Source organism: Saccopteryx bilineata, chromosome 4 (genome assembly GCF_036850765.1).
Source record: "Saccopteryx bilineata isolate mSacBil1 chromosome 4, mSacBil1_pri_phased_curated, whole genome shotgun sequence".
NCBI lineage: Eukaryota > Metazoa > Chordata > Mammalia > Chiroptera > Emballonuridae > Saccopteryx > Saccopteryx bilineata.
The window spans coordinates 195580960-195702154 of NC_089493.1; the positions used below are offsets into that span (position 1 = coordinate 195580960).

At 50.9% G+C, this 121195-nt stretch overlaps 5 protein-coding genes and 1 long non-coding RNA gene across 8 annotated transcripts; 3 read left to right on the top strand and 3 right to left on the bottom strand.

Moving 5' to 3' along the window:
- Nucleotides 1-695: 695 nt before the first annotated feature.
- Nucleotides 696-26639, top strand: RAC1 (Rac family small GTPase 1). 2 transcript variants are annotated; one of them, XM_066273382.1, is made up of 7 exons: nucleotides 696-1152; nucleotides 13301-13372; nucleotides 15637-15754; nucleotides 20888-20944; nucleotides 23740-23802; nucleotides 24577-24736; nucleotides 25012-26639. In XM_066273382.1, exons 1-7 carry the CDS (start codon nucleotides 1118-1120, stop codon nucleotides 25140-25142), a joined length of 636 nt encoding a protein of 211 aa, XP_066129479.1. In that variant the 5' UTR covers nucleotides 696-1117; the 3' UTR covers nucleotides 25143-26639. The 2 variants fall into 2 exon arrangements, with proteins under 2 accessions (XP_066129479.1, XP_066129480.1); XM_066273383.1 differs by lacking the exon at nucleotides 20888-20944.
- Nucleotides 26640-30038: 3399 nt separating this feature from the next.
- On the bottom strand, nucleotides 30039-56711 carry DAGLB (diacylglycerol lipase beta). Its single transcript, XM_066273384.1, has 15 exons — nucleotides 56581-56711; nucleotides 54705-54856; nucleotides 46909-47080; nucleotides 45000-45258; nucleotides 43176-43298; nucleotides 41587-41714; nucleotides 40139-40265; nucleotides 37791-37874; nucleotides 36724-36801; nucleotides 33608-33688; nucleotides 33388-33515; nucleotides 32419-32487; nucleotides 32271-32343; nucleotides 31022-31272; nucleotides 30039-30915 (listed from the first exon to the last, which is right to left on the bottom strand). The coding sequence occupies exons 1-15, from the start codon at nucleotides 56673-56675 to the stop codon at nucleotides 30720-30722; spliced, it is 2016 nt and encodes a 671-aa protein (XP_066129481.1). The 5' UTR covers nucleotides 56676-56711; the 3' UTR covers nucleotides 30039-30719.
- Nucleotides 56712-59288: 2577 nt separating this feature from the next.
- On the bottom strand, nucleotides 59289-79231 carry KDELR2 (KDEL endoplasmic reticulum protein retention receptor 2). The gene is made up of 5 exons (XM_066273385.1): nucleotides 78771-79231; nucleotides 68884-68984; nucleotides 64904-65062; nucleotides 63418-63670; nucleotides 59289-61560 (listed from the first exon to the last, which is right to left on the bottom strand). The coding sequence occupies exons 1-5, from the start codon at nucleotides 78859-78861 to the stop codon at nucleotides 61526-61528; spliced, it is 639 nt and encodes a 212-aa protein (XP_066129482.1). The 5' UTR covers nucleotides 78862-79231; the 3' UTR covers nucleotides 59289-61525.
- Nucleotides 74041-74512, top strand: LOC136336178 (small ribosomal subunit protein eS25). The gene has a single exon (XM_066277648.1). It carries the CDS (start codon nucleotides 74100-74102, stop codon nucleotides 74475-74477), a length of 378 nt encoding a protein of 125 aa, XP_066133745.1. The 5' UTR covers nucleotides 74041-74099; the 3' UTR covers nucleotides 74478-74512.
- LOC136333771 (uncharacterized) lies at nucleotides 77493-78764 on the top strand. Its single transcript, XR_010731086.1, has 3 exons — nucleotides 77493-77638; nucleotides 77742-77900; nucleotides 78493-78764. It is a non-coding gene; the product is annotated as an uncharacterized lncRNA (long non-coding RNA).
- Nucleotides 79232-89749: 10518 nt separating the features above from the next.
- Nucleotides 89750-118355, bottom strand: GRID2IP (Grid2 interacting protein). Of its 2 annotated transcripts, XM_066273386.1 has the most exons (22): nucleotides 113667-113701; nucleotides 110867-111115; nucleotides 110534-110619; nucleotides 108822-108891; nucleotides 108249-108343; nucleotides 107798-107981; nucleotides 103792-103946; nucleotides 103655-103657; nucleotides 102463-102591; nucleotides 102136-102233; nucleotides 101863-101980; nucleotides 100780-101135; nucleotides 99939-100358; nucleotides 99000-99087; nucleotides 97836-97913; nucleotides 97118-97314; nucleotides 96655-96810; nucleotides 96428-96514; nucleotides 95021-95150; nucleotides 94813-94931; nucleotides 93941-94105; nucleotides 89750-93696 (listed from the first exon to the last, which is right to left on the bottom strand). In XM_066273386.1, exons 1-22 carry the CDS (start codon nucleotides 113699-113701, stop codon nucleotides 93625-93627), a joined length of 3090 nt encoding a protein of 1029 aa, XP_066129483.1. In that variant the 3' UTR covers nucleotides 89750-93624. The 2 variants fall into 2 exon arrangements, with proteins under 2 accessions (XP_066129483.1, XP_066129484.1); XM_066273387.1 differs by lacking the exons at nucleotides 103655-103657; nucleotides 113667-113701 and adding an exon at nucleotides 118342-118355.
- Between the last annotated feature and the right edge of the window lie 2840 nt (nucleotides 118356-121195).

The following is a 121195-nucleotide window of genomic DNA, read 5'->3' on the forward strand; positions in this document are numbered from 1 at the left end:
CGCAGGAGCAATCCAAACCCTTGTTCCTCAGGGACTCTGCGCCTATCCCCCAGCCACCGGGCTTCACCTTCTGCCGCCCGCCCGCTCATCTGTAGCCAATGTAAATTCTTTCACAACTTACATCTTTCTTCCCCCAAACTGTTTGTGTAACAGAGCCGGACACGGCAGGACGCCGACGTTTTCCACTGGGCGCTGCTGCAGGTGGTTTGGACTCGACGCCCCAGGCCCTGGTTTTCTTTTTCCGTTTAGAAATGGCCCAACAAGCCCGTTCTTTTTAAAAAGACATTCGGCCGTGCGAGTTAAAATTTCTGTTCAACAAAAACATAGGACATAGTAAATGCCCAACGCATTAAAAAGAACAGGAAACGTATACACCGGGGAAGAGAGTTCAGCATGTTTTTGGATGAATGAACGTTGTTGGTTATGTCTGAATAATGGTGCGGTGTATGGTCTTGTCTCTCTAGTTTTGGGTTCCGAATTTCTAGAAGGGCCTTGTCATTCAATAAGTTAAGGTAATCACACAGAAAGAACAGAGCGACGCCCTCCTGCCGCCCTCGGACAGGACTTGGTTGCGGGGACCTGGGGCTGGTGGCCCGGGACCCAGGGATGCTCTTTCAGCAGGAATCTGGGCCTTCCGCCGCGGGACCGCGGACGTCAGCGCGCACAGGTGGCAGCCGGCGCGCGCCGGGCCGCAGTCGGGCTCTCCCGAGCGTATCCGAACGTTCCCGTGAGTCCCCGAGCGTTCCCGAACGTCCGCGAGCGTGTCCGAAGCCGAGAGGAGGAGCCCCGGGAGCGCGCGGGCGGGCGGGAACGCCCCGCCCCAAGCCTGGGAGCGCCGGCGCCGACGCGCGGGGGAGGGACAGCCGGATGCGAGTGGAGCGGCCATTTCCTGTTTCTCTGCAGTTTTACCCCGCTTTGGGTGGTGGCCGCTGCCGGGCTTGCGCTTCCCGTTGGCCGAGGGCGAGGCGGCGTGGACAGCGGCCCCGGCACCCCGCGCTCCGCCGCCCGCAGCCGCGCGCCCGCCCGCCCGCCGCGCCCCGAGCCCGCCGCGCCCCGAGCCCGCCGCTTCTCGCCTGAAAGCCCGGCCGCCGCCACCGCGGCCCACGGAGCGGCCCAGATGCAGGCCATCAAGTGTGTGGTGGTGGGAGACGGGTGAGTGCGCGGGCCGGGCCGGGGCCGGGGTCTGCGGGCGGGCCGGGCGGGCGCGCCTGCGGCCTGCGCTCTGGCCTCTCCGGGGCGCGGGCCGCCTCCCCTCCCCGGGACCCCGCGGCGCGGGCCTGGTTCCGGCCCTTTTCCTCTCTCTCCCGTGGGGGGAGGGATCGCCGACCGCGGCCGGAGGGAAGAGGGAACTCCACCCTTCGCTGTTACCCCGCGCCCGCCCGCCCGCTGACCGCCCGGCCGGACTCACCCGGCCGCCCTCGGCCGCCTCGCTGGCTGGCTGTGCGTTACGTGGGCTCGGAGAGTTTGCTTTCCTTAAAGAAAAAAGGACCCATGCTTGGCTTTTGCGGGCACCTCTCGAGTCCCGTGGAGGGAGAGCGTCCGTGCTGCCCGGCGGTCCGGCGGTCCGAACTGGCCAGCGTGCGCCTTGCGCTGATTTGGGAACTCTCCACTGATTTACCGGGGGTGCCCTCCGCTGGTTCTTGGGCCGATTTGAGGTTGTTTCAAGTGAATATTTTTGCTCCTTCCATGGAGAAACTTTTAAGATTCTAGTTGCGAGGAGCTGGGTGTGATTTAAGACGATTTTTTTTTTTTCCCTGAGCGTGGTGTGGTCATTAAAAGAGAGAGAGGGAAATTGGCCTCCGCTTTTGGCGTTAGGTCTGGGGTGTAGCCCCTCGGCCCCTCGGCTCCTCGGCTCAAGGCATTTCTTTTCATTACTGTCTGCGGTGGTTCCAGGCCTAGAGGAAGACAAGACTTGTCTTATTCAGTTTTTTTTCCTCCCATAGAAACAAGAATCTCAGTGTAATGCGAGCAAAATTGTGCGTCTCAGCACTGCTCCAGTAGTTAAGCGAAGAATTGCTACCATAGGTTTTCATCAAACTCAGGATGCAACTGGTCTTTTTTTTTTTTTTTTTTTTTTTTTGCGTAGCGTCAAGTCGAAGAGCACTGCCATCACTGCTCCTTTGAACTGCTGTTCCCCTAACTTGTCATTAGAACTGATGTTGTTTTTATGCCTCTCCATGAGTTTATGAATTTCAGCATATTTCGGTCGTTATTAGACACTTGAAATTGTTTCTGTAAGTTAAGAGGAAAAAAAATTGCAAATTTTCTTTTAAAACTAAAACTTAAGCCCAACAGATATATGTATATGTATATGGTTTACTTAATACTTAGAGGTGATGAACCTGTTTGTATTGGCTTGATCGGCCCGAGTGCTTGCTGAATGTCTACTGTGGGATCTGATTCCTTCAGACCCTGGCCCTACCACTTACTAGGAATCGCTGAGCGATCACTCCCTCATCCCCCCCCCCCCAAGAGAGGTGCCTCCAGGGGAAATGGGGAGAGTTAAACAAGGTGCCAGAGATTACCTAAGAGCCTCATAGGTGTCTGGTCCTGTTGAGTGCCTAGTAAGTCAGCTGACAGTGTTATTGCTGTTCTGTTAGTCCCTGGGTCCGCGAGGCTCTGTGAAGGGAGCTGTAGGCATAAAACACAGTTCCTAGCCTTGAGTTTTTTATTTTTTTAACACTATTGACATTGATGTTGACCACAGCTAAGTGATACTAAAAGTGAAATGAACCTTGACAAAAAATTTCAAGCTGTATCACTTAACAGGCAGTAATGCAGTAATCGTCACCTCAGCACAAAACTTACCGTAGACACCTGATTTTCCATGCTGAAAATATTTTTCTGCTTTTACCCAATTAAAATATATTCCTGATGATAAAATTGGAACGTTCTTTTTTATTCAAGAATGGTTAAAGCTGTCGGTGTGGGTCTCACTTTCGTGGGACTAAGAGGTCACTTCATGTGTGGGATTTTGGCAATTAAAGGCAGCTTAAGTAAGGAAGGCAAACAGGTTCCACAAATTGCAAGCTTCCTCATTTTAAACATATTCTTGGGAATTATGGTTAAAAGCCATGTCCTAACCATGTTATAATTAGGATCAATTAACGTACATTCTCCTAATGGATTATGTCCTGTATTGTGATTTAATTGGCATTGACTCTTTTAAAATATGAGATAAAATTTGATACTTTTAAAATTCTAAGGCAGTCCTTCGTGAACACAGGGTCCATCACTTTTATATGGGGGACCTCTGCCCCAAGATTTTCTCTCAGTTTTACTTAGGTAAGAGAGCATCTCACATTCAAATATTTATAAACAACCATTTTTAATAGTGTTGTTTTGCTTTTGGTTTACTAGAAGACTAGGAGTGAATTACTTGAAGCCCTCATTTCACTCATACAAACTGGTGTCCAGATTGGGCTAGTGGGCTCTTCAGCCCAGTCTCTAATTTGGGTACTGCTGGCCAGGAATTTTGTTGGTTGAGCATGAAAAATGCCTTCCATGATGTCATCTTTATAGGAGTGTATTCCCACTAATCACTTTCTACTTCTATTGAACATTCAATAATTGCATGATACATGAAAGTTTTTTAAGCTTCATGAATTGTCTTTATGTATTTTGTCTTAAGGTATAGGATACAATGTTTTTGACCTGTTGTAAACATGTCTGAATTCCTCTTTGGCTTCCACAGTTAGGTTCAGTATTTGATTCTGATCTTGGTTGTAAAATGACACATAATGCTTTTTTTTGGGTTAACATGTCATTGTTAATTATAGCCATAGCTTATTCAGTCATTCTGTTGGATAGTTAGGTCATATGTGATTTACTTTTTGTGTGTGTGTGAACTATTTTTTCCCCCATTGATTTGGGGGAGGAGAAGGAGGGAGACAGAGAGAAGCATCAACTTGTTGTTCCACTTAGTTATGTACTCACTGATTGCTTCTCATACTTGCCCTGACTGGGGATTGAACTCATGACCTCATTGCTTTGGGACAATGCTTTATGCCAGGGCTGTAAACTATAAAATTTATGGGGGTGACGTTTGTTAACAAAATCGTATAGGTTTCAGGTGTACAGTTCTATAATGCATCACCAGCCCAAGCCAAGTCTCCTCCTACCATTTACCCCTCTTTTCTACCTCCCCCCACCCCCTTTCCGTTTGGTAATCACCTTACTGTTGTCTGTGTCTATGAGGTTTGGTTTTTTGTTTGTTTGTTTGTTTTAAGTGAGAGGAGGGGAGATGATGAGACTCCTGCAAGTGCCCTGACTGGGATCCACCTGGCAACCCCTTTTAGGGCGGATGCTCTAATCAACCGAGCTTTTTTTTTTTGGTATTTTTCTGAAGCTGGAAATGGGGAGAGACAGACAGACTCCTGCATGTGCCCGACCAGGATCCACCCGGCACACCAGGGGGCTACACTCTGCCCACCAGGGGGCGATGCTCTGCCCCTCCGGGGCTTCGCTCTGTTGAGACCAGAGCCACTCCAGCGCCTGGGGTAGAGGCCAAGGAGCCATCCCCAGCGCCCGGGCCATCTTTGCTCCAATGGAGCCTCGGCTGCGGGAGGGGAAGAGAGAGACAGAGAGGAAGGAGAGGGGGAGGGGTGGAGAAGCAGATGGGCACCTCTCCTGTGTGCCCTGGCCGGGAATCAAATCCAGGACTCTCCTGCACGCCAGGCTGACGCTCTACCACTGAGCCAACCAGCCAGGGCCTCAACCGAGCTATTTTTAGTGCCTGAGGATGATGCACTGGGACCAACTGAGCTATATTCTCAGTGCTGGCGCCACAGTCAAACCAATTGAGCTACTGGCTGCAGGAGGGGAAGTGGGAGAAACGGGAAGAGGGAGGGGAGAGAAGCAGATAGTTGCTTCTCCTGTGTGCCCTGACCTGGGATCGAACTGGGACATTCATACTCTGGGCAATACCATCCACTGAGCCAACCATCCAGAGCCTGGGTATTTTTGGTTTTTTTGTGGGTTTTTTTTTTCTTTTCTCTCTCTTTTTTTTTTTTTTTTTTTTACAGAGGCAGAGATAGACAGGGACAGACAGGAATGGAGAGAGATGAGAAGCATCAATCATCAGTTTCTCGTTGCGCATTGTGACTTCTTAGTTGTTCATTGATTGCTTTCTCACATGTGCCTTGACCACGGGCCTTCAGCAGACCGAGTAACCCCCTGCTGGAGCCAGCGACCTTGGGTCTAAGCTGGTGAGCTCTTTGCTCAAGCCAGATGAGCCTGCGCTCAAGCTGGCGACCTTGGGGTCTTGAACCTGGGTCCTTCCGCATCCCAGTCTGACGCTCTATCCACTGCGCCACCACCTGGTCAGGCTAGGGTTTTTTTTCTTCTTAATCCTTTCATCTTGGCCCGGCTGGGATGAGTGGCTCTGGTCGTGGCATAGCACCGCCCCGGAGGGGCAGAGCATCGCCCCCTGGTGGGCAGAGCTTCGACCCTGTGGGCATGCCGGGTGGATCCCGGTCGGGCGCATGCAGGAGTCTGTCTGACTGTCTCTCCCTGTTTCCAGCTTCAGAAAAATACAAAAAAAAAAAAAAAAATCCTTTCATCTTTTTAAACCAGTCCCCTAAACCTCCTCCTTTTTGACAGCTGTTTCAAATGATAATCTCAGTAAAAATTCGGGATTTGGTTTAGTGGAAGATGATCAGAATCCAATTTTAGCAACCTTAAATCACCTTTTATGATGTTCTGTGTTTGCACTAGTCATCTAGTGTTTCAGTATTTAATGCTTTTTCACCTCTGCATCATCAGGTAGCTCTGTCTTAAAATTCTGGTCTTCCGGCCCTGTCCAGTTTGCTCAATAGTAGAGTGTCGGCCCGGTGTGTGGAAGTCCCAGGTTTGATTTCTGGTCAGAACACACAGAATAAGTGACCATCTGCTTCTCTATCCTTTCCCCTCCTCCCTCTTTCTTTCTTTCTTTCTCTCTCTCTCTCTCTCTCTCTTCTCTCTTTCTTTCTCTCTCTCTCTCTCCTTCCTTCCCTCCCTGCCTCCTTCCCTCTCTTTTCATCCCACAGCCATGGCTCAAATGATTCGAGCAAGTTGACCCCTGGTGCTGAGGATGGCTCCATGGCTTTGCCTCAGGCACTAAAATATCTCTGTTGCCAAGCAGCACAGTAACGACCCCAGATGGGCAGAGCATCACCTGGTAGGCGGCTTGCCCAGTGGATCCCGGTTGGGGCGCATGTGGGAGTCTATCTTTCTGCCTCCAACCTCTCACTTTCTCACTTAATTAAAAAAAAGAATTGTGGTCTTCCTAGAAAGGAGATGTTTTATCAGGAATCCTGCTACTACTTCCTGATCAGCCATTACTAGATGTCATCAGAAGGAATATTTCCTCCAACATCTTTTTTTGTCTTTATTTTTATTTTTAATTTATTGTGGTAACATGGATTCAAGTGTCCCACTCAATAAAACACCCTCTACACACCACATTGTGCTCCGCATGCCTCATGCAAAGGCTCTTTCCACCCCAATTTCTTCCTCCTTGCCCCCTCCCCCCAACATCATTGTGTGTGTGTGACAGAGAGAGTCAGAGGGACAGATAGGGACAGACAGGAAGAGAGAAAGATGAGAAACATCAATTCTTTGTTGCGACACCTTAGTTGTTCATTGATTGCTTTCTCGTATGTGCCTTGACCGCAGGCCTTCAGCAGACCGAGTAACCCCTTGCTCAAGCCAGCGACCTTGGGCTCAAGCTGGTGAGCTTTGCTCAAACCAGATAAGCCTGCGCTCAAGCTAGCGACCTTGGGGTCTCGAACCTGGGTCCTCCCCATCCCAGTCTGATGTCAGCTCTATCCACTGTGCCACTGCCTGGTCAGCCCCCCCCCCCCCATCTTAATATGAAAAATTTTAACCTTGGCCGGATAGCTGGGTTGAGCATTGTCCCGAAGTGCAGAGGCTGCAGATTTGATCCCTGGTCATGGCACAGAAAGAAACCGATCGTTGTTCCTTTCTCTCTCTATCCGCCCCTCTCTAAAATCAACAAACTAAAAAAAAGAAAAAGAAAACATTTTAAACTAGAAAAGTTGAAAGAATTGTCCAGTGAACACATGTATACCTATGACTTCGTTTTTGTAATAATCATTTTGCTCCGTTTGCTTTATAAGGTGTCCTCCCATTATTGGAGGGAGTATTTTAAGAGGGTTTAATGGAAAAGTTGATTTTGAAAGAGATCGAGGGTGATAGGCAGTTAGATATAAATGCCTTTTTTATTTCTTACACTATCTTCAACTAACTCAAATATCAACTAACCCTAGGGTGGTTCTCAAAGGATGGTCTATAGTAAAGGCTGCTTCAGACTTGAACTCTTATGGGTAGTATCTTCAGCTTTCAGTGTTCTAGAAGCTACACAGAATCTGAACTTAAAAAAAATGTACTAATTTTAGATAGAAACATCGGTCTGTTCCTGTATGTGCCCCAACCGTGGATTGAACTCATAACCTTTGTTGTCGTTTTTAAGATTTTATTTATATTCATTTTAGAAAGGAGAGAGAGAAGGTGGGGGCAGGAGGCATCAACTCCGATATGTGCCTTGACTGGGCAAGCCCAGGGTTTCGAACCAGTGATCTCAGTGTTCCAGGTTGATGCTCTGTCCACTCTGCCACCACGGGTCAGGCAAACCCACAACCTCTGTATATTGGGATGATGTTCCAACCAATGGAGCTATCCAGCCAGGGCAGAATCTGAGTTTTTTGAAGCCTCCAATGGTGATAATGGGTGGCTTTCTGTAAGCTGATTGCAACGTCCTCTGTTAGTAGCAGAACATCAGAAATTCCGTTTAGGTTTTGTATTTTTGTAGTGTGAAACGACTCTGTTCATAATTTTCTGAACATATTCTCTGCATAGTTATTCATTCACTGCAGGCTTACTATTAGAGTCCCTGTTTCCATTTCCCAGTGTAAATTGAAGGCTTTTATTCAAGGTGTTTCAAAAACCTTATTGATTGATATTTTTAAAAATTGATTTTAGTGAGGGGTGGGGGACAGAGAGACAGGAACATCAATCTGTTCCTGTATGTGCCCTGACCGGGTATCGAAATGTCAACCTTTATGCTTTGGGATGATGCTCTAACCAACCTAGCTATCTGGTCAGAGCTATTCAATAAATTGATTGCTTTGAGAGAGAGAGAGAGAGAAGCATTTATTTGTGTTCTACTTGTGCGTTCATTGGTCGCTTCCCATATGTGTGCCTTGACTGGGGATGGAACCCACATCATTGGTGTTTCAGGATGATGCGCTAATAAGCAACTGAGCCAACCGGTCAGGGCCACCTTTACTTTTTCTAACGTGAAGAAATTGCTGATGCTTCTAGGTTTATTGACTGTTTTATAAAAAAGTTTTGGTTTATAAACTTCAGGAATTAACTTTGAAATTTACCCAAAATGTTGTAAGTTAAACAATTCCTTAAAATTCTCCTAATGCCTGACCAGGCAGTGGTGCAGTGGATAGAGCGTCGGACTGGGATGTGGAAGACCCAGGTTTGAGACCCCAAGGTCTCTATCTTGAGCTCAGGCTCATCTGGTTTGAGCAAAGCTCACCAGCTTGGACCCAAGGTCCCTGGCTCGAGCAACGGGTTACTCGGTCTGCTGCAGGCCCACGGTCAAGGCACATATGAGAAAGCAATGCACAACTAAGGTGTCGCAATGAAAAACTGATGTTTGATGCTTCTCATCTCTCTCCGTTCCCGTCTGTCTGTCCCTATCTATCCCTCTCTCTAACTCTCGCTCTGTCTCTGTAAACAAATAAAATAAAATAAAAATTCTCCTAATGGAAAAATGAATGTAACAGGAACAGAAGTTACTGGCTTCAGTCTTGGTTCTCTCTACTGGATGGGGCCGAAGCACGGGTAGGTTAAAGAGAAGGAGCCATATGAACTTCCTCCCACTGAACTCACATTCATTTTCCAGAGCTAAACATCTTTCAGAGATTAAAAAGATGTTGAACTGAGCAGTTAAATATATAAAATTGGAAATTCCAAAGCAAATAACTTCCAGAACTTCTGTAGCAGCTTTAGTCCAGGCTGTGACCAAAATGGCTTCTTTCTTCCTGTGGGGAAAGCTGTGACTTTGCTTGGAGCCAGTCAGCTCGCAGTTGTGTCATATGCGCCTTGGCAGGGGGCTTGGGGGGGTGCTCAGGCTGAGCCAGTGACTCTGAGCTCAAGCCAGGGACCTCAGGCTTCAGACATGGGACCTCAGTGTCCCAGGTGATGCTCTATCCACTGTAGTACCACTGGTCAGGGAAGTAAATATTTAAATCAAAGGTCGGACATGTACTTATTTAAAATGTTATAATTTTCTTACAGAATTCAATTTGTGGCAAATGATTGGTAATAAAATTTGTCAAAACCAGGTTATGTCTTTATCTTGATTTACTTTACAGTTCAACCTTTCAAAAAATAATGCCTCAGCTGGAGACAAAGTTTCAGGAAAAGAAATTTTACAGCATTTAAAACACAGATGGTTGTATTTATAGTAATGGCTTTGTTCCTGTATATACAGAAGAGACTTAGGCCATGATCTTTAAGGAAGTGCTATTAACATGGAAGTTAAAATCATTTTTTTTCATTTAAATCCCCCCTCCCCCATTGATTTGAAAGAAACATCTATTTGTCATTCCACCCATCCATGCAGTCATTGGTTGATTCTTGCATGTGCCTCCACCAGGGATAGAAACCTCAACCCTGGTGCATCAGGACAAAGCCTCGACCAACTTGGCCAGGCCAGGTTAAGTCTTTATCGCTGTTTATTCTGAACATTAAGTGGCACAACCTTTGAACATTTTTGCACAACGTTTGTAACTTTGAAAAGAATCAGTATGGCCTTAGCCTCTGCTCTTTTCCTCAGCTAGCATATTCAGTCTGTGGCCGAGCCGTGCTTGTGCCTCAAGTCTGCATAGCTCTTAAACGGCCCCCTTCCCTTTACCCTGAAAGCCCCTCTTGGTCCAGACCACCGGGGTGGTTCCCATACTGCGGCTGCCGCTGCTTCCTTCTTTTCCTGCTCCAGTGCCAGCTTCCTCTGTCTTCTCTCTGTGCTTCTTCTAAACATGCAAATCTAATGGTTTCTTGGCAACTAAAAACCTGTGACTTCCCAAGTAGATCAAGTCCCATGTCCTTAGCAAGAACAGATGACAACCTCTTCACATTTTCCTCTGCCATTTCCTTCTTATTTCTTTGTTCTTCAGTTATTCTGGGCTTCTTTTAGTTCTCAGCATCCCCATACGCTGTTGCTTTTGTCTAGAACATTCCTTCCTATGGTGTCCCTCCTCATAAGTCTCAGCATACACTATAGCCTCCTTTGACCACCCCACAACTAGGCTAGAACTCTCCGCTTACGTTTCGAGAGCATCTTTGATAATACTTGCCTTATCTATAATTTTATGTCATGACTGCTGCCTTCATTTTTTTTTTTTTTTTACAGGGACAGAGAGAGTCAGATAGAGGGATAGATAGGGACAGACAGACAGGAACGCAGAGAGATGAGAAGCATCAATCATCAGTTTTTCGTTGCGACCTCATAGTTGTTCATTGATTGCTCAAGCTGGCAACCCCGGGGTCTCGAACCTGGGTCCTTTCGCATCCCAGTCTGATGCTCTATCCATTGCGCCACCGCCTGGTCAGGCTGCCTTCTTCATTTTTGAATTAAGTAACTGCATGAGTTCCATGAGACCTTGTTCGTAGTACCTAGTACGTTTCATGGCATTGCACACACTCTGTTGAGATACATTGAAATCGAATTAATGCTCACAGTGGTTTTGTGATGGAGTTGGTAGTTATGCATCTATTTTACAGTTGAGAAAACCGGAGGTGAAAGAAGTTGAAACTTACCCCAAAATTCCAGCCAGTAAGTGGTAGAGTTGGCTATGAGTGGGTCTCAAATCCAGAGTAATGACTTCAAATCTCAGGCTCCTGCTCCTACAGGTTTATTTTGACATTCTAAGCCTTTAACAAAATGTATGGCCAATGAGTCATCTCTGTTTAGAGAGCCTCCTGATGAGATACAACTATTGACTCTGAGGTCGTTATGGTGAGGAGTTCCAACTTTTGTTAAGTCCTTAATAATGTTAACAGTGAAACAAGTATTGGCAAGACTGGATGGGCCTGTAATCTGCTCTCGATGACAGGTTTTTGCCTTAAACTAAGAGTGCGGGGAAAATAGGCACTGTAAGTAAGTTCTTTATGGTGAATCCTAATTTAGAGTAGTTGAAGTTGAACAACAGAGTCTTACAATTTGAAGTCCATGTGTCCTCATAACTTTGGTAAACCAACAGAGGGCAGCAGGGACACGGGCTCACAGAGGAGAGCATTTGGTAAACCATTAGGAGGCCAAGGACACGGGCTCTGAAAGCCCCTAAATCACCCTCTGAATGTTGTAAAGTTTAGAGGCCTTTTTTTTTTTGGCTAATGGTGTAGTAACCTTAATTTTTAGGTGATGTTTTCTTGAAAAGGAATTAAAAAACTTTTTTTTTTTTATTCAGTGAGGGGAGGGGAGGGGAGGGGAGGCAGAGAGACAGACTCCGGCAGCACCCTGACCGGGATCCACCCGGCAAGCCCACTAGGGAGCGGTGCTCTCCCCATCTGGGGCGTTGCTCCGTTGCTCAGCAACTGAGCTCTCAGCGCCTGAGGCGGAGGACATGGAGCCATCCTCAGCGCGGGGGAGGGGGGTTTGCCCCAGTGAAGCCGTGGCTGCAGGAGGGGACAGGGGGAGAAAAGCGAGAGGCGGCGGGAGTGGAGAAGCAGATGGGTTCTTCTCCTGTGTGCCCTGACTGGGAATTGAACCTGGGACATCCAGACGCTGGGCCAGTGCTCTACCACTGAACCAACTGGCCAGGGCAAGAATATTTTTGAGGTGGTTGGGAGACTTCCAGCCCCATGCAGACCTCTGCCTGATGGTATGTGGTACCCAGTGCCGTCTATGCAGGAGGCCCTCCTGTCTCTGCAGTCGTTCTGCGTGGTTCTCTTTTACTTTCTCCTCCTCGCAGCTGCTTGGGAAGTTGACTCCAGCATCCCTGAGCTATTAATTAATATGTCTGGATTCTATTGTGTCAGCTGCTCTAAAAGCTTGTGGTGATATGTGAGGATGGCGGGGCGGAGGTGGTAAGTGAAGACAGACGAGTTAAAGTGAGAACAGTTCTGTGTGTTGGTTATGACTAAGCAGTCTGTTAAGAGAACAGTCATTACTGATTGTCAGAGGGAGGGCTCAGGAAGCTGCCACTCAGAAGCAGCAAAATCTATTACTTAGCAACAAAGTGGAAGCTGCAGAAGTAAGCTGTGTTTGCATGTCAGTACTGGTCAAAATAATTTCAGGACAGAAGTGAAGATTTTTGGTTGAGAGACTTCTCTGTAGATGGTCACAAAAAATATTTTCCATTTTAAAATATTGTAGGGTGACGAAGGATGATCTGACTTTGGGTGATGGGTATACAGCATAATCAACTGTCCAAATGATGTGGAGATGTTTTCTCTAAATCTGTGTACTCTGGTAGACCAATATCACCCTATAAAATTTAATTGTCTAAATAAAAAATATATATATATTGTTCCTCTTGCCCTGGCCGGATATGTCAGTTGGTTGGAGCATCGTCCCAAAGCGCAGAGGTTGCCAGTTCCATCCCCAGTCAGGGCACACACGGGAGCAGATCCATGTTCCTGTATTTCTCTCCTTTCCTCTCTCTCTAAAATCAATACAATAAACATTTGAATATATATATGTATAATATATATATATATTGTTTCTTTTGAATCTTGTGCTTACTTAATAGCTATTTTTTTTAGCATAAGACAGACGGGGGGGATGGGGAGATGAGAAACATCAACTCATAGTAGTGGCACCTTAGTTGTTCATTGATTGCTTTCTCACACGTGCCTTGACCAGGGGGCTCCAGCCGAGCCAGCAACCTATGGGGTCATGTCTGTGATCCCATGCTCAAGCCAGTGACCTCGGGGTTTCACACCTGGGTCCTCAGCCTCCTAGGCCGATGCTCCATCCGCTGTGCCACTGCCTGGTCAGGCTTAATAGCTATTTCTTGTCTAGGAGTGCTAATACACATACCTGAACAGAATATGAAGGCTCCTGACTTTGCCTTTCTGAAAAATTCTAGTTTGTTTACTTTGAATTTTAGGGTAAAAATATGTATTTAATGTTAATTAAGAGGTTGTAGAAATGCTTTTCTTTAATGCTAAGTACTTGGTATATACTTCCTGATTTTTTTGTAAGTTATTTTAACAGAATAATGAAAATTAGGATTGCATTCATGTTGACTAAGCAATTTACACCTTTTTTCTGTCTCTTTAGGGCTGTAGGTAAAACTTGCCTACTGATCAGTTATACAACCAATGCATTCCCTGGAGAATATATCCCCACTGTGTAAGTATCTGAGGTTAAACTGGGAATGAACTCATCTATGGTGGTTTTGGACACCTTTGATCTTTGTTTTGCTATAAAGTAATTTTTAATCCTTCTATGAACAGGTATGCTTACCTCTCAGACATTCACCAAGGTCCAGGTGTTTGGGCTTTTAAAAAATACTTAAGGTAATGTCAAGTTTCCACATAGTGATGAAACACACAGCTTCCCTAATTGATTTTTAGACACTTTGGAAACAAAAGAAACTTAAACTGTTGAAGTGTAGAGGCTGGGTAGTGTAAGTTTGAGATAAACTGGCTCTTGGGCTCTGTGTGAGCGAGCAAGGAGCTGGGACATGAACTACTCCAGCAGGGTTTTATTGGCCTTTGCTGGCGAGGAGCCTGCTGGGTACCTGTCAGTGTGGAGTTCGGGCTTTGGAATTGAACCCGGTGTGTTTGGTGAGTGGATGGGATTGGCTCACGGCTGCTTGTGCCCTCGTGGCAGCAGGGTTGGGTGGAGGTAGAGCAGTGCTTTTCTGATGATGGGTTACTGGGGAGCCCCATCTCGCCAGCCCAGCCTCAGAGCGCCGCCCTGTGGCCACGTGGGCTCTGTCCTCGCAGCCCCCGTCTGCCAGCGCTCACCTCCTCAAGCACCGCATCACGCTTAGGTGCTGCCTGGTGTGTCTTGTGCATACTTTCACGTAAGTGGAGTCTTCCTGCTCATCACTGATGGTGAGGACTGTCCTTACCTCACGTCTATGTAGAGCTAACTCCTACAGCTGATTTAACCACTGGTCATTTAGGCCCTTTTTTTTAAAAAAACATTGCATGTGTGTTTGTACACATGTGACAGGTTATTATCAGTAGTGGAAACATTATGTTATACATGCTGTGGTCCACATGAGTTGAAAAAGTTACCTCATTTGCATTTCTGATCATTAATGAGGTTAATGTCTTTTGATATTAATGTTTACTGTCCATTTATAGTCTTTTGTGAATTGCCTGTTGAAGTTTTTTTGCTTATTTTTCTACTGAAATTATTTTCTTGTTGACGGAACTTTTCTATATAAGAAGTATTACTTCCTGTCTCGTTTGTCTTTGAACTTTGTTTGGTGTCTTCTGCCCTGAACAAGGGGAGCATTTTAACGTGACTGTGCCCCTCTCCCCGTTCCCTGAGTTTGGTGTCTTACTGAGGAAGACCATTCCTACTTAAGTGATGCAAAAATATTCTCAGGTAATTTTTCTAGGATTTTTGTGGCTAAAGTTTTTTATCTTTAATTCATTTAGAATGTATTTTTTGGTATGATACAGGCACCTGATTCTTTTTCCCAAAATGGGGGGAAATAGTCTCCATTTAGTGACTAATCTGTCCTTTTCTCATGAGGCAGAATTACTACAGATCACGCCTTTTCTTTGTGAAAGCTAGCTTGGTCACTAAATTCTAGAGACCACACTAGCATCTGGCTCATACCTTTACTTGACTTTGCTGTCCCACTGTAGTAAGATTCTAAGTTTTAGTCTTCAAAGTATGTAAAAATGAATTCTGAGTATTACTGTGTTTTGTTTGGTACCTGTTCTGGTTTGAATTGCAATACCAGATTTTCTTTTTAATGAACCTCATAGTAATTTTTTGTCAACCTTATTTTTGCCCATTTAGCCTGTAGGTTTTCCTTGGAGACCTCTTACGGTTAACTGATTTTTGTGTAGCAACTTCAAAGTTATTTAAATACGTGTAATCTGGTACTCACGTTGACAGTGGCACACGATAGCTTCTCTGAACCTCTGCACGCGGGTTGCGGGCGTGGGTGAGCAGACCTGACTCAGTCCAAGCTGCCCAGGTGGGTCTGGAGGCCCAGCTCCAGCCACGCGCTGTCTTGCTGAAAGCGAGTCAGTCATCTGAAAGACAAGTGGGATTTGAAAGAGGGACTAGGCTTACACTTTATTTCTTCCTGGGGAGAAAAACCTTAATGTTCTTATTAAAAGCAAAGCCTTTTCATTGCTGGCATTTTTTATTTCAGTTAAACTGAGTAGCTTTGCTTTGTTGTCAGGCATGTTTCTCCAGTTGTGTTTGTTTCTGTCACACTGCACCTTGTTTTCCCTCCACTTAGCTCACGGGCGGCTCCTCATGTCTGCAGGAAGGGCGTCCGCTGGCCTGGTGGCCTCCAGGCCACTCCGGCCTTCTCAGGACCACCTCCCCGGGACCCAGCTGGGACAGGACTCGGGGCCTGGACTTGGGTCTTACTGCTCCAAGGCAAGGGACTAACCATCTTCCTCCCTGTTTTACAGCTTTGACAACTATTCTGCCAATGTTATGGTAGATGGAAAACCGGTGAATCTGGGCTTATGGGATACTGCTGGCCAAGAAGATTATGACAGGCTACGTCCCCTCTCCTATCCTCAGACAGTAAGGAGCTCTCCTGGTTTTTAATGTGCTCTTTAGAATGTACAGTTCCTGAATGTTTAATTAGTGCACACCATCGTGGATTTGCTTCTGTTACCTTTTTTTGGGGTATATTTAGTAATAGCAAGTAGTTCATTAGTGAAGTGCAGAGCCCACTGGATACAGACCCAAGTTTTGTTTGTGTTTGTTTTTTTTGAGCATTACCGGTTATTGAATACTGTTGTTCTAGGACAAGCATATGAAATATGTACTGTTTGGTTGCAGACCAACTTTAACAGTAGCTAATTTCAAGGTGGTTTGCATCGTAAAACAATTTTGGAGGCTTAGTGACTAAGTGGCACACACAGTATAGAGACAGTTGAGCTAATTTCTGGGGTTCCAGTCCAGCTCTCTTACTAGCTGTGGGGCCTTGGGCAGCTTTCTTCATCTGTGGTCCTGACTTCTTTCCTCGTAGGAGTCAGTGAGTTACTGTACGCAAGTACGCGGGGTGCCCAGGCACGGCGCAGATGCCGGGGCAGCTGCCCTTAGGATCCCTGCTCTTCTTATGTGGACACATTGCTCTGAAGACCTCCTCAGTTCAGGGTCGAAACCAAATTCTTGTAAATTGTACATCTGTCCTCCCAGCAAGCCAGGGGGGCCACGGGGGTGATGGTCAGGGTCAGGAAGACACCCAGAGAAGTTGGGCTTGGATCCTGTGATTGATTTAACCATCACTTTTCCTTGGTGGATAGTGTGGATGAAAAGAACTAATTTGTTCCCGTCCACCAAAATCTTGTGGGTTTTTTAATGAAGTTCCTGCTTAGTAATGATCGTTTTAAGCCTTTGAGCACAAAGCCTTTTCCGGGGGACAGCCATTGTCCTTGCTGGGTTTCCTGCTGGCGGGGTAGCTGACTGCACCTCTGAGGTGTGGGTTTTTGCGGATTGTTCTTTAGCTGGGGTCCAATAACAGACCCACATTCTAAAATGGGAGGTTTGAGTCGTGTGATTTATTAATCTCCAGCTAAAAATTAAGTATTAAAAACCAGCCAAGGCCTGACCTGTGGTGGCACAGTGGATAAAGCGTCGACCTGGAATGTTGAGGTCGCCAGTTCAAAACCCTGGGCTTGCCTGGTCAAGGCACATATGGGAGTTGATGCTTCCTGCTCCCCCCCCCCCAAAATGAATAAATAAAGTCTTAAAAAAAACCCCAGCAAATCATCAAATGGTTCAAATTCTTCAATATCTTTGAAAATCTATTCTATACTGGTGGTGCTTAATAATTCCAGCTTTTACATGTATTTGTAGACACACTGAGAGGGAGCCTCCTAACCCACTGGATATATCTGGAAAGGTGGGGAGTCGCTTGGCCACCTCCTGTGACTCAGGATTGGGCGTGGCCTTTTTCTCTGAGCGTCACTCATAGTATGTCAAAGGTGACTTGGCAAGATTCTTGCTTTGTGTGCTAAAGAACACATAGGTAGTAATTGACAATCAGGTTGTCGTGCTGAAGCCTGAAGTCAAATTCCAGAGGGTGTTGTCTTTCCAAGGGCTGGGACCTAAACTTATGTTGCATCCCGTCTGAGGGGAAAGGCTGTTTACACGTCAAATATCTGAACAGCCAGAAGGAGTGGGATGTGATTCTTGTCCTCAAGTAGCTCAGAGGTACTGTGTAATAATACACTGCACCACTCACGAGAGCGTGTTGGGCTGCTTAGGGGCGAAGGGAGAGCGCCCAGCTGGTAGTGAGAGACCGCCTGCCTGGACCCATCCGGGATGGGGGGGGATGTCGTTTCGGTGCTGAGGGCAGGCACGGGCGAGGGACCTGTTGGGAAGGCCTCCTTCCTGTGAGCCGCGCTGTCCCACTGGGAGGAGTGGGGCCTGGGACTCACAGGCCGGCCCCTGGTTTCTGGCAAAGGAGGCGGCAACTCTGAATTTCGTGCTGATGGAACATGGTCTCCATTGTTGGCTCTTTGGTCTGCAGGCCTAGTCCTGTGGCTCATCCCTGACTACTCACACACACTCCGGAAGGGCCAGTGGTAGTCTTATCTCAGCGTCCTAAAAAGAGTTGTTCCACTTCCTGTGGTCACTCCCTGCTGGCCTCCTTCTCCAGTGGGTAGCTCTGTAGCTGAGTTCAGTTCCTTAAACCATTATTTTCTACTTCATGCTCCAAAAGGTGATGAGCAAGTAGTCATTATTTTCAGTATAAATTGTCCTTCAAATTTTCAGTTTTCTAAATTAAGTAATCCTTAGGGCTTTCTAGCCTTCAATAAATGACCTTTATATTTCCTTTAAAAATACCTTGTAGGTTCTAAGAAATACATGTTGTGTAAGTTCTGCGTGTTGGTCTTTAGCTGGTGGTTCAGAATCGAGGTGGTTGGCACGCACTCAAGCCCGACATCTTGTGTGGCATCTGCTAACCAGTATTTGCCTGCCCGTCCCAGCCCTCAGTGGTGTGAGTGGAAACAGCTGGGACTTGCGAGTCACCAGGCCCGAGCCCGGGGCTTGTTCTGAGACCCACGTCTGTGGTTGGTGTGCAGAGCCCTGCTGGCCTGTCCCTTGGGGTCAGCCAGGGCCCTGCTGTGTCATGGCCGTGTTTCACTTTCTGGGGGTGCTCTGACTTGAGAAGGGTCTTTAAGTGCTGAGCATGGTTACTGCTCCATTAGATCCAAAGGAAACCAGTGTTTAGCGTGGCTGTGATTTTCAGAAGGCTTTGAGCTTTGTTAGGTTGCCTGCATTAGTGTCCTCCAGCCAGAGTTCACTAGGGCCACACCTGTGGTTGAACACAATGGGGGCTGTTACTCTGCCCTGAGGGAGACACACACGTTGGGGGGCTGTGGGGCACGGGCTCAGGGAAGTGGAGGTTTGCTCCGGCTCGGACACTGGCAGGAGCAGGTCCTGGCTGGGTGGTTTAGTAACTCTTTTCCAGAAGGTGGGGATGAGGTGAGGCTGATGCTGTGCTTGGCACAGAAGTGGTTCCTTTCTTTGGCTTCGAGCGGGAGCTGTTGGGTGTTGTGTAGTTTGCAGTGACCTTGTATTTGTGCTTAAACACAGCTGTGGAGGAAGTACTCTCCCATGTAGTTCTTCACTGTCGGTCTCAGTTTCAGCCTGGTCACAGTGACCTTGTGTGATGTTGGTGTCCTGGGACATGGCTCGACCCCACACGGACCGTGGTGGAGCTGTGGGCACCAGGCCGGCTCCCAGGTGCCAGGGCTCCTTTTCTCTGCTGTGTTTGCGTACCCTGGTCTTTTTCTTGTGCATAGAATGCCTATATTAAAAAATATTTCAAGCCTGAAAGTACAGACCGGCTGGAAAATGTCTGGAGAGAATAAAATGGAAGAAATGATCGTGCTTTTGGAGCAGTGAGATTTCAGCCGCTTCGAGTTCTGCCCACTTCGCATTCTGCTCAGAGCAGACTTAGGTTTTTGTAAATTGTACTGCTGAGGGGAGGGAGGCAGAAGGAAGAACAGCTGTTGACCAGTGAGGACAGGAGGAATAAAGCCTTTGAAGGCCCTCAGGGAGTCGGTGTAGTCAAGATGTCCTGCCTGTAACACTCAGGTCCAGAGGAAAGGTGGCCTGTGACCCAAGACCGCTCAGATGGGGTAATGAGGCTCTAGAGCACACCGGTGGGTGACCTGTGAGGAAGGGAGAGAGTGGCTACGGCACGCACGCCTGTGCTGAGGACGGGCCCCAGGCAGGACGAGTGGTGTGGACACTGAGGCATCAGGGTGGGAAGCAACGGCCTGAGCAGCTGATTCTGGAAGATTAGTACTAGAAGCATGAGAACTGACTCCTTAAAAGCAGAGTGAGGCAGGGGAAGGAGCAGGCAGCTGGTGTAACGGTGACACAGGGCGGGAAGCATTTGATTTTTCAGAAAGATCTTTAAAACTGGGAGGCCTTGGCCAGTTGGCTCAGCAGTAGAGCATCGGCTTGGTGTGTGGATGTGTCCTGGGTTCGATTCCTGGTTAGGGCTTCAGTCAGGGCACACAGACAGAAGCGAGCGTCTGCTCCACTCCTCCCCCTCCTTCTCTCTTATTCGCATGCTCTCCCTCTCTCTCTCTCCCCCCTCCTTCTCCTCCCATAGCCAGGGCTCAAGTGGAGCAAGTTGGACTGGTTGCTGAGGACGGCTCCATGGCCTCTGCCTCAGGTGCTGGAATGGCTCCGGTTGCAATGGAGCAATACCCCAGATGGGCAGAGCATCGCCCCCTGGTGGGCATGCCAGGTGGATCCTGGTCGGGCGCATGTGGGAGTCTGTCTCTGCCTCCCCTCCTCTCAACTAAATAGTAAAAAAAAAAAAACTTGGAAAGAATATCTTGAAACTGCAGTTTTGTGGCCAATCCCCAGGAGTCCCTGAATTACAGTGAAGATTTGGCATCATGTCAAGGCTTGGAAGGACAGATCTTCAAAAACAGTCCACAGATTAAACCAGAATATTTACGGAAACTTTAATGGCTATTCAAATTGTAAGAGAAGCTTGAATGGGATGAAATTAATTCCCGTCCACCTGTCTCTTAAAAGAATCCAGGGCTCTGTGTTGCTGGAAGAGCAAGTTTCCATTGTTACTGGGACAGACACTTGGATGCTGTCACTTCTGAGTGGCCTCACCCAGATCTGCAAGGGGTGAGGGACCAGAAGACTCAGTCTAGCAGCTCCGCTCCCAGCCCCTGGGAAGGAGCCCAGTATCTCTGCACAGGCAGCGGCTCAGCCCTGCCCCAAGGGGCCCCAGTCTCAGACGCCTGTGGGGGCTGTGGCTTCACCTGGGCTCACATTGGCCTGACAACCGGGGCGGAGACCTGTGAAAGGCGTGCCTGTTGCTGCCAGCTGCCAGTGGCAGGAAGGACCCTCACGGTACATTTCCTCACTGAGCATAGGTTTCCTGGGCCTGTTAGTTCTGCTGGGAAAGGAGCCCCGGGTGCACGCGGGGAGAAGACACATCTGTCTCCCCGTGGTTGCCTGAGCTCTGTCTTCCCATCCTCCTGCCCCTTTCCCAGGTGGGTTAACAGTGTTTGGTGGCTTTGGCTTCATACACCTGTTGGGTCATCATCTGCTTTTAGATCTAAATCTTGGGAAGGCTGAGACAAACTTCTGTTAAAGAATGAATAATGGGATGTATTAATTTTTATTTTACTAAACTCAAACCAAGTTCTCGTGCATTAATAGGTTGGAGACACGTACGGTAAGGATATACCCTCCAGGGGCAAAGACAAGCCGATTGCCGTATGTAAAACTTTCAATCGACTTCAGTTTCAGCTCTGTCTGTTCTCTTGTTTCACTTAGTTTTCCTAGGATTTCCTACTCAGCCTCCTGTTCCTTGAGTGTTTTATATTGAATTCACTCAAGGCTGGGGTTTTGCTTGACGAGCCTTGCTTTTACTAGAGTGTAACAGTTTATCTCCTGGCTTGAATGAAAGTGGTTTGGGAACTTCTGTCTTCCCTCCCTCCAAGTGGAAGGGGAGGGGCTTTTGTGAGCAGCCCCTCCCCAGGCTGGTGGGGAGGGAGACGCGGGGCTCACCCAGAAAGCCCCCTGTGCCCGCGCTCAGCCAGGCGGGACTAACCGGGCTGCCGGGCCGCCTTCTCCTGTGGGTGTCCGGTGCGTGGGCTTGTGGGGGCGGCTGTGCGGGCTGGTGAGCTAACCCACCTGCTTTGTCCTGTCGTAATCAGCTCAGGTGATTCTCGGACAAGCTTGTGCATGCGCTGGCACTGAAAACGTTGTTCCTAAAGAGCTATGGTGGGATGTTTCTTCCCTTTCAGGTACAAGATTCCAGCTGGATGATTGACAGTTAGCTTGGGCATTTCACAAATTAGCACAGTTGTCTTTTTTTGTAGGAAAATGTTTTTAAAATTAGCATTTTAGAAACTCTTAGACATCTTAAAATTCAAGGAAATAGACGTTTTTACACAGTAGCAGAAGAGGAAGAAAAACCCAAATATTTCATGTTTAGTCCAAAATTCTCCCAGGTGTTCTGCACCTACTTTACTTTGAACCTACTTCAGGCACGCCTGCCCCGGGTACAGGCTTTTCAGAGGCTGTGCGTGGGTGTCAGAGCTCTGACAGCGCGAAGAAACCTCACTCACACTAGACCAGCCTCCCTCACGGGGACGCGCCCGTTAGCAAGTGCTGGGGCTGCTCTGGGCGGGTGGGACTGTCGGCAGGTTTTTTTTTTTTTTTTTCTTTCATTTTTCTGAAGCTGGAAACAGGGAGAGACAGTCTGACAGACTCCCGCATGCGCCCGACCGGGATCCACCCGGCATGCCCACCAGGGGCGACGCTCTGCCCACCAGGGGCGACGCTCTGCCCACCAGGGGGCGATGCTCTGCCCATCCTGGGCATCGCCATGTTGCGACCAGAGCCACTCTAGCGCCTGAGGCAGAGGCCACAGAGCCATCCCCAGCGCCCGGGCCATCTTTGCTCCAATGGAGCCTTGGCTGCGGGAGGGGAAGAGAGAGACAGAGAGGAAAGTGCGGCGGAGGGGTGGAGAAGCAAATGGGCGCTTCTCCTGTGTGCCCTGGCCGGGAATCGAACCCGGGTCCTCCGCACGCTAGGCCGACGCTCTACCGCTGAGCCAACCGGCCAGGGCTCGGCAGGTTTTTTTTGTGTGTATTTTTCTGAAGTTAGAAGCTGGGAGGCAGGCAGGCAGGCAGACTCTTGCATGCACCCTACCGGGATCCACCCAGCATGCCCACCAGGGGGCAATGCTCCATTGCAATCGGAGCCATTCTAGTGCCTGAGGTGGAGGCCATGGAGCCATCCTCAGCGCCTGGGCCAACTTGGCTCCAATGGAGCCTTGGCTGCGGGAAGGGAAGAGAGAGAAGAGAGGAAGGAGAGGGGGAGGGGTGGAGAAGCAGATGGGCGCTTCTCCTGTGTGCCCTGGCCGGGAATCGAACCCGGGACTTCCTCATGCTGGGCTGATGTTCTACCACTGAGCCAACTGGCCAGGGCCCTGTTGGCAGTCTTAAAAGAAGCAGTTTGATTGGATCCTAGGATCATCTAAAGTATTAACATGCAGATAAGGAGCTTCACAAAGAGCACCTAATTTGTAGATAATGTTTTGAGAAACAGACCAGGTTTCACAGAAGTATCTGACACTTGCTTTTGTCCCCTGTGTCCTTTGGGTCCCAGTGGGAATTGGGAGTGGTGGGAAGAGGCCTCCCAAGGGTCTGATGTGAAGCCCCCACAGCCTCAAGTGCCATTCAGCACAGCCCCCTCCTTCCCCTCCTCATAGGAACCGGCTGCTTCATGGGCTGGTTCCGGTGTGGGAGCCGTCTGACAGCCTAGGGGCGTGCCCAGGGAGCTGGGGCCGGGCCGCTGGGGCACTGTCCTGCACTGTCCCTGCACCCGGCCTGGCCTCACTCCCCGCAGCCTAGGGGTGTGCCCAGGGAGCTGGGGCCTGGGCCGCTGGGGCACTGTCCTGCACTGTCCCTGCACCTGGCTGGGCCTCACTCCCCGCAGCCTAGGGGCGTGCCCAGGGAGCTGGGGCCGGGCTGCTGGGGCACTGTCCTGCACTGTCCCTGCACCTGGCCGGGCCTCACTCCCCGCAGCCTAGGGGCGTGCCCAGGGAGCTGGGGCACTGTCCTGCACTGTCCCTGCACCCGGCCAGGCCTCACTCCCCGCAGCCTAGGGGCGTGCCCAGGGAGCTGGGACACTGTCCTGCACTGTCCCTGCACCCGGCCAGGCCTCACTCCCCGCAGCCTAGGGGCATGCCCAGGGAGCTGGGGCCGGGCTGCTGGGGCACTGTCCTGCACTGTCCCTGCACCTGGCCGGGCCTCACTCCCCGCAGCCTAGGGGCGTGCCCAGGGAGCTGGGACACTGTCCTGCACTGTCCCTGCACCCGGCCAGGCCTCACTCCCCGCAGCCTAGGGGCGTGCCCAGGGAGCTGGGGCCGGGCCGCTGGGGCACTGTCCTGCACTGTCCCTGCACCTGGCCGGGCCTCACTCCCTGCAGCGTGCAGACAGCAGAGCACTCGCCGTTGTGAGGTTGTCTTCTAAATGCTTCCCTGTGTTTCCTTCTCACAGGATGTGTTCTTAATTTGCTTTTCTCTTGTGAGTCCTGCGTCATTTGAAAATGTTCGTGCAAAGGTGAGTGGGTGTTTTTTAGAAAAGTATTTTCTTACATAATGTCACTGTTAGGAAGAAACATTAAGAAATAAAAGACCATTTACTGCTTGAAATTTTCAATGATTTAAATTGGTTTCAGTGATTCTGAGGTAGGTAATCCGTTTTGAAGTGTACGACCTCAGTGTCGAGCACCCTGAAGTTGCAGGCTGGTTCTGAGTGCTGTTCCTTGTTAAATGCTGAGGCACAGCCATTACTTTCTACTCCTGTGTCTCTCAGAACCTTAATGAAATGATCCTTAGGAGATGCCCTTTCCTCAGAGTGACCAGTGGGGTGAGGGCAGCGGAGCTGAGACCTCGGTCCACCTAGTTTATTCTCATCCTTGAATGTATGTATGGAATGTTTTCTGAGATGACCCAAGAACTTGACTTGTTTTACCACAAACAGTGTTTTGGGGGAGGAACCATCCCCTTTCCTTCCCCTCCCTCTCACTGACACGTGCAGCTGCCCTGTAGGTTAGTTCTGGTTGGGAGTCCTGGCTTGCTAACCTGCAGGCAGTTCTGTGGTCCAGGCCCTCCTGTTGTCCTGGTCCGTCCCATGGTTCACGCAGTCCTTTGTCTTTGAAGGTGTGAACGGAATGTGAGCAAGGCTGGAGAACAGGTGCAGTTTCCTGCATGAAGGCTCTGTAGGGACAAGGGACACAGTGACCAAGGTCTGGTTGACATTTTGGCGACTGGACATAACTTAGGATGCTCATAAAGGAGAGTGCTACAACTGTCTTCCTTTCTTCGCACCTAGTGGTACCCTGAAGTGCGACACCACTGTCCCAACACTCCCATCATCCTCGTGGGGACCAAGCTTGACCTTAGGGATGACAAAGACACAATTGAGAAACTGAAGGAGAAGAAGCTGACCCCCATCACCTACCCGCAGGGCTTAGCCATGGCCAAGGAGATTGGTATGAACTGCATACTGCACGTTTGCTTTGCACGTTTTTATTTTCCTGTGGAGACTGGAGCCAGTCTGGGAAGTGGAGGTTGTGTTCCTCCAGCTCAGGGTCTGACTGACTTTTGGGGAACTGGCTAAGGGCTGTGTGGTGTCCAGTTCAGGAGGAGGCTGGGGGCTGCTCTGCTCTGCCTCGCCCGCCGGCAGGTTGGGCAGGCCCAGGGCTCCGGCCTGGTTCTGATCAGAAACGGCTGTGTGGCTGTATTGTAAGAGCTGTGTTTTCGGCAGGTGCTGTCAAATACCTGGAGTGCTCGGCTCTCACGCAGCGAGGGCTCAAGACAGTGTTTGATGAAGCTATTCGAGCCGTTCTCTGCCCACCTCCTGTCAAGAAGAGGAAGAGAAAATGCCTACTGTTGTAAATGTCTGGGCCCCTCTCCCCTGCTGCCCTGTCCCCTGGGAACCCTTTGTATGCTTTGCTCAAAAACAATGGAGCCTTCGCACTCAATGCCAAGTTTTTGTTACAGGTTAGTTTTTCCATAAAACCATTTTGAACCAATCAGTAATTTTTAGGTTTTGTTTAAACAAATAAATGTAAGAGTTCAAACTTTCACATTCTATTAAAATTTAGCCCTAAAATTACAAGCTTTCTTAAAGCCTTATTTTTCAAAAACCCCTCTTCTTGTTCAGATTAAGAGTTGCCAAAATACCTTATGAACTAAGTTGCATTGTTGTGCTAAGAACACTAAGCACTGAGCTGTTTGAAGACCTCCATCTGAGGTTAGGGAAGGCAGACACTTTCTAACGAGTTTCACAGGCAAGCAGTTTAGCCTCCTCTATGAAATGTTGCCATTTAATGCATTGATAATTTATCAACCCATGTTCATTGCCTAACATTTGTACTGTATAGCATAATGGAGTGTAACAACTCAACTCTCTGGATGGATCTTTTTGATTTCGTAGTGAGATTTATAAAAAAAATTAGTGTATTAGCTTTTGCTGAGATTTTGACCAGAACCCTTGCTCACATGTCCCCTCTGAAGTGTTCTGCTCTAGCCTGGGCACACTGGGTGGAGTGTGCGGGACACCTGATGTGATCAAAGGATGAAGACAGTATTTTGACAAAATATGAAATCGAGATTTACACTACATTGTACACAATAATTAAACTGAATAAAAATGTCACGGGTAAAATTTTAAAATGGTTAATTTCTGTCCAATGCGGTAGATGGTGAAGAAAGTCGGTATTAATCAGTAAGTGTTCTCTACGCTTTCCTTTTTCTTAAACCTGCAGTTCTTCCTGAAATTGGGCATTTAATTAATTCATCACTGAACTGGCCATTCCCATAGTTGCTAACTTAGTGCTTTTCTTATAGAACCCCTTTTCAGCAAGCAATATGCCTCCTTGTATTATAAAATCTTTCTTGATAATGCGTTAGAAGTTTTTTTGTAGATTAGTAAAAGTGCATTCCTGTTTTCATGTTCCTTTATTCAAAGCTAATAAGTGCTTCCTTAGTTTTCTAGTAACTAGATGTAAAAATCACGTGTTGCACCTTTACGGTTTTTAAAATATTTTAGATATTCTTAAACTATGAACCTTCTTAACATCACCGTCTTGCCAGACCCCAGCACTGTCCCTGACTAATGCTGGCCCTCTGCCTCACCTGCGTGGACACGCCCCTGTTGCTCTAACGATCTTCCTCTGGGTGTGTGTGAGGTTCTGTAAACCCTGTGCTCGTGCTAACCAAGTTTGTACAACTTACCCCCTGGCAAGAATACAAGGTTGGACCTTTCAACCACTAGAACAACATTTTTTAAATTGACAGTTGCAGAATTGTGGAGTGTTTTTACATTGATCTTTTGCTAATGCAATTAGCAGTATGTTTTGCATGTATGACTTAATAAATCCTTGAATCATATGACTGGTAATACTTGAGTTCTTGAGAGCTTGGGGAATAGCCTTCTGGTTTATGTGTTCATTCACCTCGCTTTTAAGTCCTGTGTTGTCGGTATTCATTTTCGGTGCATGTTTTCTTGCTGGGGGACAGGCAGTGGGCACTCCCGGGGAGGACATGGATCCATCAGCAAACGGGGGACGGTGTTTGGTTTGGGACCTGTTGAGTATCGGTGAGATCCTCACCTTGTGTCCGCCCTGGGTCATGTGTGTGCTCAGGCACATCACAGGTATATCTCGGGCCAGAGCTCTGGGCTGAAAACGAGATGTTGGTAGCTGAGTTAGCATCTTGGGAGAGCGGAAGCCGACCCTATGGCTTTTACTGTCCTGTCCTTTCTGGAGCCTGAAATTGCGCTATAAATAGTTTATACTAGAATCCATTTTCTAAATACGATTTTTTATTGCTTTGAAGATTGAGTCTCTTTCTCACCAAAGATAAATATGCTGTTTAAAGACCCAATAGTTCTAAAGGTTTGCTACAGAAAGAGCAGTCTTCTGCTCTTAAACCCTCCCCGAAGCAACTACTTTTGAATTCTAAGTTTTGATGCTTATCTCCACGTCTAACTCATACACTTTTTTATTTACTAGATCAGCGGCTTATTATAAAAGGTTATCTAGAACTTGGCCTGATGGGAGAGCTGCGGGGGCAAGAATGGCGAAAGGCTGAGGGTCTCCGTGCCTCCCAGGGCCACGCTCCCCAAGTCTTCCTGAGGCCACCCACCTGGAGGCTCTCAGGGCCCGTGCCCTCGGTATGCTTATTGGGGTTGGTGCTGTTGAGTGTGTGTTATTATATGAATTACTACACAGCCGAGCAATAACAGACCTTATTTTCCTAAAGTCTCAGGATCCTCTGAGCACCGTATTTCTCTGATGTGTTGGTCTTTTATTGCCTGCACCCTACTTTTTTTTTTTTTTTTTTTTTGCGCAATAGAGAAGATGGGAAGGGAAAGAGATGAGAAGCATCAACTCATATTTGTGTGACTTCAGTTGCTCATTGATTGCTTCTCATACGTGCCTTGATCGAGGGACTCCAGCCAAGCCAGCAACCGTGGGATCGTGTTGATGATCCAGTGCTCAAGCTGGCGATCTTAGGGTTTCGAACTTGGGAACTAAGCATCCCGGGTCGATGCTCCATCCACTGCGCCACCAGTGGTCAGGCTCCACTCCTGTTTTTTCATTTATTGACTCATGTCAATGAAGAGCTTCTCCCAGAGGTTCCTGAAAAGTGTAGGAATTCTGTTTTTGAGCCCTTACAGCAGGGGTAGTCAACCTTTTTATACCTACCGCCCACTTTTGTATCTCTGTTAGTAGTAACATTTTCTAACCGCCCATCGGTTCCACAGTAATGGTGATTTATAAAGTAGGGAAGTAACTTTATAAAATTTATAAAGCAGAGTCACAGCAAGTTAAAGCATATAATAATAATTATTTACCAAGTACTTTAGGTCGGATTTTTGCTAAGTTTGGCAGAATAAGTCTTTTTTTTTTTTTTTTTTTGTATTTTTCTGAAGCTGGAAATGGGGAGAGACAGACAGACTCCCACATGCGCCCGACCGGGATCTACCCGGCATGCCCACCAGGGGCGACGCTCTGCCCACCAGGGGGCGTTGCTCTGCCGCGACCAGAGCCACTCTAGCGCCTGGGGCAGAGGCCAAGGAGCCATCCCCAGCGCCCGGGCCATCTTTGCTCCAATGGAGCCTTGGCTGCGGGAGGGGAAGAGAGAGACAGAGAGGAAGGAGGGGAGGGTGGAGAAGCAAATGGGCGCTTCTCCTGTGTGCCCTGGCCGGGAATCGAACCCGGGTCCCCCACACGCCAGGCCGACGCTCTACCGCTGAGCCAACCGGCCAGGAGCCAGAATAAGTCTTTATAAAACAACTTACTATAGTTAAATCTATCTTTCCAAAAAAAAAAAATCTATTTATACTTTGGTTGCTCCTCTACCACCCACCATGAAAGCTGGAATGCCCACTAGTGGGCAGTAGGGACCAGGTTGACTACCACTGCCTTACAGCTTTGAAAGGAACTTCATTCTACCCTGATGCACTGGCTGGGTCTGCAATTCCAGGTTGGAACTACCTTGCCTTTAGGTTTCTGGAGGCCGTTCTCCCACCGTCTCCCCTGGCCATTGCCATTGCGTGGGGCCCCCAGTCCCAGCCCGAGGGGCTTGCCCTTGCTCTCCATGGCCCGGGCATGTCTTCATCCCTGTGCTCCGAGCCCTGCACCTGGAAACACACGGCTCCTGTCACTCAGGTATCCGTTTCTGCTGATGGCAGCATCTTTCATGCTTTTCTAACTTCCGGGGTGTTTTTACCATCTTTCAGCATTGTAGATCAGTTCTGTGGGTGCAGCTCTTTATGCTGTTCCCTACTTGTAGCTGGGGTAGTTTGAGACTTCTCCCACTCCTGTTTCTCTTGGTCCCTCTGTCCCTTGTCCCTCAAGTGTCTGGCAGTCCTTGGCTCGTGCTTCAGGGCCCAGAACGTCAGCAGCACTGCAAACAGCACAGAGCCGAGTCACAGCAGGGCAGTGCTGGTGAAAGTGTGCCTGAGACCTCGGCCCTTTGTGCCTCGAATGTACAGGAATCATAGACAAAACTTGTAGCAGTTGAGCATTACTGTGGCATTTCTAGCGAAGTTCGTTTTTTGTTTTTAGTAAAGAGAGGGAGAAGAGGGGAGGAGGGATGAGCAGAAGGTGGTCAACTCCCCTCTGTGCCTGGACCGGGCAAACCCAGGGTTTTGAACCACTGACCTCGGTGTTCCAGGTCGGTGCTTTGTCCGCTAAACCACCACAGGTTGCGAAGTTTAAAAAGTGGCCCTGTGCAGGTGTCCAGAAACTCGGGCGGTCTGGCAGTGCCACCTGAGGGGGAGGCGGCACTAGTGGTCAGATTTCCCTGGTGAATTTTTTCCTTGAAGGTTCGAGGAGCTGAGTGGGAGGAGGTGAGGAATGCCCTGCTCTGCCCTGTGCTGGTGTCCAGCCCCCTGCCCTGGGGAAACTGAGCCAGGTTTCTTCCGGCTCTCGAGTGACCCTCACCTCGGCTAGTCTCCCTGTGCCCTCCCGTGCCCAGTGCAGGGGTCCAGGCGGTACAGCAGCTCTTCTGTTTACCCTCAGACTTTTCATTGTCCCGTCTCTTCCTCGTCCTTATGGGCTCATGCTCTTTAAGGAAATCCCTGGATCGTCCTTTTCTGGGCTTTGTGTGCTGGGCTGAATACAGCCTTCACCCTGCAGCCACATGGCCAAGGACACATAAGACTTGTTTGCAATGTACAGAAAATGATCCACTTAAGAGATGATCACTGTAAAAGCACCCCGTACGCCAGACCTTCCTGGAAGCATCCAGTAGGAGAGCCCATCCCTGTACAGACACCCGTGACACATGTAAATGCTTTATTTTTTAACTCCTTCAATCCACTGGTCAACTCCAAGAGCAAGGAGGACTGCACATCACTGAGTGCTGATGAGACAGGTGGATCTTGTAAACGAGGAATGGGCTGCGGCCCGAAGGGCAGGAGCGTCTCCACTCACTTTCCTGACCTGTTTTTGTCTCGATTCCCAGTTGCAGTTCAGGGCTAACCCTTAGTGGCAGCCGGAGCAAAGCCCAACTGAGGACTGGGTTTCGTAGCCAGGAAAATCCAGTTTGCTAAATGAACTGTCTGAATGGAGACAAACCAAGACCCCGCTAGTGAGAAGTGGCGCGAGGGGTGGGAGTCTACAGACCCACAAGGGCCGTGAACCTGGCTGCGGGTCCCAGCCGTGCCCGGGCTGTTCTCGGGCGCCGAGGAATCCACGGGGAACGGCCCTCTGTGAGGCCTGGCGCATGCTCGGTCTGAGTCCCGTCACCTCTGCTCTCCTGACTCCTGGTGCTCTGACACTGTGATCGAGATTATTTCTCTAGTTCTCAGATCGTTTAGTCATTCAGACAGCTCTCAAGTTCGGTGCCTGTCCGGTTCCCATGGGCGCACCGGCATCATGGGATTCACTCGGCCGTCAAGTCATTTTAAGAACAACAGTGCAAGTCCGAGTCCACCGTGGAAGTTTCCAGGGGCTTTGGTTACACCACATCCACATTAGAGCCTCGTGGGGCAGGGCAGGAAATGCAGACGGCCCTGTCGGACACCACACTGTCCAAGGCTCTCATCAGGATGTCTGGCATGTGGTCTGTTAGCATCTTTGGGCCAATGAGTATTTTGCTGAATTCTGATTCATGTGACCACTTTGCAGTATACTGAGCAGTATAACAGGAAAACCTGAAAAAGAAAAAAAGCATCGTTTTGAGTTGAACTCCATGCTCGTTTCTTTTCCTGGTGGTGAATGGCTCGAGCCACGTCGGGGCCCCTGCCGCCCCCATCTCACCTCCCAGAAGTGCCTTCTTCCTCCAGATGGATGATTCTGCCAGGAGGGTAGAGAGGGGGGTACTTGGTGGGGGACTCCAGGGGGGAGTCACTGGAGAAGCTGTACGGCGGGGACCTGTGTGTCAGCAGACTCTGCTCCCCGAGGAGAGGCTGGGTCAGGTCTCGGTGCTCGCCCCCATCCAGCTCTGTGGGAAGGTCATCCGGGTTCCCTCCAAACAGCTCATACCAGCACCCGTGCAGCAAGATCTGGTACTAAGGGCGAGACCCAGGAAGGCAGCGTTCCTGTTACTCAGGCCCTCATGGTCACCGCACAGATCTGGGACCTGTGAGCTAGTGCTAAGTGGCAGCAACTTCAGAGCTTGGACAAATGTCTAGCTGTCTTGTTTCTAAGTCATGGATCTTAGGAGTGTGGAGATCGGTGGGACTGAACTCAGGTGTCTCTCGGGCAAAGAAGCCAAAACACTAGAAGCAATATTTAAAAACCAAATCATGCAGATTTTGAGGGAAAGTTATCCTTAATTTTTTTCAGATAACTCTAAAAACCAGTTTTACTCTTCCCTTAAAGATACTAGATACTAATATTTTTAAATAGCTGATAAGAAAGTTTATTCTAAATTTTTAATATTTTTTTCTGACCAGCAACAAAAGAAGTCAGAAAATAAAGGTTAAAAAGAGATCTAAACAAAACCCATTCTTGTATGTTTTTGGTCAGAGCTCCTTGTTACTTAACCCCTGCCCTCAGGTCATACCTCCAAGAATTATTTTTAAGCCTGCCCACATTTTTTAAACTTTTCAATACCTGATGGATAGATAGCTCTATTGGCATATAAAATTTTATGTCACCGTTTGTAATGGCTGCATAATATTCCACAGGACAGTTATACCATTTCACTTTAAATTCTGTGGCAGCCTTACTTTCTAAGCTTTGGGACCAAAGGCATCGGAATACTGCTGGTCACAAGACAGGGCTAGGAGGTATGACGGCAAGTCACTTAACTGGAACAGGATAACTCTACTGTAGTATTCGCTAGCTGGGTATTTTATGTGCTTAATTTAGCCATCTGCTTTCTTGGAGATCATCTGTGGGACACCAGACAAGTCTTACAGCAGTGGCAGCAGCTGCCCTGGCTAAGAGGCTCTGAACTTGGGAAAATCCTCCTGCACCCACAGACAGCCTCGTGGGGAGACCAGACTCTCTCCTCGTGGGGAGACCCAGACTCCCGCAGGTCCTCTGACAGGGCACAAGTTACCTTGGGCTTGTTACAGTGAGCAATCACTCGCAAGATTCTCTTCTTCAGATCTTCCAAGTTAGTGACACTTAACCTGTTAACAATCAGATGGAGGCTTAGTACTGTCTTTTCAGCTACACCAACCCCAGATGCAGCCTCCAGCACTCACCTGGGAATCACATCCTTGCCCAGGACTAGTGACACAGTGAAGTTCTTAGAGTATTCATAAAGGGATTTGCTGAAATTTCAAGAAAAACATTTTTATTTCTACCTTAACTTGATAATATGCACCCACATGTTCAGTGCAGCATTATTGACAGTAGCCAAGATAATCCAAACAGCCTAAGTGTCCATCGATGAATGAGTGGATAAGGAAATGTGGTGTGTGTGTGTGTGTCTCTGCAGACACACACACAATGAAATATTATTCAGCCACAAAAAATAATGAAATCTTGGGAGTATTTGAGATCTTGCTTCTCAGCATATGTCATCAGTTTGGCTCAAACTCTTATAAAATTTTTCTATAAAAAAAGGAAGGAAGGAAAGAGAAAAAGAAAGAAGGAAAAATCTTGCTGCTTCAAACAATATGGTTGGGCCTTGAGGGCACTGTGTTAAGTGAAATAATGCAGAGAAAGACAAATACCATATGATCGCACTAATATGTGGAATAAAAAAAAAGCTTACAGATAGAGGACAGACTGGTGGTTGCCCCTTGGAGGGCGAAATGGACAAAGGGAATCAAAGGGTAGAAACATTAGTTGTAAAAGAAATACGCCAACCACAGTTAATACTGTATTGTGTATTTGAAGGTTGCTAAGAGTACTCAAAAGTTCTCATCCCAAAAGTGTGTGGTGACAGATGTTAATTAGACCTATCATGGTGATCATTTTGCTATATACAAAAATATTAGATGTACACCCAAAATGAATAAAATGCGTGTCACTTGGCATTGTATCTTCAGGAAATCAAAGCCATGGTCAGGTAGACCTAGGAAAGACTGTTCAGTCTTTCTTCAACTAACGAGCACAGTACTTGAAAACAAAACTCGTGACGGTGGAAAAGGAAATGGCCGGCCACAACCCGGTCTTCAGCACCAACTCGCCCGCAGCGCCTTGTGACGCGGTGAGGACCCCAGTACCTGAGCAGCCCCCGGGGCGGGGAGAAGGCGTAGCACCGGACTTGCGGGTGGGAGTGTCTCAGCATGATGGCTAGCAGGGCGGCGGCCCCCGCGCCCAGGCTGTGCCCCACGACCACCAGCCGGTACTCCTGGGGGACAGAGGGAGGAGGGGGAGAGGGTCAAGGAACCAAACAGCGAATGACAGAGGAGATGAGAGGAAAGAGAAAAATGACAATCTCACAGGAGCAATGCTGAAGGCCTGGCTCAAGATCCCGTCGCTGACGAGTCGGCGGTACACGTATCTGGCAGCCTGAGAAATCCCCTAAAAAGGCAGACAAAGGAAGTGACTAGTGATGGTCAGAGGAGGCAGGTTCCGTCACGACGGATGGCGGGGCTACATGGCATACTTATGGGTGACTCTGTCTTTCCAATAAGAGAAGTGTCTGGGGCGGCGGCCACGCCCACTGCACTGGCCTGACCTGGCACCTGGTGGAGACTGGCATGTCAGTGGGGGCTCAGCAGATAGTGCCGTGAACAAGCGGGTGACGTGGGGAACACCGTTCCTCGTCAATGAGTGTTTCCACACGGTGTTTTCTGTTGCTGTGCAGTCATGTGTTACCATGTGAGTGTACCACACTTTAGTCCAGCCAAGTCTCTATGGTTGGTCAGATTTAATCAGATGACTGAGGTTGCAAAATGATGTTAGAATAAAGTTCGGAATCAATGACACTGATTAAGCATCCACTGTTCCTGCACAGGCAAAACTTAGACCAGCAGAATTGAGTTTTAGGGAGGTTGGGCTTTGATTTAATTTCAAAAAGGAAAACATAAAGCTTCCTGATAAATACAGCTTTCTTGAAAGTGAAGCCCTTCTAACAGGAGAGGCCATGCTATCAAGTATATTTTCGAAGTGCTTCCTCCATGACAAGGTAGCCTGGCCTGAGGAAGGAGAAGTTCTGTGCACGATGGAGGCTGGCTGGCCCTCTCTGAAGCTCCTGAGATTTCTGATTCAGTAGTTCTGTGACTCTGAGTGGAATGCTGATCCTGGCCTCAGGAGAGAAACCAAGAGAAGGCGTGAAGGGTTTACCATTTGGGGTACAACCTGACGGCACTTTGTGACAAACCACCCAGTTCTCCTCTACTCCTCCCACGATGCAGTGCAGTCAACTTCCTTCCGCCGTGTCCTGGGCACCTATCACATGTCTGGTTCTCGGCAGTCAGAGCCAAACGACTGGTGTCTCCCTGGCAGTGCCTCCCACAGACAGAATGCCAAGACCGTTCTCAGCCGCAGGGCTTTCAACTCCAATTACTGTGGACAGTATCGAAGCCAAAAGCAGAGGGCAGTTCATGCCCTTCTGCCTGGAGCAGCTGTCTCCCTGGCCAGGGGGTAAGAGCTATTGGGCTGAGACATCACTGGAGGCGGCCTTGGCTGATAGAGCCTGTCCTTAAGGGTCACAGCTGTGGCTACACAAATCCTTTACCTGTGGGTCAATCCTGTAGGAACCAAACCACAACCAAGCCCAGCAGGCTGGTTGTTAAAAAAAATTTTCATACCCACCCAGTAATAGTTAAACAGGATTCCTGTGAATTGAGACATAAAGGAATAGCTAAAGGGTCAAGGGGAAAAAAAATCACATTCCTAGGACGGCCAAGCTTCTATCTGGTGACAGAGAAAGCCTCCACTCCGCCTCCTCACTGGACACTGTCCAGGCGGGACATTGCGGTGCAGTGACCAGCAGGTGCACTCCTGCTGCAACACATACTTGTAAAAAAGGTAAGCATTTTCTTTTAAAAAATGATTACTACAAGTCGATGTTTCTTTCCCTCCCTCTCTAAAATCAATCAATAAAATTACAAAGAATAAACAATGATGACTACAGAAGTCATACATGTTTTAGTGAAAGAACATGCCTGTGCTGTTTGTACATGGCACGTGTTCTGAACTAAAACACATGACTTTTGTAGAACAGCACGAGCCACTGCCCTCCGCCCCTGCTGCACTGACTGACATCATCTCGGACTTCCCACGAGTGTTAAAACCCCCTGCGCTGCAACCTCTGGTCACCAGGGAGAAGCCCACGGAAGCCACAGAGGACGCCGCCCACACCCAGAGCGTGGCCTTCACTAAGAGAAGGGAAGTGCGGGCGTGGAGAAGCGGGGACTCGCACACACGGCTGGTGGGCTCTAAAGCGGGGCTGCTGCTGGAAAACTGTGGTTTCCTCAAAAAGTTAAACATAGAAATGACCAGCAATTCCCCTCTGAGTCCACCCAAAAGAAATGAAAGCAGCGACTCGAACAGATGTCCGGACACCCACGTTCACAGCAACATTATTCACAGTGGTTGGAATGTGGGCATCACTCAATGTCCATCCTCGAGTGCACGGGTAAGCCAGAGGGGCGATGGGATGTCACCCAGCCTTAAAAAGGAAGGGAATTCTGACACCTACAATGTGGATGGGACCTCGAGAACATGATGCTGTGATAAACAAGTCCTAAAGGGGCACATATGGCCTGACCAGGCGGTGGCGCGGTGGATGGAACATCGGACAGGGACGCGGAGGACCCAGGTTTGAGACCTCGAGGTTGCCAGCTTGAGCGTGGGGTCGCTGGCTCGAGCCAGGAGTCACTCACTCTGCTGTAGCCCTCCCAGTCAAGACATATGAGAAAGCAATCAGTGAACAACTAAGGAACTGCAATGAAGAATTGATGCTTCTCATCTCTTTCCCTTCCTGTCTGTCCCTATCTGTCCCTCTCTCTGACTCTGTCAAAAAAATTAAAAAAAGGATACCTATGGTACGATCCCTCTCACAGGGGTCCCTAGAACAGCCACATTCCTGGAGACAGACAGCGGTTACCAGGGGCTGGGGAAGGGGAGAGTGCTTCGTGGCACAGAGTATGCTTGGGATGATGACAAGCTTTGGCTATAGACAGTGGTGATGGATACACAGCATTCTGAATGTGTTAAAGAACAGGGAACAGCACACGAGAAAGCGCTGTCGGCATCTGCGCTCGGGACTGAGCTGAGGGTATCTTTCCCACCGTGAACACGCAGTCCTTTAATTACAAGGGAATAAAACATTTGACTGGGGTTCAAATGCCGACTCTGATACTTATTCCAACAACCGTGAGGCTTCTGGCAAGTCACTCAATTGCTTCAAACCTGCTTCTTTCTCTTAAAAATACTGAAACCCACACCACCTGACAGGCTGTGAGAACAAAAGCCCTCGGCGTGTCCAGCATGGGGCGCAGAGCAACCATCTGCACAGGGTTTGACTTAATAGGGAGATTCAGAGTCGGAAACATTTGACCCCTGTCACCCTACAGAACCCTCCAGACCACAGGCCCCAGGGCTCCTACCTTGTGTGCCAAGCAGTCCTGCACCTCACACTCTAAGTCGAGGGGCTCGCTCTCCGCTGACAGGTCCGTGAGGATGTCCTATGAAAGAGCATTGGAAGAAGAGGCCATCAGCTGGGGTGAGCCAGGCATGTCTGAGGCTGGGCGGGTGGGTCCCTCTGAGGGACAGCAGGGCTGGCAGCCTCCTGGGCCAGACTGAACTCAGGAGAAAACCAGGCGGCCAGGTACCCCCTGCGAGACCTGTGACATGACCGGCTCTGGGCCAGCCATGAACAGTGGGAGGGGAGCCTGGGACCCGCTGATGAACACCCTGTGTTCTCCGTCACCGCACACAGGTACCACACATCTAAGGATCACAACCATCTGTGAGCCCTGTACTGGGGCTCAGTCCACAGCTCACTGAAAAGCAAGGGAGGGTAAGAGACCCATCAGATGGAGCTGATGCAGGCGAGGCTTCCTGGAGGAGGTGACACTTGAGCCAGTGCTTGAAGGAAAATCTCACTTTCAGGATAGGAAGCACTTTTTTTATTTTTTGTAACTTTATTCATTTTAGGGAGGGAGGAAGGAAGGGGTGGGGGAGGAAGAGAGAAACAGAAACTGATCTGTTCCTGTATGTGCTCTGACCAGGGATCAAACCCACAGTCTCTGTACTGGGATGATGCTCAAACCAACCAAGCTATCGGCCAGGGTGACAGGCAGCGCTTACTAGCCCCTTCCGGCGCTGAGAATAGAAAACCTGAGGGGAGGGTCACTCGGGTTGGGGCCTGCCCAGGTACATCGGGGGGTCAAGTGGGCACCCCTGCAGGAGCTCCTCAAGCACAGAATCCCACCCCACTGACAGCCACACTTCTGCCATTTCCCAATTAGAAGGAAATAACTTCATCTGTTCTGCAAAGGGAGCATTTCACAAGCCTGGATTCACTTCCTCCTTTCCCGCCCCGGTGTTTTCCCACCTCTGCTGTGGGAACTCATGACTACTTTCCCCAGTGCTGACTCGGAAGGGTCTCCAGGCACCTGCGCCTTGCTGACTCGCGCCCCCTGGTTCCGGGGCCTAATGTCGGGCTCCTCACCTGCAGAGACATGGTCCCTCTCACAGCCACCACGACGGACTCCTTCTTGTGGTCCAGAGCCACTATGAAGGGAAGCTCGTAGACCTGCGGGAGACAGAAGTGGGCGGAGGCCTAAGTAAGAACACACACGTCACCGTGAGGCCAACAGCCCTGACTCTGCACGTGAACAGGAGAGGCTGTCAGGAACCATGCTGTTTTCATGTGAACAAGTCCCTCTGCTCTCCGTTCCCGCCCCCCACGTGCTGCATGGCTGCCAGGGCCCCAGTCTAACTGGGCCGCCCTCGCTACAGCCTGGCATCAGCAGGGTCAGTGGGTAAGTCCTGTTCTGTGCTGACCAACTAGAAGTCTCTCTGGGTGCTGTGTGCCAATGACTCACTCTGGGTTACCACTGCCCTGTTACCTCGGCGGGCAGGCCCAGAGCCCCAACTCCGTCAGTGTGAGCAGATACAAGCACACGTCACTTTATTTCGTTTTTTTTTTTTTTTTTACAGAGACAGAGAGAGAGTCAGAGGGAGGAATAGATAAGGACAGACAGGAACGGAGAGATGAGAAACATCAATCATTAGTTTTTGTTGCGACACCTTAGTTGTTCATTGATTGCTTTCTCATATGTTCCTTGACCGGGGGGTTACAGCAGACTGAAGTAACCCCTTGCTCGAGCCAGTGGCCTTGGGTCCAAGCTGGTGAGCCTTGCTCAAACCAGATGAGCCCGCGCTCAAGCTGACGACCTCGGGGTCTCAAACCGGGTTCTTCCGCATCCCAGTCCAATGCTCTATCCACTGCGCCACCACCTGGCCAGGTGGCACAGGTCACTTTCATTCAGCTTCCAGCACAGGTAAAGCCGGAACTCCAGGCTCCAGCCGTCCAGCCCAGTCCTGCAAGGACACTGGGAGCATGCCCAGTTCTCTAGGTGTGTGTCATCATCCAGAGGGTATAACAGACCCAGCCCTGCGGGCTGGAGCAGACACAAAATGCCGAGCTCACAGACAGCGACGGGTCGGTGACAGCGGCACTGTGAGGACCACACCGGCTGACGGTGAATGGTGACAGATGTGGAGCAAGCAGGAAAGAAATCACTGCCGATCATTTCCCTGGTTTCTACAGGAGAGGAGCACCGCGACCCTGTGGGGGCTCCTGGAAAGAGCTCCCAGTACAGTCACAAACCCTCCAAAACATGACCGTCTGTATGATTCCTCAGCTCTTTCTGGTCTTACCGCTCAGGTGAGGCCAGAGCAGGGCTGCAGAGACCCAGGGAGGGCATCAGAATGACACTGCCACTGGGCTCACCCAGATACACTGATTTCACAGGGACACCACGTGACTTGGGCGTCGGGGTGTTTGTAAACTCCTCAGGTGAGTCTGAGATGCAGTGCTGTGGGCGCTGCCGGGCTGGAGAGCATGACGCCCACCCCTGGTCACAGATCATCTGCACCCTGGAATCACTGGGGGCTCCTGGGTGGGCGTCCCACTGCCAGGGATTCTGATTTAAGCGACTTGGGTGTGGCCTGGACTTCAGGGGACTTAAAAGCCCCCAGGAGATGCTGAGGCAGCACACTGGAGACCCAGTGCCCTAGAGCAGTGGTCCCCAACCCCCAGGCCGCGGACCAGTACCGGTCTGTGGGCCATTGGGTACCGGTCCGCAGAGAAAGAATAAATAACTTACATTATTTCCGTTTTATTTATATTTAAGTCTGAACGATGTTTTATTTTTAAAAAAATGACTCATTCTTGATGCTTGTCTCGGTCACGTGATACATTTATCTGTCTCACCCTAAAGGCCGGTCCGTGAAAATATTTTCTGACGTTAAACCAGTCCGTGGCCCAAAAAAGGTTGGGGACCACTGCCCTAGAGCACGGGTCCTTCACTCTGCTGCGTAGGAGTCAGCTGGAGAGCTGCGAAGCCACACCAACCACAGGTCGTAGAAGTGGGACACAGCAGACTTCCACAGGGTCACAACTTGCCCAGTGCTCCCGGTCCCCTCTGGAGTGTGAGACCCCCCACCCGCACTGCGCCCCTGTGGGTGGCACTCAGGCCCAGAAGCCAGGACTCACTACCCCCAGGCCGCTCTGTGGGATGAACCCACGCAGCGCTCAGTACTCGTCAATAAGAGACGTTCAGTAAAGGCACAGCAGAGCACCTCTGGTGACACTTTGCTCCAGCCTATGTTAAACCTGTGTGGGCTTCAGGGGGCTTGAAAAGTCCCTGAAATGATATGCAAAGCTTGGGGTCCAGTGTGTGTGGCACGTGTGCCTACGCACATTTTTCTGGGGGAACAAGTGACAACGTCCATCAGAATCCAAGGGACTCCCGGGCCTCGAAGACGCCAGGCAGTGCTGGGGCGCCCTACCTTGTCGTGGAAGCTTATGTGAATGAAATCCCGGTACTGCAGCCCGGTGGTTTGCAGGATGGAGCCAAAATGACAGTTGAGCTGATCACCTCCAACCAAGTCGTATTCTGTTGTCCTGCTTCTGCAACTAAAAACAGGGACAACCTGAGCCACTCTCCAAAGGATGTTAAACCCTCTGTCTTGTTTTCCCAGCACACAGGAAGACCAGAGTTTACAACTTTCTGGGCTTACTCTAACAAACAATGGCCCTTAAAAGAGAATATATCTCTGTACACGCTTCTTACTAGAGTTTTGACTTCTGGAGTCATGAGAATGCTTTACATTTTCAAAAACTGAATTAAATCCGTGAGGATGGGAGACCCTGACGTCAGCAGGGATGGGACACACCGGTACCATGTGTCTCCCACTAGGATGCACCAAGGACACAATGCTGCTCGCAGAGCATTCCTGCGGAAAACGTACAGCCTGACTCTATTCAAGAGGGAACCAGTGGACGAATGCAAACTGAGGGCCAGGCCACAGCCTGTCTGGGGTGTCCTTTCCAAAATGTCAGTATCATGGAAGGTAAAAAAAAAAAAAAAGTGACTGGGAAACTGTTCCAAGTTGAGGGACACATAACTAAATGATAGGAGGAAAAACTGATATAAGAAAAATTATCGCCCTGGCCGGTTGGCTCAGCGGTAGAGTGTCGGCCTAGCGTGCGGAGGACCAGGGTTCGATTCCCGGCCAGGGCACACAGGAGAAGCGCCTATTTGCTTCTCCACCCCTCCGCGCTTTCCTGTCTCTCTCTTCCCCTCCCGCAGCCAAGGCTCCATTGGAGCAAGGATGGCCCGGGCGCTGGGGATGGCTCTGGTTACAACATGGCAACGCCCAGGATGGGCAGAGCATCGCCCCCTGGTGGGCAGAGCATCGCCCCTGGTGGGCGTGCCGGGTGGATCCCGGTCGGGCGCATGCGGGAGTCTGTCTGACTGTCTCTCCCTGTTTCCAGCTTCAGAAAAATGAAAAAAAAAAAAAAGAAAAAAAAAAAAAGAAAAATTATCATCGGGCAACTGGAACAACCTGACTAAAAGTTGTCAATTAGCTAAGGTAAGATTAATAACATTTCCCGACCTTTGTAACTGTACTGTAATTACGTAAAAGAATGTCCTTGTTCTTAAGAAGGACAAGCTGAAGTCATCAGAGATGAAGGGGCAGGTGTTCGGGGGAACTGTGTACAGAGAGAGGGATGGATACAGCACAAATGACAAAAATCAGTCCCGACTGGTGGCTCCAGGTAAAGGAGACGTGGCAATTCTTAGTGCTGCTTTTGCAGTTTTTGAAATATTTCAAAACAGAAAGTTGTTGTTTTCTTTCCTTTAAGGGAAATGGGATTATTTTTAGAAAACAAGATATGGGGGCCACAGCAGTGACACCCAGGATGCCGGCGGAGGCCCCGCCCACCGACCTACCAGTCCCCGCCAATCTTGCACAGCCCCGTGAACGGGTTCCTGTAGATGTAGAGGGGCCACCCGTAGGCAGCCGCTGCGAAATGCATGTAATGGTGGCAGTTCTCTAATTCTGCATCCAGATCGGCTTCCTGCAGGAGAAGAACAGCTCTTTGTCCAGGGGAACTGTTCCGGAGCAGATCGACACTCAGACCTTCAACCTGAACTCGAATTCCTGATTCTCCCCTTTCTGCGCTCACTGCGCCAGCACTCTCAGAGGGCTTCCCCAGGGGAACTGGCCCTTAGACACGGGCGGGGACAGATCCTCCATCCAACAGGGATGTGGCCGGACAGTGGGAGTCAGCAGTACAAACCCCTGAGGGCTTTCCTGGCTCCTGGAGGAATGAGCTGCTGACCTCTCGCTGACGCAGGTGAAGACCAGCAGATCTTTATTTATTTTATTTTTTGTACTTTTCCGAAGTTGGAAACGGGGAGGCAGCCAGACAGACTCCCGCATGCGCCCCGACCGGGATCCACCCGGCATGCCCACCAGGGGGCGTCGCTCTGTTGCAACCAGAGCCATTCTAGCGCCTGAGGCAGAGGCCACGGAGCCATCCTCAGTGCTCGAGCCAACTTTGCTCCAATGGAGCCTCGGCTACAGGAGAGGAAGAGAGAGACAAAGAGGAAGGAGAGGGGGAGGGGTGGAGAAGCAGATGGGTGCTTCTCCTGTGTGCCCTGGCCGGGAATCGAACCCAGGACTCCCGCACGCCAGGCTGACGCTCTACCACTGAGCCAACCAGCCAGGGCTCAAGACCAGCAGATCTTTACACCACTCCAACACAGCAGCTGAGAACTAGGTGCCTGAGTAAGGTGCAGAGAAACACGTGCATCCATGTGGAATTTCCTCTTTCAAAAGCATAAAAATCTATGGTGGAAAAACCCTCAAGCAAAGCTGACCTGCTCCTGCTCCCCAGGCCAGGAGAAGGGAGCAAGCACGTTTCCCTGGGAGAGTCAGGCCCCACCCAGGAGGAGTTCTTTTGGTTTTAGTTTGTTTGGTTTTTTGTTTTGTTTTGCTTGTGGCAGAGAGAGTCAGAGAGAGGGACAGACAGGGACAGACAGGAAGGGAGAGAAATGAAAAATATCAATTCGTTGCAGCTCCTTAGTTGTTCATTGATTGCTTTCTCATATGTGCCTTGACTGGGGGGCTACAGCAGACCGAGTGACCCTTTGCTCGAGCCACCGACCTTGAGCTCAAGCTGGTGAGTCTCGCTCATACCCCATGAGTGCGCTCTCAAGCTGGCGACCTTGGGGTCTTGAACTCGGATCCTCTGCGTTCCAGTCTGACACTCTATCCACTGCGCCACTGCCTGGTCAGGCTCCAGGAGGAGTTTTTAAGTGTGGAATGGTGGCCAGTGTCCCAAGAGAGAATGTTTAAAAATGCACTGGATAGTGAAGTGGCTCCCTCTACCTGAGCCCAGGTGATGAGAAGCTGCCCTACCCATAGGTGACAGAGGAGCACAAACCACAAATCTGACTCCAAGCCAACTCTGGAAACTGCTGACTCGTTTTGTTTTCTTTTGAAACTATACAACCCAACGGAAACACAGGCTTACCTGGCAGGACCCTGGGGAATGGCTGATCACTTCCTTAGGCTCCTGGTTATTCCTGAAGTTGTCCTGCTGCTGATGGAGAAGGGTGAGGCCTGCTGCGATGTCACTGGGCACCAGGTCTGTGTCCTGGATGGGAACCAAAGAGCTTATAAAACTCAGCAAGAAGTGCCCATGAGTTCCTTAAAATCAGTTTATACAGTTCACACCCATGCGCACACACACACACACACACACCTATGCATGCACAAACTACTACATGTGAGCTTAATGTGTTTTATTACTCTGTCCTCAGACAAGTCCACTGGAGAACACAGAAATTTTATGGGTCTCCATTTTCAAATTTCCCTTCAAATGACTTAGCTACTTTTAATCTACTGCTCATCTTTTATAAATTGGAAGAGTAACTGGATAAATTTGCTGCTTTGGTAGTAATGGCTGATTCTGGCCCCGGTTTGTACTCTCAACGCTCAAGATACCAGGAAGGTCTTGTTGAAAGGCCTGTGGTGGAGATTCTAAGACTGAATCACACTCACTGGGACACAAACCTTGGAGAGAAGCCGAACTGGGAGAGCAGCAGAGAGGTCTCCTAGGCCTGCCCCTCCCCTTCCGTCCGGTGTGGCTAGAGAGCAGGCAGGGACCCCACCACCTCCGAGCACTCTGGTCCGTAAGAAAGAACCGGCTACTGACCATGCAGGCACTGAACCTTGAGTTCTGCCTAGGACTGTGTGTTCCAACATCCCCTACGGAGAGCCAGATTCCTCCTCCTTCCAGCCGTCTCAAGACAAGGCTGAAGCACTCCCTGAAAGTGATTTAGGGGGACGTGCTTCTCTCATCCCCACACGGAGGCTCTTGCAGGTAGACAACACAGAGAGCCCAAAGATCACAGGTGTGTGGATGTCAAGATAGCTCTCTTCCTGACGTGGTCTCAACACTGAACATAACAGCCGTTTATCAGAGACCATTATATGACAAGACACATTAAATGTAAAAGAAAAATGAATATTTCTAAGTCACTGAAAAAACACTCTAGAATGGCATGCCCTTCTGCATGGCAATAATCTATTCAAACTTTCCTTTGTAAGCAGAATAATCTATCATTTTTATTATGCTATAAGTAGTAAGAAACCAAGGGCTGATGGTGCCTTAGATTCATGATACGAGCACTAACTCAACAGAGGACGTGAAAAGACAACTGGAAAATTATTCCCAAAATGTACAGGTTCCTTAAAAACATCATCAGTTCCTGCTGGACCTGTGGTAGCACAGTGGATAAAGCGTCAACCTGGAATGCTGAGGTCGCCGGTTCGAAACCCTGGGCTTGCCTGGTCAAGGCACATGTGAGAAGCAACTACGAGCTGATGCTTCCCGTTCTTCCCCACACCTCTCTCTCTCTTTCACACCTCCTTCTAAAATCAGCAAATAAAATCTTTAAAAATAAAAGCAAAGAACACATTCATTCCTTAAAACCAACTAAAATTAGAGTAATTAAACTAATTAAAATGAGAATGCTTTACATTTTCAAAAACTGAATTAAATCCATGAGGATGGGAGACCCTGACGTCAGCAGAGATGGGACAAACTGGCCCCATGTGTCTCCCCCTAGGATGCACCTAGTGCCAACACCAGGAGATGCTGACAGGAGAGGCAGGGTCTGCACACGAGCACATGCCCTCATCTCGGGGGGAGTACCGGCTCCCCACTCCCACCCCACGGATTACAAACTCTCAAGAGCTAGTTTGTGTAAACAGGGTTAGCTCCAAGTGCACAGCACTTGTCTGAACACGACAAGCCTTGACTCAGAAGAGGAAAGCAGAGCCTTCAGCTTACTGAGAAGTAGGTTGAGAAAAGCTCGGCTGTACTCGAAAAGGCGACTCGCGTGTGGTCGTCTTTCCCAACGCAGCAGCACAGGAGCTTGATTCTGGTCTCCCACACGCTCGTAGCTGCCGTCCTGAGGCCACTAAGGAACTGGCTTGACTCGTGGTTATCCAGGGGACTGGGGCCAGTGGAGGAGTACGGAGCCATTTTCCCCCCCAGCGGGTCAAAGACAATGACGATGGTGACCATGGTGGCGATGATGATAACCCAACTGCAAAACAGAGAGAGGAGCCCTGGCCAGTTGGCTCAGTGGTAGAGCGTCGGCCTGGCGTGCGGAAGTCCTGGGTTTGATTCCCGGCCAGGGCACACAGGAGAAGCGCCCATCTGCTTCTCCACCCCTCCCCCTCTCCTTCCTCTTTGTCTCTCTCTTCCCCTCCCGCAGCGAGGCTCCATTGGAGCAAAGATGGCCTGGGCGCTGGGGATGGCTCCTTGGCCTCTGCCCCAGGCGCTAGAGTGGCTCTGGTCGCGGCAGAGCGACACCCCGGAGGGGCAGAGCATCAGCCCCTGGTGGGCGTGCCGGGTGGATCCCGGTCGGGCGCATGCAGGAGTCTGTCTGACTGTCTCTCCCCGTTTCCAGCTTCAGAAAAATATAACCCCCCCAAAAAAAAAAAAAAAAAACAGAGAGAGGAGCAGGTGATGCCCGTGGGCTGGTGCCAGAGGTCGGGGAGCAAGGCTTCAGCTTTGGTGTCATACAACTGCAGCTCCAGTTACCCAGGAAGACACAGCTCTCCCGGCCACTGGCACAGACGCGCAACTTGTTTCCTCTAGAAATCTCCTTACGAGGCCCCACAAAGATCAGAGCCCAGACGGTAAAGATCACAGAAGAAAGAAGGAGCTGCTGGTGGGCAGAGCCAGAGCCCCGATTGTGACCCAGGCCCTCATTCCTCAGTGCCTCAGGGTTCCTCTTGGTAAAACTATCAATACAAACGCTTTGCCACAGAGCAAAGACTCTTCCTGGGTCTTTCATTCAGATGTTTAAACAGTTGTAGGCTGTCCACCACACACAGGGCTCTGTGGGTTCATGAATGCCCGTGCTACCAGAGGGCAAATCTCAGAGACGGGACTCTGCTGCCCCTGGTGGTGAGACCCGGGAAAAGCACCGTCAGCACGACTCCCGTTTCCTTATTTATAATAATACGTACAAGGGATGTAACCAGATCATTTCAAACATTTTTAGCCTGTCCTGGTCTGTGGTGGCACAGTGAATACAGTGTCAACCTGGAACGATGATGAGGTCACCGGTTCAAAGCCCTGGGCTTGCCTGGTCAAGGCACATATGAGAAGCAATCAATGAACAACTAAAGTGAAGCAACTATAAGCAGCCACTTCTTGCTTCACAATCCCCACACCGTGAAATCAATAAATCAAATCTTAAAAAAAAAAAAAATTTTTTTTTTTTAGCCTGGAAAACACAAAAATCTTATTCTAGTGTGTAGTTCTCAGTCAGTGTTCCTGACACTGTATTTCTTCTCTCCCTCCTTTAGTTGTTGCCCTTGTTTAGGTCTCAGGTTTTCTTCTTCTTGTATGAGGAGGGAGGGATATAGAAAAATGAGAACCAGTATGAAAAGAAAGCCCCATCAATAAAAGCCCCACCACCACCACCAAGCGGGTCAAAGACAATGGCGACAGTAACCACAGTGGAGGCGATAATCCAACTGTAAAATCTTAGTGTAAGATGAATTCTTTCCCATGCATAAGCAGGTGCCTCTGAATTTTAATGATTTCCTCAAAAAAAGGTCCAACGTCCTCCTCTCTTAGGAAGCCTGCACAACGCTGGGCGATCTGCAGTTACTCCAGGTCTGTTTGCCTCCCTCTCAAACGCATCTGTGACAAGAACACGAGAGACGACGGAAGACCTCACCTGATGACGACGGTGGCAATGATGCCGTTCACGACGATGCTGTCGCACTGAACGCTGTCCGCAATCCACGAGGCCCCTAGGGAGGCCCAGACCATCTCCGGCAGGAAGAGCGCCAGGCGGAGGTACAGCAGCTTGGTCATCGATTTCCGCGGTCCAGGGTTACAAATGGTTCCTGAAACAGAGAAAATACTGCCACCGGTCACTTGCTTCCGCGGAGATGAAGGGTTTCCTTTCTACGAAAACAGAGCTAGTGGAGCACATACTGGTGCTGCAGGCACACCCGCCACCCGACTTTTCCTACTTGTAATTGGTAATCAATGCCCAAGATTGAGAGCAAGTGACAAAGGAAACGACGGGAAACGTGACAAAAAGCCTCAGATTCGTTTCTTTTTTTTTTTTTTTTTCATTTTTCTGAAGCTGGAAACAGGGAGAGACAGTCAGACAGACTCCCGCATGCGCCCGACTGGGATCCACCCGGCACGCCCACCGGGGCGACGCTCTGCCCACCAGGGGGCAATGCTCTGCCCCTCCGGGGCGTCGCCATGTTGCGACCAGAGCCACTCTAGCGCCTGGGGCAGAGGCCAAGGAGCCATCCCCAGCGCCTGGGCCATCTTTGCTCCAATGGAGCCTTGGCTGCGGGAGGGGAAGAGAGAGACAGAGAGGAAAGCGCGGCGGAGGGGTGGAGAAGCAGATGGGCGCTTCTCCTGTGTGCCCTGGCCGGGAATCGAACCCGGGTCCTCCGCACGCTAGGCCGATGCTCTACCGCTGAGCCAACCGGCCAGGGCTCAGATTCGTTTCTTAAGATTTACTAGGGTTTAAAAACACTTCGGGGTTCTACCTAGGGTGTCCGTACAATCCCTGTCCTAAGTGGGATACTTTTGAGAGCAAAAGGTGGTGCTATTAATAATTATGCTGGCCTGACCTGTGTTGGTGCAGTGGATCAAGTATCAACATGGAATGCGGAGGTCGCCTGTTTGAAACCCTGGGCTTACCTGGTCAAGGCACATATGGGAGTTGATGCTTCCCGCTCCTCCCTGCACCCCTTGCTCTCTCTCTCTCTCCTCTCTCTAAAATTCAATAATAATAAAAAAGAAGATGCTGGGGCAACCAGTATAAAACAGAACTGCTCCAGGCAAACGGAGAGAAACAGTTAGCCAAGACCCAGCAGCCCAGAGTAAAAGCTCCACCATCTCTGCGAGCCCTCCGTGGCCTCAGGCACCATCCAAACACTTTCTATCCATCATTCTTTAATCCTCACAACTGTGACACAGTCACCACCCCAGTTTGCAAATGAGGAAGCTGAGGCTCTGAGAGCTTAGTGGCCACTTTCTAAAATAGAATCCACGTCTGTGACCTCGGCTCTCTGCCCCTCTAATCTCCCCTTGGTCCTCAGTTTTCAGAAGTGAACAATTCTGATGTTCAAAATTACTCACAGGAAACCTAACATTTTTTAGACACATTTTCACTGTATTTGCAAAACAAATCCAAGTATCAGGAGAGAGAGGCCTGTGGGCTTTTACCCTTGAGGTACAACGTCAACTCTCTCCCTTTGGGAAAATTGGGGATAAACACTAACTACAATCAAAACAAATACAATAAACCTAAGCTCTAAAAGAATGATTTGGTAAGGAAACCACTTTTAAATTCCCAAAATGATCTTCCATTACAATGAATTAATATACAGTCACATTTAAAAATGTCAGACATTCTCAGGCCTCATTTCTGGCACAAAAACAACATCTTTTTTTATTTTTTATTTTTTTATGTTTTTGTATTTTTCTGAAGCTGGAAATGGGGAGAGACAGACTCCCGCATGCGCCCCACCAGGATCCACCTGGCATGCCCACCAGGGGCTATGCTCTGCCCACCAGGGGGCGATGCTCTGCCCCTCTGGGGCGTCGCTCTGTCGCGACCAGAGCCACTCTAGCGCCTGGGGCAGAGGCCAAGGAGCCATCCCCAACGCCCGGGCCATCTTTGCTCCAATGGAGCCTTGGCTGCGGGAGGGGAAGAGAGAGACAGAGAAGAAGGAGGGGGGGTGGGTGGAGAAACAAATGGGCGCTTCTCCTATGTGCCCTGGCTGGGAATCGAAGCCGGGTCCCCCGCACGCCAGGCCGACGCTCTACCACTGAGCCAACCGGCCAGGGCCCAAAAACAACATCTTATACGGTAACTCTGTATCAAGTCGGCACTCTGTCCGAGATGGTGAAAATATCAGTTCTATATTTGGAGCTTGTTATTGTGTACCAATAGCCAATCACTAGAGAGAAACAGGAATTGATATCTGCACACACCCTCTGCTTCCTGGGGGGGCTGGGGCTCCAAATAAGGGAAATAACCTCCTGCCCAGCAGCCCCTGGATCTGAAACTCCAACGTGCTGATGCTGCATCAACGAAATGAACGTATAAATAAGGAAGCAGCAGTGGAGTTCTGGTTAAAGTTCCAGAAACGAAACAGACACTGAAAAAGTCTGTTTACATAGTTAAAAGTCTCCTTTACATAGTTACGCCTGCCCAGAAAAACATTTTAATCTTATTTAGGTATTTATTTTCTTTCCAAGAGAAAGCGCTGCTGGTGTGTGGCCCTGGCTGCTGCAGTGGGCGTCGTGACGCCAGTGCCTCATGATTAATAAGACAGCTAAATCCCTGAATGTCATGCCCGCAACAGCCTGGGTGAAGCAACCCTATTGTCCTTCGCTGGGCACAGCCATTTACGTAAGCGCTACAAAAGGCAGGATTTCATACCTTTAGCCACTGTAGCAATCTTTTCTGGCAGGAGCTGAGCCATGAGCTTTTGAGATGCAAATGCAGAACAGGTGTTGGGTGTCCAACAGTCAAACCAGACGCAGTGAATGGCGGACCTCCTGTGTTTACTACACAGGGTGTTCTATCAAAACATGGTGGTCAAGACAGTGGACCTTCCCTAATTAAACCTCCCACCAGTGCATGCCCACCCTCTCCGGAGGACACCCCCACATTTCCCTTCCACCTCTTCCTCGCCCGAGGCGCGTGACCTTTGTCTTTCTCTCTCCTAAGCTCCAAAGGCTCTTCTTCGGCTCCTGTCACTTGTTTCCTGAGCCTACGCAGCTCAGCTGGCTCCCTCCCTCCCACTACTCTCTAAATCAACTTTCTTTCATCATTTGAAAATAAATTAATAAATAAATACCCCCCCCCCCCCACAGGGTAATAACAGTAAGATTTCATCAGGGAGGTTCTCAAATCAAAACAAGAAACTACCACAATGATATCAAGACTCTTCCCAACTAAGCTACACAGATGACCAAGAAAAAGAGGACAGGTAAGTGCACAAGCCTCAGTCTTATGGATGAAAATGACTGAATTCCATTTGTCCTACAAGTGCTCTACAGCTTGTGCTGTTTCTTTTAAAGAGCTGTATCATCCAAAGCTAAGTAAATGTGGTCCTTCCACTTAAAAGACAGACTGTCGACCTGGAAATGCTGAGGTCGCCGGTTCAAAACCCTGGGCTTGCCTAGCCAAGGCACATATGGGAGTTGATGCTTCCAGCTCCTCCCCCCTTCTCTCTCTCTGTCTCTCCTCTCTCACTCTCTCTCTCTGTCTCTCCCTCTCCTTTCTAAAATGAATAAATTTTTTAAAAAAATTAAAAAAAAAAAAAAAGACAAACTGATTCCTGAGATGACTTATAAAACAAAAGGGTAGCCCTGGCCGGGTGGCTCAGTTGGTTAGAACATCGTCTCTATACACCAAGCTTGCAGGTTCAATCCCCGGTCAGGGCACAGATAAGAATCAACCACTGAATGCATAAATGCATAAATGCATAAGTGAGCGGAACAACAAATCAATGTTTCTCTCTCCCTCCCTTCCTCTCTCTCTCAAATCAATCAATTAAAAAAAGGGGAGGGGGCAATGAAATTTATCCATGTATCAAGAATAAAATTTACCAATGTGTTGAGTTATTAAAAATATAACTAGCCCTGGCCGGTTGGCTCAGCGGTAGAGCGTCGGCCTAGCGTGCGGAGGACCCGGGTTCGATTCCCGGCCAGGGCACACAGGAGAAGCGCCCATTTGCTTCTCCACCCCTCTGCCGCGCCTTCCTCTCTGTCTCTCTCTTCCCCTCCCGCAGCCACGGCTCCATTGGAGCAAAGATGGCCCGGGCGCTGGGGATGGCTCTGTGGCCTCTGCCCCAGGCGCTAGAGTGGCTCTGGTCGCAACATGGCGACGCCCAGGATGGGCAGAGCATCGCCCCCTGGTGGGCAGAACTTCGCCCCATGGTGGGCGTGCCGGGTGGATCCCGGTCGGGCGCATGCGGGAGCCTGTCTGACTGTCTCTCCCTGTTTCCAGCTTCAGAAATATATAAAAAAAAATAATAATAAATAAAATAAAAAATAAAAATAAAAATATAACTAGCGTTTACAATTTGTAAAGAAACTTGTTGATTTTGTACAAGTAATGCATGTAAAGGGTAAAAAATCCACATAGTTCAAGTAGGTACAGAGGAAGTCTTCAGCCTTCCTCCATCGCTGAACCGCCTTTCCGCTACCCCCGTAAAAGTGCCCCAGTGACTTGCGTAGCCTCCCACAGTCTGCACATGAACAAAACATGTATGTGATGTGCAAATGTGCATACATGCCCGTGAGAAAAAAGGGGTGAACTAAGACCATGTTCTGTACTCAGTGCAGAGGAAATCTTTCATCTGTGCAAGCATTTCTAATTTGTTTAACTTTCTTTATGGTATGTTTTACTGAGGCATACCCTGTCTCTAGTCATTTGTAACAAACTAGCAATTAAACTGGCATTATAAATTAACATTTATAATGTTATTTTATAACATTATAAAATACTGTTTTCAGTTCAGCTGTGATATCTCTTGCCACAAGTAACAGAAAATCCTACTCAAACTGGCTTCCAAACCAGAAAGATCTACACCAGGGGTCCCCAAACTACGGCCCTCGGGCCACATACGGCCCCCTGAGGCCATTTATCCAGCCCTCGCAGCACTTCCGGAAGGGGCACCTCTTTCATTGGTGGTCAGTGAGAGGAGCATAGTTCCCATTGAAATACAAGTCAGTTTGTTGATTTAAATTTACTTGTTCTTTATTTTAAATATTGTATTTGTTCCCGTTTTGGTTTTTTACTTTAAAATATGTACAGTGTGCATGGGGATTTGTTCATAGTTTTTTTTTTATAGTCCGGCCCTCCAACGGTCTGAGGGACAGTGAACTGGCCCCCTGTGTAAAAAGTTTGGGGACCCCTGCTCTACACTGTCTTAGGGCCGGGCCAGGCTACACGGCTCCCTGTCCTCTCACGGGCTCTGTCCTCCTCTGTGTTGGCTCACGCTGGCTTGAACGCAGCAGGACTTCAGCAGCTTGTCCAAGCACTGAAGGGGAAGATGTTCCTAAGGTAGCAAGGAAGGAGTTCTCCAGAACTTCCCAGTAATCTCCCAATCGGGTCACATGGGCATTCCTGAACCAATCACTGACACACGAGCATCATTCCTGAGCTGGGCAGAGGGCCAGCTTCTCTGACACACGCACTTGGTATGTGGAGGGATGGGGAATGTCCTAAATTAAACTGGGTCCTGTTGGGAGGAGTTGCTGGGTAGGCAGCACCCGTCCCATCATGATAGTGAAGCACTGTGCCAGTGCCTACGTGGAGGGGCCTGGGTGAATATGGCCATCCAGCACAGGGGTGTGAATGTGCCCTGACACCCCCAAAAATATCTAGGGGAAAACATGTCATGGGAGAAATAAACTCACACTTATTGCTTCAAATCTGAACCCACCTATTACAGTTGTAAACATGGTGTATTAACCAGAATGTGACCTGAACAGAAAGGGCGAATAAATGATGTAATGCTCTCTCTGAAATGAGAGCAATCTCGATACCTCAGTTTCCAGAAGTCCTGACTTACTAACAACCTCATAATGCCGCCAAAGCCACACTGGACACACTCGGCTTCCTTTCTTCAGCATGCAGCACCAGTGACAGCCGGACTTGGGGACTGAGACAGACCATAGAAGGAGGGCCTTCTTCGTTCCAGACTCCAAGCACCCTTGCTCTCAGAGGTATGCTAAAATGCACAGAGCTCTATTTTCTATGGTGTGCCATCCATAGTAAGTGGGCACATGCCATGCTTCTGGGTCATCTAAATCCTAAGGTCTTTTTTTTTTTTCTCATGTAACACTTTGCCACTCACATTTTCATCTTTATCTCACCTCGTAAACAACTATTTTTTTAAGTTTCAGTCAATCATTCCAAAACGCCAAGATACTCTTCTGCCACCCACTGTTATCAGCTACGCCTCTCTCAGTCCCATCATCTACAATCTGTAAGCATGCCTCCTATACTCCGATTCAAGCAGAGATAAGAGAGACACGCGGGATGGGGGCACGCCCTGTCTAGGACCGAAAAGTTTTATTTACGGATGCTTTTCTTTATTAGTCACCAGGGTGCTCAGCTCACCCTATGCACCAGAGCCATTAACAGGGATGCTTTCCGACATTCTCGGAGACATTCTCAGCTAAACGACTGTCTGTGGAAAATGGTAACATGTAGAAAAAAACACATCATTAAGGCTAATTATATCTCTTGGCCCTGGCTGGGGGGGGGGGCTCAGTGGATAAAGCGTCAGTCCAGTGCACCAAAGGTCGCAGGTTTGATCCCCAGTCAGGGCTCACACAAGAAGCAATCAATGAGTACACAACTAAACAGAGCAAGTTGGTGCTCGCTCGCTCGCTCTCTCTCCCTCCAACCCCCAAATCAATGAAAAATTAAAAAAAAAAAATATGTGGAGGCCCTGGCCGGTTGGCTCAGTGGTAGAGCGTTGGCCTGGCGTGCGGGGGACCCGGGTTCGATTCCCGGCCAGGGCACATAGGAGAAGTACCCATTTGCTTCTCCACACCCCCCCCCTTCCTCTCTGTCTCTCTCTTCCCCTCCCACAGCCAAGGCTCCAATGGAGCAAAGATGGCCCGGGCGCTGGGGATGGCTCCTTGGCCTCTGCCCCAGGTGCTAGAGTGGCTCTGGTTGCGGCAGAGCGACGCCCCAGATGGGCAGAGCGTCGCCCCTGGTGGGTGTGCCGGGTGGATCCCGGTCGGGCGCATGCGGGAGTCTGTCTGACTGTCTCTCCCCGTTTCCAGCTTCAGAAAAATAAAAAAAAATAAAAAAAAATATGTGGAGAAATTGGAACCTTTATTAATTGCTGGTGGGAAAGAAAAATGGTACAACAGTTCCTCAGAAAGTTAGTCACCACAGCGAGTCTACCCCTAGGCACCTATCGCGAGGAATGAAAACACGTCTATATCAATGTTCACAGCAGCAGGACTTCTAATAGCCACACAGTGGGAGCCACTCCAATGTCCACCAACTGAGGAACAGATACGTCACACTGGGCGTATCCATGCAGTGGAACGTTACCGGGCCACGAAAAGGACGGAAGTACTGGTACACGCTTCAACACGGACGAACCTCAAAACCACGTGAAGTCAAGAAGCCACGCCGAGAGGCCACATACTGGAGGCTACTCCCTCTCTGAGGCCCGGAACAGGCAATGCGCAGAGAAAGAACGTGGATTAGTGGATGCCTCGGGCTGGAGGAGAAACGAGGAGTGACCGCCACTGGGCACGGCATTTTTCTGGGGGGGGGGGGGATGAAAACATTTTAAAGAACTGACTGTGGTAACGGTGGCACAACTCTGTGACTACACTAAAACTCACTGAAGTGCACAATCTACACGGGTGAGTTGGATAGTGTGCGAATTATATCTCGATCAAGCAGTCACCCATACACGAGGTGTCAAAGGGAAAAGGCTGCTCCTTTTTTACCTTTCATGCTGACGTGCACGATGGCTGACACCGTACAGATAATAACCGCCAGGAGGACAATGAGGACGATCAAGTAGGCGCTGAGCAGGGCCCCGCCAGCACAGTTCAGCTTCGCTCTGTGCCGGAGGTACAGTGTCAGAATGCCAATCCACCTGTTGAGAAATGCGTGTGTGGGGTGGTGGTCAGAAATGCAATCCAAGGAGCTGCTTCGTATAACATGACAGAAAGACAGAAAAGGAGCCAGCGGTCTCCAAAACAAGGTGAGGTTCCCTTTGAAATATAATTCTCGTCCATAAAAGATCAACAAAGTCAGCGAAGAGTATGACTTTTTGAAATGCGTTTTTTGTGCTGCCAGTGAGTCAGACGTTCATTGTTCTTGTTCTCGGGCCTGCTGTAATAACCCCAAAGGCATTCGCAGCCTTAAGAGTGAAAATATATAACCTGAGCCGCTGGAAAAGAGCCCCCTCGCCCTCTCACGATGCAGAAATACGCAGCTGGTAAACCAACAAACTGTATGTTTGTTAAATTGTTAACAAGAGACTTTTTACTTCTGTGAATTAACAAGAAATTGATGCACACACACGAAGTAATCGGCTATGTAACAAAAAACAAGGGCGTGGAAAGCAAGTTGCTCAAACCTGTTCCATGGAGAACAGCGATAAACGTGAAAAGACAAGTATTGTGGGGCCCATGAATATGTTTTGTAATCCAGCGCAGAATAATGAAAGACAGCACCAAAAAAAAAAAAAAAAAAAAAAAAAATAATAATAATAATAATGAAAGCCAGCACCAAGCAATGCCAAAGCAATGGCCTTGCTACTGGAGGTATGTCAGCAGAGGGCACAGCTTACTTGGCAAGAACATGGTATTAAGGATTCAATCCCTCCCCACCCCACCCCTCACCTCCACCCCCACCAAAGTTCAAGGCCAGGCCAAGGATTCTAGTCCAAGTGGAAACGGACTAGATAACTTTTTATGCTTTTTGTCAGTTCTGTGATGTCATGACCCTGTGTCTAGAAATAATGGGAAGTGATTTTGGAAAGTCTTAGCTCTGAAAATTATGAAAGTATTGAGTAGCAGCTCCTAAGGTTTTGTGTTCTTATTTCTTTCCCCTCAAGAGTCTGCTTTTTAAAAAAATGCTTATTTTATTGATTTTAGAGAAAGGGAAAGGAGAGAGGGAAAGGAGAGAAGGAGAGAGAGAGAGGGAGGGAGGGAGGGAGACAGGTACATTAATCTGTTCCTGTATGTGCCCTGACCATTCCGCCAGACTAAGAGTCTATTTTTTTTTTTTTTAATAACAATAACATTACTCTTCGCTCAGACCCTCTGAGAACAGACCTTAGGGCCCCAATTCCACTCCCTACCCACTCCACACCTTGAAAGACAAGCGCGTCTCTGCCCATCTCGCCTGCTTCTCTGGGACCCGGACCCGGCCGGCCCTGCACGGCGCTCTCGCCCGTCTTGCACTTGGCAGGTGCGAGACGCTGGGCGTTCCCGCGCCAGGTGCAATAAGGATGCGGGTGGCTGCTTCTGGCTCGAGGAAGCAGGTCCCCAGGCCATGGCTTTCGGGAGGCATGGAAGTCCCTGCGGCTGCTGCGCCGGGGCCCCGCGCCGCCCGCGCCACCGGGGCGACCCCCGGCACGCCCACCGGCTCTGGACCTCCGTGTGCCCGTCTGCACACCGGGGAGAGGACCAGCACCCACCTCCCCGGGCTGTGGAGAAGACCAGCTAAGAGAACGCAGGGCAAACTCGGGTCACGGCAGTCACCTGTCACTGTCACCGCTCTCGGACAGCTGGCCACCCGCCTCCACCCCTCCGCGCGCGCGCTCTCCCCCGGGGCCCGGGACGCCCACCCGCCGGAGCCCAAACCCCTCACCACAGCACTCGCAGGAACAGCTCGAATAACCCCGGGAAGACCAGGTCGTCGCTGGCGATGGCCCAGCGCCGGCCGAAGAGCACCATCCCCGGCATGGCGAAGGCCCCGCCGCCCGTCCTCGGACGGCCCACTGCGCGCCCGTCGCCACTCGGCGTCCCGCGCCCTCGCGGCTCCCACAACTAAACTAGCCGCGGCCCGGCGCAGGCGCACGTGAGAACGGGGCCAGGCGCATGCGCACGCCGCCGCGGCCGAACCTGGCGCACGCGGCGGGACCCTCTGCGTCCTTGCAGATACGCTGACCCGGAAGACGCTGATCGGCTTGATCGCAGGTGTGCTCGAGTGTGAAGTCCATTATTCTGCTATTATTTTTCGTTTTCTAGATAAGGGCTCACCTGGCCCGGAGGGATTGGTCAGCTGTTAGTGCGGATCTGGGACTCATGCCAGGTCCGTGCGACTTCAGGTTCGTGATGAAGTTGCCCCCGCTGCGCATCCTGTGGTCCGGAGAAGGGAACGGGAGACGCTTCTCGAGTTCAGGGCCTGAAACGACTTAGCAGCTTGAGCCAGGAGTGTGGGGAACGACATGAGCTGGCCTCGTTCCTCCCGAGTAGGCCTTCGCTCAGTGCCTTAGGTGCCGACCACATCTCAGCACCTCCATTCTCCTCCTCCCTGGTCCAAGCCCCCGGCATCTCATGCCTGGCCGTCTCCCCACTGCTCTTCCTTCTCTGCCTACCCCTACAGTGCATTCCTCCACAGCAGCCGGAGTGACTTTGTTGCACCGTCAGACCCAGCCCATCCTTTGCTTGGATCTTGCAAGGTTGCACTCCGTGTAAAGAATGGGCTATAACCCCCCGCGGAGGCCTTTCCCTGGAAGACACACCTCGCAAGTCAAATTGTTTATCCCTCTCCCCGATTTAGGGTTATTACTCTCCCTCCACTACCCTATTGCCTGCCGCCGTTTATTCCTCCCTGAAACTCATTCTTGCTCCAGGGCTTTTTTTACGTTCTGTTTCTTCTGCCAGGGATGCTCCTCCCGCAGGTATTTTCCTGTCGCTCACTTTATTCAGGCCGCAGCTCAAGTGTCACTGCCTCAAACAGGTCTTCCCTGGCCACCTTATCTAAAACAGCACACCTATCGGTTCCCATTACCTTCCCCTGCTTTCATTTTCTTCATAGCTCTTCATCACTCCCCCGCATTTATGTTTATTACCTCTCTCCTCCCACCTGCCAGTGTAAGTGGTATGAACTTAGGCAACCCTGTCCATCTTGTCCCCTGCCACGCACATAATGGAGCGCATTAAATACTTGATGAATGAATACTCATCAAATGTCAAGATTTCCCAAGTGTGAAGACCTTCTAGGTTAAAAAGATTAACATTGAAATCGTATGGTTGTCAAAATGATACAAGGTTTTGTAAATAGAGAAGTTATGAAGTTTTCAAAGACAAGAGCCATTCATCCATTCATAAAATTAAGTTTACTGGGAACTTGATTAGATAATGAGAGGTCAGGTAATATAGTCAGTTCTGAAGAAGATATTAAAATGACATCCGAAAAGGTGCAATGTTATATTGAGCTTCAGCTTGCCTTTAAATTACAGGGATTAGAGGGAAAAGTTTCAAAACTGCAGCAGAAATACTCACAGGACCTGCGAAGACCACACTGCAAAGGCTAAACCAGGTCAGGTGTGTGTGGGGTGAGGGGGCACTGTGGCACTATTGAGCAGAGCGCAGGATCCTTGGAAACTCCACACTTAGCCACCAGAGGGCGAAGAAAACCCCACCTGGAGCCCCAGTGCAATCAGTTCTCATCTGAACTCACTGGGATGGGTGGTTTGGGAAGGTACCTAGGAGTCTAGATGCACTGCTCTCCCAACAAGGGCAAAGGTGACCAGTATCATCAAATGGGCCAGAGGGACTGCTGCCAGACTGCTGCTGGTTCCCGCCAGCCAGCTTTTGAGGTAGCTGTCCCAAGCTAAGCACAGGAGGAGACAGGGGGTCGCCTCAGGGCTGAGCCCTTCCTGTGCTCCAAGCTGTGCAGTGAGCTTCACTCTCAGGGGCTCATTTACCCTGGGGTAATAGCCTCCACGTCTGAGTAGGGGGCAAGGCACATGTTAAATCGAGGGTCACAGCGGCCCTGGACCAGTAGTTCAGCTGGTTAGGGCATCACCAAGGTTGCAGTTGCATCCCAGGTCAGGGCACATACAAGAATCAACCAATGAATGGAACAAATCAATGTTTCTTTCTCCTTTCTCTCTATCAAGATAAATTTAAAAATCCAAGGTCAGAGAGCTGCAGTGTGGGGAGTCAACTCAACACAAGGCTGACCCCTAAGCTTGTGGGTTTTTTACTCAGGGTTCCCACAAATCACTTTCAATTGAAACAAAATCATTGCTTGACCTTTCCAGGAAGTTGTCCAACCTAGTGGCATCTTTGGGAGGGCTAGACCTTCTTGAAAGGCCTCCCTCCTGCACTTTTTTTGGGGGGCCACCTCTTTCTCTACCATCTCTTTTGACCAGACTGTACTGAAGCAGGAAATGTAATTCTAAAGCTGGCTGCACTGGGCAGGGAATAAACGACTGGGAGCAGCCGACAGCCAGAAGCTTTTCAGTTTTCACTTAGTGGGCAATGTATAATATTAACTTTGCTTTATTTCTCTTCATGCTTACATTTTATATAGTCCACGCAAGTAAAACAGCTCGGTAAAAAATGTTAATTACCTGACAATCTTTATTCAGAAAGTGAGAGTTACTTGGAAACAGTGCTCCCTCGGGCGTGTCATGCCGGGCTTTTGTTCCCACCATGTATGAGGACGCTGCCCGAGTCCAGAGTCCCGCACCGCCACTCAGGCAGCCTTTTTATTAAGACATCATCCTGATTGGGCACAACATGGTGGTCACATCTCAGACAATTTTATTTTCCTTGGGCAGAGTGACTGGAGAAGGCAGATACTTCATAAAGCAGGCAACAGTGCTGAGGTCCGAGATCCAATTTCTGTGCGCTCTGCTGTCCTGTGACTGCCCCCGCTGGTGTCTGATTTACATGCATAGAAACCTGAGAGCCCTCCACCCAGTCCCCAGTCCGGACAGCAAGCAGTCTGTTCCACTTATGTCGGGATTTCCTCCCTCCCCTCCACACTCTCAGAATCTCCCGCAGAGGATAAAAACAGAAACTAACACCAGACAAGGATGCTGGAAAGAGATACTGATACACAAAAGCAAAACCATGAGGCAAGGGGAAAGCAACACAAGAGATCAAGACAGGAGCTTAGGCCCTGATTGGGGAGCTCAGCTGGTCAGAGTGCCGTCCCAACATGCCGAGGCTGCGGGTTTGATCCCAGCCAGGCAGGGCACGTGCAGGAACCAACCAATGATGGCACGGATAGGTGGAACAACAAATCGATGTTTCTCTCTTTCTCTCTCCCTTCCTCTCTCTTTAAAAATCAATTTAAAAAAGAAAAAAAAAAAAGGCAGTAAAACTGTGCAGTCACACAGCCAACTGAGAAAAATATTAAGAGACACTGGACAAAAATAAAACCCACCCACGTCCCTTCCTCCACAAATTATTTTAATGCAGCAGGCAAACCGATTATACTGCTCTTGTAGTAAGCACTGTGGGTATTCAACACTTTAACAGTTATAGTGCATTCATATGCTTTTGCATAAATAAAAAAATATAGCAAATCAATATAATGGCAAAATCAGGAGGAAAAATTCTAATTTTTCCACAAAATACAGTTTTAGATTATTAAATGAATAATAAAATGTTTGCAACCCTATATAGAGCTTTGGTTGCCAAATGAAAATCAAGCAAAAAAAAAAAAAAAAAAATCATCCTGTCACAGGACATTCCAAAAGCCTAATTCATGAAAAAGAGACCATTTAGTCTATGTTTAATAAAATGTTTATTAAGGTGGTAACACAAGATAGATCATGCAAGAGCTCAGTAAAAACAAAACAAAAAAAGAATATAAGGAATGGTAATTGGTGGTGCCAATTTAAAAATATGTAAATCATTTTATACTACCCAAGATTAATTTGAAAAACCATTTGAATCTGAGCATGGACATGGTTGTAGTAATCTTTTGGAATCGTAAACTGAAGTGACAGGTACTACCTGTGTTGTGTTCCTCAGAGAAGCAGAGTCCTAGATCCAAAATCTTCATGAACATCCCTCTCATCCCACACTCAGATGGCAAGCAGCCCAGATCCCCTGCCTACCAAGTCTTTTGCTACCCCTGGGACAGTCTCAAACTGACGTTTCTTAGCAGGGGAGGAGGGCAGGCACCTTTGGTGACTCTCAAATGAGACTCCATCTACATTCAGAACCTTAAAATTTTTGGTAATGAAAACTATAAGACTTGCATGTCATCTTTACCAGCCTTAAATGTAGTGTTGTGAAGTCCAAGGGAGGATTTCCACATCTGGTGGGAAGATATTTGAACAGACACACCAAATTGAACATAGTGTTTCAGATTTCAAACAAGTATGACTCATCTTTTGGCAAAAAAAAAATAAATATAGTGGAATGCAAGTTTGATAGATGGAAGAATATATTAATCTACCAACTGTCAAGGAGTACATTTTCATTGCAGACACAAAGAATCAACTATTTCAAAGAATTAAAAAAAAGGTTTGCACTATTTCTCACAAAAATCTTCACTTTTGGAACTATCCCAATTGTAGCTAAACACTGAATTTATTAATACAGCATTAAGTTTCTTTGTGTAAAAAAATCTTTGTACATAGTAATAAAAAATGATAAGGCAAGATGCATTAAACAGAAACCTTCTGGCTCTTTGCCTCTGGGTCTCACAGAGCCACTGATGACTATCTGCAACGAGTGAGTCTCGTTTCCGACTCTCCGCATCGAGCATCTTGTGCCTTTGCTGTGGTAGGAATTCTGTCCGAGCACCCTGAAGGACAGAGGCTGGCGATGGTCTTTGGCAGTTACGCTGGCAGACTGAGCTTCTTTCCTTTGAGTACTAGAATGTCAGAGGGAGAGAAAACAGAGGGTCACTGGCGTTGACAAGCTGAGTTTCTTTCTCCCATCCCCTGAGGTCTGTCACACTCCAGACTCCACATAGTAAGGTTAAGGAAATAAAGGTTTTGGCGACCCACATTCACTGGATTCTGGTGTCACTCAACAAAGCCCTCTCAACTATGAAAATGCCATGCAAGTGTACATTGGAATTTTCATGTACCTGGATGCCATAGCAATTGTAGTTAAGAAAAATAAACTTGGCCCTGGCCGGTTGGTTCAATGGTAGAGCGTCGGCCTGGCGTGCGGAAGTCCCGGGTTCGATCCCCGGCCAGGGCACACAGGAGAAGCGCCCATCTGCTTCTCCACCCCTCCCCCTCTCCTTCCTCTCTGTCTTTCTATTCCCCTCCCGCAGCCAAGGCTCCATTGGAGCAAAAGATGGCCTGGGCGCTGGGGATGGCTCCTTGGCCTCTGCCCCAGGCACTAGAGTGGCTCTGGTCACGACAGAGCGACGCCCCGGATGGGCAGAGCATCAGCCCCTGGTGGGTGTGCCGGGTGGATCCCGGGCGGGCGCATGCGGGAGTCTGTCTGACTGCCTCCCCGTTTCCAGCTTCAGAAAAATACAAAAAAAGAAAAAGAAAAATAAACTTGACTGAATTGTTGCTAAATTCATAGCAACTTTTTGTTATCATGGCTTTCTTCCTTAGTCAACATATGTTAAAACAGGGGTCCCCAAACTACGGCCCCCTGAGGCCATTTATCCGGCCCCCACCGCACTTCCGGAGGGACACCTCTTTCATTGGTGGTCAGTGAGAGGAGCATAGTTCCCATTGAAATACTGGTTGGTTTGTTGATTTAAATTTACTTGTTCTTTATTTTAAATACTGTATTTGTTCCTGTTTTGTTTTTTTACTTTAAGATATGTGCAGTGTGCATAGGGATTTGTTCATAGTTTTTTTTTATAGTCGGCCCTCCAACGGTCTGAGGGACAGTGAACTGGCCCCCTGTGTAAAAAGTTTGGGGACCCCTGTGTTAAAAATGTAACCTTCACTATGTACAAGGTCCACCAACTTTGGATGCTAACAAAGAGGGAAGATACATACCCCTGGTCCCAGCAACTTCACCATTAGGAAAGGCAGAACATACAGCAACGGTTCTTAGCCTAGGGTCTACAGTTGGGTTCAAGGGCTCTTGAATCCCCTAAAACTACATTCATAAATATGAATTTTCCTGAGCAAGGACAAAAACTCCCACCAGTTTTGTGAAATTCATGTCCTCCATTCACATAAATGCAAAAATGTACATATAGAAGGTTGCTGACTTAAGCACTGAATTTTAATAACAGCACAATAGCAGTAACAGCCTGACTAGCCATGAACAAGGGGTGGGTAAGCAGGGTATGGTCATACACATAATGAAATACTACGGCTACTGAAAATCATGTGGGTCTCTATTTACTGACATGAAAAACTGTGAGTGGGATAAAAAGCAGATTATGGACTAGCACGTGTAATTTAATCATGAATCTGTGTATACACACAGAGATCTGCAATTATAGTTACTGAAACATTGATAATGATCTGAGTGGCAGGATTTCAGGTGATCGTTTTCAGAATTTATAGTTCTTACTGAACTTTTACAGTGAAAATATGCCATTGTAAAAAACCATACAGCTACACAGCTACAGCAAAAGACAAGAGACTAAAAACCTGACCCAGAATTGACTGACAGTCATTTCAGTGTCTCTCTGCAGCCAGCCAGCTTCACAAAGCTGGTGCCAGGGCTGGAGCGTGCCGGCCCAGGGAGCGGCCGAAAGAGCCCGAGCTTCAGGGACACAGCAGGCGGGGCGCAGCCCGCGTACCTTTTGTGATGTACAAGTAGAAGAAGTCGCAGTAGAGGATGGTCTGGACAACACCGGCCACCACAGCAATGAGGTCAAAGAAGCCCTCAAAGTAGAAGCGCCAAATCCAGTTGACGAGATAGAGCGCACGGTAGAGGCCCAGAAAGAACAGGTAGTGGGTGGTGATGGTCTCCGCCTCCCCCGTCTTGCTGATCATGAAGAGCTGCGGAAGGATGGCCACTGACTCCAGGTAGATGGAGAAGGTCCACAGAATCTGCAAGGGAAACCACAGGCGTCAGTCAGCGTCCACAGCCCACCCTGGGGTCACTGTAAACACTTTTCTTTTAATGTTGATTTTATTGATTTTAGAGAGGAAGGGAGAGAGCAGGAAAGAGACAGGAACATCTGCTCCTGTATGTGCCCTGACCAGGGATGGAATCGGTGACCTCTGCGCTTAGAGACGATGTTCTAACCAACCGAGCAATCCGGCCAGGGCCACAAGGCAATACTCTTGTTGTACTGTGGAGCAGCACAGAAGTGGGAGTGGTATCTGAGCCCAGAATAGAGTAGCAGAGCTATTTCATGAGTCATAAAAACTTAAGCTGCATGTAAGAGGCGCAGACACTCCCAATGACCAGCCGGGTCACCTGGACACATCTACCTCTCTGAATGTTCATTACCTCACCTCTCAGTGTTATGTTTTCCCCGCACAGGTCTCTGTGAATGTGCAGATACCATGTCTCTCCTGGATAAGCCTGGCCCAGTCTGAGTCCAGGGCCCCGAGTCAGCCCCGATTCCTCCCCAGGGGGCTACACTGACAGCCAGGCTCCTTCCTTCTCTTCTTCACCCCTAACTTCCCTCACCAATGGCTCTCCTTCCCAGACTACCCAATAGTCTAGTTTTCTTATTCTTTAGACATTTTGGAGGGGTTAAATTAAAGGGGTAAGAAATCAGAGTTGTAAGTATACACTTTGCCCAACATGGTATTTTATTCACACTGATGATAGAGGGACACACGAGCAGGCACCCCCAGCACCCATCAGAGGACCAAGAGCAGAGTGGGAACTTAGCCGCAGGGTGACGAGGAGCAGCCCTGCCCTGCACAATGCCAGGGCACCCCGAAAACCACCTTTCTTAAAGTTGAGCACAGCAGCAGCCCTACTTAGGGGAGTCAGGAATAGTCTCAACGTTGACATCCATACACGAAGAAACAAAGTTGGGTTGGAGTGTGGAGAAGACTGTGTTCATCAGACACTGGGCAGGCAGGGCACCATGTCTGGTACCACAGAAGCCAAGTGTATGGTCTAAGAGTCAGGCAACAACCAGTCAGCAGACATCCAAATGCCTGGGACTTAATTCCTGTCCAGAGTTTCTTTATACCAAATAGTCTATGCTGCACCAGGAGCTGCCAAACCAAAAACCACACCAGAGGAACCCCATGTTGCCTGCAAACAGGTCTAGCTCCCTAGGGAACCAGGTATGTTCAGTAAATAACCTCATAACTAACCTCGAGAGGAGAGAAATCATGATTGACTAGAAAGGACAGGCCGCCCACAGGGACCACCAGAAACTCCACTCGGAAGGTATCATGGTTTCCATCGTAAGTTGCCTTAAATTTCATGTAGATCAGGTACACGGTGGCATAGGAGCAGGCGATGTAGATAAGCTACAAACAAGAAAACACCAGGTCAACAATGTCTTACAATGCTTCCAACTCCCTTGGCTTTCTACATCATCCATACAGATTTTCCTAATTTTAAAATTTAAATATAGTAACATTCATGTTTTTTTGAGTCATATTATCACCACCACAATCAAGAACCAGATCAGGATCACCACCCCACAGAAATATTCCCCCATGCTGCCCCTCTGTGGTCCAGCCTTCCTCCTGGGCCTGACCTCTGGCATTCTCTGATCTGTCCTTGGTCTCTGTAGTTTTGACTTTTTCAGAATGCTGCATAAATGGAATCATACGATGTGTCCACTGCAAGACCAACTTCTTTCAATTAACACTGTGCACTTGAGGTCCAACCACGTTGTTGGTGTATTAATAAACAAGTGACTCCCTTTTACTGTTGAGCAGTGGCAGCAGTCCACTGTAAAGGTTACCACAGTTTCTTCATCTACTCACCAGTTAAGGACAGGTGGGTTGTTTCCAGGTTGGGGGATAAAAGTTGCTATAATTTGGGTACAGGCTTTTGTGTGATTTTTCATCTCTTATGTAAATATCTAGGAGTGGGATTGCTGGATTGTATCTAAAGTATAAGTTTAACTTTATAAGAACTGCCAAGAATGTATTTTTTAAAAATACTTTATTGACTTTATAGAGGGAGGAAGAGAGAGAACGAACATCGATTTGTTGTTCCCCCTATTCATTCCAGCATGGCAAGGCTGTGAGTTCGATCCCTGGTGAGGGCACATACAAGAATCAACCAGCCCTGGCCAGTTGGCTCAGTGGTAGAGCATCGGCCTGGTGCGCAGGAGTCCTGGGTTCAATTCCCAGCCAGGGCACACAGGAGAAGCGCCCATCCGCTTCTCCACCCCTCCCCCTCTCCTTCCTCTCTGTCTCTCTCTTCCCCTCCCGCAGCCGAGGCTCCATTGGAGCAAAGTTGGCCCAGGCGCTGAGGATGGCTTTGTGGCCTCTGCCTCAGGCGCTAGAATGGCTCTGGTTGCAACAGAGTGATGCCCCAGATGGGCAGAGTATCGCCCCCTGGTGGGCATGCCGGGTGGATCCCGGTCGGGCACATGCAGGAGTCTGTCTGACTGCCTCCCCGTTTCCAACTTCATAAAAATACAAAAAAAGAATCAACCAATCACGGCATGGATAGGTAAAGCAGCAAATCAATGTTTCACTTTCTCTCTCATAATCAATAAAAATAAAAAAATAATGTAATTCATGTTAAATTTTACAATGATGGTTTTTAATTAAATTGTGTTACCCTAACACTGAACATTCAGATTGCTGCTATGAAATTTTGTCTAATAATGTAACAAAAGAAAACTAAAAGTAAGTGATAATTTGTAAAACATTGCTGCCTACAACAGGGAGCAATTTCAGTTGCAGTATAGCAGTATAGCTGTTCTCAAGAGCTTACAACCACATGTTCTTGCACACTCAAAAGATCAAACACCATAAATTCATCTGATCAAAAAGAAAAGTTTGACATTCAGAAATTATACCATTTTCAGCCTACAGAATTTTAGGCCCAGGCACCAAAGAGCAGGTTGTTTATGAATAAAGACAAGGAGGGTAGCAGCAGCACTGCCTGGCACTTCTTCTTAGGAAAACCACCTTGTAAAACTTAATCAGGGGCGGCATTTGGGCAAATGACTTAACAGGACACTGAAATCAATCATCTAGCCCTCATACTCTTCAAAACAAAACAAAGATACCCCTGGCACCGCATAACGTTATATTTGCAAATAAATAGTCAATAAGGTACTCAAATTGTTGGTCATACCCACCCACACACCAAAGAACTACCAAAAAAAAAATCAAGGAAAATTAATATATTTTTAGATTTCTATCCACAGATAAATATATGTATATATTATATGCATAAAATAAAACAACATATAACCTAAATATATAAACAAAATTAATACACAGAGTGCTCACCCGCCAAGGGACAAGATAGCCAGCTGGGGTTCCCTCCCCAGCACCTCGTCTTTGACTGGCCCAGGTTTTGTCCATAAAGGCTTAGCAGCCACAGGGAAAAGCAACCACCATCCTCCCCTCATCAGTGCTCGGCATTTACAGTGATAAGCTGGGACAGAAAACTTGAGTTGCACTCCTCTGATTCTTAGGAAGTGCTTGGAAACTAGACCCAAGCAGAAAGACTCCTCTGAAAGCTAGTTATCCCGAGGGGGGTGGAGGGTTCTTGCTCACACACTTCTAATACCTGCAGTTTTAACTTGCCTGGACAAGCAGGGACGCAGGGATTTCAAGTAAACCAATTTCCTGATTACTAGGCTCCCATCACTTAGTAACAAAGAACAAAATGACTCTAGACAGCTCAAATTTGCTTTTCAGCAAAGATGACAGACTCAAACATTGCTCTGTCTACTTCGACCTGTGCTTATGAAAATGCTTTTGGACACAGTGTTGGGAGTTGTTTGAAATACCATGCCAACAGGCTTCAGCTTAAACAGTACTTTCTTGGGTGTGCCCATAACCAAGTACCCATCAACAGCACCCAGCACACAGGTGCTCACTAAGCATCTGAAGAATGAATGAATGAAAGAAATGAGACTCATACATCCTGAGAGCACCCTACTTTTCCTTCATGGCACCTACTAGGAACCACAGCCACTCACTCAGCACTGGGGTAACTGCACTGCTCTCCCCCACCAGACCACGACTTCTGTTTGTTTTCCGCCCTGTCCTCAGTGCCGGGGGGGGGCCTGACCCCATGCGTGTTCAGTTAGTATGAGTTTAACATTGTGTGACAGAACTGAGGCTTCTCCAAGTGCGAAGTGTGTACCACTGGTGCTAACAAGATGTGAGGTGTGTGCAAACATTTTGTAGTGTAACGGTTATACACTTGTTCTAATGTGGCTTAGAAAAATACATGGACACCAAAGGAACCACAGAGACTAATGCTGAGGATAAATTAAAAAACATATTTGCCTGACCTCTGGTGGCGCAGTGGATAAAGTGTCGACCTGGGAACACTGAGGTTGCCGGTTCAAAACCCTGCACTTGTCTGGTCAAGGCATATATGGGAGTTGATGCTTCCTGCTCCTCCCCCCTTTCTCTCTCTCTCTCTCTCTCTCTTCCTCTCCCTCCCTCCTCTCTAAAATGAATAAATAAAAATAAATTCTTTAAAAACAAAAAAACAAAACATATTTAGTGCCTGACCTCTGGTGACGCAGTGGATAAAGCGTCAACCTGGGAACACTGAGGTTGCCGGTTCAAAACCCTGCACTTGTCTGGTCAAGGCATATATGGGAGTTGATGCTTCCTGTTCCTCCCCCCTTTCTCTCTCTCTCTCTCTCTTCCTCTCCCTCCCTCCTCTCTAAAATGAATAAAAAAATAAAAAAAAATTAAAAACGTATTTAGTAAGTTACAGTACAGATGTTATTTAAGCTGGCAAAAGTAATAAAGATGGCATACACAGCAGAAGTTTAAGAAACATGAACTTGGGGGGAGAAAGTCGATGCCTAACACAGCCCCTCAGCAGCAAAACTAGGCATTGCAGTGAGAAGCCCTGGCTTTCAGTCTCGTTCTGAACTGACTTGCTGGGTTTCCAGGGAAGTCTGTAATTTTCCACTGCTTGGAAACATAATAGTTAACCCCTCTTTCTTATAGGGTTATCAAGAGCGTTAGAAGTGTACCATACTCAAGGAACTTAAGATTAAAAAATTTCTAAGTGCCAAGCATTTAATTAGATACTGCTCTGAAATGAAAAAAAATATGCTCAGTGATAAGTTTCCATAGGTCTGTGAATTAGGGATGAAATCCATCCCATTGGCTACCATACCTACCTTCATAGATGTGTTATATAATGAAATGAATGAAGTAAAAAGATCCAGGTAACGTGTTGTGAAGACCAGTGCAAAGAGAAGCTGGCTTTTTCCAGAAATACCTACAAAAACAAAAGAAAGTAATTAGAAAAGTCTGGAAGAGCTTTGATTCCTGTAGATAACACCGTACAGGAAGTGCAGATCTGAAAAGTGGGAAGCTGTGGTCGAAGGCTGATGTCTGGGATGTTTTCAGTTTTTCTTTCCCTTAACATTCTTGGACATGCTACTCTGGGGAGGTTCTAACAACTTGTCTTACTAGGATGGGGTGACTACAGGAAAGTGACTTAATTATGACAGAGACAATATACCAGGATGTCTAGGGTTCAAATGACCATTTCTCAAATATGTGATTTGAGGCAGGAATACATTTATTTCAAAAATTCTGCTATTGCCCTGGTTGGGTAGCTCAGTTGGTTCAACTGTCATCCCAAAACGCCAAGGTTGAGGGTTCGATCCCCAGTTACGACACATAAAAGAATCAAACAAACCAACAATGGGCTCTGGCCACTTAGCTGAGTTGGTTAGAGCATCACTCAGAAACAGCAAAGCTCTGGGTTCAAACCCTGGTCAGGACATATATGGAAAGCAACCAGTGAATGCACAACTAAGTAGAACAACAAATGAATGCTTCTCCCCTTTCTCCTCCACCCCAAAAGCAACCAATTAAAAAAAAATCAAATAATGAATTAATGAATGCATAAGTGGAACAACAAATTGAGGTTTCTCTAGCTCTCTCTCCCTTCCCTTCTCTCTAACATCAAGAAACAAAAAAATTGTTCTAAATTCTGCTATTATTTAGTGTTGTAACTTGTCTGTCACTTTCAGCACCTTTCTTTCCATTAGGAAACAACATCTCATGGCAACAAATCTTTTGAGGATGGAGCTAGACTCTGGTCGAGAAGATGAGAAACACGGCTTCAGGTGAGTCTGAGCATCAGCCCCCTGCTATGGCCACCAAAGTGACTTCTTTTGTGAGGGCAGCATTTACTTGGCCATGTTAAGATTTTTTAAAATTCCATCTCTTAGATTCACCACACAGCCAACCTCATTCTCACATAGCCAGTCTTCAAAAGCAGGTCTTTTTTTCTTTTTAAACATCTTGAAACTATTCACACCTCCAATCACCAACCACCTCCAGAGCACTGATGTGGCATGTCTGGAATCAGCTGGGGAAGTCTAGAAGGTCACACAGCATGCACCAGGCTTTTCTGGTATCTATATTTGGCCAAATATTTGTGACAAAGGACATGCATAGGGTTTCAAATGTTGCAGACTGAGTGAATTCATTAAGGAAACAGCCTTCTAGATGGCAGAACCCACACTCCCGCACCTACTCTGCAAACCTCACACCATGAGACTGATTTAAGCAGGTATTTAGCAGACGTGCTGCTGCACCCATATTATTGGCAATATACCTACAGAATTAAAAAACCACATTTTAAAAATATTTTACAGAACAAATTTGCAGCTTGTTGGAACTAAATGCCTTCTAGCCTACTCACAAAAACACCTAAGTAGAAATTGAACCTGGATCCATCAACAGTAACCAATCTCAAGGGCTCAGGCTGGAGATACGGACAGTAAATCTGCTCTTTTTAGTTTTTTCACCCAGAAACTTTATTTTCCTACCAAGAACAATGTTCCAAAGGAGAAGCAACGAGTCTGACATTGTCACAGAGAACACGAGAGAGAAGACAGGATGGGAGGGGAAAACAGGAGGACTGTGGTTCACCTTTAATGTTTGTGGGAGCCTCAAGAAACGTTTTCAGTGAATTTCCTGGATTATTCTTTCATATATATCTATGTATCTACTTTGTGTGTGTGTGTGTGTGTGTGTGAAAGACAAATGGATACAGACAGACAGGAACGGAGAAGCATCAATTTGTAGTTGTTCATTGATTGTTTTCTCACATGTGCCTTAATGGGGGGGGGGTTTACAGCTGAGTCAGTGACCCCTTGCTCTAGCCCGTGACCTTGGGCTCAAACCAGCAACCTTGGGGTAATGTCCATGATCCCATACTCTAGCCAGTGACCTTGGCGTTTTGAACCTGGGCCCTCAGCGTCCCAAGCTGACGCTCTATCACTGTGCCATTACCTGGTCAGACAATGGTTCTTTCCAGTATTTTAAATTTAAAAAATTATAGGATACAGGCAAATTTTGTTGCAAAGGGTTTATTCTAATGGAACTTTGAAATTCCATTAGATTTGAAATTGTATCCTCATTGTCAGCATTCCTATATGAATCAGGGACTATCATGTTGCTTTTACTACTCCCCTTTGGGAACCAACTCACATATCACCTCCTCTGGGAAGTCATCTTTAGACCCTCTCGCAATGCTGTTTATTATAGAATAGAAACCACTTCATGCCAGCTGCTCCCTACTCCTATTACAGTACTTATAAAATACCTGGTGATTACCTGGTTGCCTGTCTCCCCTCTCCCCCTAGTCCCCAATAAACACAGAGATTTCCAAAGGCCAGGGACATGTCTTATTCCATTTGGTATTTTATGTGCTAAGTACTGGGTCTGACACACAGCAGGGCTAAGGAAATATTTGCTGAATGAACAAATGGACAAAAGAAAATGGAATTCATTTTATTTTCATGTCATGGGGTAAATTCTCATTTTGCGGTATTTTGGGATAATACTTCCAAAGAGTTTCTAAGTCATACTGTGTTTCTGTGACTGCAAACAGACCATGTGCTCTCTGGGCTCTGCCCTAATTTACTGCCAGTCAGAGGGTGGGACAGCCCCTGAGCAGAGCATGGGGCAGAGGAGAGGGACAGGCAGCAGCAGCATGTGGCCTGGATCTTGTCTCATGGTACAGAACACCCAGGAACAACTATGCCAGAATCTAAGGACACTTACACAGTCCTACTTATTCTTCCTGGCTTGGGATCCTGATTAGCAAGTAGCAGCTTTGACACAGAAAATCTGTTCTGTCTTCATAGGAAGGCAGGGATCCCAGCTGCTAATAAGCCACAGGGGCTCCAATGTTGTTTCTCCTTATTCTGAGACCAAAGCATGTGAACGCTATCAGCTCTCAACAGTCACTCTAATTGTTTCTATACTGACCATTCCAATACCAAATGCACCAAAAATCCATATTAAGGAGTATAACTTGTAAAATATAAAATAGAAATCAATCATCAAAAACACATTTTTGTCTTTTCCCACAGGGGCAAGTTAAGCTCAGTAAAAACCCACAACAGGCCCTGACCGTTTGGCTCAGTGGAAGAGCATCAGCCCAGGGTATGGATGTCCCAGGTTCGATTCCCAGTCAGGGCACACAGGAGAGGTACCCATCTGCTTCTTCACCCCTCACCCTCTCACTTCTCTCTCTTTCTTCTCCTCTCCTCCTGCAGCCATGGCTCGATTGAAGTAAGTTGGCCCCGGATGCTGAGGATGGCTCCATGGCCTCCTCCTCCTGTGCTAAAAAATGGCTACAGTTCAATGGAGCATCGCCCCCTAGTGGGCTTGCCGGGTTGGTCCTGGCCAGGGTGCATGCAAGTATCTGTCTCCGTCTCCCCATACTCTCACTAAATAATAATTTAAAAAAACAACACCCAAAACATATGTTCCAGTGTATGTTACCTTAAAATTATGCTGCAGGTTAAAGTTGCATTTCTTATATTCTCATTGATTTACAGAAAAGAGCTGTTCAACAAACAGAAAAAGCTTTCCACAAATTATTTTTGCCCTGCTAACAGCTGGGAGGCAACCCAGCACTGGGGTCAGACCACCGGGATAATTTGGACAGCAGAATTTAACAAGGGTCTTGGGTACTGTGCTCTGACCCATCTCACAAGATCTGGATACTCTCCTAAAGGCCATTAACTTTCCCTGGAACCAGCAGCCCAAAGGTCAGGAACTGACTCATTACAACAGGGGTCCCCAAACTGCGGCCCCCTGAGGCCATTTATCTGGCCCCCGCCGCACTTCTAGAAGGGGCACCTCTTTCATTGGTAGTCAGTGAGGATGCATTCTGTGCTCCTGGAGCACTGTAAGTGGCGGCACCTCAAGGCTTGACATTGCTCACATACAGTACTACTTCCGGTGATGCGGGACGCATGCGTCGTATCACTTGTTACGGCTAGCAGTGACAAATATGGAACCGGACACTGACCATCTCATTAGCCAAAAGCAGGCCCATAGTTCCCGTTGAAATACTGGTCAGTTTGTTAATTTAAATTTACTTGTTCTTTATTTTAAATACTGTATTTGTTCCCATTTTGTTTTTTACTTTAAAATAAGATATGTGCAGTGTGCATAGGGATTTGTTCCTAGTTCTTTTTATAGTCCAGCCCTTCAACGGTCTGAGGGACAGTGAACTGGTCCCCTGTATAAAAAGTTTGGGGACCCCTGCAGCCATGCAGGTTCTTGTGACTTAGGGAAAGAGGCTTTGGAGCCAGAGGGTCTGGGTTCAAGCTCAGCCCTTAAAATGGGGACAAATTACGCCAACTTTGTGGGACTGTTGGAAATAGAAAAAGTACCTGATACTATCCCTGCCACATTGTGAATGCTGGACAAATGACAGCTCTTACTTACTATGTATGTTTTGCCATTTTTATTGTTTTCAAAGAAATCCATGCTATTTTATCAAAAATTCCAAAAGGGCTAAAATATACGGACTAAAAGGCAAATGGACCTTTTTAACACCCCTCTCACCTCTACTTAGAGTTCAAATTTCCAGGCCTTTTTTATGCCTTTTCTAGTTCATCCTTTTTAACTGCTGCATGCATGGTGTTCCATACTGCGAACATACCAACATTTGTGCGACCACTCTATTAATGGACATTTGGGTTGCTCTTAGTTTTCATTCTTAACAACACTGCATGAACATCTTTATACAGATAGACAGTGTTTTGTACTTATTAGGTACAATTTCTGTCCTTTAGATAACCTAGAAGTGCTGGGATAAAATGTGTGCAACTTTTAAGTCTGAGACACTGTCAAACCTCTGCTAGAAAGGCTGTGCCAATTTACATGTTCATTAACACCAGATGAGAATACCCTTTAGAGCACACTCTGCCTACATTAGATGTTGTAAACCTTACTTTTCCCCACCCAGTGGGCAAATGACGGTATGTGTTGCTGTTTTAATATCCTAGTTCCTGCTTTTAGTCCGACATCTTATCGAGGCAGCAGTGGTAGTGGCCTGTGTTGGAGTTTCACCATGCCGCCCAAGGACGACAAGAAGAAGAAAGATGCTGGAAAATCGGCCAAGAAAGACAAAGACCCAGTGAACAAGTCTGGGGGCAAGGCCAAAAAGAAGAAGTGGTCCAAAGGCAAAGTTCGGGACAAGCTCAATAACCTGGTCTTGTTTGACAAAGCAACATATGACAAACTCTGTAAGGAAGTTCCCAACTATAAGCTTATAACCCCAGCTGTTGTCTCTGAGAGACTGAAGATCCGTGGTTCCTTGGCCAGGGCCGCCCTACAGGAGCTCCTTAGTAAAGGACTTATTAAACTCGTTTCAAAGCACAGAGCTCAAGTAATTTACACCAGAAACACCAAAGGTGGGGATGCCCCAGCTGCTGGTGAAGATGCATGAGCAGGTGGCTGTCATGGGACAGTTCCTCATCAACTCCCCAGTTCTGATGAAGAGAGCTTTCTGCCCTGCCCCTCAGAGTGGAGCTGCAGACTTTAAAACCATGTAGCTACCGTCTATACCTGGCTCCCCAGAAACTCCTCACAGTTCATCCTGAGGTGACCCAGCCCTTTTTGTTTTAGTGTGGTCCTTTTTGGCATGTGGGACAAGGGGCTGGGAAGCTGGCAGCAGGGCTTACTCTTTCTGTTCATATAATTAATAAACTGTTGAAACCTAAAAAAAAAAAAAAAAAAAAAAATATCCTAGTTCCTAACTACTAGTGACGCTTGGCATTCTTTCACACTTAACTGGCCTTCTGTTATTCTTCTGCAAACTTTGTTTATCTAGCAGGTGTTTCTTTTTTAATTTGTAGGGGTATCTTATTACTAGTATTAACCTTTGTCACTTAGATCTCTTGCAGATCATTTCTCTCAGTTAACTGTCTAACTTTGATGACATTCTGAAGAAGTTAATTTGGGGAGACGCATCATCTTGTTTCCTCACCAGCCTGCCTGGTCCTATCCCGAGTCTGAATGTACATTCAGGTCATCTTCTGTGTCCATCAGCAAAGTCTTCCAGGGGTCTCCAAACTTTTTACACAGGGGTCCAGTTCACTGTCCCTCAGACCATTGGAGGGCTGCCAAATACAGTGGTCCTCTCACTGACCACCAATGAAAGAGGTGCCCCTTCCAGAAGTGCAGTGGGGGCTGGATAAATGGCCTCAGGGGGCTGCATTGCGGCCCACGGGCTGTAGTTTGGGGACGCCTGTCTTATACCTTTCTTCACAGAGGCCTTTCCATCACTTCATTCACAGGATTGAGTGCCTACGTGGTTTAATTTACCCTACATTTTTATATATGGTTTATTATTTCAACTAGATTGCAGCTTTCTTGAGAGCAGAAACTTTGATAGCAACAAGCTGCTGCTCTGAATTGTGTCCCCAGTGCCACATAGCGGGTAGTCAATAAATGTTTCAAAGCAATGAATACTCAAGAGACTGGCACTCAAAAACCAGAGGTGATAGCTGCTACAAAGAGGGAAGCTGGAAATGTGACTCAAAAGCTTCTTGAAGCACTCAATAACAATAAAAGATGAGGTACTTTCTATTTACTTCAAAAATATAAACTGTCCAAGGCCCTGGCCGGTTGGCTCAGTGGTAGAGTATCGGCCTGGCATGCAGGAGTCCCGGGTTCAATTCCCGGCCAGGGCACACAGGAGAGCTGCCCCTCTGCTTCTCCACCCCTCCCCCTCTCCTTTCTCTCTCTCTCTCTCTTCCCCTCCCACAGCCAAGGCTCCATTGGAGCAAAAAGTTGGCCCAGGCACTGAAGATGGGTCTATGGCCTCTGCCTCAGGTGCTAGAATGGCTCTGGATGCAACGGAGCAATGCCCCAGATGGACAGAGCATCGCCCCCTGGTGGGCATGCCGGGTGGATCCTGGTCAGGCGCATGCGGGAGTCTGTCTGACTGCCTCCCCATTTCCAACTTCAGAAAAATACAAAACAAACAAACAAACAAAAACCCCAAAAACCTAAAAATATAAACTGTCCAATAATGAGAAAGGCAAGGACACAGTACATTCCTGGCATGTTTGGTAGGACAAAAAGTCTACAACCTACATAACAACAGCCAAAGCAGTTGGGGGCAAGTCTAGGGGAGGATGGCTGGAACACATGGATCTCAAAAGGATTCCATCAGTAATTTAAGCATAACAGATACAGCACGATTAATAACTATCAGCCTACAGAAAAATATAGCTAGAAGTTCATCTATAAACTCAAACATGTTCTCTCCAGGATATGCAGGTCAGTGGTTAGGACAAGAATAAAGTGATAACCTGAGCACACTGTGAGTCCAGTTGCAATGACTGTTCAGGAATATGAAAAACTCACATTTCATTTGTGCACCCCTCTGTAATAACAGTGGCAGACACAGAACAATGCCAATTCAAACAGAGCTAAACCAAGATCAACTCCTCCGCCTCCACTTTAAAATAGGTCCTTTAAGTCAGCCATTCTCAAATTAAACTGTCAGGAAAACAATTTCCAGCTTCCTCACTAGCCAGCCTCATCCCTTACCCTAAGAGAAAAAAAGCCTATGGTTCTGTAGCTGCAGGCATGTTCAAAACAGGTGCCAAAATCCTAAAGTGAACGCCAATACCAGTATTTTCAAAGTGAGAAACACAACCTGGATGTACATGTCTCCTATTCCAGTTATTTGAGAAACTCCTATCAAATTCTTACTCTTTCAAAGGTCTCTAAACAACTTTTATAATTTAGGATGGGAAAACAAAGCAGCTAGTCAAATTTAGCATTTAATTCTGAATATATAATCTTGGTGATTTTAATTTTTAAAAGGCCAAGAAATCTCAAGCACAAGAACTAAAATGGTCCTAAGTCTGAGAAGAATAGTTCAGTTATGCTCTATAAATACAGGCTAACTGCAGGAATACCTGACAAACACAAACTTCACTCACCTATTTATCTTTCTAATCATTTTGGCTGAAGTACTTTTTATTTTCCCAAATGCCCCTAAATCTCCCAAATAAAAAGAGTGAATATTAAAAAAAACAAACTAAATAGCAAACTCTCACTTTTTCCTTATTACACAAGGTTCCCTTAATACTTTCCTATCTGAAGTTGCACTAACCTCTCCCCAATAGGTATATGTTGAGGAGATATTGTGCTTCAACTCCATGACTTCACAGAAGCAAGGTATTCTGAGAAACGTGGAAAAAAGAGACCCATCCAAAGACTAACTGAGTTACAGACCGCCTCTGTTCCAATCCTGGCTCTACCACTAATCCTCTCACCTCCCTTAGACTCAGTTCCCTCCTCCACAGAATGGGAACAACAGCACCCACCCCATAAGGTTATTTTAAGGCACTTAGCTCACTACGTGCAAGTGCTTCCATGTCAGCTATCACAACCGCTGGGATTACTTTGCTGTCGTTGGAAATCACAGAACTGAACCCCTCGGAACTACGTGTAAACTGAGAGATCATCTCCAAGCCTGCCTGACACAGTGGTTTCGGTCCATGGACTTTGTAACATCCATTTTGATCGCTCAAAGGTCTTTTTTGTTTTTTTGCATACTTCCTGGATCTCAGCTATGCTGCGGGGAGAGAGGTGAGGCCTGAAGACAGCAATCAAAGATGCTGCGTGACTTTAGAGGTGGAAAATTTTAGAAATCAATCAGGTAGGTCGAATCGCTGCCACCCAACTCCTGTAGGACTCCGTCTTTTACTGTCTCTGCAGAAATTAAATTCCTGACTTGGTCAAAAGTTATCTCACGGAGACCATGGCACCAAAAATAAGGAAATCACTTAAAACGCCGCCATCCTGAAGTTTTTTGGGTTTTTAATAGAAGGTACAACTCCACCGCGATCAGGTTTGTCTCCTTGCCTCATGCCACTGCAGGCATGAAATGTGTACCCCCGAGCAGGGAGTCGCCAGCTCACTGGTGACGTGGAGCGAGACCTGCCCGAGGCCACAGGAGGCTCCCGCAGGTTTAACAAAACCCGTTATTAGCCGGAGGCACTCGGGAGTTTCTCAAAGCAGCCTTCCTTGTCCCCAAGAAAGTCGTTAGGGACCTCCCCACACTGACTCCCGCGGCGGGCGCGAGCCTGGACCCGGGAGGTGGGGTATAAAGCCCGCAGACCTCTCCCTAGGACAGGGCTGACCCGACACCCTGTAACTAACCTTAAAGGCCAGTCTCCAAGGGGCAGGGCGCGGGGTCCGGTGACCTCTCCCCACGCCCGCGCCACCTATACCTACCGACCGCGCTGGCCCCGCTGCCACGTCAGGCCGAGCCGGCCGCGGTCCCTCCCGCCCTCCTTCCATCCGTCCCATTGATTCGCAGGGTCCCGGCATCTCGGGGTCCCGCTCGGGCCCGCGAGCGGAGCGGCACCCGTTAAAGCCAGGGACGGGGTGGGGGTGCCAGCCTGACTCTTCCCCCTTCGCCTCGCTATCTGAACTTTCAGGCAGAACCGGGTCGGCGCCTCCTCCGCCCCGACGGCTCAAGTTCGGGAGCGGACCTAGTGCGGCGCGAGGCCCAGGGCCGCGACCGCTCACCCCGGCCCGGGCGCCCACCACGGGGGGTCGAAGGCCCTCCGGGTTCCCGCCGCCCGCAAGGCTGGCCGAGGGGGCGTGGCTGGCCCGCGCCGGCCCGCGGGGCCGCGGGGAGGCCGAGGTCGGTGGGTCCTCTCCGAACGACCCGGCCCCGCGCCCGAGTCTGTCCGGGGCCTCGCCCGCCGCTCACCGGCGCAGGAGCGCGTCTTCCAGATCTTCAGCAGCAGGATGACGATGGCCGCCAGGTGGGATAAGTCCCCGGTGAGCCGGAAGATGTTCATGGCGGCGGCGGCCCCGGGGCTCGGCGGCTCAGCGGCGGCTCAGACGGCCCCAGAGAGGAAGCGACGAAGATGGCGAGAGCAGGCGCGACGTGGCCAGGGACGTGGCCAAACTGCCGGCGCGCGCGCGCGGGGCAGCCTGGGAAAGCTGGCCGCCGACAGGCCCCGCCCCGTGCCCGGCCCTTAAAGGGGACGCTCCCGAACGCACGCTGGGCGGGGTGCTTCGGCTCCGGGACTCCTTCCCGAGGACCCCGACTCGCCCACCTCCTCCCTGCTGGGTTTCCGGCTTCTCCTCGACTGCCAGCGATTTCCTTTAATTTTTGAAATGACACTCCCTTCTTGTGAGCGATTTTTTCCCCCCTTCCTGTAATCTTAAGAGCTCTACAGGTTTACTGTATGAAACAGTGTAAGAGAAAAATAAAAGTTAATCCGTGATGGCATCACTCAAGATAAGGTCGATATGGGGGTGTCCGGGAAGAAACGGCTTATGAAGGGATCTGAAGATTTTATTCTTTCTGGGAACTCCCTTTGAGAAAGAGTGCAAAATTAGGTAGAAAAGGGAGCAATTCTGTAGGGTGAAAGAATAAAGCACAAGAAATTACCAACGGAATGAAGCCGACAGAATCCTCTGCATAATTTGTGGGGCTCAGTGCACAATGAAGATATGCGGTTCCCACGTTCAAAAGCGGTACGTGATGGGGGTGGGGGGAGACGGAAATGCTGTTAACAGTACTAAAATATAAAGCATTTCCCTGTCTTTTGCAGTCTCTCTCGACTTGGGGGTGTTTCCTGTTTGCTACTTACTGTCATTCGAAGTAAAGAAAATGTTTAAATTATGATCATGGATTTTACCGTTGGTATTTTTTTTTATTTTTATTTTTTTGATTTTCTGAAGCTGGAAACGGGGAGAGACAGTCAGACTCCCGCATTGCGCCCGACCGGGATCCACCCGGCACGCCCGCCAGGGGCGCAGCTCTGCCCACCAGGGGGCGATGCTCTGCCCCTCCGGGGCTTCGCTCTGCCGCGACCAGAGCCACTCTAGCGCCTGGGGCAGAGGCCAAGGAGCCGTCCCCAGCGCCCGGGCCATCTTTGCTCCAATGGAGCCTTGGCTGCGGGAGGGGAAGAGAGAGACAGAGAGGAAGGAGGGGGGGAGTGGAGAAGCAAATGGGCGCTTCTCCTATGTGCCCTGGCTGGGAATCGAACCCGGGTCCCCCCGCACGCCAGGCCGACGCTCTACCGCTGAGCCAACCGGCCAGGGCCTTACCGTTTGTCTTTGTATCGGGCAATGCCAGTTTTGAATGCAAATATGAGAGCATTTACCACGGATGCAAAATTGCGGAAAGATTCGTATTTCCTGTCTAGTCCACAGATGGTGCCTGGAGTTGGCCAGAAGAGGTAAACACAGCCCAGACCCAGGAAGGTTGGAAAGAGGAAGAGAGGTCCCGCAGGTACAGTGCAGGCCAAGAGAGCACACCTTTGGGTATGGGAGTACCAGATAGGCCAGTGCTAATGCTCCAGTGAGCCAGGACCCACTTGGGACTTGAATGGGGTATGCACGTGGGCCGGATGGCTGCTGGTTAGGGTTAGGGTCCCCCCAGCTGGCCTTGCTAGGGCATGGAGGTCCAGCCAAGCATCTCCTCTTCCAATGCTACCATCTCAACACCTGGCAGAGGCTACCCTCAAAGGTATTACAACCTTGGTGCCAGGACATCCCTGGATCAGGGATGGGTAAGAAGCTTGTCCCTGAGTTGACTGCCAGGCGTTAGGCTGGCCACTGCTGTGCCCTGCACAGAGTCCACAGGGCATCCAAGTTCAACCAGACCCACTCTACACCTGCACCCAGACCCAGTGGGAAGTGGTTGTGGTCACTGGGCAGCAGCAGACAGGAGGAGGCCAGACTTGCCAGGGGCGCAGGACAGCGGACGGCTAAGCACCCATCCTGAAGAGCCAAGGAAGTGGAGATAGCGGAACCTCACCTCTGTGGCATACTCTGTCTCATTGGACTGCACATGTAAAAGCACAAACTCAAGGATAAAATTACTTAGAATTTAAAGACGGTGACTACAGAGCATGAAGCCTTGAATGTGGGGCCCTCTGACCCTGTGAAACGGGTCACTCACCATGAAGCCAGACCTGCTGACAGACACCCCAAATAGCACAGAAGCCAAAAAATAACACAATACTTTTTTTATTAACTACCTTACATACCTCCTAAATACTCTTTTATTCTTACATTTCTTTTACTGCTCACTCTTTGGTCACCTCTCCATATGATACTAATTTTTGTGTCTGTGTACTGGGATTAACAACCTAAATAGTGCAAAACATTGTCAGTTTTTTCATTTCTTTTTTTGTTTGTTTGGTTGGGTTTTTTTTTTTTTTTTTTTTGAGAGAGAGAGAAAGAGGGACAGACAGATAGGAAGAGAGAGAGATAAGAAGCATCAATTTGTAGCTGTGGCACCTTAGTTGTTCATTGATTGCTTTCTCATACGTGCCTTGACCTGGCTGGGGCGGGGGGGTAGCTACAGCAGAGTGCGTGATCCCTTGCTCAAGCCAGTGGCCTTGGGCTCAAGCCAGTGGTCTTGGGCTCAAGCCAGCGACCAAGAGATCAATGATCCCACGCTCAAGTCAGTGACCTCATGCTCAAGATGGTGAGCCTGCGCTCAAGCCAGTGACCTTAGGGTTTCGAAACTGGGACCTCAGTGTCTCAGGTTGACACTCTATCCACTGTGCCACCAAACTGAGATGTGCATCACAGGCAATCGCAGAAGGAACATGAGTAATACGACATTTTCAGACAAAACTGAAATAATTTACTACCCACAGGCTCTCACTACCAAAACAGTTCTCACGTAAAAAATGTACTTGAGGAAGAATGAAAACTGTCCCAGAAGGAAGCTGTGAGAAGCCAGCAGGGATGACAATTCAGAGTGGTGTGAAGATAAGAATTCTGCAATGCTGGAGACTTTGGGAGCCCCTGAAAAACACAAGAACTCAGCACCCAGTCTTTCATTAGGCAGAAGCTCTGTGTCCCCAGGACAACGGTCCTGCTTGTTTTCCAGGATAGAGGTTTCTCCTCAGCGTGAAAAGATACTGACCAAATGAAAAATGTCTCCTATATCCGTGATCCCTGTGACTCAGGAGTTCAGCTCCTGAATCAGCATGATCAGAACCCATTTGCACAGCATTTTTCAGAAGTATCACTTGGCACTTAGTCTAAGGAAAGACTAGTCAAGGTTTGGAGATGAATTTCTTGAGCAAGTGAAAGGTGGTTCTTTACTGTCGCTACAGATGTAAATCTCATTTGTTTTGGGGACCTTTAGTTTTTAGTAACTAATGTGTTTTTTGCAAGTATTGTATGTTTCAAATACTTCTACCAACTGGAAAATATAAAAATTTGAGACTATACTTACTATTTCGGGCCGCTCATAGGCAGCATAATTCATTTCACTGGTGTTTGGGCATCCTGGTTGCATCGGGTTTGGGCCCTCAATGCCAAGCAAATGGATCTGTGTAGTGAGATGTTGCCTGATGGTATAGATATTTACATCCAGCCTACCTTTGTGTTTCAGTAATGGGACTGGGGTGTCGTCACTATTCTTTTTTTTTTTTTTTTTTGTATTTTTATGAAGCTGGAAACAGGGAGAGACAGTCAGACAGACTCCCGCATCTGCGCAACCGGGATCCACCCACCCGGCACGCCCACCAGGGGCCATGCTCTGCCCACCAGGGGGCAATGCTCTGTCCCTCCGGGGGGTCGCTCTGTCGCGACCAGAGCCACTCTAGCGCCTGAGGCAGAGGCCAAGGAGCCATCCCCAGTGCCCGGGCCATCTTTTGCTCCAGTGGAGCCTCGGCTGCGGGAGGGGAAGAGAGAGACAGAGAGGAAGGAGAGGGGGAGGGGTGGAGAAGCAGATGGGCGCCTCTCCTGTGTGCCCTGGCCGGGAATCGAACCCGGGACCCCTGCACGCCAGGCCGACGCTCTACCACTGAGCCAACCGGCCAGGGCCTTGTCACTATTCTTTCTTTCTTTTTTTTCCCCTGTATGAAAAAGATTCAGAGCACATACCACTTTTCATTCTGGGGAATTATATAGATGCATAGAACATCCTTCTATCAGGACAATACAAAGTTAAGCACTTGAACGTATCCAAATACTTTGAAAAAGCTGCCTTCTTCATCTCCTCCACTTAGGGTATAATAAGTGTTTACCTTTTTTTTGGTATAGAATAGGCTTTTTGAGCTATTTATTTATAGATGGAGAAGAGAGAAGGGGGGGGAATTGGGAAGCATTAACTCGTAGTAGTGCTTCCCATATGTGCCTTGACCAGGCAAGCCTGGGATTAGAACTGGCAACTTCAGCATTTCAGGTTAACACTTAATCCACTGCATCACCACAGGTCAGGCTGAGCTATTTTGGGGAGGGGGGTAAAAATATTATAACAACAAAAAAATTATAGCATATTGGCTTGCCTAAGAGATTTGTAATTTCTTATTTTTTTAATTTGATTTTGAGAAAGAGACAGAAAAAAAAGAGACGTTAATGTGTTGTTCCACTCATTCATGTCATCATTGGTTAATTCTTATATGTGCCCTGACCAGGGATCAAACGTGCAACCTCAACATGTCAGGACAGTGCTACCTGGCCAGGGCCTGTCATTTCTTTTCACTCTTTTCTAGAGCTGATGAGATAAAGTCTTAAGTGAGCACCATCAAAACCTTTGGCAGGCATTTCAGTTTGCTGTGTAAGGTACTGATATAAAACTGTACTTTGCTTTCTCATTTCTTGCTGGACAGCTTGGTTGGTTGGAGCGTTGTCCCAAAGCACAGAGGTTGCCGGTTTGTTTCCCAGTCAGGGTATACATGGGAAGCAACCAAAAAATGCACGACTGAGTGGAACAACAAATGCTTCCCTTCCCCCTCCTCTCTCTTTCTTTCCCTCTGTCTCAATAAAAATTGGGCCCTGGCCAGATAGTTAGGTTCGTTGGAGCATCATCCCAGAGCACAGAGGTTGCTAGTTTGACTCCCTGGTAAAGGCACATACAGGTGAAGCTCGATGTTCCTGTCTCTCTCTCTCCCTGCCTCTTTCAAATATATATATTATATTATATTTATTATATATAAATATATATATATTTAGTAATAAATTAAATTGTACTTTGCTTTCTCATTTCTTTTTTCATTTAAGTTTCCTGTGGAAATGTCAATCTCTGAATGTGTGAATTATAGCTGAGATTTATTTCTCCCGCATGTGTCTGAGTCCACGATAACTTCAGAAATACACATGTATTTCTGTGTATACATGTGTATATATGTGTATATGCCTCAACAGACACACGCACGTGTACACACATGCACACGCACACATGGTTTTGAACAATATAACATCACCTGAAGAGAACTACGTTTTGCAGATTCCTTCACTAACCAGGATTAAATTAATGATTACTGAAAGACCCTTGGCAATCTGAGGATGCTCTTCTCATGAAGTAGATTGGATAGCTGATAACAGGCACTTAGAAATGGCAGTCTGTGGACTGTTTCTTTGCTCCTCTGGCCCACCTGGCAAGTTCACATCTCTTTTGTTCCAGAAAGCAGTCACAGTGAGGCTGGAATCTCCAGGTATTATTTTAAATCCCCTGGGGCAGAATTCTGCCTGGACCAGCTTAGGCCAGGGATCCGCTCAAAGTCCAACAAACTAGCCAATAGGCAAAGACATATCGTGGAAAATGGCAGCCCAGGGTCCCCTTGGGTTTACTGGAGGATAGATAATGGGCAGGGCCAGCACTGACCATGAGATGGCCGTCTGTCCATCATATTCCATGTGGCCCCAGTCACTCCCACTCACAGCACTAGGACATCTCAGGACCCTCTAGCTTCGGAATTTGGGTCAGAAAGCATAGTCATCTTTAGTCCAGCCTAAAGCTTGCTCTCTGGTTCCTCATTTCAGGCTCTGAGCCTCACTGGCTTCTAGGATGTCTGTCTGTTAGTATGATTTGTGTTTCCATCAGGAGAAAGTATCCACAGAGAAAGATAGTCACAGACATTAGCATCAGTGCATTCCCCAGTGTCTACATTATTTAGTTTTGCATGATAGTGCATATGGACATCAACATTCCGGTCCAAATTGGGTTGCTCCAATCAGCCCTGTTCCACTTATGAAAGGTTCAAAAAGTTTTGTTTCACCCAAGGTTATCTTGTCACATGCAATTTAGTATTTTTCTTTTTTTTATTATTCTTTTTTTTTTTTTTAGAGGAGTGAGAGAGAGAGAGGAGGAGCAGGAAGCATCAACTCCCATATGTGCTTTGACCAGACAAGTGTAGAGTTTCGAACCAGCAAACTCAGCATTCCAGGTCAACGCTTTATCCACTGCGCCACCACTGGTCAGGCCTGTATTTTTCTTTTTTACTTATTACATCACCAGCATTCTCCCAGGACCTTAACAATGCCTCAACATTCTAATCACTCACTATATTATGTTCTAACATCTGACTGTTCCAGAATTCATTTCACTGATTCCTGAGTTTTGGACATCCTGGTTGCTTCTGATTAACTCCACAAGGAACAATCACGTGCCTCGATTTCTCTCCGCATTTCTGACTATTTCTGTGGGGTGAACTTCCAAGTCTGGTCTTTTTCCTGGGGTTCCCCTCTTCAAGGAGTTTCTGGGGGACCCCCCCTTAGAGATGTGGCCATGTGCTCGACACTTTGGCCAGCTTCTGTGGTCAGAGCCACCACGTCTGCTCAAGCTGTTTGCATTCCCTGAATCAATGCCCTCCTCACGTGGACAGCTCCTTCCAACACAACTAGGGCCACATCGTGGTGACTGCTCAACACTCCGTGGAGGAGAGGCTGCTCATCTAGTGGCTGGACCTCTCTCCCTGTAGCTCCTATGAAGCAGGACCCAGATCACCTCCACTGGTGGGGAGTCCCCACCTCCACCCCAGACGGCAGTCCCCTTCTGCACACTGCAGTCCTTCCTGCCTCTGGAAACTGGGGACATCCACTTCCTTCTGTGGAAACCCCCACACCAAACCCACATGGTCCAAGATCACACATTCACTGTGTTCATTTGATGCTGATGCCAACAGGAGTCCCGTCAATCTCTCTAGAGAAAATATTTTCTATACCTTCCAGGGCAATATCAAGATAAAGAGTAGTTTATCTGCACAACTAAACAGACTCTGAACCCCTGAACCCCTTGGTCTGTGGAACAGCAATTGATTGCATGGTGACTTTGCAGTCCCCTCCCCCACCCAGAACACTGCATGTGTCCTGCCTTCCTGTGGCTAAATGGACCATCCGGGTGAATTTTCTAACACAAAGGGCATCTTCAAAATACAGTCATCGGTATCGTTCCATCCAGACCACCCAACTAGCCCCCAGAACAGCTAGCTCCCCTGCTAACATTTAAAACAAATGGAGTCTCATTTTTAGGGATCCCCGTACTCCAGGGTACTAGGAATGCATCAAGTGACGTCGATGTTTTATTTCAGAAGTCACAAACTCACAGCTGGGCTCCACCTGGCTCACAGAAATGTTTTCTTTGGTTCAGAATTGATCACCTTTTCTCAAGTTTTGAATTGGTTGCCAATATTTCATCAGCACATTGCAAACAAAAATCTTGAGTTTTGGACTTTCTTTGAGAGACCCGAAGATCAGGCACCACAAGCGGTGCTTTCCCACATGGAAGTCCATGGCTGGAGGGGTGGGAGGCTCCCCACCCCCCACAGAAGGGTCTCCTCCACCTCCAGCTCCTCAGTGCTCAGCCCTCCTATTGCCTCACCCCTGTCCCTGTCTCAGTTACCTGTCATCCCTGTCCTTGTGTCATTGTTTTTTTAGTCCCACCCACATCATGCTTGCGTTACTTGCCTGGCCTCTGCAGACTTGACTTTTCAACCCTGGTTTTAGGAGTCTGGAGACAGGTGTCCAAACTGTTTTTTTACAGAAAGGAGGCAGTAATTTTCTTGAGCCGCTTGGGAACCCCCTCTACTTTGATGTTATTTGGTTTGATTTAATGGGCAATTATCAAGCACCGACTGTGTGCAAAGTCTCTAAACACCTGGGCCAATGGGAAATCAAGTTGATGACAGGGTTTTATCTGGGAGTAGACACCTGGTAACTGAAGCCTGGGTGTGTGACAATTTGCCAAGGGAGGGCAAACAGTGCCCGGTGCTGCTTGAATAAAGGTCAGTTAAGATAAGGACACCTCCCCATAGCTTCTTGTGATGGCAGGTTCAGGGGGATGATGAGAGAGCAAGCCAGACTGCCACATGCTGAGCGGTGACTGGATGGTGAGGATGTAGAGGCAGCCAGTGTAAACAACGGCCGGAATAATTTGGCTCTAAAGGGTACCAGACACTGGGGTCTAGACCAGTGGTCGGCAAACTCATTAGTCAACAGATATCCAAATAGCAACAGTACATGATTGAAATTTATTTTGGGCCCTGGCCGGTTGGCTCAGTGGTAGAGTGTCGGCCTGGCGTGTGGAAGTCCCAGGTTCGATTCCCAGCCAGGGCACACAGGAGAAGTGCCCATCTGCTTCTCCACCCCTCCCCCTCTCCTTCCTCTCTGTCTCTCTCTTCCCCTCCCGCAGCCAAGGTTCCATTGGAGCAAAGATGGCCCGGGCACTGGGGATGGCTCTATGCCTCAGGTGCTAGAATGGCTCTGGTCGCAACAGAGCGACGCGACGGATGGGCAGAGCATCACCCCCTGGTGGGCGTGCCGGGTGGATCCCGGTTGGGCGCATGTGGGAGTCTGTCTGACTGTCTCCCCGTTTCTAGCTTCAGAAAAATACAAAAAAAGTCCTGGCCGGTTGGCTCAGCGGTAGAGCGTCGGCCTGGCGTGCGGGGGACCCGGGTTCGATTCCCGGCCAGAGCACACAGGAGAAGCACCCATTTGCTTCTCCACCCCTCCGCCGTGCCTTCCTCTCTGTCTCTCTCTCTTCCCCTCCCGCAGCCAAGGCTCCATTGGAGCAAAGATGGCCCGGGCGCTGGGGATGGCTCCTTGGCCTCTGCCCCAGGCGCTAGAGTGGCTCTGGTCGTGGCAGAGCGATGCCCCGGAGGGGCAGAGCATCGCCCCCTGGTAGGCAGAGCGTCGCCCCTGGTGGGAGTGCCGGGTGGATCCCGGTTGGGCGCATGCGGGAGTCTGTCTGACTGTCTCTCCCCGTTTCCAGCTTCAGAAAAATACAAAAAAAATACAAAAAAATAAAAATACAAAAAAAAAAGAAATTTCTTTTGAGAGCCAAAATTTTAAACTATATAGATAGGTACATTCCTTATCAAGGTAGTGCCCGCACGTGGTGTTTTGTGCAAGAGCTGCACTCAAGGGGCCAAGGAGCCGCACGTGGCTTGCGAGCCATAGTTTGCCAATCAGGGGCTAGCTAGACTGTTCTTAGAAGGCTGTGGTGGGAGGAGGGATGTTTACAGGGAAAGGGGAAAGAGTTAGTGGAGAGTAAGTTGAGGTCACAGGTGCATTGGGACACCCGGGAGCTGGGGGCGGGCAGGAATATAGCACAGACAGGAAATTAGCTCTGACTGGCAGTAAAGGAAGGGCAAGGCCTAAACAGCACAGGATGAAAATGAGAGCCAGTGCATAGACATTTGCAGATGGAGGTGAGAAAATCCTGCTTCGGTGGAATCCTTTCTCCTGAAAGCATCAGCTCAATCCAGTGATCTCTGAGGCCTCCTTGAAACCAGGAGGACTCTTATCCCCTTCCCAGATGATAAGGCGGTAGGAAGGGCTGAACTGTGCGCCCCTCCCAAAATGTATATCAGGGGTCCCCAAACTTTTTTACACAGGGGGCCAGTTCACTGTCCCTCAGACCGTTGGAGGGCCGGACTATAAAAAAAACTATGAACAAATCCCTATGCACACTGCACATATTTTAAAGTAAAAACAAAACAAAACAGGAACAAATCCAATATTTAAAATAAAGAACAAGTAAATTTAAATCAACAAACTGACCAGTATTTCAATGAGAACTATGCTCCTTTCACTGACCACCAATGAAAGAGGTGCCCCTTCCGGAAGTGCGGCGGGGCCGGATAAATGGCCTCAGGGGGCCGCATGCGGCCTGTGGGGCCGGGCAGTAGTTTGGGGACCCCTGATGTATATGTTGACATCTTAACCCTCAATACCTCAGAGTGCGAGGACTTTGGGAGATCTTTCAGATGGCAAATAAGATTGGGTGAGGCCTTAATCCAATAGAATTGATGTCCTTTTAAGAAGAGGAAGGGACACAGGAATGCACACACACACACACAGAAAAGGCCATGTGAGGGCACAGTAAGAAAGAAGGTGGCCGTCGGCAAGCCCAGGAGGACACACTCGGCAAGAACCAAGCCAGCCTCTACCTTCATCTTGAACTTCCAGGCTCAGAACAATGAGAAAATAGACCCCTGTGGGGTTCCCCCCCCCCATTGATTTGAGAAAGAGAGAGAGAAAGAGAGAGAGAAGCATCAACTCGTTCCATTTAGTTGTGTACTCACTGATTGCTTATCATATGTGCCCCTGACCAGGTATCAAACCTGCGACCTTGGCATATCGGGATGATGCTCTACCCACTGAGCAACCTGGCCAGGGTCTAGATTCTTGTTTTTTCTTTCTTTTGTTTTTTGTTTTTTTTCTTAGATTCCTGTTTTTTCAGTCAGTCAGTCTATGGTATTTTGTTATGGTCCTCCGAGCTAGAGCAGAAAGTAGTAAGAAATGAGGTAGTCGCTTTATGTTGAAGTCACCAGCATCTGCGGTCCTTGGAACATTACTATTAAAATTAAATAAGCCGTAAAAATGATGTTAAGCAAAACGAAGAAGATATTTCCACTCAGAGGACAGGCTTTGGATTTAGACAGACCCCAGGTTTTTGATCCAGCAAGTCACATAACCTTCCTGAGTTTCAGACTTCTTTATTTGTAAAAAGGAACAAAACCCACTTCAGAGGGTTGTTGTCAAAGTAAAATGAAATGAAATTTGTAAAAACACTGAGCACGCTACCTCGTAACTACTGAGTGATGTTATTAGGAAAGGCGGTGTGTAATTAGACTATGTTATTTGTTGGTATTATTGAGAGAGAAAGTCCTGTGGCAAAGGTGCTTGCATTCTCACTTTGTCATTTGGTGAGGAGTGTGGAGGGGGACATATTGGCTCCCATATAGGGCTTTGTCCTGACTCGATGTAGAGCCACCAGGAAACACAACCCTAGGAAAACAGACTCAGACACATGGAACCACAAGATGTTTGCATTCGGCATTAATCCTGGCTCCTCGGAGGCAGTCAAAAGATATTGGCAAGTGCATTTACGAAAGAAGAGAGTTCACTGAGAATGTTAAAAGACTGAACATCTCTAAGCATCTGTTGATGGATGTATATTAGTCAACCCCCTTCGTGTTGCAAGGGACAGAAACCTGTCCAAACCAGCCTAAGCCAAAAATTCAAATAAAATTTTAAAAATTTACAAATGGGGAAGGAATTTGTTGGCTTGGAAACTGACAAGTCCAGATTCTTGCTTCAGGCATTCTTGGATCCGGGGCCAGAGAGATGTCCGGAGTGATTGATCTCTCTTCTGCTCTCCCGTCTCGGCTCCATACCCAGGTAGGTCATCTCCAGGGGGTGGTCTTGGCGGCTCCCTCTAGGCGTCCACCCCTCCTTACAGCCAGCAATTCATCCAGAAGGACACCTCCCTTCCCAAACAGTTCTACGTTGAATCTTGAATTGACCCTGAACCACCCAGCCGGAGTCACTAAGACCGTCCTTATCCAATCGGCACTGCTCCAGGGTGTGGAAGTAGGGGGAGGGATTCTTTCCCAAAGGAAAACCAGGGCGCTTTCCCCGGCAGGGACAAGGGACGCTGGTTTCCAGGCAGGCACAGGCCACTGCTGCCCACCGGACTGAGTGTGTCTGGAGAGGAGTTAGGTCACTCACGGGTAACTAGGTAAGAGAGAGTGAGGAGCATCCCACCTGGAGGACACATGAGGGTAGATCGCCAGAGCCATGCTGGGTCCAGGCAGGGCCAGGGGCACTGAGGACTTGAAGGAGGCTAGGGTCTGGACCAGGTGTCTGGCCAAGAGGCCATATGGTACAGTGATTGCAAAAACGGCCTGATTCCTCACCCACCCTGGAATCCTCTGCAATGTGATTTTACCGCCTCTCTCTTCAAGAGTGGGAGGCATTTCCCTTCTCCTAGATACCGGGCTGGGTTGTCACTTGGTCACTTGCTTTGACAATAGACTGTGGTGGAAGGGATGGCATGCCAGTTCTGAGCTTCCGCTAAAAAGGTGTCTCCTCTGCCTTTGTTTTTCTGAAGCTGGAAACGGGGAGGCAGTCAGATTCCCGCATGTGCCTGACCGGGATCCACCCAGCACGCCCACCAGGGGGCGATGCTCTGCCCATCCGGGGCATCGCTCTGTTGTAACCAGAGCCATTCTAGCTCCTGAGGCAGAGGCCACAGAGCCATCCCCAGCGCCCGGGCCATCTTTGCTCCAATGGAGCCTTGGCTGCGGAAGGGGAAGAGAGAGACAGAGAGGAAGGAGAGGGGGAGGGGTGGAGAAGCAGATGGGCGCCTCTCCTGTGTGCCCTGGCCGGGAATCGAACCCGGGACTTCCGCACGCCAGGCCGACGCTCTACCACTGAGCCAACCGGCCAGGGCCTGCCTTTGTTTTTCTCTTGGACCCCTGCCTCCACCATGTGAATCATCCCAGCAATTTGGCTGGAGGATGAGAGGCCACATGAAACCACCCCAACACTCCCAAGCCAACGCCCCAGACATGGGAGAGGGCCCTGTATGGTTAGCGCAGGTGACTCTAGATACATGAGTGAGCCCACTGAGTCCACTCAGAGCAGAACTGCCTAGTTGACCCACAGACTCATGAGCAGTAAGTGGCCGCCGTTTTAAGCAACTGAGTTTTGGGACAGTTTGTTACCAGGCATTACGTAGCAAAGAGATAACCCATAGACGGGATGTTAGGGAGAAACCTAACTAGTGCTCAGCTTGCCAACCTGTGCTCCCTGGCACAGGGCTGGATCTACCATGTGTTTCTAACCGGCAGGAAAATGCCCTACGGGCTACCTGGGCTGTGGGGTGACACCTGTTCGCGGCCTGCTGACGTCTGTCATCACTACAGATCTCGAATGGGGATTAACTGCCCTCCTGCCTGTTTCTCAGAGACACAGCTTTGTAAATGTATGGAAATTAACCCAGCTTGAGCTGCCGGGGAGACATGTGTAGCACGCATCACAGGTGGGTGTTTCCTCCCCACCCTTGAATTAGACAGGCTGTTTTAGCGGGGAACAGCAACGACCACCACAAAACACGTACACGGCCTCAAAGGGGGCTTGTGGGAGGGGACTGGCAGGAACGGAAGGGGTCTCCTGGGAGCCACGTGGGCTGTTTGAGCCCAGTGGGAGGGAAAGAATCCAAGGAGGGGGGTAGAGCCCAGTTCAGACTTCCCTGGAAGGTAAAGAAAGCGGCGACAGGAAGCTACTTGGTGTCAGGAGTTGCCCATTGGAGCTTGGAAAGAAAGAACGGTCGTCAACACGCCCTCCCTGCCCACCGCACCCCTGCGCCCGGGGTCCAGGCAGCTCTCTTTTCCATCCCCAGTCCCTACACATGAAGAACAGCGGCTGGGATCCCAAATATGTCCTAGCCTGTGTCCTTCACCCCTAAGCCTGCTTGACTCACAGGACCTGGTTCAGGGACCGTCACGTCTCCAATCAGCCACTGAGTCCCGGTCATTCACCACCTAGACATCTCCCCGTGCTGGCTCCCCTACTCTGATGATGCCCCCACTCCCAGACTGCCCACTGCAAAGTGACCCCTGCTACGCTGCTTCGAGCTAGTCCACGGGACGAAGCCCTCCATTCTGCAGTCTAACAGAAGGGTTTTCCTAATCCAGTCCTGTCTACTTCTCTCCCCTGCTTTCCTCCACCTCCACCCGACCTGACCCCGTCAGGGCAGCAGCCAATTGCAGTTTCTTCCCGCTTCCAAGACCCAGGCTGGCTGCAGACAGAAGGGCTCTCCTCCCTGCCTGCCTGCCTGCCTGCCTTCTTCACAGTAGCCCTAGGAGGCCCTGGCTGGCTGAGGGACCTCCAGGCCTCAATGCCCCACGGTGTGGCGTGTTCAGGGGCTTCTGCCTCCTTCTCCAGGGCTTGGGGCCCACGAGGTCTGTGCTCCATGATAGTGTGCCCCAGCCCACTCAGAGAGGACTAAGCAAGGTTTAGATGTCCTTCCTCCGAACCTGGTGTGCTGAGTCATGGAGGAGCAAATAGCAGAGCAATTCACCTGCTGGTTGCTGCCCCCACCCCGCCCTGGGTCACCTGTGGCCTGAGGGCTCGTGCAGCCGGCTCCTGCTTGCATGCCTGGGAGCCAAGCAGGCGAGGGGCAGGAAGCCAGCGGAACATGGCACAGCCATGCCCGGGACCTGAGGACGGTCCTCCCGGAGCGAACACACCAGTGCCCATGGGCAGTGGTGGCTCACTCTCCCTGGGAGTCCGTGTCTGCTCCTGTCCCACGCACCCAGCAGTGCTTACGGCCAGAGCTCGGCCAGGAGATGGGGGTTCGGCTGAACCCCGTGCATTCCAGGTGGCCGAAGTTCTACGGCTGAGGTAGCTGGAGACGCGGGCCCAGTGGGCAGAGATGCCCGAGCTTCCAGGCACGAGGCGTGCGACGGGGCAGGTGTGACCCAGACGTCGGTGGCATCCAGGCTGCCTTCTTGGTCCCAGCCTCTGGAGTCCCTCTCCACGCCCGAGCTGAAGGGGGCGCAGGGCCACCACCGTCACCAGGCCAGGGGCGAAGCCATCCCTGAGCTGCGAGAACCCTCCCCGGCCTGCAGGTCACTGAGCGCCCGCTGGGGAGGAAGCGGCAGGTGGGAAGGGCTTGGTCGGTGGTTCTAAGAGCAACTCCCCAACACCCACCCTGCTTCATCTCGCCACTCCAGAGCCAGGGCAGAGACTTCCCCTCCCAGGCTGGGGGTTGTGTCACTCACTGGGGGATGCTTTCCCAACCCCCTGTTTCACAGAAAGACTCCCCTCTTTTGACTTCTGCTCCTGACCTCTCCTGACGGGCCCCTTCAGCCTTCCACTGGGGCTCACCTCGAACTTGCTGATGAACTCTGCGAAGATGCCGAAGAAGGCCTCGGAGGTGGTGGCTTTGGAATCCTCCCCGAAGAAGGCCAGCGCCTTGCCCAGCTCCTCCATGGCCTCCAGCTGCAGCCCGTCCAGTGCCCGCAACACTGGCTGGGCCGTCTCCAGGAACGACTGATGGGCCTCTGTCAAGGAGACAGCCAACCGGCTGGGTATCCCCGGGTTCCTAGGCAGTGACCCCAGACAGCAGCCGAGCTGCCCCAGACCGAGGGCTCAGCTGAGGACTGTACCCTGTTCAGGGGCTCCAGTCCTAGTGCCCGCAAGTTCACCCTGAAGCCCGCCACACCCAGTCCAGCCCCAGGGGTTCACTTGCCCCACTTGGCAGGACCACTCTCTCTTTCCTCCTGGCTCTGCCCAGAGGCCGCCACCCCCCTCTTCCCCAACCATTCACTCGGAGTAGCCCCCGTCCCTCTCTAGGCCTAACGCTCTCTCTTTTTCTGTAGCACGTGTCGTTTTCTGTGCTCAGTGGGAATGCTCCTCTCTCCTGACAGGCTGCCTCTGGCTGGCCAGGGCCTGACAAGTCTCTTTGTGTATCTCGTGACAAGTCTGGGCTCTCTCGTGGACCAGGACGATGGAATAAGGTGGCAGTGTTAGGACAGTCAAAAATGCTCCTTCCAGTGACATACAGATACTTGGCATAAGGGCTTGGATTCTAAATGACCCAGGATGGACCCTCTGCCAGCACCCCTGGACCCACGGCAGCCTCTGCCCAGAGTCTCTGCCGGGAGACAGGGTCTGCAGTAGTCACCGGAGTCATAGCCAGTTGTGCCTGACTGCCCCAGGGTCCACTGCGGCGCTGGGACAGGCTGCTCAAAGGATACTGTCATAACCACAGCAAACTTGTCCTTGCTGGAGGGGGTCATGCTCTGGCAGGCAGCCTGTATCTCGCTGATGGTGCCGTGGAGGTCATCCAGGTCACTGGTCAGGGCCCGTTGGTTTACTGTAGGGAAGGGGACAGGGTCTCGTGGGGCCACACTTCCAGCCCAGGACGGCAGTGCCTCCGCCTCCCCCTCCATCCACCCAGCCTACCTTTGGCAGCCAGGGGCACAGTGGGTAGGTCCTGAGCAAAACCCAGGAGTTCGGGGAAGTGCTGGCTCAGCGATTTGGCAAGGATGTGCAGGAAGGTGGACTTCCCGTCCACTGTCTTGGTGGAGTTTAGCTGCAAGTGACCCCCAACATATATCCCCCTCAAGGACCCCATCAGATTCCTTATCACATGGGACCAGGCACACTCAGTCTTGCTTCCCCCAGACTGCGGCTTCAATTCCTGGCCCTCGACACTCACTAAGTCCGAAGCTCATAAACCGATCTCTAGAGTTCCTTACTCTGAGGGTTCACCTGCTGGGATGCCGTGGGTCTTCCTAGGAGTTAGAGGTTTCCTGGCCCAGAACTTTGAGGTCCCCTGGAACCAGGCCCCCAGCTCCCAGCTAGGGGGTGTGTGCTGGGTCCTAGGTTTTCCTGTCTTTGTGAGTTTGACTTTGTCAGCAGACAGAGCCCAAGATTCTCTGACTCCAAGGGGATGAGGAGCATCACTCATACACCTTTCTTCTTGTGGTTTTCCAGAAGCATCTGTGGCCCATCTAAGCCTCAGACATCCTAAACTAGTTATATCTAAATTTGAAGTTTTTCTTCCTCTTTTTTTTAACTTTTTTTCCTTTTGTGTTTTTTGGAAGTTAGAAGGAGGGAGGCAGTCAGACTCCCACATGTGCCCTACAGGGATCCACCTGGCATGCCCACCGGGGGGCGATGCTTTGCCCATCTGGGCCATTGTTCGGCTGCAGCCAGGGCCATTCTAGCACCTGAGGTGGAAGCCACGGCACCATCCCCAGCGCCCGGGCCAACTTTGCTCCAGTGGAGCCTTGCTGTGGGACGGGAAGAAAGAGATAGGGAGGAAGGAGAGGGGGAAGGGTGGAAGCAGATGGGCACTTCTCCTGTGTGCCCTGACCAGGAATTGAACCTGGGACTTCCACACGCAGGGTCAATGCTCTACTGCTGAGCCAACCGGTCATGGCCTTTACTCTTTAAAAAAAAAAACCAAAAAACAAAAGGCACACTGGGGAAAAGTCCCAGAAACCCTGGGAGAAGACTGGGTATTTGACCTGTCTTTTTTCTGATGCTACATCTTGGGGGGGGGGGTGTGTGTGACTAAACTGAGTGGTGTGCTGCTACTGAGGGTACCAGACGGGTTCTCCTCTTTCTCCTGGAGCTCTTCCTCCCTGCTCCCCTGCTCTCCGTAATTCCACATCCTGAGGCTGGGCTCAGAGGAGCACCCCCACCCCGACTCCAACCTTTGCTGCAGGCAGCCAGCCAGCTCCTCTTCCTGGGGGAAGGGCCCTCCTTGGTCCTGATGGTCCCTCCTCTGCTCCGCCCCAACTTGCTTGTTAGGCCTGGCCTCCCTTCCCCAACCTCAATGTCAGAGCAAGATGAGCTCCTCACCTCCGTCAGGAAGTTGATTTTGAAGCCCGTGGTCTTGTTGGTTTTGGGCTGTCCATCATTGAGATAGTTGCCCATGGCCAACACAAACTGTGGAGAGTAAGGGGCGCAGGCAGGTACTTACTACCCCACCCCTCACCCCCTAATCCATCAGGATGGACTCCAGGCTGAAGCCCCAGGGGCAGAGGGGCAGGTAGAGTGACAGGGAGGGGGGGATGTGCCCTCCTGACCTCCAGGATCTTGGCGAGCTTTCGGCTGTTCTTGAGCTCGAGGGAGGCCTGGCGTAAGCACTCCAGGCTGCCCCTGATCTCTTCTGTCTTCTCCTGCAGGGTAGCCTGGAAGTGGAGGCTGCGCAGGCGGGTTTTGTACTCCGGAACCGATAACATCTGGTACGAAGGCATGCCCAGGGTCCATCCCTCAGACCAGAAGACCCACTGCCCCATCACAGCCTGGGGTGGGGGGTCCACTGGCCGCCTAGGCCTGGTATTCCCTTAGGAAAAATTAAGCACAACCTCTAGGGGGCACCCTCATCCCGTCTACTTTAGACCCCAAGGGGGACCTGGTCATTCAAGGGGGTAAACAGGGACTCAGAGGTGTGAACGTGGGAACGCAAGCGGAGCAAGATTCCGGACAGAGGCGGCCGAGGCCGCTGGGCAGCCCCTGACCCTTGGCGGGGGGTCACGGCCGCGGCACCTGCAGGACGAACTGGTCGGGCTCGCTGAGCCGGCCGGGCGCCTCGCGGAAGGCCTGATAGCGCAGCTCCTCGTCGGCGTCTGGCGCGAAGAGCAGCAGCTGCGCCAGATGCGCGGGCTCCAGGCGCCGGGGCTCCATGCTCATGAGCACCTGCCGCAGCTCCGCGGGGCTTAGCTTCAGGTGCGCCAGCAGGATGGCTGCGGGCGGAGCCGCACAGGTGAGCCCGGGCGGGGCCCCGGGGGGGAGCGGACGGGGCCCCGCGATTCTCCTGGGCTACTGGGCGGAGCCTAGAGGTGGTTGGGGAGGAGCCGGGGCGGGGCAGGAGCGGGCCGAGAGGTGGAGAAGGTCCTTCCCGCGACCGGTTAAAAGGCGAGGGCGGCGTTCTCCAGGGGGATAGGTTTAGAATTGAGTATGGCTAAAAATACTAGGGAAGGGCCTGGAGGCGGGGCCAGACTAGGCGCCCACAAAGGGGCGGGGCATAGGGGTGGGTCCAGGCCCGCCCCCCTCCTGCACCTACCCCAGGGACTTCTGGTTGAATGTGGGAACTGGGAAGGGGACTTTCTCTCCGCTGGGAGGCAGGGTAGGGTGTGTGTGTGTGCGTGGAGGGGAGAGTGTAAGAAGGGGGTCGAGGGGAGCCTTACAGCCTAATCTCTGTCATCCATCACGGCGAATCTGCGGCTCTGCCCCCCACAACCCCTGGGACTCCCTGGCCCCTCACAGGTGTTGTAGGCCTTCTTGTGGGACAGGATCTCCACCACCTCCTTCTTCCTGAAAGGCTCAGGCCCAGGCACTGGTTCTGGAAGGAAAACTGATGGTTTAATGAGGGGAGGCTGGGCTGAGGCTGATGTGAGAGGGACCAAGAGGGGCCACTCCCAACAGCCAGGACAACCCCGACCATAGCCTTGACCAGGGGTCCCCAAACTTTTTACACAGGGGGCCAGTTCACTGTCCCTCAGACCATTGGAGGGCCGGACTATAAAAAAAACTATGAACAAATTCCTATGCACACTGCACATATCTTATTTTAAAGTAAAAAAACAAAACGGGAACAAATACAATATTTAAAATAAAGAACAAGTAAATTTAAATCAACAAACTGACCAATATTTCAATGGGAACTATGTTCCTCTCACTGACCACCAATGAAAGAGGTACCCTTCCAGAAGTGCGGCGGGGGTCGGATAAATGGCCTAAGGGGGCCGCATGTGGCCCGCGGGCTGTAGTTTGGGGACCCCTGGCCTTGACTGAATTCCGGGAGTCCAGTCCCCACTCGTGAACTCTGCGGCCCAGTCTAACACACTCGTCATGCAAGGTGCATGTCCCTCCTCCATCCTCTAGGCCCTAGGCGAGTGCAACTGAGCTGGTCGAGTAAGGGGAACCAACCACCTCTGGACCTTGCAGATGCTTCCTGGATGGACAAGGGCCTTTCCCTTCCCTCTCGGAACCACTTTCCACACACACTATCCCTGGTTGCCCGGAGCCCCACCCAACAACTCTAGGAAGATGCTCAGAGAGGAGTGAGGGGAGAGGGGGACTGGAAAGGGTGTGTGGATGCCTCCTGTCCACCTTATTCCGGCTGTGTGACAGAGCAATTACCTAGCCTCCCTGTGTTTTATCATCAGGAAGTTGTCAGTGTCACAGGATTCATTTGGCAATGACAATGAGGGTGTCTGGCCTTGGGTAAGCATGTGACAAGGGCCAGCTGTTAGTGTCTCCATTTTGAGGTGGAAAGACCGAGGCTCTAAAAAGTTAACGTGGCTCAGTAAGCGGAAGTCAGTGCGGACCTCGGGGGTTCTAAGCCCTGGGATGCCACAGAAAGCAGTTGGGGGGTTGCCACAGAGTCCCTGGTATTGGGGTCCCCTAGAGCACTCAGGCCACTCACTAGCTGGTTTCTGGGTGCCGAAGTGGAGCTCCAGGTCAAGGTATTTCACCATGTCACTCAGCTTATCATAGTCAGAGTCTTCCCCAAGCTGCAAGGGAGGGAGGGGCAGGCTCCAAGTGAGGAGGAACCCTGGCAGCTGGACGGCTGTCCTCCAGGGAAAGCCCCCATCAGGTCCCGGGCTACACCCAGGGACAGGAGACTGTGGGAGGAGCTAAATCATCTAAGTTATCAGGCGGTGAGCTGGCTCCTCCGATGGTGGGTAACACTCACACTCGGAACACCGTCCACACAGAAGCCGGCAGTTGTGCTGGGGCAGAGGGTCAAGGGACTGCAAAGGGGCTAGCGCCACCGAGGGGTTGGCCGAGGGGTCTGGCCCTGGTTTGTTTTTTTTTTGTATTTTTCTGAAGCTGGAAAAGGGGAGGCAGTCAGACAGACTCCCGCATGCGCCCGACCGGGATCCACCCGGCACGCCCACCAGGGGGCGATGCTCTGCCCATCCGGGGCGTCGCTCTCTCGTGACCAGAGCCACTCTAGCACCTGAGGCAGAGGCCATGGAGCCATCCTCAGGGCCTGGGCCAACTTTGCTCCAATGGAGCCTCGGCTGCAGGAGGGGAAGAGAGAGACAGAGAGGAAGGAGAGGGGGAGGGGTGGAGAAGCAGATAGGCGCTTCTCCTGTGTGCCCTGGCTAGGAATCGAACCCAGGACTCCTGCACGCCAGGCCGACGCTCTACCACTGAGCCAACCGGCCAGGGCTGGCCTGTTTTGAAGTGTCCTTCACAGGAAATGAGTTCACCAGAGCTGCCCCGGGTTCCCGATGCCAGGGGAACTGAATCAGGGAAGTGCCAGGGGCTAGAAGCTGGGCAGTGTTTTGCTGTCAGCGCTGCTTTCCAGGACCACCCTCCCCTGGTGCAGGGCAGCCTGGGGCCCCAGGTCACCTACCTGACCCCAGATGGTGCCTTCCGAGTTCTCCACCTGCTCCCACCGTAGGCGCTTGACGCTCATGTGGCTGGTCTCGCTGCGGCGGTGGCCCAGGCCCCGGGACATCATGGGGGGTGCGCAGGGCACAGGTGGGGGCAGGGGTGGCGGGGGTGGTGGAGGGACAGGATGGCTGAGTTGGGAGAGGGGTTTGGCCAGAGTCTGAGGGGGGCCCCAGGGACCTTCAGGGGTGCGGGAGCTGGGCTTGGGGTCATGGAAGGGCAAGGGTGGCGGCGGTGGGGGGCTGAGCGGGGGCGGGGGGATGTGGTCGGAGATGGAGGAGTAGGTGAGGGAGCTGCCTTCCTCGCTGCTGCTGATGCATTCGCTGGCGCTGCTCCGCTCGTTGGTTAGGAAGCTGCCCTGGTCGTCATCGTGGAAGCTCATCTGATGGGGACAGGATGGGGGAGGGGAGGACCAAGCCAGCCCAGGAGCAGTAGAGCGTGGAGCAATGTGAGGAAGAGTGGGATAGCCTGGGGCAGGGAAGGGGATGGCCTGGGGACAAGGATAGGACAGTCTGGTGGGACAGGCTGAGGCTGTGGGGGAAGGGTGGCCTGACGGTGTGTGGGGTAGCCAAGGACGAGGAATGGGGTAACCTGGGACAGGGTTTATGGCGTAGCCTTGGGTAAGGGGTGTAATAACTTGAGTCAAAAGGTGGGATAGCTCAAGCCAGGAAGAAAGGTAGCCTGTGACAGGTCCAGGGCAGCAGGCCTCTTGCAGGAACTCAGGGACACTGTTCCCCTTAAAGACCCCCCCATATCACACCTTTACCCCGGCCCTCCACATCCGCCTGCATGCTCAGACCTACCTCCTCATAGTCATTCTCAGGGCTCAGGAAATCATCCACAACAGTGACCCGGGGGTCCAGCTGCTCGCTCAGGACATCCAGGAAGCGGTCAGTATCCCGGCTTCGCACCGGCCGGGAGAACGTGAAGAGCTTCCCGCGGCCGGGCTGGCGGGCCAGGTCCGGGCTGGGGGGGCTGTCGGAGTGGATGGGTCCGGGGCCCGGCTGCGGGGAGGGCGCCCTGCTGCTGTCCAGGCTGGCGTAGGGGTGGGACTCGGAGCTGCTGGGCGAGGCCGGGCCCCCTGAACACAGCGGGTAGTAGCAGGGGGAGGGCAGGCGCCTCTCGCTGGGCCAGGAGATGCTGGACAGGGTCCTGGGCCCTGGGGGAGGGAAGGGGAGGGGAGGGTTCATGAGGACCCCTCTTCCGTCAGTACCTGGGTTCCAGGTGCAGGCTGGAGGGGAGGGCCCCACGGTAGGTTGATTCTGTATCCCTGGACACCTTCTTTTCCCTCTCGGGACACAGTGCAGGAAAATCAGGGTGACCCCACTCCCCATACTCTTCCCTGAGGGTGATCAGAGATTAGAGGTGGGTGTACTGCTTAAGCCCAGGACAGTCCGGATCCAAACTCAGAGGGCCAAGAGGCCTTCTGCGGGCCCCAGGCCAAGGGTCATAAGGCACCCCCTACACCCAGCAGGTCCTTGGCTCCCAGGACCACTGCCGTCCTGCCTGCTGAACTTCAGAGGAGTCTCATGTGTGTCCTGCGAGTAACCATCTTTCCAGCTGCTCCATTCACAGAGCAAGGCACGCACTCAAACGTTTATCCAACGGTCACATGCTAACTTGGGGGACTCCTTTGGGGGCGGCCTCTGCTTTTCTAGATCTACAGCAGGGGTGAGGCTCAGAAGGGACACAGAGAGACAAGGACAACCCTGACCTTGATGGCCCCTCACCATGGAGGCTGCTGGGGTCGCCCCACAACTCATTCCCATGGATATGGAGCAGAGAGACTCCAGGATTGTGCCCGGAGGTGGGGCAACACCCAGCCACCCGATTGGACCGACAGAGCCCCGTGCTGCCCTCAGGAGCTGGGCTGGCCGAGCCCCTACCTGCTGTGCCCACTAAGCTGGGCGCTGGTGGGGACGCACGGGATCTGGACGCGGTCCCGATCTTCCCTTTGAAGCTGCTGTTCAGTCTGGACTCCAGCTCTGCGTAGACAGCCGACATCTGCAGGAAGAGGAGGCGGGGAGAGTCTAGCCGCCCCCACCTCCCCAAGGTGGCCCTAACATGGCCTCAGAGGCCAGGCCTGGGTGGTCGGGGAGGCAGGGGTCCTCCCCAGCCTCCCACTGACACCACCGGGAAGACAGACGGAGAGGTCTCACCATCTTGGGGTTGGGGGTCTCAGGGAGGGACGTGCCATCACCCGCCTGGCGCTCTCCTGGGATCAGAGGAAGAGGCATCTCAGGACAGTCGCTGGGACCTGGCAGGGAATCAGGGAGGCCAGAGTCAGCTATGAGGGGTCTAATGACTGCTTCCCAGACCACCCAGCCCGAGGCCGCGGAGAAAGAACCTGCTAACCCTTATGGCCCCGAAGGACCACCGCTCAGCCTGTTTCTAGGGATTTCTCATTTTGCAGGTGGGAAAAAAAAACAAAACAGGCCCTGGTGGCTTCCTCCTACCCTCTCCTGCCTCTCGGCCGGGGGCCTTACCGCAGCTGTGGCTGGCCTCCAGGCCCTGGGACCGCAGGCTGCGGCGGCACACGGACGAGGCCCTCAGGGAGCTCCGCGACGGGGGCTCCGGCTCCGGCTCTGGCTCTAGGTCCAGCGAGGGTTCTGGCTCTGTCGTGGGATACAAAGTGGGGCCACCAAACAGGTAGGGGAGGGCAGTGGCCAGCAGTGCCAGTCTGTGACCCTGGCCCTGCTCGGCTCTGGGACAGCTGTCCAGGGGAAGCCTCGGGAGAGAAACCGGCACCAGGAACCGGAGCAGGGGGTGGTGCTACCCGGAGAGGGAGGCTGGGGGAGGTGGCCATGCGGCCTCTTCTCAGGACGAGAGCCCAGGGCCCCACGGTCCCAGGTCTCAACCCCTAGTCACTGCTGTCTATAGGGACTTCTGGGATGAAAAGGAAGGTTCCAGGTCTAGGCAGATGTGTGAGACACCTGCACCCTGAGCTTTTTTGCTACAATCCTGGAGCCCCCTACTAATTGTGTGACCCTGAGACGAGGGACAGTGGGCACACAAGGGCCAGCACGTAGATCTGCAGGCTGTGACCAGCAGGTACAGCACGCCTAGAATAAATGTACAGGGTTTCGATGCCCATGGCCTAAACGATGAAGTGCATGGTTTTGTGGGCACACGGGCACTGCAGCAGGTGGCAGCAGTGGGAAGGCCTGGCAGGCCATGTGCGTGTCTGCGCCCAGCCAGACGTGACCCAGCCACACGCTCACGATGCCGGTCTGCAGACAGCGGCTACACGGACTTCTCGATTGGTGCCACACTTCCTGGGGTGCAAAGCACAGCCACACTTTGTGGGTGAGAAACCTGAGACCCCAAGTAGTTAGATGAGGTGTCTAAGGTTACACTGCATTTGCTCCTTAAAGCAAGGAAGGCACAAGGCTCTATTGGAGCAAAGATGGCCCGGGCACTGGGGATGGCTTCTTGGCCTCTGCCCCAGGCGCTAGAGTGGCTCTGGTCGCAACAGAGCAACGCCCCAGAGGGGCAGAGCATCGCCCCCTGGTGCAGAGCTTCGCCCCTGGTGGGCGTGCCGGGTGGATCCCGGTCGGGCGCATGCGGGAGTCTGTCTGACTGTCTCCCCGTTTCCAGCTTCGGAAAAATACACACACACAAAAAAAAAAAGCAGGGAAGGCACATCTGCGGGGCCTAGCGTGGGACCTAGCCTGGGACCAGCTGGGTGCGATGGGCATATATCTAGGTGGACACAGCTGTGTGTGAGAGGGCCCAAGTCTGCTGGAGTACCCAGCAGGGGAGAACAGGTGCCTGGCTCTTCCCCGGCAGGCTGGGCAGGAAGGGGGGCTGCTTACCTGTCATGGCCGTGTAGCCCAGAAAGCACGCGATCTTCTCCTGACAGAGCTCCTGCTCCTCGTAAGTCAGCAGCTGGTAGATGAACTGCCAAAGCACCTGCTTGACGGGCGAGTCCAGCACAGGGTAGACGTCAACGATGAGGGTGTCGATGTTCCTGAGGGAGGGTGCAGGAGCGTGGGGTTCGTTCCTCAGGGGCTCGCCTCACTGGGTGGGGTGGGGACGAGTAAGGGGAGCCCTTCTAGGCCACAGACTTCGGGCTCACGCCGAGACAGAGAGGTGGGCGGGACGGTAGGTTCTCCGGACAGTCTGCCCAAATTCAAACCCTTCCTCTGCCGCTTACCAGCCAAGGGACCTTTCTCAAGTTACTTAACTTCCCTGGGCCTCAGTCTCCTCACCTATAAAATGGGGACAAAAAGGACATCTACCGCACAGAGCTGTGGTGAAGACTGAAACATATGGAGAGTGTGTTGGGAAAGCAGAGTCACTGTGTCAGGGACAAGCAAGCGACGGTCCATAGGCCAAAATCGGGCCCACCACCTGTTTTCGTAAAGAAAGTTTTACCGGGACGTGACCATGCCTGTTTTATGTTTGTCTGCGGCTGCTCAGAAGCTACAACAGCATACTTGAATTGTTTCGGTGGAGACTGGCCCCAAAAGCTGAAAGTATTCACTATCCAGCCCTTCATAGAAATAGTTGGCTGGTCTCTGCATGGGAAAGGGAAAACTGAATTCTCACCTCACACCATGCTGAAAGATGAACACTAGGTGGATGAAAGACCAAAGTGTGAAGATAAAATTATAAAAAGTTAATAGAAGAGAATTGCAGGAAAGTATCTTTTGAGCTAGGAGAGGCAGAGAAGAACTTCTCAAAACAAAAATTCAAAGTCAAAGCCATGAAACCCCATGTGCATGAATTTGATTACACAAAACCAAGAATACCCGTTCAAAGAAGCACAACCTGGGTACATTAGCATTAGATATCACAGCAGTAATAACAGAAATGACCAGTGGGAGGTGATAGTAACAACGTTTAAAATTAACCAAGAACTTTTGCAAATCAAGAACAAAAAGCCCAACAAAACAAAAATAATTTTTTTAACAAAAATAATTTATAGGAAAAAGGAAATGAAAAAAAAAGTGGACAAGGATATTAGAGGATGTTTAAAGTAATTAATAATTAAAAAAAAACCCAAACCAAGATGTCACTTTATGGCCCAAAAGACTAGCAAAAACAGAAAGCTAGCCCTGGCCGGTTGGCTCAGTGGTAGAGCGTCGGCCTGGCCTGCAGGAGTCCCGGGTTCAATTCCCGTCCAGGGCACACAGGAGAAGCGCCCATCTGCCTCTCCACCCCTCCCCTTCTCCTTCCTCTCTGTCTCTCTCTTCCCCTCCCGCAGCCAAGGTTCCATTGGAGCAGGGATGGCCCGGGCGCTGGGGATAGCTCCTTGGCCTCTGCCCCAGGCGCTAGAGTGGCTCTGGTCACAGCAGAGCGACGCCTGGAGGGGCAGAGCATCGCCCCTGGTGGGCAGAGCGTTGCCCCTGGTGGGCGTGCCGGGTGGATCCCGGTCGGGCGCATGCGGGAGTCTGACTGTCTCTCCCCGTTTCCAGCTTCAGAAAAATACAAAAAAAAAAACAAAACAAAAAAAACAAACAAACCAGAAAGCTGGATAATGCCACATGTTGGCCAGGACCCGGCGATGAGGGAGCCCGTGTGCACCGCTGGTGTGAGCGGAAACAGTGCTCTGGGAAGCGGTTTGACCCAGCCTCGTCACATTAGGTAAACAAATACCCGAACATCCATCTAGCAGTTCTGCTCTTAGATCTAGATTTCCAATAAATTGTGCACAGCTCCGTGGGACAATGAGCACAGAGATGGATGTTCATCACAATGTTACTGTGGTGGAAGAGAGTGGAGGCAACACTGTGTCTGTCACGGGCAAAGGAAACCGATGAGACTGTGGCTGCGATCTGCAGTAATGTGGCCGCAGCTACACACCGTGTATTAAATGTACGGCAGAGAAACATGGACAGATCCAGATGCAGAGCACTGGGTGGGGAAAAATAAATAAATAAAAGAAGCCAGGCCCTGGCCGGTTGGCTCAGCGGTAGAGCGTCGGCCTGGCGTGCGGGGGTTCGATTCCCGGCCAGGGCACATAGGAGAAGCGCCCATTTGCTTCTCCACCACCCGCCTCCTTCCTCTCTCTCTTTTCCCCTCCTGCAGCCAAGGCTCCATTGGAGCAAGGATGGCCCGGGCGCTGGGGATGGCTCCTTGGCCTCTGCCCCAGGCGCTAGAGTGGCTCTGGTCGGGGCAGAGCGACGCCCCGGAGGGGCAGAGCATCACCCCTTGGTGGGCAGAGCTTCGCCCCTGGTGGGCGTGCCAGGTGGATCCCGGTCGGGTGCATGCGGGAGTCTGTCTGTCTCTTCCCGTTTCCAGCTTCAGAAAAATACAAAAAAAAAAAAAAAAAAAAAAAAGAAGCCAGACACAGAATGCAGTGTATAGCACAATGGTGATGGGAAATACAAAGACATAGCAGGGAACAGCCACACCCACTTTTCAACATCTGCAGACAAAGGGGTGCCCATTAAACTCAACAGACTTGGCGGGAGCGGGGGGGGGGACACAGAGAGGGGATTGGGGCGAAAGGGAATGAAAGGTAGAAACACCTAACTGTCGATGGATGGATGGACAGAGTGTGTTCTATCCCTACAATGGAGTATTATTTAGCCATAAAAAGAAATGAAGTCGATGTTATAACTTGGAGGAAGGCTGAAAACAGTCTCGGTGGAAGAAGTAGACACAAAAGTCCACACATTGTGCGGTTCTGTTTGTGTTGAAATGTCCAGAACAGGAAAATGATAAAGACATAAAGTAGATTAATTAGTGGTTCCTTAAGGTGAGGAGGAGCAGGGAAGAGGGAGAGAGGGAGAGGCTGATGGCAACAGGAGGCAGAGTGCCTTTTGAGGTGACAAAAATGTTCTAAATTTCAGTGTGGTGATAGTTGTACATATTTGTGGATATACTAAAAACCAGCGCATTGAATTCACACTCCAATGGATGAATTGTATGGCGCGGGAACTATGTCTTAATGAAACTCCTTAAACAAACAAACCAAAAAGGATGAACAAGTGGCCCTGGCTGGTTGGCTCAGTGGTACAGCGTCGGCCTGGCATGCAGAAGTCCCGGGTTCGATTCCCGGCCAGGGCACACAGGAGAAGCGCCCACTGCTTCTCCACCCCTCCCCCTCTCCTTCCTCTCTGTCTCTCTCTTCCCTTCCCGCAGCCAAGGCTCCATTGGAGCAAAGATGGCCCAGGCGCTGGGGATGGCTCCTTGGCCTCTGCCCCAGGCGCTAGAGTGGCTCTGGTCGAAACAGAGCGATGCCCCGGAAGGGCAGAGCATCGTCCCCTGGTGGGCAGAGCGTCGCCCCCTGGTGGGCGTGCCGGGTGGATCCCGGTCGGGCGCATGCAGGAGTCTGTCTGACTGTCTCTCCCCGTTTCCAGCTTCAGAAAAATAAATTATAAAAAAAAAAAAAAAAAGATGAACAAGTGAGGAGCTTTGCATGGACCAGGACAATGAACCCTTAGGGACTTAGGAGCATGATGATCGCAGCCTGCCGTCCCTGAGGTGCAAAAAGATGTCAAACGAACCCCCAAGGGGCCTGGCCGGTGGGCAGTGCCCTCGGGCGTTTGGCATCTTGGGGCTTTGCTGACACTGGAACTCCTGTTCCTGTGAGGGTCCCACCCTCAACATTGTCTGCTCCACTTTACAGAAAAGGCTGTGACTTGCCCCGGGGTCACGTGGCTAGGAGGTTTCAGAGGCAGGGTTTGTTCTGGGGCAGCCCAACGGTCCCCACCTTGGGGACCCTGGTACAATCTGCTACTTTTTTTTCCCCCGAACCTCCCCCAGGAGAAGGGGGATGGGGAGGCTCAGTCAGGGAGACCCAATGGTGAGTCTGGGCCGGGTTTGGGGTCCACCCAGAGCAGGTCCCCAGCGCCACTCCAGCCGGGCCACCTGTGCTGGAAGAAGCTCTCAAGAGCCCGGCAGATCCCATAGCGCTCGGGAGGCGTGAGTAGGTGCTCCAGCTGCTGGCTGAACGTCTTCCCCTGCACGCGGATACTGGAGGGCAGGATGTCCGCCACCCACTGCAGGGAGGTGAGCGCTGACGATGGGTTGGGGGAATCCAAAGAATCAGAATCTGCAGGGCCACAGGCAGGAGAGGCACAGGTGACCCAGTATCCCCAGGCCAGGGGACCTTCCTGAGCTGGGGGGTGGTTGCACAGCACCATGCATTGGGTGGCATATCTGCGGCCCGCAGCTGGGGATGGGGTTAGAGGGACAGTCTGGGTGGGGTCCTTGAGGTAGTCCCACTGGATCCCACAGCACCACCTGGGGAGGAATGCTGTGGGTCTGGGGGCAGAGCAGAAGGGCCCCTCAGGGTCTCTGTGGCAGTGGGGGGTCTCACCGCTGGCAAATGGGATGAGCCCTTCTTCTACCACCAGCGTGGGCATCGCACCGCTGCCCTGCAGCATGGACACCACCTTGTCGTGGGAGCAGTTCCTGCCAAGCAGAGATGGCCCAGGGGGGCCTGGCTAGGATGAGCCCTGTCCACAGCCACCTACCAGACCTCCCTGTCCCGCCCACAGAGGCCACATTGCAAGTCCCCAGCTGTGCCACAAGCAGAAGCCAGGGCACTGCTCTCCTGCTCATTAATCTCTGCAGAAGAAGCTCTCGGCCCAGGGCCTGCTGGACACTTCTGGGCACAGAAGGGCTCACACCCATGTCAGCCCCAGACAGGGCTCCCCTGAAGGGCAAGACTTTGAATTCTGCATGGAACTGGGGTGTTTTCTGGTTGGAAGGATGAACTGACGTCCTAGCTAAGGCGGGAGAGTAAATTCAAAAGTTCCCAGAGTATGAGGGACAGACCCTGGGACCAACTGGTCAGAGGAGATCAGGACCGTAGCCTGGAGGTCCCAAGAGGCAGCAGTCTTGGGGGACAGTCCACCACCAAGCTCTGGGGTCCCCAATAGCCTCTGACCTCATGTCCAGCCCATTGAGGAAGAGGATCCGGTCACCGGACCTAAGGGAAGCATTGTCAGCCGGGCTCCCTGGAGGCGAGAACAGAGGGCGTGTTGGTCAGCGGGGCAGGGCTCACTCCTGTTCCACAGGTGGGTATGGGACAGTGGCAGAAGGGAGCCAAAATAGGCCAGCGGTGCCCACATGAGACCCAGTGCCTCTTTGCTCTCAGCTGCTCTAAGCAGGGAGTGGTTCCCGGGCCAGTAGGAACGCTAGGGCAGTGTGGACCACCGGTCTGCCCCGAGCTGTTGGAGAAGAGCTGAAACAAAGGAGGTCTTGAGAGCAGCATTTCACAGCTTCTGCACCCCCGGGAGAGGGGCACTCTAGACACTGCTCTTGGGCCCTCATCTGAAGGTCCCCGTAATAGAGTCAGTCCTCTGTGCCTTTGTCACCTGGAGGAAACAAATCTGCCCAAAGAGAGGCAGTCGTTCAGGCTGGCAAACATGGTATATTCATCACATTTTTTTAGGCTTTGACATCCGGAGCCTTGCTGACACTGGAGGACTTAGTGTCCCTCCCCGGGCTCGCCTAGAGAGAGCCAATGACTGGTCTGCAAGCCGGCCTTTCACATGCAAACCTCCCAATCCTGAGCTCCTCCTCTTCCGGCTCTCAGACGCTGAGCACTTGCCCTCACCACCCGGGGCCTGGTACCAGACAACTAGGGTAGACCCTGGGCCCAGAGTAGTTATTCACACTAGCTAGTCCTAAGCCTGTTCACCTTGCCTTGCCCACTTCTTCCCACAGAAACCCCAGTAAGGGCTCTTGTCCACCTCTTCCCCTGGCTCCCTCCACTTCCTGTCCTGACCCACCGTGTGCTTCCCCCCGAGTAGCCCTGCATGGCCTGGCTTAAGCCCCCTCCTCTTGGAAACTGTGAGTAACAAACTACCTTTTCAATGGCCACCAGCTCCTGGTCTGTTGGCCTCACCCTACCTGAATGATAAAAATCTGCCTTTTAAATGTAAGGGAGCAGCTATTTCTCACTCTACCTCGATGTCCCTGAGGGTCAGACCTAACCCAGAATCTAACATCTGGAGAAGAGGCAGTTGACACAGTCCTGTGGGTGGTCACAAGAGGAGAGAATTCAATTCAGCACCAGGAGACACTTCTGTCCCCCAAGACCTTCCACATTGGAATGGGCTGCCTCAGCAAGACAGGAGTCCCCCCACCCACACACACACACTAGAAGGACAAGAAGAGGAATCCCTACTCTGCCTTCTTCATGATGTGACCTTTCCAGGAGCAAGAGGGGGTGAGCTGGGTGGGAGGAGGAGAAGGTCCAGACTCAGGGTACTAGATAACCTGTAAAGGCCCAGAGAGCCCCGTTGCCTCTCTGCTCTGGTCTGCCTGGCAGGTGCCCAGTGCACAGGGAATGCTGTTTGGGGTGCCACTAGGCAGACAGCAGCTCTGTTCTGGCTGCCTGTCCCTGGAAGTGGCCCAGCCCTCCCTGTGGACACAGGAAAGGTCCGGGTGGAGAACTTGGTTCATTTGGCTCAGGGGTGACCCTGAACTTGGACGGTGTTTGCCCCAACTCGGCAGATGGATGATTTGGATATGCTGCTCTGAGACACTCAGAGGACTCTGGCGACATGAAGTTTGCAGAGGGGGCGGGGGACCGCTGAGCAGCGGCTTCATGAGGTCCTTCACCCCATCCTGGGCAACCCGCCCACCCCTCACCAGGCAGGACAGACTCGATCCAGACTGGCCCGTGGCCGCGCAGCGTGAAGCCGAAGCTCTTGTTGCCCTTGTAGACTCGTACAGTCCTGGGGATAAAGAAGGCACTGGGTGGGGGTGGGTAGCGTGCTCTGCTCAGGGGCGAGGAGGCTGGGGGACACAGGGACGGAAATGTCCTGTTCACTTTAACCACCCCAACCTAGCCATCCACCCCCACCACCCTCGCCGCCAGGTGTCCACCCCTCCGCCCCACTCCCCACCCCTCTGCCCAAGTCTCATCCCGAGCCCATCCACCGACCAGGAGGCGTCCACAGCCCGTGCCCCCGCCCTGGATACCTGCGCGCGCCCCCCGAGCCCGCGTGGCCGCCCAGCAGCGAGGCGGCCTTGCGTGGAGGTGGCTCGTCCGGGCGGCGCGGGGCGGCGCTGGCGCGCGTGGACACCAGGAGGCGCTCCGGCCGCTCCTCGCTGCGGCTCCGGCGCAGCCGCTGCGCGCTCTGCGCCCGGCGAGCGCGGCACAGCTTGCCCAGCAAACCCTGCGACACCACCTCGTCGAAGCGCGCCCGGTGCTTCTTGGGGATGAAGATCCTGCCGGGGAGGCCAGTTAAGTCGGGGCGCGCCCGCAGACCGTGTCCTGTCCCGATCGCCGCAAACTGCGGCCCTAAGGCGCCTCCTGGTCGGCGTCGCCCTCGGCTCTCCGCCCTCTTCTCAGGGTGGTGGAGGACTCAGCAGCCGGCACCCCAGTCTCAGACTGTCCCCATTATTCCTCCAGTCTCCAGGAGACCTCAGCGTCCCCGAAAGCCACGGTCCCATCCTCCTCCTGCTTCTATTTTCTCTGGCCTCTCCCCTATCTCTTGTATTATGCCCTTGTCCTGCCAGGCCAAGCCCCAGCCAGGGAGCCCACTACCTACCTTCGTCCTGCCTGACTCCAGGCACCTCGGCTGGAGAAAACTGAAGGCACAACCCAGCCTAGTCAGGCTCCCACCAGATCTTCATCACACCCCCGGCTCTCCTGCGTGTTTCTCTGGCCAGCAGGCTCGTAGGCTGTCTACTCAGAATGTGCCAGGGTCACCGCCTCCAGTCCTGCCTCTCACTTTCCCCACGATGTTGCCCCTGCCAGGTACATGCTCTGCTCCCTTAGCTAAACTAATCTGCCCTTCAACACCCAACACTGGCTTTTTTCAGTTTAACCCTCCATGTTGGAGTACGTCCCTATGATCTGGGCCAGCCAGGCACTGGGCTCAAAGCTGAGGCCATTGTAGCTCCTGCTCTCAGAAAAGTCATCTGGAAGTGGTGAGAAGAAGTGGGGGTAGGGGAGGCTCTCATGGTCCCTCATGTGCGGGTCCACACCAGGGAATGGCTCCTTGGTGACCAAGCTCTCTGAGGGCTGAGTCGGCAGCTCGGCTTTGAGCCACAATGACCAGCCAGGATCAACACACTGGAGGGACTCAGTGACTCAGTAAACAGGGGTGCGGCTGCCACCAGTGGTCCAACCACACCTCTGAGTGATGGTAGCAGTTCCCATTCAGGTGGATTCCTCGGTCCATAGCAGAGGTTTCCGAGGGTCCGTAACTTTCCAGGGTTAATGCAGCTGGCCCTTGGCACAGCTGGGATGGAAGCCCAGCCTCTGGGCCTCAGCTCTGTGGCAGGGCTCTGTTAAAGGCCCCTGAAGATCTGGTTGTTAGCAAGGCCTCCCTGGCTGCATCCCAGTCTCCTTCCCTGTTCTTTGTACCAGGAGCGAGTACCAAGGGCATGGTGGGGAGGGGCTGGTGGCATTGCCACCAGATGAAATACAACTCCTCGGAAATCACCCAGGGGGCCCCCCACTCAGTTCCCTAGACTTCGGGGGGGGGTAGGATTAATAAGGCCAGGTGGGCAGAATAGCTGCCTGCTGGGAGGGAAGGGGTGTGGACCTTCATGAGGGAGGTGCATCAGGACACCCCCCCAAACTCTGCTCCTGGATGTCCCAGGAGACTGGGAGGCCAGAATGAATGGCCTATTCAACTCTGCCAGAAGCATCTTTGCTTGATCCGCTCATCCTTGCTACCCACAGCAATTCCCAAAAGATCTAGAGCCTTGGTCTCATTCCCCAGATGGTCACTCCAGGTCTCTGGAGCCTGACACCTCCATCTGCCTGGCCTGTGCACTCCCCACACTCTCCCGCACCCCCCACATGCCTCGTGCTCAGACAAAGGAGAGAGGACAAGCCAGAATCCATCCACCTCAGACTCTGGGCTCCAGAAGGCATCAGCCTGGGGTCCAACCTGGGCAGGGGCCAGATGACCATTCCAGTTCTACCCTCCAGCAACAATTAGAAAAGACCCTGCCTGCCCCCACCCCCAGATGGGAACCAGGATGGATCGCCAAGTGCATAGGTGGGGGAAGTGGGGGAAAGTCGGGTAGCCCTTTCCCCGATTGGTGTCCTTGGGGCTGAGCTGGAGGCCAAGTGAGCCAGATGCCCTTCCTGCTGTGCCGGCCCTCCACATGGCTCAATGCAGCCCTGGCATCCCAGCACTGGGTCTGCTTTGAATCGACTCTCACAGCAGAGCCATGCCCAGTGGGGACTCATGGCCCACTGTGGCCCATCACTGCCCCTCTGATCCTGACACGCTGGCTATGGCTGCCCCAGGGCTCTCAGGTCCTTGCTATGCCAACGGGCTTCTCTGAGGCCACAGGAGTCTTCCCGGGCCATACAATGAGCTGCAGTCAGGGTCAGTTCTGTTCTCTCTGCCTGGCTAAAGGCATGTCCGGGTTCCTCCCAGGGGCTGCCCTCGCCTAGGGTCTTCTCTGCCCACCACAGTCCCCGCTTTGGCTCTGTTCCGTTTCCTAGACCAGCGCAGTCATAGGAAGGAAAGAGGGCTGTTCAATCCCAGCCCTTCGTTCCGGATCCCAATCCCAGCCCCTAGGGCAGCGCACGGGTTTCCCGGCGCCCAACGCGGGGAGCTCGCCCCTGGTATCCTCCCGGTTTATGTCCACCTTCCCCAGCTCCCGGGCACTAGCCAGGCACGGCGGGTGCCCACCAAGGGCAGGGAAGCCCTTTAGTGCCCCAGCCCCACCCACTCTCAGGTTGACCGGAGGCGAGACCTTGGCGCCCAGGGCGCACGGTTCCCGGGGGGCGGGGTCGCGATGGGAAAACTACCGAAAGTGCCGGGAGAAGCCCTGGTCCTTCCCCATCTGGAGCCGGCGACGGCGGCGAAACAGGTGCCGACGGCAGAGGGTAGAGGAGCCCGCGAGCGAAGAGAGGGCGCCGCTACTCCTCCAGCCTCTGGCCGGCCAGCGCACACCGCCCCTCCGGGAACAGCCGAACCCGCTGCCCCGCGTCCGCCCCTTCTCGGGTAACCCCGCCCCGCCCCGCCCCACTCTGTCCCTTCGGGGGTACCCTTCAGCTAGCTCCCCGGGATCTGGGGCGGTTCGGAGCTGTCACGCTATTTCCTGTCGGCCCCCTCAATTAATTCCTCCCGGGTGCCTCGCCTCCGAGCCTCCGATCTCCGGCTGCTGCGACGCACGGGTTTCCCGCATAGTTAGCGAGTCCCCAACACCCACTGCAGTGAGATGGAACCCGACATCTCCGAAGACTGTCTTTTGTAGAGCATGGGAAGGCTTTCCGGAGAGGGTGACCGCTGCGCTGGGCCTCAGGGTGGCTCAGCAGGAGTTGAGGCCAGCAAGAGGAAGCCCCCCCCCCCCACCTATCCAAGGGACAAGCTCCAACAGAGAAGAGGCCAGAGTGGGGGGCCCTGAATGCCAGTGTCAGCGGCTGAGAGGGCACTCAGATTGGTGGGAGCCATAGGAAGGCCTAAGGATTAAAGGAGAGGTGCTGGTACACCAGGGGAGGGGTGATGTCGGGAAGGGGACAGGGAAGGGTGTTGGGATGGGACAAATGTTTAGATTCTAAAGGCCCAGGAAGGAGAGCGTATGAGACCTGGTGGGTGAGTGGAGTGAGAAGGAGGCCACCAGGTCGGCAGCTCCCAGGTGAGTGAGTGGGTGAAGGGCGGAGAGGACCTCACTGAGGTGGGTGTGTCCTACTGGGAGAGGGGAGGGGAGAAACGGTCTGGGGAGGAGACAGATGACAGGAGAGAAGCTCCGGGCTGTTCCCCTGGCTCTGAGCCTGCTGCTCCCTGGAAGTCAGAGCAGGAGCAGACGCTAGGCATTGTCCTTTCTCACGGGTCAGAGTCCCGACTGCAGGCCAGGAAGGATTGGTAGTTGTCCCGGAGCCCGCCCCAGGCAATCTGGAGAGGGGCTCCCTGGGGGCATACTCAACAGGGGACATCAGCACAAGGCTCTCTCCTCACTGGAGGCAGTCACCACCCGGACAGGCTGGAACTGCCCAGGACTCTACCCCTGTCCCAGTCACTAGGGGAACACTGACATGGTCCTGCCTGCGGGGTCCTGCAGCCCGTCACAGGGAGGACCTTGCAGACCCGACAATCAGTCTCTCTCTGGTCCTCTGCCCAGGCCATGCTGCCCAACACCCCTCAGCCCCACATTGCTGACCCCAGCAAGGCAGCCACCACCTGCGGTGACTTCTCAAGCTGCTTTTCTCCTCTGTAGCAGCAGGAAGCCACGGCCGTGTCCTCCCAAAGCCCTGTCCTCAGTCCTGCCAGGGAGAGAGATGTCTAAACACCCTCACTGTGAGCACGGCTCCCTGGCACCCACAGGGCCACAGCTGTCCTGTTATGATAGGGCCATTTCTGACGGATCTGCAAGGAGCTGCAATGTCCCAGCATCTAGACCCAGGCCTGCCTGGAGCCTACAAGCACTGTCCACCTTGCTGTGTGGATCAAGGAGAAGCCAGCACAAAGCAAGTGCGCACGCTCAAATCCAGACACAGCCGGCAGGGCACACACTGTCTTGGGGCCAGTGAAGAAGGTACACAGAAGGGGTCAGCAGCTGGTACATCTGGTCAAATGACTCAAGGCAGCATGGGGCGACCAGGGGTCAGGCAAGAGCTGGCCTTCCCTGAAGTGCCTGCCCCTGTGAGAGCACCCTACCGAAAAAAGGTCGCCCTAGGGTAGTAGTTCTCAATCACAGTTGAGGAGGGTGCCCCTTAGGGGATGTTTGGCATTGTCTGGAGACAGTTTTGGTTATCACAAAATGACAACTGGGAGTAAACTAGGCTACCAGAACATCCCCCTACAACAGAGAATCGTTGGGCCCAAAATGTCAGGAATGCCATGGCTGAGACGCTGCTCTAGGGAGAGAGAGACTGTCGTGGGGGAAGCCGCGCTGATTGAGTATGTATGCCTGGCACTGCCAGTTACACAGTTTCATAGAATTCTCCCAATAACTCTGTAGTGCCGTGTCCCTGACACTTGTTACAGCAGAAGAGGGTAAAGGAGGTGCAGGTGTTCCCTCACACGCCACCCCCAAATTCTCCACTAATGTCTTTCTGCTTGGGTGGTAAACACACAAGGCAACAGACTAGTGGTTTTCAACCTTTTTCATCTCAGGAAACACATAAACTAATCACTAACATTCTGTGGCACACACAAAAATATATTTTTTGCTGATCTGACAAAAAAAATTTCGGCATAATTTTGATTCATTCACACCAGATGGTTATTGTTGTGCTGGCTGTTGTCATATTTTTATTTGACAATCTAAGGGAAAAGAGGTCAGTACCTCTGACTAAATAGTCAGGTATTGCATGTTTTAAAAAGTCTCATGGCACACCGGTTGAAAATCTCTGCAATATATAGATGATGTAGCATAGAATTGTATGCTTGAAACCTATATAATTTTATTAACCAGTAAATGTAGCATCCCAATAAATTTAGTAATCTTTTTTTCTGCTTGCAGGTGGCAGAGTTCATTTATGTGATTTTCTACTAAGAACCCTGCTGGGGACCTGTAGGTGTTGCCAACCCCCTTTTACAGATAAACAGTAGAGGTCAATGAACCGGCTCAAGGTCGCACAGGCAGTAAGTGGACTTGGGGTTCAAGGTAGGTCTGTCGGAATTCCAAATTCCAGCTTCCCCCACCACTTCCGTTGTTCCCCCTTGACCCCAGTGCCTGCCCCTTCCTCTCCTTCCCTATTTTCTGAAACACTAGTCGACTACAAAGCGGACTCAGCTTTCCTGTTCCCTCCTAACCACGTCACACTTTCCAGACTGCCTGTCCTGTCCTAATTAGAAAGCTGTTTCCTCACTTCATCAAACTGGAATCCCTTTGGGGACAGACCCAAATTAGGCTTCGAAGCCACGGGATTAGCTGCCAGTTGTAAAGGAAGGAAGATGAGACCCTTTGCTGATGTTGCTGCCACTGACCTGAACCTCTCCCCCTCTCAGCAGTGCTGGCCTGGAGAACGTCCTGTGGTGACGCGCTTGTGCCCAGTCTCTATGGTTGCCAGCAGCCAGGTGTGGGTATTGAGCACTGGAACTGTGGTTAGTGAGACTAGGAAGCTGAATTTAAAATGCAATCTAATATTCACTCAATTTAATTTTAAATAGTGACACGGGGCTAGTGGCTACTGCTCCTTCTCCCTGCTCCCCAAGCCTTCTGTTTTGGCCACTGGGACCATGCTTGGAGGCCTTGAAGTGATTTGGGTGGGTGCCAGCTTCTTTTGAGCACCCATGCATGCTTGCGCGCTCCCACGGGGGCGCGCGCACACGCGCGCACACACACACACACACACACACCCCCCTTTACAGCTATCCTTTGTTTCTCAACCTCTCATTTAAACCTTGTCTCTCATTGATGGGGGAGGGGAGGTCCCCAGGACCCCTGGAGTTCTTCATGGCCCTTCCTCCCGTGTTCACAGCCAGGCACTGTTGGGTACACTGAGTTTGGTACCTGTAGGCCTGTGTGGCCCTGCCCTTACTTTGGTGCTCAAGGGTCCACTCCTGTGGCTACATGCCTGGCCCTGATGAACACCTCTTGGGAACTGTCTTCCCACCTCCACCGTACACAGTGCCAGACCCCACCCTTTGAGCCCCAGACTGGCACCAGCTGCCTCCTCGGAGAAGCCTGCCCTGATTGCCCCCTGACGATTCAGCCCTCAGCTGTCTCTGCTGGCACTCAGCCCTTGGAATCACAGATAACTGTGCCTGTGACTTCTTCATGCCCACCTGAACTCTTTTGGGAACGTGCTGCAGGGGGATCGCTGCATCCCTGGGCCACCAGGGCCTGGGGCTGGGGGGCTGGGGAGGTGGGGTGGTGGTGGCTGAAGCCACACTGCCAGGGTACCCCTCTCCCAGCGGAGCCCAGCTGGGCCCCGCCCCCTCCTCCAGCAGCTTCCCAATTTTCCTGTCGCACTTGACTCGTGCAGACAACAGAGGCTGCTGTTTTATCCTCCCCAGCAGCGCCCCGGGGATATGCGGCGGGAACGGGCATCCCCAAGTATCCAGGGTTCCCGCTGCCCGGGCTCTAAATCGGGCGCGTCCCAGGGGGCGCCGCCCCCACCCCGTCTCGTCCTGACCCGCTGCCCGCTGCGGGTGGCTTGGGGGCCAGCTGCGGGTGGAAAAGGCAGGCGTGGGGGCTGTCCCGGGAGGCAGACAGGCTGGCCCGGCAGAGGCGGCAGGGACAGAAGCTGGGGTAGCACCAAAGGGAGATGAGGGGCCCTCGAGAGGGCCTCCAGCGGAGTCCGGCTGCTAGCAGTCCTGAGCTGCGCGCCAACTTCCCGGGGACAGCCCGCTCGCCCTCGCCCTTGGCCCAGCGCGGGTGGAGAGGGGCGGGGTTGGGGTCTGCCTAGCCATCACTTCCCCAGGGAGCCCTCAGCGCGCGCACAACGTCTCCACTGCAAATTCGGCTCCAGAAATAACTTTTTTTTTTCCCCCCTCTCGGGATTTTTCTCAGCAAGGGGCAGGCCCCTAACTCACCCCAGGCAGCTCATGGTGGCCTCTTTCGGTGGCCTTCCGTGCTCCGCTGCAGAGCCGAGACGCTGCGCCCGCCGGGTCTTGGGGCGGGAGGGGGGTGGCCAACCCCTTCCCTGACATTGGCCAGGCCCAGAGGGAGGGGCAGGCTGCGGGGTGAATGGCAGCGAGGGGAGGGGGGCGGGTTGAGTCCGGGAAGGGGGAGGGGTGGGGATAGGGGAGCAGTCGCAGACTCGGGAGGCCGGGTGGGAAGAGAAAGTCTCGCAGGATCCGAGCAGGGAGCGCAGCACTCAGGCCGGGGGGCCTGCTGAAAGCTGGGCAGGGCAGGGCAGTGGTGCCCCGGCGGGAAGGGAGGGAGGGGGCGCAGGAGATTCCCTGGCCACTCCAGGTGTGGACTCAGCAGGGGGAGATTTTATTGTATTTTTCTGAAGAATAAACTCTGAGGATTCAAAGCTGAACAGAACAGCAGAAGTGCACAGCTGACCAAGTTCACATTCCCGTGCCTGCCACTCACTTGCTGTGTGACTTTGGACCAGCCTCTTAACCTCTCTGAGCCTCAGTCTGCCTCTGTGAAATGGGAATAATAATAGCGCTGGAGGATTCAGCCAGAGAGTGTTCCTCTAGGGTCCTGGTGAGGACCTGACACACAGCTGGCATCGTCAAAGGGCAGAGGAGAGCATACTCTAGGACCCAGGTGACAGGAATCCATACGGCACAACCCTGGAGTTCCCGCTGTGCCACTGCTCTGTCTCAGTACAGGACTAAGACTGCCTGGGTATCCTGTTGATTTCTGCGATCTGGGTTTGGGGATAGAGCAGGGCAGGCTATGACTTCAGATCAGGAGGCGGGTCCCCTCCGTGCCTGTCCCCGCCCATCAGTTAGCAGCCCTTTCCTTCCCAAAGTGATGCCCTGGCATCCAACAGGCACCCTTCTCAGGGTCACTGCCCACCTTTGTTCTGGGGCTAAAGGGGTATTGGGGTCCAGTTCAGGAGCAGGCCGTACAGCAGCGAGTGTGCCTGGAGTGGCGGTGGGACAGTGGACACCCCTGAGCCCGACACACCCTGCCTGCCCATCCTGCCCCACACTGAGGTACCTGAGGTTGTCCAAGAGAGGTCCTCGGGCCTCATGGGGCAGGGCCAGGGTGAGCGCCCACACCAGGTCCTCCACCCGCGGCTCGGCTGCGAACTGCTTCAGCGCAGCAAACACTTGCTCCTTGGCAGTCGGCTGGTCCCCCAGGATTTCATCCACCTGCAAGGAAGGGTTCTGCAAATGATCACGAGGGACCCGCCGGGGAATCATGCGCTCCTCTCTTCCTCCCTCAGTTTACCTCCACAGGAGAGCTAACACCAGCAGCACTGCCCGCGCCCGCCTGTGAGCTCTTTACCCAAATCACTCCATTTGAAACCTCGACAGCCCTCCGGCATGGACATGGCTAGGGTCTTCTTTTACACTTCAGGAAACTGAGGTGGGAAGAGGCAAAGGGAACTCACCCAAAGTCACGGGATCAGGACTCAAGCCCAGAGGCAGACTTCCTACTGAATACTGTAAGGACCGAAGGAATCACTACCAGAGCGTACATGTGTGCCAGGCGCTCCATAATTGCTAGTTACTATTATTATAGTACACTTCTATACTTCTACTACACGGTTGGCTGAGACCCCACAGAGAACAACATTCCGGCTGCACATTAAAAACCCCGGAGTGCGTGCTTAGCTCTGAATTTTGACCCCTTTGGCGCTGTCTCTGGACTTTTGTTTTCTTCATCTTTGTGTACAAACCAGCTGGCGCTAATCTACTCAGAGGAAACTGTGTGGCTGATGGAAATGGGCATGCAGACATCCATTTGGGAGATATTTGTAGTTTTTTTGGCTGTTCAGTCGAGAAGGGAGGGAGGAAACTCCCCAGTTAGGTTGAAGGCCAGACCCTGGTGGTGAAGTTGTAGCTTTGGCCCTTAGGAAGCTCTTGCCCAGGGCTTTGGCTTTTGAAGGACTGATGCAGAGATGTGGGTACAGCAGAGCTTGTTCAGAGCAACGGATCCCCTGAGCAGACTCTTCCTGAAGGATGCATTAGGACAGTTGCGCTCCGGGTTGCCAATCTGCTCCAGGTCTAAGCCTAGGTCTCCAGCACTGATTCAGTGAACTGTCCTTCCCACAATTGCTTCCCTGCCTATGTTATTGGAGTTAACTTCCACTGTTTTGTAGCCAGGTTCCCTCCATACTCTACAATAGGGGACAGGAAGCTTTTTGGCTGAGCCATGAACACCACATATTTTAAAATGTAATTCCATGAGAGCCATACAACGACCCGTGTACGTTACACATTATCCAATAAAAATTTGGTGTTGTCCCAGAGAACAGCTGTGATTGGCTCCAGCCACCCATAACCATGAACATGAGCGGTAGGAAATGAACAGATTTTAATACATGAGAATGTTTTATATTTTTAACATTATTTTTTTTTATTAAAGATTTGTCTGCGAGCCAGATGCAGCCATCAAAAGAGCCACATCTGGCTCGCGAGCCATAGGTTCCCGACCCCTGCTCTACAATATTGGACATCATTGGTTCCAGGGTGAGTATTTTTTTTTTTTTTTTTTTGCATTTTTCTGAAGCTGGAAACAGGGAGAGACAGTCAGACAGACTCCCGCATGCGCCCGACCGGGATCCACCCGGCACGCCCACCAGGGGCGACGCTCTGCCCACCAGGGGGCGATGCTCTGCCCATCCTGGGCGTCGCCATGTTGCGACCCTCCTGGGTGTCGCCATGTTGCGACCAGAGCCACTCTAGCGCCTGGGGCAGAGGCCACAGAGCCATCCCCAGTGCCCGGGCCATCTTTGCTCCAATGGAGCCTTGGCTGCGG

Excerpts from the sequence above, each read along its gene's own strand:
- RAC1 (XM_066273382.1), top strand. The coding sequence starts at position 1,118 with ATGCAGGCCATCAAGTGTGTGGTGGTGGGAGACGG. Across the intron at positions 15,755-20,887 it reads CCCTCTCCTATCCTCAGACA|GTTGGAGACACGTACGGTAA; the intron begins GTAAGGAGCTCT and ends GTGCATTAATAG. Across the intron at positions 24,737-25,011 it reads AGCCATGGCCAAGGAGATTG|GTGCTGTCAAATACCTGGAG; the intron begins GTATGAACTGCA and ends TGTTTTCGGCAG.
- DAGLB (XM_066273384.1), bottom strand. The coding sequence starts at position 56,675 with ATGCCGGGGATGGTGCTCTTCGGCCGGCGCTGGGCCATCGCCAGCGAC. Across the intron at positions 40,266-41,586 it reads TGCAAGATTGGCGGGGACTG|TTGCAGAAGCAGGACAACAG; the intron begins GTAGGTCGGTGG and ends CCCTGTTTTTAG. Across the intron at positions 31,273-32,270 it reads CTCACTGTAACAAGCCCAAG|TACCAGATCTTGCTGCACGG; the intron begins GTAACTTGTGCC and ends TCTCGCCCTTAG.
- LOC136336178 (XM_066277648.1), top strand. The coding sequence starts at position 74,100 with ATGCCGCCCAAGGACGACAAGAAGAAGAAAGATGCTGGAAAATCGGCC.
- KDELR2 (XM_066273385.1), bottom strand. The coding sequence starts at position 78,861 with ATGAACATCTTCCGGCTCACCGGGGACTTATCCCACCTGGCGGCCATC. Across the intron at positions 68,985-78,770 it reads GAAGACGCGCTCCTGCGCCG|GTATTTCTGGAAAAAGCCAG; the intron begins GTGAGCGGCGGG and ends TTGTTTTTGTAG. Across the intron at positions 61,561-63,417 it reads CTACTTGTACATCACAAAAG|TACTCAAAGGAAAGAAGCTC; the intron begins GTACGCGGGCTG and ends CTGACATTCTAG.
- GRID2IP (XM_066273386.1), bottom strand. The coding sequence starts at position 113,701 with ATGGGGAAGGACCAGGGCTTCTCCCGGCACTTTCG. Across the intron at positions 95,151-96,427 it reads AAATCAACTTCCTGACGGAG|CTAAACTCCACCAAGACAGT; the intron begins GTGAGGAGCTCA and ends GGTCACTTGCAG. Across the intron at positions 94,106-94,812 it reads AGTTTGCTGTGGTTATGACA|TCGTTCCTGGAGACGGCCCA; the intron begins GTATCCTTTGAG and ends GAGGCCCATCAG.